We start from the raw sequence: 143231 nt of genomic DNA, 5'->3' as shown, positions 1-143231 counted from the left end.
CTACACGTAATCGTAGGCCTACTGTGTCTACAAAAAAGAAAGTTGAAGACCCCTAGATTCATTCAAACTTAATTCTCAATTATTCTAAGCAAATGTTTTTACCATCAGACTTGAGTGCACCCTTACACAATTTTCATTCAACAATCCTTGCAAAGTCTTCGTAAAATAGCTTACTGACCCTAAATTGTCAAAGAAATAAGGTGTAATTGGGAGTAGTAACCGTTCTTGAATCACTATTCTAAGGTATCACTTTTCTGTTGCTAAAAAAATGTTGTTCTTGCTCAACACTGCCGTATGAAGTTGACTGTGCTGGATGTGAATACATTCCCACCACTTCCTCTGAAAATACAGTGACCACAAGTGGACAACAAGTTTCCCCGTTTCCCAAGCTGGTGATATCATTCATAATTATACCCTTTAATAAAACCACAGTTCAAGTCATACATTTCCCACTCTCCAAGAAGTGCCCCCATCTTGTTGCTGCTGGTCGTTAAACAGTTGTGTGGTGAGAAAACTTGTTAAGGCTAGCCGATCTAAATCATTAAAATCCTCTTTCCTCCTAGCACGTTGCAGCTCGTAACACTGGCTCAGGGACTTCATACATGTCAAGTGAGTGTTTGGTCAAGGATAATTGCTTTATCCCTCTTTCCAGTTTTGTAATGAGAGTGGTTTTACTTGTTTCTGGGGGTTTATCTGACTCAGACACGTGCGTCAGCTTGTTAGCACAAGACAGTTAGCAACCACTCAAAACGTCTCCCGGGCACCGCAGTTAGCTTATCATATTGCCTCCTGAGGTTTATAGAGCGCAATGTTATATCGTTAAGTCTGCGAGCAGACCACACAGAGCAAGCAAGAGTGTCTGCGTCCTCATTAAAACTCCGCCTGGGCAAACCAGAGACGGCCAATATACACAGCAGATAAGACAGTTAGCAGCTCGCTCAGATTTATAGCCGCTAGCCTCGGGGAGCGAAAGGACGAGGGGTGAAGGAGAACATGAGTTCACATATCGTTTAATGTCTGGCAGCCAGATGGAAAAACTGAGGACAATCTGTGATTTAAGGACATAGAGCGAAAGAATGAGTGTGTTTGATTGATCGACAGCAGTGATATAGCTTGTATAGACGGAGAGTGAGAGTGAAAGGCCAGAGGTGATACAGGGAGGGTGGTAAATGAGATGGATGAAGTGCAAGAGATGTAACATGAGGGATAGGTAGAATTATGATTTAACATTAGGAAAATGTGGTGTTTTATTAAAGGATATGTCAAAATCCTGTCAATGTAATGTGTTGCTACTGTTGCAACAATGAAAAAACCAAATATGCAACATCATCAGTCAGTTAAGCACATCATTAGACAACCAAAAAAAGGCACTGAAATACTACAAGGCTCGGTCATTTGAAAACTCCAGATTTACGCCAAATGTCAAAGATTCTTGTCAACACCAGAAATCAGCCTCCCAATAGCCTCAACTTGATCTCTCACCTCGTTCTCATAAATAACCTCTTCTCAAGAACAGGGGTCAACTTTGTCTGATCCACTCCACTTTCTCTCCACGTCTCTTTTCTCTCCCTTTGATTTACATCTAGTGTATTAAAACCCCGGGAATCCTGCTCTGGAAAAACATAGCGTCTTAATTTCTTAGAGTAAATTTTAAGTGGCATGGGCTCGTTTGGCGTGTTCAGTGTCAGGTTTTGCTGACTCCCCAGTGTGCAGGCCCACCTAGAGTGACACTGCACCTCGTAAAAAAAATCAAGCCTGAGTTTTGGGAAAGGCTTTTTTCTCCCTCAGTGAGTGTTGGGTTTCACTACCGGTCTGTGGATTCACTCACAGCGAAACAAGCGGTGTTAACAAAGACAAGGCAATATAGCCAACTGAAAGAGGATACACACTGCAGAGTTCTTCTGCTTTCAATCACATATTCTCTGTTAAAGCTAAAGATCACTCTGATATCACTTTCTTTTTATTCTCTGACTCATCAACCATGTTTGAGGATAGGTTTTATTTTTATTTTAGCTGGCTTTTCTGAAATGTATCAAATAAGCATCCTTTCTTTGCCACTAGTTTTCGTGGAACTTTGCCAGTTAAAACAAAGGAAGCCTGTAATGATGTACACAATAGGGCTGCTCGATTATGTCAAAAATAATAATCTCGATTATTTGGGTCGATAATTGATATCACGATTATTAAAAACGATTATCCATTTACTTTGAAAACATCAATTTATTGGAGAACAAAAATGTGAACAGTATGTTTTTAACAGTTGATTACCCTGAACTTTAAGTATAATTCAACTGAAAAACCAATTTAAAAAAAAAAGTAATAATAAAAAAAAAATTGTTTTATTTCGATAACGTTGTTTTCGTAATCGTTGCAAGCCATAATCGTAATTGTGATTAAAATACGATTAATTGAGCAGCCCTAGTACACAACATATTTTACTTGGCTCAATCACGTACAAATATACACACACACACTTCCCAGCAAGTTGTCCCAAAGGAAAGCCATTGGCACTGGAGAGCAAACCATAAAAGTCACAAACATGAGCGCGAACCACATCAATAGTATTTTGTTTGAACTTTGTTAACCTCTGTGTAAGAACACCAAAGGACGATGGTTTTCTACAGTGTCAGGTTGAATAAATGCACTAGCAACTTATCGCAAAATCACCAACATACCATGGTAAATTAAATCTTAACTTTGAACTATTTTTTCTTCTTTGAAAGCCAAAAACAAGACAGTATTTCACCCCATCTGTCCTGTCCTGTCAGAAGAGGTGTGAGAGGTGCTCATGTGTCTTGAGTTGCCTCTCTCAGCAGGCGTTTTCTCCATTGAAATGGCCTTAAGCAATCCCTTCGAACTCAAGCAGAACTTTTCACTACAGGATCCTGACCTCTGACACTAAGATGTTCTAAACATGTCAGATTTAAGATTACACCCTTTCGTTCAAGCACCTTTCAACTAGGTCAATGTACATATTTAAATAATGGCTGTATGATGTGAATTAAGGATACGAAAAGTACAATATATCCAAAACAAGACAGAAGAGCCAAAACCAATATATAACTTAATACATCAGATAGGTTGATGATGATATGAGGGAATGGTAATGCTTAGGCAGTGTATACAAAAAAACCGAGGGCAAAGGGGTGGACAAGGAGAATAAGTACTCACCCATTATTTATTTATTTAATCGTTTATTTCGCAGGGACAATGCACGGTAATGAACACTTAAAACATTTAAATGTGTCAAGCGTAACAGTGCCAGATTTAGCTTTCAGCTTCCATCCGCAGTCCCTCACATAAAAACATTTAAGAAATGTACATGTTGTGCAAAAAGTGCAAGAGAGCAAGAGCAGCATACACAAGTATTTACCACATGACAGTACAATATAGCAGCAACGACATGTAAAGTGCAAGAGAAGATACAAGAGCTAACCTAAAGTGCAAGAGCAGATACCCCTGTGTTAAAGTGCATTTAGTGGTGATTGCACGTCTGTTTGTTTCTCATCCATTCTTTGAGTTGACCTTTGAAGCTATTGAGAGTGGGACAATCCTGTATCTCAGTTGGGAGGCTATTCCAGAATGAGGAATGAGCTGCCTTTAATTGAAAGTACATTTTGTCCAAAAGTGGTCCGTCTACAGTGAACTTCACAGTCTCATTAAAGTCAGAGATCTCAGGTTTGGGTGCTTCTTGAATGTCAAGGTAGAATGATGTAATACCATATAGTTCATGGCACTCATGTGACTCCGATCAAGTTAAATTAGTTGAGTTTCAAAGGATATTCTCAATATTACTGAACATGGAGTCAGAGGACTAACCATGATAAGGAAACTGTAGGATTATGCTATTATGCTGTATAGATTTAGTTTCTAAGGTCATCAAGTTTTTCTGTCAATGGGGCATGTTGTAAAGCTTGAATGTGAACCAAACCACAATACAGGACCTTAAGCAGAATTTACAAAGAAATGTTGCCAATAGAAAACCAGTTAAGACATGTCATACCATGCAGTGAATATCAACAATAGCTATTGAATTAATAAGTAATTGACACAGAATCCAAAAGTGAACAGAGCTTTGCTGCATATGACATTGTTTGTTTTCTTAACACCGTAAAGTGTAGCCATTTCGCTGCACAAATACCAGTTTATTAGGCTTGGTGATTGGATGTTTGTTACATAATCTATTCATACCATACACAGTCTTGTAAGTTTGATTTGTTTTGAGTTTTTTCTAAAGCAATTGTGGAAAACTCAACCCATTATGTTGCAGCATAAAAGTTCAATCCAAGTTTTGTTTTAAAATAATGTGACTGCGTAATTTTCTTCCTGGACGCCTTGTGACTTGCTCTCTTCAGTGAGTCATTAAAATCATCTTTATTACTCACTCAGCTCAAGGGAAATCTGAAGTTGGTAAATGAGATCAGTTTTTAATAAGATTACCAAATACAGAATTGATAATGACTCTTAGAAGGAAAGTATTATTTGTTTTGAAGGCAATGATTTCCCAGAACCCACCCAGTGATTAATGTGAACAATAAGGGAGCTTCTACTGTATACAAATAAAGCTGTTGTATAAAATCTGTAAAAAGGATGTTGACCAAGAAACACTTCCAGTTTCCCAGCTTCATCATTTTGTCATTACTGACCCACCCATTGGGTGCGTCCATTGCGTCCGCCAACACACAGGGTCAGACATGTCTTCTGTAGGAGAAGTGTGGGTGCCATAACATTACCTCCATCCTTCATCATAACTGTGAATCTTGACTCTTGAACGGAGGTCTGTTATTAAGTGAAAGGAATACGAATTTGCATGTAAGGTGAAATGCAAATGTGTTATTTTCCACTGACTGATGGACTTGGACATGTAGGAACAAGGAACTATTTGGCAGCCTTTGGTTTTTGGAAGATTCCCACTTACAGATGTTTAAAAAGAGACACGCTCAGGCAAAAGATAGTAATGTGTCACTTTTCTTATGCAACTTGTCTTGTCCATCCATTCATCTTCTCCCGCTTATCCGTGGTCGGGTCGCGGGGGTAGCAGTTCCAGTAGAGAGCCCCAAACTTTCTTTTCCCTGGCCACATCAACCAGCTCTGACTGGGGGATCCCAAGGCACTCCCAGGCCAGCGAAGATATATAATCCCTCCACCTGGTCCTAGGTCTACCCCTTGGTCTCTTCCCAGCTGGACGTGCCTGGAACACCTCCCTAGGGAGGCGCCCAGGTGGCATCCTAACTAGGTGCCCGAACCACCTCAACTGGCTCCTTTTGACGCGAAGGAGGAGCGAAGAACTTGTCTTGTTATCTTTTTTATTTCACTTCAAAAAATGTGGGTGTTTATATATTTCATAATCCAGGAATCAACTCCTCTCTAGTTTCTTACAAAAGACACAGATGTTCTTATTTGAGTGAAAGTGCAAACTGTGTTAGTGAGGACTGGAAATCCTGCTTAGGTAAACATCTTAAAAAAACGCTTGTCAGAGCCTACTGAGGAAGAAGTATGTCAGTGTGTGCAATTTAGGAGGTGTGTATCCTTTGATAGCCCGAAGGCCACAACACCAGTTAGTGAATGTTGGTACCTTCTCCCATCAGTTTACTTGAATATTGACTTCACAACACCAACATAATGACACGTTAAGGCCTAAACAAACACATGAAACTGATCTCCTGATTTCACTTTCTGAAACAATATTGAAGCCATGGCGGTGAGCATGTGCAGACAAATGTTGTGATGACATGCTTATTGCTAATTGCAGGGTCCTCCCTTGCAGATCACACGGTTTATTGTCAGGATGTGTTGTGCTGTGATTATGGTTAAGAGCTGAACCTCTTGCTGGGGGGGAGAGCTTGTATATCATTGTAGTCTCATTGTAGATGTGTATGGAGGTTGCTTTGATGCCCAATGTGTCTCCCTGTACATCATAAGTCTTTAGCGTTGCCCTTTGGACTGTTGTGTTGAATTGTCGCCCATGTATATCTAAGTATCTGTATGTGCATGTGAAAGTGTGTGTCCTTATATTGAATGTGTGTGTATTTAATCTCAGACTCTTGTGCTCAGGAATGCGGTGAATAGCTTTTCTCCAGGGGGAGGAGAGGGGGTGGTGTTGTACTCTACCTGCCTCTTTTTACCTTGCGGGTTAATTTCCATGCTTTTGATTATCCGGCATTCCAACTCAAACACACACACACACACCCATTGAAATGAAAGCAGACTCCAGTATAAACATGTTTCAACAATATACACAGCTTTACACCTCACATTAATGCCACAATTGGTTAACAAGCAACACAAGTGTTTAAAAGTGATTTGGGTGGGGCAACTATACTGTAAAATATATACGGCCAGTTTATGCACAAGAAGTTTATGATGCATTTCTGGACCCTGTTGCATTTTATGGGTCAGGATATGAAGGGTGTGGGCATGCCTTACACTACTCTCTGTGTGGTTCAAGGAGTCATACATAATCAGGATTAAAGGTCTCATTACAAGCTGAGACAAATTGTAACAAAATCAATAAAAACTGAACATTTCTTTAGACACAGATCATAGCTAACCATGCATGGAAAAAGCCAAACTCATTCTCACGCATTGTGTCAACTCCCGCTTACATAAGAGGCAACATGAAGGGCAACTATGGTGATTTATAGCATACTTGCAAAGGTAGGTTTACTTTCTGTTGAGAAAAAAATAAAGTCAATAGAAACATAGTTAAAGGGCCTGTTCAACTGAGATGTGAATAGTTAAATCTACTCTTACCTCTTGTGGTATTTGACTGTTTAGTTGTTTATTTATGCTTGGGATTTTAGAAAGGGGTATTTAATTATATCAGTATATTCTGTAGATATCACAATTAACTCTAAGTTATTTTGACCATGATAATCATGTTAAGGAAAACTGATAGTACGATATTTTGAATTATACATCTATGAGATTTGTAAATACATTGAATTGATGTTTAGTGGTTAAAGGTGGGGTAGGTCATTTTGGAGAAACCAGCTCGAGTGCGCTAGAATTTGAAAATACACAGCCGGAACAAATCTGCCACTTCCTCACAGAGCCCCTCCTCCAACACACACGAACGCGCACATGACCAATGAGGGCACGAGATAAGTTTGTGCACAGATGGAAGGCTGACAGGCAGGTAGGCCATCCAGTTACTTTAGCCGGGCCGGCTAAAATGATTGGTCGTGCTTTTTACAGTACTATGGCTTCCACAGATGACATTTTTAATGGATTTTTTGTCAAAGCACTTAAGATATTCATTGCTATCGGGATGTTGAGAGCATTCCATGGAATATAACAAAAAGTGTATCTCGAGCCGGTTTCTCAAACTTACCTACCCCACCTTTAAGATGTTCACTATGTTACCCATCTTAGTTTAGCCTGTTAGCATGCTAGCACTGCCTTAATAGCACTAAGCACAAAGTACAGCTGAAGTTAAAAGGAAAGTCACTCGTTTTGCAAGTAATTGGTCCTATACAAAAGTAATGAGAATTTTAAAATTAGACGTCATGATGGGGGGGATTTCAAATCATTATTACGATTGAGGGCCAGAATGTCCACTAATTTCAAGGCAATCCGTTTTGTAGCTGTTGGACCAACGTGTTGAACTGACAGACCAGCCCTCTCCTGAGCCATGGCGCTGACTAACAAATCAAAAGTACCTCTTAAGTATCTTTTTTCAACATGGTCCCATTTCATCTGGATAATCAGTAGCACAGTTTTCATTGGGACCATTTCTTTGGTGGAAAGTATCCAATGACATGGTGTAGTCTGTTATCTGCTAAATGTAGAGCTTTTAAGTGGTCCAGGTGTATTCAGGTTGTTAATTCCACTGGCATTTGTCTCAGCTTCGCAATCCATTAACCTAAAGTAAAAACCTGAGGTCACGGGTCAGTGTTTGTGAGGAGTAGGGCTTGTGTTTGTGCTTTTAATTGCGTTTGTGGGGATTCCTGAGTGGTCATCAACAGGTTCAGATGGGAGAGTTGTGACAGGCCCATAATGAAAGGCACACACAGATAAGAAGGCAGTGTGTGCAAAAGGAAAAGGACTCTTAACAGAGTTTACCAAACACACCTGGGAGATGTTCTCACAAGAGATAAAAGCGCTTAAACCTCGACAGCTTACACCATTCATTAAACGGCTTGACATTTAACTGTGGATAAGACTTTACTTTGTATTCTGAGTGAGGAATTTTACTTCTCTGGGTACTATTTAGACAGCGAGAGACAAACTCTGGGATGCGCTTTGAAGATATGTTAAACAATGACAACAGCCTGTCTTATTTCAGCTAACAGATCACCGGGTTTGTGTCTCTGACTCATTCCAACAGTCACAATGAGGTTTTTTTGTATTCTTTAACAATCTCTCCCCAACCTTAAAGCCACTGTAAATCCCATTAACAGAATATCAACACTGGAAAAAATGACTACATATAATGTGAAAGACTGGCCGGGGTCCAGACCTTTCGATCTGCTCACTTCATTGTTTGGACTTATTTGATGGGCATATAAAATAGCAGTTTCTCGATTGAAAAAGTTATCAAACCACTGAGTGCAGTGGGGGGACGAACCGCTCGCCAATTAGAAACACAGAGTGGGATTGAAGCATTACTATAGAAGGCATTATCACCCGACTTTGATTTTACTTCAATAATTTCCACTAGTGGCCTCATATCATATCATATAACTTGATGGAGTGGACGGATTCAAATGGACTAAAAGCAACTTTATTCCTAAAACCACGGCAAAAACATGTTGGAATGGCTTCGCATAAGGGTCAACATTTAATACAATTTTTGGAGGCAATATCAGACTGAAGATATAAACGGAGTGTTACAGTTTAGTTCACAACCAAGTCTGATATCAGGCAAACTCACTGAGAATGTGTGCTCAATTTTACAGTTTACCTGAGCTTTTTTTAGAAGTGTTTTAGAATCTTTCAGCTCATTGGTTTGGTTTAAACCCCCAACATATTTTTAAATATGCTATATGTTCCATCTAAAATTAGGGAAACATGGATTCACGGAGCCAATTTATATCAAATATATAGCATTTAAAGTAAGCCGTTACAGATGCCTTTCCTCTCATGAATACTGACCTGAACCCATGCAGTGCTGATCTTTTATAACTCCCTAATTTGCATTTTTCTGCTTTGGGTCTTTTTTGAACATGTGGTCCTAAGGGGCCAGTCCCAACATATTGGAATATGATCAATGTTGACAGGACTAGCCTTTGGTTGGGTTAAAGTACAATGCATTCTCCTCTCTCTCTCCAGCTCTTTCCTTTCATTATTCTGACCAAATAGGCGTATGAACTCTTTGAACTGCTCGGCTGAGAGTACACAAAAACCATCTAACTTACTGGAACTGACCGATAGAGATAAACTGAAGAGGAAAGAGGAAGAAAAGTAATGAGGGGGTGGAATACACTGTTCCGTTCAAAAAGCCATCTTTCTTATTTGGTAAAGTACTCGAACTTTAGCTCCTACTTTATCTAAAAGCTTCCACTTACTGTATCTACTCATCTTAATAAGAGAGCGCGGTGTAAGAGGAGGTGGGAAGGGTAATCAAGGTCGGACGGACGTGTGCTGCCTCTCTGCGGCACGCTCCTCACAGCTGGGTAGGGTCAACGGTCGCAAACACTGATTGGCTGATGATTAATACTTCTACTATCAACAGTGAGTAAAGTCATCTGCGGCACATTGAGTCCAAATGGCTGTCATTTTCTGTGAGGATAAGAATGACATTTGGTAAATGTAAGAGTTGCTTTATTGCTGGGAATTGATAAGACAGAATGAGTCTCTGTTTCCCGTTATAATTTAATTAGACACATCTCTATTCCAGAAAGTTGTACGATTATTCTATTTATTTTAAAACTGAGACACACAAATCTGCACGCACATAATGGGCCTGCCTGACACATAGGCCTCATTAATGTTGCATGTGTATATGTGCACACACTTATGGAGTTTAATCACATGGTGCTAAATAGTGAATGTTATCGGAACACATTATCATGGCAGGCAGTTGAAGGTTAATTCCAGGATCATTTATATAAGATTGGTGAAGAGGTTGACACTGATAACCTGGTCAGAGGCACCTTGCTATGCAAATGACTCCCTTCCACAGAATAGGTAGCAGCGTACGCTTCTCACGAACGCGCGCCAAGAAGCAAAGACTCACTTCTTCATAAAGGGAGTGTCCAAGGCGGAAAGGAGGAGAGAACAGAGAGGAAGAATGTGTCATTTGGCTCCAGGTGATAAAAGAGTGTGGCAGTCCGCCATTAGACTTTCTGTAATGGAATGCTGGTTACTTATTTAAACAACGTGACTTTGATCCTCAGATTTTCGCATACATACTGTTTGTGCAGGGTTTAGGAAACATTAAAGCAAAGCAAATCAACTACTGTACATCTGACAGTATGACATTCAAAATGTGATCACTGAGAGCTTCATGATTGCATTTATTTGATAGAAATGGGATAAGAATATTTGGGACATTTGAACATTGTAAAAGTAAATTGTTATTGTCTACATATTTTTCAAATAAAAGTTTTTCGGGGTACACGAGCAAAAAGAAACTAATATAGTTCAAGTTATAGTACTTTTAGGGCCTTTAAGTGTTGGTGGATGGGTCTTTTTTTTGTTACACATCAGCATTTAAATTGCTACCATGCACAAGGGATTGCAAAGGGAAATCAATGCATGCATGTAAACCAGCACTAATCAAATCAATTTTTATTTATAAAGCACATTTAAAAGTGATTTTTGGTCGAGCCAAAGTGCTGTACATGTAATAAAAACACATTACTACAATCACAATAAAAGACAATAAATTACAACAGATATAATTACACAGGGATTAGTCAGGTGTCATACTCCGCTCTGACTAGAAGGCAGGGAGAAGGGACTAATGTTTTACAAATACAAGCAAAATTGCTGAATTCAGTAATAGTTTAAGTATAGTGTGTTTATTAAAAAAATGTACCCAAGCAGCAAAAGTAAATGCAGGTAGAATGACACATATTGTTCATTTGCAATATTGTCACTTCAACACTTTTGATCCTGTTTGTGTAGTATTTATTTTTTCTAGAGTCCAACCTTACAGTGCTAGATTCATATTACCCTCCTTTGTAGAAGTGATACAAAGGAAATAAACCAGCATCTAGTCCAGATGTATATTGTGTCTTGCTGATATCAGCCCTAATGTTTAATGTTAACCCTCCTAATGCAAATCAGATCTGTATTACATTATTGCTAATGCTATCCAATCATAGTCAGGGTTGTTTTTTATTGTGAAGCAGTCACGCCATATATTTATCACTGAGGTTACTGCTAGAAATGACTCCGCAAATGCGACATTTGTGATAAAAGTAGCGGCTCAAGGACTGTTTCTGTTTAGTTAAACATCAGATGTTGTCCCTGCAGCACGGAGAGGAATCACCCTGACTTCCTGGTGCCATAATGACGTTCAACAAACTGAGCGTCAATGCGCAGAGGGACGCAGGGGAGGCTGTTTATTGTACTTTTGAGAAAGGACCCCTTCATTAAAGTCAATGTGTTTTTACGCATGTGTATGTAGTCAGCACAATCTGGGATACACTCGCTCACCCTTGCACTGTAACCTTGCCCACTGGAGTGCACACACACTCTTGAGTCAGCAGAAATGGGAGCTTGGTGACACCGTTAATGAACCCATGTGTTTTTCTTCAATTAAACTATGGACGGGTACCGAGCCAAGGGACTCCTCTGGTTACCTGACAGCCGAATCCGTCTCTTCCTAAATGTTCTCTTTATTTATCACTCCCTTTAACTCTCTGCATTCTTGCTCCATCATGCCTCAAGTCTCTCCGCTCTTAAGTTTCATTGTCTCTCTTTTTCCCCCATCTTGTACTCACAGTAGGGTATGAGTTCTAGCAAGCACTCCTAATACGTCCGGCACATAGCTGCCAACTTATGTCATTACATACTTATCAGCTCTTTCCACTTCCTAGGTGTCTATCAATCTGTCAGTAAGTTGGAATAGAAACTACATTTGTAGTCCGCTGCAGTGGCCTGTCAGTCCAGCAGAGGGCATCACTATGATATATCATCTCAAAGAGCATCAGTGAGATGTCCTAGAAAGAAATTGAACGTCAAATGGATTAAACTATTTGTTTTAGACAATGCCCTTGTACATTTCAAACACACATCAAGTGCTGTTTATTTGTTGGTTGTTTTTTAGTTAAACTTTAACCTAAATCCGACTAAGAAGGTTAGTCTTTAAACCCATTTCACTTCATGTTATTGTTTCAGTTTATGCCTCAAAAAAGTGGATTTAAATGTACATGGCTTTTAACCAACAACAAGCAGAGGCAAGGCAAGTTTATTTATATAGCATCTTTCAACACTTAAGGCAATTCAAGGTGCTAACAGAGGGAAGAAAACACAATAACATACCCCCTTAATATTTAAGTAATTCAATATCCAAGTTTGTATACCTTTTTAGATACTTTTACTTTATAATTATTTATTAGTGTTACTACTTCTCAGAGTTTAAATACAACATGCATGATTGAATTATAAAAAAGACAAATAGACTGAACTTTATTATCTTCATGTCAACCAGCTCCATAAAGTAAGCTACTGTGTGTTAATGCCTCAATACTAATATGATCTAATAACGTATAACAGGAATATAACATTGACATGGGCCATTCTGCATAGTGACTTATTTAGTTGTTGATACATGTTTATACATTTAGTGCTGATATCACTTTTACTAAAGTGAGGACTTATTTTCATTCATTCACCCAATGTTGGACACAGGCTGTGTATAGGTTATTAATAGCATCATCTCCATCATTGTCGTTCTTATTAACAGCGTTACAATAATGATAAAGAGTCCCATGCTTTATCGATCAGCAGTATCTCTCTTTCCTCTCTAGGCTACTTGCCGCATGTTTAAGCTGTTGCTTAAAGAAGAAGAAAAAGGAAGAGCTCCGGTCAGGTGTCTTCTCCCGATCTCCCTGAGTAAAGTGAAAGGAAATACGTCATGACGCGCACATTCGCTTTTTCCGCGAGTGTGTGCGCGACGGTAGCTCGCGGACTGCAACGTTGCGAAGCGCACGCACACACAGGGACGTATAACCTACGTGTCCCGGCACACACGCTCTCCCATTACTGGCAAGTTGGCTTTCATATTTGGAGCACAACCACGAGCAGCCACAAGACTGGAAAATATGTGACATAAACCAGGGCAACTGGAAACTAAAAGCTGTCTCACCTTTTCTTAGCCAGAGAATATATAGATTACATTTTACCCTTTTTTGTATCATTTTATATTAGTCATCGCGAGGGAAATAGATTTGTTTGCAAAAATGCACAAGGGGATATCCAAGGTCATATACTGGCTATAGTTTATGTGGGCATAACATGTGTTCAACCGTAATTTTAACATAATAATTGTTTTATTGTTGCTCTTTTTCTGTGGTATTTGTTGTTATATTGTTACTGTGCCACTCTCAGTGCCTATGAATTGTCCCTGGGAACAAATAAAGTGTTTTGATTTCAAATGAATGAGGTCGTAAATATGAAATAAGAATACTAACTTGCAACAGCAAGGTGGTCTGTATAGAACTATAAAGTGTAACAATAAAAGTATAGTGTTCCATGTGATAAGATTGTGCATGTCTGATGACATTTCAAAGCTGTGCAAAAATATTCAGCCTGTAGCCTACACGACATGACGAGATGAAATATATATTCGGGGGGACATTTCATCACAATCACAATATCATGATGCCTTCCAATGAAATCAAGTAAAAATAGACTGGAGCTTCTGAGCTCAGCTTTTAATAGATTTCTGGAGATCACATGAGTGAGTAGATGTTTAATAGGAGAAACTTTTGAATAAGACTTCAGAAGAGCGCGCAGCAGTGCTGTGTATCGGCCCATAGAGGACACACCTCTACTGCTCTAATGATCCACCAATCCACGTTCCCGGACCGGGGGTGCTAACCACACACACACATCCACAGTATGGAAAGAGCGAGACAGAGGTGGACACGGTCTGTCTTAACGCAGAGAGCCGACCTGCTTAGTGCGCAGTGACAGAGGAATACAAAAACCCATAGCAAATAGACAAAGTTTTGTGTGACCAGTCCCCCTCCGCGCGGTTTTCTTTTTCCCTTGAACGCCATCCAGCTGGTCCATGGGTTCAAGTTGCACATAGGACTTGCGCTTACAAGTTTCCAATGTACAGATACTTGGAGACGACTGGAGAATCGAGCATGGGATTATTTTTGTAATGTGGATTGCTATTCCTTTGCAAGAAGATAAAGGTCTGCTGCGGAACAATGTGAGACGTTTTGCGTCTAGGATTCTCGTGTTTCTGGATATCTTGAAAATCATTGGCAACAGTTGAGATTGAAGAAGTTATGCGCAAAGGATTGTATGCTCCGACCCCGGGACCAACATGGATTTGCCATTACAACCCCCTGCCCCTTATTTAGAGAAGTTCTAGCCGGTCCACTTGTTTTGTTGTTGTTGTTGTTATTATTGCAAACTTCATGCTTGAGGACAAATCGCCACATTGGCCTCTTGGATTTTAAACGTCGCCTGCCTTTGGATTGGATTTCAAACACGATGAACTTTATTGACAGTTTGACTCTATTATTTTTGACGCTGTCAGCTGTCAAGGTGAGTGTGTCTCAGAGAGCAAACTGGACCAAAAAGAAAGAAAGAAAGAAACACACCAACCGACCTCTATTTGCGTCATGTAGCCATTGGTCATTAATGTGTAGCTCGTCCTTGCCTTTCCTCTGGCTAGGTCATCGCTCGTGTTTAAACAAATCGAACTGTTTAGTGGCTTTGGGGAGATTTAAACAGCCATTACGCAAAGCCAACACTGTATACACCTTACCCACACACTGGTGGGGGTGAGTTTCTTTTCAAATGCGGCATATGTGATGATTTTTTAATAATGTTGTGAAGTTTGACGCGGTGTGATTGCAGGCCTGCTGTAAAACCACCGTGGAGATATTATTACGCTTTAAAGGCGCAGTGGCTCCATTCTGAATTAGGACATTTGCAGGTTCACTCCTGGCACTGAGGCTACTCTCACGGTTCCCCCCTCTCTAATAAGATCACATCCTACTTTCCATACTGCCATTAAGGCTATCACTTAGTTCTAGGACAAAACAGACATTACTTCACGGATTAATCCGGTTGACGCAAGTGCGCACTGTAAATCGTTTTTCCATATAATCATTAATCAAGTTCAGTGTGTTCACTGAGGCATTGAGCAAAGGTTTCCCGGTGAAAAAAAAAGAACAGCTCTGCAATAGGAGGCTGCCTTTTTTTCAGCAATATGATTGGACTTTGGGGGATTCTTTTGCCACCTAAGAAACCAATGATGTTTTAGATTGTAATGTAGTACTTTCTCAAGCATCTCACTTCCAAGTTAATGAACTATTCCCCCTCCAGAGTCCAGCAAAGTGTTTATTTATCTAACTGGCTGATTTGATGACAGCTAAACCCCCACCGCCCACTCAACGCTGAATGGTATCAGGATGCTGTCTCAACTGCTCATTCCCAGTCGGCCTATCGGGTTAGGGGCCGGTGTTCGCAGCTTGACACCCTTCAATTGATAATAACGTATATAGTGTGTTGTATGGCTTGGGTCTCTCAGCCCACAATGTTAAATCCTCTCAGGCCACCAGAAGGGGGTGCAGACTGCGGCACCCACTAAGCCGAGACGCTTTTTAAACGTTTCATTAAGGAATGCCTGAATTGGTGCTACAGGACTGGGTCTCATGCAATACTGACGTGGTGTTGCGATAGTTGCCCGCGCCTGTATGCGAGAGGGAAAGAGAGGGAGAGTACAAGGAGCGCGGTTGTGCGCGTGCGTAAAAGCGAGAGAAAAGTTGTGCGTAAGGGCGCGCGCAGTTGGAAAGTTGCCAAAACCTTTTGTGGTCCGACTGGTGTGGTGACATGTACCCCCTGTGAGGGAAAGTAGCAGGATACAATTCTTACCGTTTTTAATGACGAGTTATTAATCCGAGTTGCCAAGAGGCGTCCGAGGCACACATTAAAAGGTCTGATAACTTAAACAAAAGACAACAGAAAGTAATTTAACAGTTTATGAAGTTGTTTCACGCAGCAGATGTAGTAGAATTTTGAGGAAGCTTGTTTGGCACGTTGTACCTCTGGTAAAATAGTTGGCCATACAAGGCCTTAGACACCACACACAGAGAGATTATATGACAATTATCATACAAGCAGAATAATAATAACATAGGAATATATTGCCAGATGTGATAGGGGATCCGAGTTAAAAAAACCAGTATAAACAATCACCTTGTATTGCTCCTGTATTGTGTACTTCCTCATTGTCTGGTAAGAGTCAACAGAATTACATTCATTTTTTTGGCTGACTTTGGATAAGTAAAGGGCATGGGTGGCATTTTTCTGAGCTCTTGCACAATATACTGTAACTAACAACGTGCCTTTCCCCCCCTTCTTTGCAGAGCGCCCACATACCGAAGGAACCAGAAAGAGGTCCACATGCCGGTAGGTGTCCCACAGGGCACCGTGGGAATACAGGCTGCTCTGGGCTCCCTGGCTGGAACACAGCCAAATAAAAAAAGGGCTGGTTTGAGGTTCACCTTGAAATTAAAAAGGCACATTTCGCCTCCTGGTGGACAACTGCTTAGTTTCACTTTAAAGATGTATCCACTCATACTCCCCCCCTTAAGTTATTGAGAGCAGTTTCACCCTGACATTTCAACTCTTGGACGTTTTTCATACAGCATTCTTCCACGTTTGAGGTTAAGCTGAGGAAATATTATGGTGACTCTTTTTAGAAAGGAATTTCTCCCTCTTGGCCCACAATTTCATTTTTGCACAATTCCAGTATTGCCCAACATCATTTGGAGAATCTGAAGCTAAACTTCATGATATTGTTTTAGGCTCTGGGTGATATTTTGGAGGTGTTGTCTGACTGTGTGCTAATATCTTTCTCAAGAGCATATCTCCTGCAAAGACTGAAAGTAGACTGAAGGGGAAAAACTATTTTCTTTTAAAACGGGCTCTCTTAAGTCACTGATGCAGTGTCCTTATGCAGGGTCCTAATAGATAAATAGATTTAGTCGAAATTGCATAAATGTGTGTTTTGAAAAAGTTCAATGGAACAAGAGAACGTTTTCTCCGTCCAAGTGACTTCCTTTAGCGTGCCAGCTGTTTTAATTCATGCTCCTTTTAGTAGTGTTATTGTTACAGCTCTGTAGTATTCAAGAGTCAGTGGTTTATACTGAAGCTCCCTGCCATTTTATAACCCTCGTACTCTGTCTCCCCAGTGATCCCTTTAATGGAGGTGTACAACAAGAGTTTGTGTAAGCCTCGAGAGCTGCTGGTGGAGATTATGCAGGAGTATCCGGAGGAGGTGGAGCACATCTTCATCCCGTCGTGTGTGGTGTTGACGCGCTGCGCCGGCTGCTGCAACGACGAGATGATGCAGTGTATGCCAACGTCCAGCTATAACGTCACAATGGAGGTCAGCATAATTGTTTATTACGACAACATTACTTTGAGTGTTTTGTGCATTAGGGTTCACAGTGGTGGGAGTGACGGAGGGTCATTTTTGCCTTTTTAAAGCCTTGTTTCTCAAGTATGGTCACATTGATACCTAAAATGTCAGCCCATAACCCTAAGAGCCCTTGCATTTTGCTCAAAGACTGATCAAGTGTAACATTATTATTTTTTAAATAGTGAATATCTTCTTTGAACTTGCGTCTCTTGTTTACAGTGTCTCTAAACTCCAAGTTTCCAAACTAAAGATTGCACATTTTAACCAGAATGTTCTGGAAAACCAGCAAAGAGAATGCAGGAACATTGAGATGAACAGTTTGTAGAGCTAATCTGAGTCAGGTGCAAGTTAACAACTGCAGAACAAGACATGATGATGTTATTAAATGGCCGTTAGTCAAACCGTGAACCATTCAAAACAATGTGGAAATGTTTTAGGAACATGGTTCTTCCTTGGACTGTGAGGAACTTAACAGTCCCCCCATGTCTTCAGATCAGCTTGAGCATTTATGATAGTAAACCTTTAACTTAATACATGTAGATCATTTTTCTCTTAGGTTTATATGTGAACACCTGACACTTTGTGTGACATTTTGCTAACAATAACAAGTAGTTTAGGATAACTGTCGAATTGTTGTATATTTCATTCATATCTGACTTCTCTTTCTTCTTTTTTCTTTTACAGATAAAAAGAATAAAACCACAAAGGCAACAAAATGATATTTTCATGAGTTTCACAGAACACAGCGCATGTGAGTGTAGGTAAGAAACCCTGAACACACACAGAAACTCACACAATGTGAAGGAAAGACTTACAGCTGCACATTTGTGTGGCAGAGCAGAGGTCAACCAAACACGTCATGTGACGTTATTGTCTTCTGTTTGCCTCTGACACATCGAGCAAATGCCTGTCAGGTGGATTCATATCTTATCTCTGCTTCTTTTACTTCACTGGTCTTAAAAACACCTGAGCAAGGCAGTCGTCATAACAAACTTACACAAGTCCAAGTCAAGTCTAAGACCAAGCCGGTTGAGTCAAGACCAACTCCAAAGGCAGTTGAGACCAAGTCAAGACTGAGTCCAGAAAGAAATGGAGTCCTTATAGGCAATAGTGTCTTTCCAAAGCTAGTTCTCTGATCTCCTGCATACAGAGTTTGGACAAAAGCTAATTCAGTAAATCATGAAAAATACAAAACTTCTTCTAACCCAGGTTTAAATGGCAAAGTTAAAGGTAGATTACTGGCACATAATACTCCATAATGTTTTGTTCCGCTTTAAACCTGACACCAAAACAAAGTCCAAAAAGGAACAAGTCCAAGACAAGTGCAAGAATTCCAAAGAAGCGGTCTCAAGACCCAGAATGGACTCAATGACTACAGAGCAAGTCGGACCGCATCATAGCACCACATCTTTCTGTTTGAGTTTATCTTCATTCCATCACATTGCTCAACTCAAGGAGATACATTTCTGGGAGTACAGTTCTCTGGCATGTAGAGGTATGCTTGGAAAAAACGTAGCTATGACAGCTGTCATTGATTTTTGAGATAAGTACTCCTTGTGTCTTTTCTGTAGCCTCCAGTCAAACAAAGGTGACTGGTAAGACTTAAGGTAGAATGATGTATGCCTTTTATGGATGAACTTCTTATTCATTCTTTTGTTTAGATGGGCAGTTTATATAATCTTGGAGATAAGTACTAACTAAAAGTGGAACGGTCTATGTATTGGTAACATCTTCATGGGGTTTAAGTTCGACTGGCATAACATAATTAGATGCTTACTTAAAGTGAAACAAAGAAATGTTGATATATTTCATCCTCATAATCTTCGTGTCACTATCCAGGTCAATGGTCAACACATATGTCACATTCCTTGCTCTTGTCTTGGGCCTCTGTCGATAGCCATAGGTGAGATTCATCACTTCCTGATACTTTGTCAAAATCAGATCATTATGGTGACATATTTTTGTTGCGAGCCATTAATGAGTGAACTTTGACACAGCAACACAGAGTGGGGGACATGAATAATCCTCCCACGTTTAAGATAAATCTTGAAAACCAAACAATAAGGGAGGGCTACTGGCCGAGGACCAAGCTCTCTCTTTTTCTGAAGAAACAAATCTAAAACATGTCTGTGTTTTTCAGTAAGGCAGGAGCAGTCTGTTTGCAGAGCTATAAAGTAATGTCACCCCTACTGCTGTCTGTGATGATACAATAACTTAATGTTACTCCATTCAGATGTAGCTATAAACTTTAAGGGCACAATCATAAGATTTTATAAGCTGTGATAAATCTATTTGGTGTTTGATTTACTGTAATGTAATGATTAGAGCTAGTTAAACAGGCATTAATTGCTATTTACAGATCACCAATTAATTGCCAAGATTACATTTAGAAAAACAAATGTTACATGACTTATAAACAGTGGTGTAAAGTACAATACCACAAGTTTCATTTTGTATATATTTGACTTTTTTTGTATTGCTCCTTTAACTTACATACAAAAATGCTTATTTTCTCTGCATACACCTTTACAGATTCAGTGAGGGCGTTTGACAGCTGCATACATAATATCAGCCAACAGCTTTAAGTCATTCCTAGATGTCGTACATATCCACCCTTATGCTTCATTTACTTTCAGAGCATTTGCACGGTTCATTTCAAGTAGAAACCTTTTTGGACGAAACACTGTTTCCCAACACTTCTTCTTGGTAACTGTGGTCTCCAGAGTGCAACTGCACACTTATTGCTCCACATTCTGTTATCGCTTGTGTCGTCATATGGACGAGGAGTGAAACAAACCTGCCAGCTATTGTAGTCCTGCTTGTATGTGTGAGTTCATCAGTGAACACACCCCTTTGTTTGACAGTCTTTGAGTTTGCACACTGCATTATTCCTCAACATGTTGCCTTCATTTACTGAGTGACCAAAAGTAAAAGCCAGCTTTATCACAGTTTCTGGTAAAGGATGATGATATAACATGATTTGATCAAATGGATGCATGCCCAACCATGCTGATAATGAAACTCTGGTCTCTGATTATCTTGATAAGTATTTGTTTACTGGTAAACAACGGCCTGCTGTGATCTAATGTCGTGTTGTTTTGTTCCTACCTTTCAGGTCAAAGATAGAAGTGAAAGAAAAGTGAGTACAGCCTTTTTTCTACAAGGAGATTGTTGTTTTTTCCGGGGGAAACAATGGGAACTAGAGATTTGATCTTATTCCGGTTTTGCTCTGCAAACAAACTCTCTCTCTTGTTTGTCTGAAGCTCACTGCCTAAAGCCTTACTGACATTATGCCATGTGCTCTCTCTCATAGAGACGCTCCAAAACACATCTCAACAATATTATTTAATAAAACTACATCATGCTGAGATTAGCATGTAGCCTTTAGGTGTTAAACACGGGGAATACCAGCCCAATCTATTCAGGTAAATGAGTGACACTTGATGGGGTTATTGTCCTCTCTATGACTGTCCTTTACACCTTTCTCCCTTTTCTATCTCATCTTCACATTCCTCTTCTCTTCTTAACTGTTTACATCCCACTAAACTCCTGTTACTGGTTGCTCTGATATAGATAACAGTGTTTTTGAAGACCAGTTAAACTTGTGCAAAGTGCCACTAAAAGTCTTCAATCGTCCTTCTGCAAAAAGTCGTTAATATCTTTCGGTTGCAGGGCGGTTATTGGTTGGAGATTTGGGTTTGATGTCAGTTGTATGTCATATAGATAAGGGCTAGTTTTGAGACCTCCTCTTTAACCTTGTCTTAACTGTTTACAAGTCCGGCTTCAGAGGCGTGCGTCTACAAAGGTCTTAGGGTCATTCAACTTCCGTTTCCGATGCTTCCGATTCTTGTTTAGTCATAATGTTAACAGCAGTGACAGGTCTCTGGAGGTTTTTTAGGGAAGACATCCTGCTGAGGTTATGAAACTTGTAAACTGTCATCGTTGATGGTGAACAATTTAAAGGGGAAAATCCTACATACGTATACAGCATTATCTTGTGCACGCCTATTCAACGCACCATAGTAGTCATCCAGTTCCAGCTGTGCCTGAATAGCATCATTGGACTGAGTGTCCTAACCTCTCATAAAGCTCAATCATTAAGTCAAATCTTTTAGGTTTTGACTAAATACCAGAAAACTAACGACATTTCCATCAGCCTCAGCTGCAATGTGTTTAATACTAATAAGCATATGTTAGTTGCTAACATGCTGATCTAAGATGGTAATATCTTACCTGCTAAACATTAACATGTTAGCATTGTGAACATTTTACTATGCTGACGTAATCATTATTCATTTCTACCATATATCAAGCAGCCGGTTCTATTTGCCCGCAAACATGAACATCTAAGACTTCCTCAGACTGAGCCAAGTACTTTAATGACGTGTCCAGCAGTTAATGATGTGTTCCAGAAGAAGAAGACCAGTCTGTGGCAATTTTAGATATAAACTTTTATCTATGAGAAAACAAATATATATCCAGCTTGCACCTGTGAAAGTCCAGGTGTGTTTAACAAGCTGGTTTTCATTGTGCTGTAGTCGGAAAAAAGTAGAAACAGCCATAAAGAGTTGACCCAGATAGAGGTTTCCAAGTTCATTGTCCTTAATCCATTTGGGAAATGTCCGTAAAGCCAACTAAGCCAGACCTTCTCAAACTGGTAATCGCTTAAACCCATTGTAGCCTTTTGCTAAAAATAACAAAAACATTTAACCCAAGATGGAACAGTTGATATCCATCATATTCATAAACAACAGGAAGCGTAGAAACCACCCACATTAACATAACTATCAAACTATACTATTTTGATTGTTTGGATATTTGATTTAATGCAATTATCACTGTAGGCCTTTTCTGGACACATCAGTCCCTCTCCCTTCTGTCTCTCAGCCATCTCTCTGCGTTGTTTTCCTCTTTCTCTTCCAGAAAACCCCGGAAAGGGAAGGGTAAAGGCCAAAAGAGAAAACGAAAGAAAAACCGCGACAAAACAATTCACGATGCGTACGTCAGCTCTGCCTTCTCCACCTACCTGCACCTGAGTGTTGCACTTCTCATAGTTAAGCTCATTTGGGAGGAGCTCATTTGCCCCATTTAATTTGCACCAATAGCCACACCAATTAGCATGTTGCTTCTGTGTAATGTCCTAACTTTGTCTCATCAGTCATGTTCTACACCCTCAGAGTATCAGTGTCTAAACTGCCCTGATTGCTAACCTGTTTTGCTAACGTAGCTTTAGCAAAACTTTACATAACACAGATAACCAAGGAAGTACAGCAGACTTGCCATATCCTACACCACAAGTAATGAAGCATAACCCATCTCCATTCGTCAAAATACCTATGTAATCTCCTCCCAACCTTACCAGCTCTCGTTTGAAAGAATATCTTTGGGTGAGAGTGTGGCGATGGTTGGGATGAGATACAGCGGCGTATCAGTGAAAAGGATAGAAGGTTGAGTAATTCCTAACATCTTGCCAGATAGCCAGTTTTCTGATTGATAATGGACACGTTTAAAGAGGGTGGAATAAACAGATCGGCCGCTGGCTGTAACATGAACTCTCTACTGAAACAAGATCACAGCTCCACCATCATAGCTTTTCAGACCAGTTTGTACTGTTCTGGTATCTAAGCTGGGATCGCCAGGATTGTAATCACGGTCTTGTGTTCGGTGTTGAGTCTGTGCGGCTTTGCTGTGTCTCGAACCTGTCTCCTTTTCACTCTTTGTTCTTTTCATCTTTACAAACAGGTTTTGCCGTCCTGTGCATAATGCTGGTCCTTTTTATGTAATGTTAAGATATGAGTGATGGCTATCTATTGCCTTTTTTTGCTTTTCTGTTTTTGCTAGGAGGATATGTAAACAAGCAAATTGTTTGACAAGCACTGTTTTGTATCTTGGTTTGTCTACTTTTGTCTCTGAAACTATACAAACACACCCATATAATATACAACAATAATATAAAGATGATCTAATTTGTTCTTCATGCTCATACTGTGAAAGAGTACCTTTTATTTGTGAAAAATTGTATTTTGAGATGTAATTGGAGTTTCTGAGCCTTCATCTGTTCTGAATCTAATGTCTCTGTACATAGTCTGTACTTTTCACTCAATAAAATGATATATTTCTTAATGGAGCCCCAAGCAGACCCTTGAGTCTTCTTTATCAAGAGTTTACCTTTTGTGAGAGTGAGAGCAAGATCATCGACCCGCAGTTCAAAGCCAATAAGTGTCGTTTCGTGTTGCATGAACCAGTTTTGTTCAATGCATGTCTATCACATTCATGGGATTTATGAGCGGTCCAATCAACACGGGAGGGTTTAGGGTGCGTGAGGGAGGGTCATTTTACTGCTTGAGTATTTGCCTGCTCTGTGGGAACCTGTGTGCAATACAACCCAACTGTCACATGTAGTACAACTTGTCAGCTTGGCTTAGAAGAGCAAGCTGGAGCGTATAACCCGGCTGACCTAAGGGCGACCTTTCTTATGGGTGGTAATCATACCCTGTGATAATAATCTCTCTCCCTCTTTCTTCCCATCTCTGTATGTCTCTTCCCGTCCAGTCTTTGTGAGCCATGTTGTGAGCACTGCTCAGAGAGGAGAAAGCGTTTGTTCGTGCAGGATCCCACTACCTGCCGATGCTCCTGCAAACATACAGACGAATACTGTAAAGAACGCCAGCTAGAGCTCAACGAGAGGACCTGCAAGTAAGTGCTGTGTTGGTTTCATGACCAGTGTGTAGGGTTCAGGGGGAGAGGGTCATCTTTCACAGAGTTGGCCATGTTGAAGGAAAAAACAAACACTGATTCTAGGAAGGGCCTTTTTCATTTACCTACACCCTACAGTACATGCTCGGAAAAAGACGGTCACGTTGAGCGAATCTTTTTTCCTGGAACTATCAGAATCTCTTTACACAGAGGGGACACATGTTTATGTATAAAAGACATTTTGCATAATAGGTGACCTTTAATTTGGTTCTAATAAACACTTGAGGTCGCTCATAGTGATGATCCCAAAGAGAATATAAACTTGACTTCCAACTTAACGGTTACTAATAGCTCTACGAAGCCCTATAGGATCATTTCATAAATAGTTTCTGGTTTTACAGCCCATAACATTTACAGTTGTGGTTGACTCATAAGGCACTCATTAGTGTCATTAACCTTCTGTTAAACCCTCTGTACTCTACTTGCCAAGCACTTAATGGACTTCTAAGTGAGCGACTAGCTTACAGTGGAGCATTTAGAAAACATTTATCAAATGGACTCAAAAATGAACCCAAATCAATAGTAATGTTGCTGTGTAAATAATTACATTATAATATCTACATTGAAAGTTGATAATATATCAATGTTGTGTTTAAAGATTATTTCTTCTGCCCCCCAAGAGGCCTACAAAGTAATTGCAGGGATACAGTAGGTGACCAAGGTACACAATCAAGCAGAATATTATGGCAGCTAGCATTGTGACTTTGGTAGATATACGAATAAATAGTTTATGTATATTGAGAAAACGACCGAAGAACACTCCCATCTACAGCCTGTTTTTTTTTTTCTTGTTCGAATAACTGTATATGTTTTCCTTCTTGTTTAGATGTGACAAGCCTCGGAGATGAGAGAGGCGGCAGCACCAGATGTACAAGATGAAGGAATATTCTAGAGATATTTCACAGCACAGCACTTTGACCTTTGAACCGTAAGCTCTTCTTTTCTGTGGAAAGCATTCCCCTTGGACAGACAGAGAGAACAATACAGAAAGTCTGAACTGAAGTTCCCTCCCACTGTTTATCTTTGTGTGTATATAGACCATGATAAAAGTAAAAAAAAGTAGAGAATTGTTATGCTGCTACAGAAAAAATAAATACTAAACCAATCATTTTACAAAAAGCAAATAGCCGCCATGTGGTTTTGCATTTCTAACAGGCTTGCTATGCAGGTGTAGTCTTGTTGTCAATTAATTGTATGCAATTACTTCACTGGATATGAGTCTCTACTGTGGTTGTGTGTCAATCATAAAATTGCAAAACCTCTCAATCTAAGATATATTTAACTGCTAAAAGGTGAAGCTGAAGAGGACATGGGAGCGCACTCTCTAAGAATAATGGATGGATTTCATCGGACAATATCTACTTTTGCTTTTGGAGTGAAAAACAGCAGGACAAACCAGGACTGTTGAACAATGCAGGACAGACACAATGTCACCATTGTGATCAGCTTGCAGGAGAAGAAACTCTGGAGTGCCATTTACGAGTAAAGGGATACCGGTTATCAATATAGCATCTAATGTTTTGCTATGTCCTACATGAAAACCACTGAAAATATCCTATACTGTAGTTTGATTCCATTTGAAAAACTGTGCCTCACACAATTTACTGAGAAATCTTTTCGAGTGCTTTTTAAATTATTTTTTTGTGTCCTTGTTTCAGGAGGGGTTGTCAAGGTAGTTTTGTTAGTTGTTCAATACGGAAACCTTTGATTATATATCTCTTCTCTGAACCTGTACATACTTACTATCTCCTTATGCCATAGTCCATTTTAGATAATTTATAATGTTATAGAGTATGTTTCAGTATTCAGTCTTCTACCCATATTTAATTTGGTCTATTTATATATGCAGTGTTATGTACCTATGGCTGTCATATTTCCCCCTATGTGTAAGGTCACTGATGGCTTCTCTCAGCATGGACTCTCTGTGCTTTTCTACAAAAAAACACAAAAAAATCGAACTGATTTGTTAACATTCCCTAAATATATCATTTGTACTGGTGTACTGATGACATCTCTGGATTTTTCAAGCCCTCTTATCTAAGGGTGTGGGTGCTGTGTAGGATTTCAACATGTGTGTATCTGTGTGTACGTGTGTGTGTATGTGTGTTAATGTGCATTTGTCAATGGGCACATCTGTGTGTAAGTAAGTTGTATTAAGGTATTTAAGTAAGTAGCGGACTTGTGTTTTGTCCGTCCTGCAAGATGCAAAAACAAATAAACTACTGCTAGCAGCTCATCATACACTACACCACCACCACCGTTTGAAATTTGGATAACAATCTGCATCATTTCTGCCATCAGTCCTAGAGCCCTTATTAGTTCTCTTTGTCTCTCCATTACTATTAACATGTTTTCTGTGTCTATGTAAAACAGTAAAGCATATTTATTTTCAAATTATATTGTTTTTATATAAAATAAGCAAAAGGTTGCTGTGTTGTGAATGCTCTGTTTTCAAGATGTTTAATAGCATCAAGAGTTTTCCATGTTTTTGTGCGGCAAGCTGATACTCGCAGATCTAATGAGGAAGACAATAGAACTGACAATAAGACATTCCTGCACGCTTTTAATGACAGACAGAAATCCAGCCTTATGAATAAAATGGCACTATGAAGCAGTGTGCTGTAATGTCACCTGTTAAATCTAACCATAGACAACCATTTGCATTCAGGGAAATGTCCTCTGGGAACTGATGTTATCACTAACATCAACATAATCCAGGAAAGGAAAAAGGTAACTATCCAGTAGAATAGCGACAACAGAAGTAGTTAGAAATATCGTTTTGAGTTGGATTTGGTTCGTTTCAATAGTTAATTGAAAAAGGATTAATGAAAACCAACTTTAACTAATCTTTTTTACTGAATCATTGGATTGAAACCAAATGTTTGAACAGTTATGCTTTTGTTAACGTAAAATATCAATAGACTCAAGTTACGGCGTGAAAATACATGCAAAAGCACATTTCTAATAGATGACATTGTGAAATGAAAAGGGTGATTTTAATGTATACCTCACAACCTAACAAACTTATGAAGAAAATGGTTGAAACAAGTTTTGGATGACAACAAAGGTAACTGTCAGATAAATTACTTCTGTGCAAGGCCAACGTCTACTTGCAAAAACGGCAGCTTCCCCTTTTGGAGTGAATGGAAAATTCTGGTTAGACTGCAGCATATGGCTTATACTCTATTGGTAACTTTTCCATAAATCCAAGATCCTTTTTAAGAAATCATAAAGAATACCTCGAACATGTTTCTAACTTTGGTACATGGGCTGCATGGCCTGAAACCTCACTAGGTTTGCTTAAGAGCCGTTATAGCTGGTACATAATGGGATTATTGACTTGTTCAGTGACACTGCAGCAGTAGCTGAGCTCCAGGCCCCTGGACCAAATCTAATACCTATGAATGTAGATTAAGTGGAGGTTTTTTAGTTCTTGGGCCATGTTTGTTTTGAAACTCGCTCCTTCTTATCCCCATTGCTTGCTACTTGCCATTGGATTAGCTCCTGCATGACGCTAATGCTCTGCTCTGCTGTGCTCTCCCTGACTCAGGCTCTTTATGTGCATACCTAAATATAAAGCACACCATATAATCCCTAGAAATTGTGGGGCCCCCTTTACTGGGCGAAACACCCCAAAGAATGTCATAAACCGTCTGATCTATGATTTACCCGGAACTCCAAAAGTAAGCTAGCAGCCTGTCTAGTCTGTAAACTGAACTGTTTTAATTTTAAAATCAGTTTGACAATGGTGTGGACATGTATGAGGGGCCGTACAGGCCGTAATTCATACTGGTCCTCTCACGCACATACATTCTCCTTTTACATACATATATTTTCACTCTTACATACATACATTCTCCTTTTACATACATACATTTTCACTCTTACATACATACATTCTCCTTTTACATACATATATTTTCATTCTTACATACATACATTCTCCTTTTACATACATATATTTTCACTCTTAAATACATACATTCTCCTTTTACATACATATATTTTATAATATATGCATGTCTGAAGAGAATATATGTATGCAAGAGAAGAATGTATGTATGTGTGAAGACAATATATGTATGTGAGAGAAGAATGTATGTATGTGTGAAGACAATATATGTATGTGAGAGAAGAATGTATGTATGTGTGAGAGAAAGTATAGTGGAAACGGAAGGAGTATGGTTGAAACGGAAGGCAGGTCATTCTTGCGCTGTGATTGGCTCAGAAGGTCGAGCGGGGCGGGCTCATGTTCAGAACTTCTGATTCAAATCAACATGATGGAGGGAGAGGGTTAGGGTTAGATGACTCCGTGTATCTACGGACCACTTGTTTTTCTTTATTAAACAAGTAAACGGAAGAGTGTCTGCGAGGCGTTTTTGTTTTTTACCTTACTAAATGGTCTAATGGTCATTGTAGCGAGGGGGGGGGGGGGCGCGATACTCGCGGAAGTGATTTCAAAACAAAAGCACTCGTTTGCTTGGAACGTTGAACATAATTATAAACAAGGGGAAACAAGGTGAATTTAGCGATCACAATGAAAACGGCCAAGACACACATTGAGCCCAGAAAATGAATGTTATTAAGGCTGTAAATATAATAAGCATGTGTCTAAAATGGACAACATTGTTAGGAGATTTAAACTATACAGCGATTCTGCACTGCGGTCACTCAGCCGTCTCTCGCGTTTGTCTTTTCAAATCAGCTGCTCTTTATATTTTACAAATATTTTTTACTGAAAGTTCTTAACACAACTGACACTGTTGGACTCGAATTGAGAAGAATAAATGGACAACATTGTTAGGAGATTTAAACTATACAGAGAGCCGTTTTTTCAAATCAGTAGCTCTTCATTTTCTTTTTACAAATATATTTTACCACAAGTTCTTCATAAAACTGACACTGTTGGACTCGGTACTAGTTTGACTGCTACTAACAATACATTGAAGTACTTTTACTGTGTACTTTGTGAGAAATACTCTGTCAAAGTCCCCTCCATATAGCACATAATCCAATGCATCAGTCCGTCCCAGGAGGGAGTTTATAAACCAAAGAGTAACCGCCCTTACGGCACGCTCTGATAAGTAAAGCGAACGCACCCGCAAGGACACCTGGCCAGGGATGTGACAGTTTCAGGGGTTGACAAAATGTTCCTTAAAACCCCTAATGCTTGCTGCAATCTACGCGATTCATCTCCCTCCATCATGTTATGTTGATTTGAAATCAGAAGTTCTGAACATGAGCCCGCCCCGCTCGACCTTCTGAGCCAATCACAGCGCAAGAATGACCTGCCTTCCGTTTCAACCATACTCCTTCCGTTTCCACTATACTTTCTCTCTCACATACATACATTCTTCTCTCACATACATATATTGTCTTCACACATACATACATTCTTCTCTTGCATACATATATTCCCTTCAGACATGCATATTATACAATATATGTATGTAAAAGGAGAATGTATGTAAGAGTGAAAATATATGTATGTAAAAGGAGAATGTATGTATGTAAGAGTGAAAATATATGTATGTAAAAGGAGAATGTATGTATGTAAGAGTGAAAATATATGTATGTAAAAGGAGAATGTATGTATGTAAGAGTGAAAATATATGTATGTAAAAGGAGAATGTATGTGCGTGAGAGGACCAGTATGAATTATGGCCTGTACGGCCCCTCATAGACATGTAAGAAGCATCAGTGGGAACAACTTTTAAGTGTCATACCAAAAAATTATAATTATTTCGATAAAGAGGCTTTAAGACGTAGAATATATCATTTTAGTTAAGCAATTAAAAAAATTATCTAACATCGAAAACCCCTTGTTCAAAAGAAAACTCCTAAAAATGACTGGATTTTCACAACCTTTAAAGGGTTGTTATTTATCTAATGTATAAACACACAATGTGATTCCTCAGCTCAGTTGAGTGTTTTTACGGGGAAACTAAGAAGAACAAACATTTTTATTTTATAAAATCCTTAAAACATGTTCTGACCCTTTAGGAGTATTCACCAGGGATTTATTAACCTGTGGCAAGCAGTATAACAACTCGGTTTGTGGGTGTGTAATTTGTGTAAAGGCTGCTTCCCTTTCCTTTCAATTCTAATTTAAAAGAGCCTAACCACTCCGTTGTTTTCACTTGCGGTAGATTATAAAGAGAATATGGTGGGAAACCGTGATTCAAGACTTACCTGAGTTCTTATCTGGAAAAAGTTTCATTGAAAAGAGTTGAATGTAATCTGCTCACGTGCCATTTGCCGATGATGCAATGCTGCATAATGAGAGTGACTAAAACAACTTGGAAACCACTGGATAGCGATACCGCCGATCTTGTCATCATGTCACCACAACATACATTTTAAAGTAGCATTTGACAACTTTCCCCCCTAGCGTTACATAGTGTTCTCATTTTTGGTGCCACTTTCGGCGGGCACAGTCAAGACATTCAAAATGGTGGGTCTTGCTCGTCTTCTGAAGGCACACCTGTACGATGATTACCAAAATGGCGAAATATGCTACCAACGGCAATAAACGTACAGAACAAATACTTTTTCCTTTCCTCTAAAATACCTTGTGAGTTCCCAAATACGGTTATAATACTGTGTTGTTTCCTCTTCCTTAAACATTTCTGTTTGTTACTATCTTGTTCCGCTGTGCCTACATCCATGTTTGTTTAGGTCCAACACACAATTTTCTTCTCCAACTCTTACAAAGCATACAGTATTTGGCTCTTTAGTTGCTAAATCCACTAAAACCGTAAAGTAAAATCACGTACCTTTATTGTTAATACGATAATACTAACAGAAGCCACTTTAAAATAGAAAACAATAAAGAACTACCATAAAATAGTTAAAAAAACAGAACGTTTTTACAAAACTCCTTTGTAATTGCGACCTTTTTCTGGCCAAATCAGTTTGCATGTTGTTTTCCATGCCGCACCCAAGATGTGTCTCGCCACAAGACTAGTCAAGTCCATTTTAATTGATATGGTGTTAAAGGATCTCATGACAATTTTCAAATAAAGCAGGTCTAGACTGTACATTTTAAATAACAGGTAACATTCTCTCAGAGAGAAAAAGTTAGTAAAGACAGAGATGCACAACAACCTCCCTAAGATTAACAACTATAATATAATAAATTTGGGTTAACTTATAATAACGGTAGCAGCAGCAATGTTACTGTCAGGGTTGAGAGAGGCAAGCAGGACCCAAATGCAGATTAACAGAAAATACCTTTATTTCAAGGTTTAAAGACAGAACTCTTCCCAGTGAACACAGTCCAACAACAACAAGGAACTAACAAAGACTAACAGAAAACACAGAACCTAAATGCACACATGACTAATCAAACAAACAAGAGACAGGTGAGGAGGGAGGACAAAACACAGGGGCACCAGGTGAACACAATCGGGTAATCAGGGAGGGAAAACAGAGAGAAAGCAACAGGCAAAACAGGAGGTGAACAGTTTTCAAAAACTAGGGCCAACAGGGTGGGTGGAGGGGGTCTGGAGGACGGGCTTGGGCTGACAGCCCAGGGGCACAGCGGAGGACCCGGAAGGGGTCTCGGGCGGGCGGCCCGGGGGTAAGGCAGAGATCAAGGATGGGGTCTCGGGCGGACGGCCCGGGGGCAAGGCAGAGTTCAAAAAGGGGGACTCGGGCGGACGGCCCGGGCGCAAGGCAGAGTTCAAGGATGGGGTCTCGGGCGGACGGCCCGGGGGCAAGGCAGAGTTCAAAAAGGGGGACTCGGGCGGACAGCCCGGGGGCAACGCAGAGTCCAAGGTGGGGCGAAGGCCAAACAGCTCCGGAGGCCGAGCAGGACCCGGTGTCGGCCGAACAGGAACCGGAGCCGGTGGGACAGGCTTCGGCAGGATCCCCCACGGAAAAGGACTAGGAGTTGGCAGGACCCCCGGCGAGACAGGTGATGGCGGGGCCTCCAGAGGAACAGGACATAGGATTGGCAGGACCCCCGGCAGGAGAGTAGTCGGCGGGACCCCCAACGGGACAGGACACAGGGCCGGCAGGACCCCCGGCAGGAGAGCAGTCGGCGGGACCCCCAACGGGACAGGACACAGGATTGGCAGGAGAGCAGTCGGCGGGATCCCCAACGGGACAGGACATAGGGTTGGCAGGACCCCCGGAAGGAGAGTGGTCGGCGGGACCTCCAACGGGACTGGACATGGAGCCGGCAGGACCCCCAGCGGAACCTCCATCGGCACAGGACATAGGGTTGGCAGGACCCCCGGCAGAAGAGTAGTCGGCGGGACCCCCAACGGGACAGGACACAGGGTTGGCAGGACCCCCGGCAGAAGAGCAGTCGGCAGGACCCCCAGCGGAACCTCCATCGGCACATGACATAGGGTTGGCAGGACCTCCAGCGGAACCTCCAACGGCACGGACATAGGATTGGTAGGACCCCCAGCAGAGGAGTAGTCGGCGGGGCCTCCAACGGCACAGGACATAGGGTTGGCAAGACCCCCGGCAGAGGAGTAGTCGCAGGGGCCTCCAACGTGACAGGACATGGAGTTGGCAGGACCCCCAGCGGAACCTCCAACGGACCAGGACATTGGGTAGGGACTTGAGACGTGACTCGAGAGGGGACTGGAGAGGAGACTCGAGAGGGGAACCAAGGGGGAACTAGAGAGGGGACTCGAGAGGGGACTCGAGAGGAGACTCGAGAGGGGAACCAAGGGGGAACTAGAGAGGGGACTTGAGGAGAGACTAGAGGAGGGACTAGAGGAGAGACGAGGGACTAGACGAGGGACTAGACAAGGGACTTGAGAAGGGAACTTGAGAGGTGACTAGAAATGGGACTTGAGAGGTGACTTGAGAGGGAACTCCAGAGGTGACTCGAGAGGGGACTCGAGAGGGAACTTGAGAGGTGACTCGAGAGGGGACTTGAGAAGAAACTGGAGAGGGGACTCGAGAGGGAACTTGAGATGGGACTAGAGTAGTGACTTGAGAAGGGACTAGAGAAGGGACTAGAGAAGTGACTAGAGAAGGGACTTGAGGAGGGACCAGAGAAGGGACTCGGGAAGGGACCAGAGAAGTGACTAGAGGAGGGACTTGAGAAGGGACTAGAGATGGAACTCGAGATGGAACTCGAGAGGTGACTCGAGAGGGGACTCGAGAGGGAGCTGGAGGGGTGACTTGAGAGGGAACTCGAGAGGGAACTCGAGAGGTGACTTGAGAGGGAACTCGAGAGGTGACTTGAAAGGAGGCTTGAGAAGGGATTCGAGAGGTGACTTGAGAGTGGACTCGAGAGGTGACTTGAAAGGAGGCTTGAGAGGGAACTCAAGAGGAGACTTGAGAGGGAACTCGAGAGGAGACTTGAGAGGTGACTTGAGAGGAGACTCGAGGGGGGACTTGAGAGGAGACTCGAGGGGGGACTTGAGAGGAGAGGAGAGGAGAGAGGGAGCTGGAGATGTGGCTTGAGAGGGGACTTGAGAAGGAACTTGAGAGGAGACTTGAGACTGTCGGTTCGCCAACAGAACACGGGGGGCTGGAGTCGGCCGGAATGCCGACAGGACACAGGGAGCTGGCATCGGCTGGTACGCCGACAGGACACAGGGAGCTGGCGTCGGCCGGAGACGAGGGGCTGGAGTCGAAACCATGGCTGCTGGGGCCAGGACTGAGGCTGGAACCATGGCTGCTGGGGCCAGAACTGGGGCCGGAACCATGGCTGCTGGGGCCTGTACTGGAGCCGGAACCATGGCTGCTGGGGCCAGAACTGGGGCTGGAACCATGGCTGCTGGGGCCAGAACTGGAGCCGGAACCATGGCTGCTGGGGCCAGAACTGGGGCTGGAACCATGGCTGCTGGGGCCTGTACTGGAGCCCAAAGCATGGCTTCTGGGGCTAGGGCTGCTAGCTTGGACCTGCGACTCCTTCTCTTAAGAGCCTTTTGGAGGCTCCGTGGACCTCCAAAAGCCAGACGAGTTCCAGAGAATGGCTCCTGTACAGGAGCAGGAACTGGGGAAGAAGCAGAGGCCGACTCCAGACGGAACACACCGAGGCGTACGGCGCCAGGTTGGGAGTTGGGAGGCAGGGTGCTAGCATGCCTGGGGCTAGCAGGCCGGGAATCACACACCGAGAGGAAGTCCAAAATCCAGCCAGGTAAGAATTTCACTAAACCTGGCTTCTCCATAGCCATCTGGTGTGCCTCAGCCAGAGCAGCCTCTCGCTGCTGAACTCCAGACACTCTCCTCCACTTATCAGAGCAGCCAGCCAAAGAAAAAGAAAAACGGAGTAATTCCAACTCAAAAGGATCTGCTGGGCCCATCCTTGGTTAGTTCCTTCTGTCAGGGTTGAGAGAGGCAAGCAGGACCCAAATGCAGATTAACAGAAAATACCTTTATTTCAAGGTTTAAAGACAGAACTCTTCCCAGTGAACACAGTCCAACAACAACAAGGAACTAACAAAGACTAACAGAAAACACAGAACCTAAATGCACACATGACTAATCAAACAAACAAGAGACAGGTGAGGAGGGAGGACAAAACACAGGGGCACCAGGTGAACACAATCGGGTAATCAGGGAGGGAAAACAGAGAGAAAGCAACAGGCAAAACAGGAGGTGAACAGTTTTCAAAAACTAGGGCCAACAGGGTGGGTGGAGGGGGTCTGGAGGACGGGCTTGGGCTGACAGCCCAGGGGCACAGCGGAGGACCCGGAAGGGGTCTCGGGCGGGCGGCCCGGGGGTAAGGCAGAGATCAAGGATGGGGTCTCGGGCGGACGGCCCGGGGGCAAGGCAGAGTTCAAAAAGGGGGACTCGGGCGGACGGCCCGGGCGCAAGGCAGAGTTCAAGGATGGGGTCTCGGGCGGACGGCCCGGGGGCAAGGCAGAGTTCAAAAAGGGGGACTCGGGCGGACAGCCCGGGGGCAACGCAGAGTCCAAGGTGGGACAGAACTCTTCCCAGTGAACACAGTCCAACAACAACAAGGAACTAACAAAGACTAACAGAAAACACAGAACCTAAATGCACACATGACTAATCAAACAAACAAGAGACAGGTGAGGAGGGAGGACAAAACACAAGGGCACCAGGTGAACACAATCGGGTAATCAGGGAGGGAAAACAGAGAGAAAGCAACAGGCAAAACAGGAGGTGAACACTTTTCAAAATAAAACAGGAAACCAAAGACAGAAAAAGACAAGACAAAACACAACACAGACAGATCGTGACAGTGATGCCCTGATAAAAGGGGAGGATTATGACAAGAGTCAAAGTTAGGTTTCACTTGCCGGTACTTTACTCGAGTGAGTTAACAAATGCAACACCTTTCAATAGCACACATACAAAAAGCCTCGTGTAAGAGTACATACACTTGTCTATTAACACTGTATTTCAATCATGAGACTCCTCAATTTCCACAATATAATTTCCACAATATCATTGAGCAAAAAAACCTCACACAGATGATACCCCGGATGCTTTGGGTCAATTAAATGTTTTGGGGTAAAAGGAATCAATTGCATGACTCATAAGGACTTGGCTCTAATGCATGCCTAAATCCAGACATACAAACGTGGATGCAATGTCTCTGGCCGAGAAAGTGAAAACGTCAAACAGACACGGGATGCGATCAGTTACAAGAACAGGTTAAGCAGAAGGATGGAGTGCAGATGTAGAACAATAGGAGCAGGTGTGATTAGACCTGAGGCAGGCGACGTGCTCCCAAGCAGGTAAATCACTCCACACTGCTGGCGGGTAAAACCATGAGAAACTACGACTTGGCAAAAACCCAATCGCTGATAGGTGTCTGCATTCAGGTGTGATATGTGCTCACTCACACGTACTACGTCTTAAAGGCTTCCGATCTATATTTACCCACTTTATGACTGATTGTAGCACTGAGGAGTATCCTCCATGAGTCATGAGGCAGCGAGCTGCAGGGAAAAGGAGGGAAGGAATAAAAATAAGACTGGAATCAGTTTAAAGACGGATCAGTGGATCGGTCATCAGTTACTGTCAAAGGATACTAATTGAGCTGAAGGGGCGTAAGTAAAGAGGATAAAAATGGGATGGAGTAGAGCATGATTGAGAAGGTGGAGAGCCAAAGAAAATACACCCATATAGCGTATACTCGTTCATCTGCACGTATGTGTTTGTGTCTGAATGAGAAAAATGAAAAGATAAAGACGTGCAGGGGTTAACTGACAAGAGGAAATATATGGAAAACTGTTCCAAAATATCTTCATTTCTGTGGCATACAGCTACATCCCTGGTGGTTTTGCCAGCCAGGCTGCACCCACTCACCCCTCTCATGGGTGTAGTCCAGCTCACACTCATTACCAAAACATTACCAGGCATATGCAAGTCTGCTTGTGTTTGGTACAAATGGTAGAGATTATTGGTCAGTTGGACACCCTTAATGTCATTTTTGTTTCCCTGTTCCTTCTGTCTGTCTCTCAAGTATTCCTTAAGACTTCCATGCACTTCTAAGCTCACAATTTAACACTTTGTATCTTGTTTGTTTAATCTGTACAAAAAGTGGAAAGTTGTGATTTCCTTGGGGCCCAAATATTGTGTGGCTGCACGCAGCAACAACAATCAATCTTCTAAAAGGCCAGTAACATCATTAGCGCATTTCCCAAAAAGTCACACTATTCCTTTAAGATTTTAAGATGCAGAACAGACTCTAACAATTGAGATGATCAATGAATCTTCTTATGTACAAGGGTACATGCTCCTTTCACTTGTTCCTGCTCAGAGAGGATCGAGTGCCAGATCAGGAACAGTAGGAATGTAGTGTCTTGCTCGAAAACACAAGACTGATTTTATTTGAACTAAAATCTGCTGTTTTGTAAAACACTGTTATTTTTGAAGGCATTGTTGTTTTAAATAACCCTTCTGCCGGAAATATTGTGAGCAGGGGGAATTACTGCAGATCAGGCAGGTTTACTCGTATTAGACAGGCCCGGCCTTGTTAGAGAAGCCACAAGGGCTCGGTGTAAAGGAACTGGCAGAACTGCTGATCAACCACAACTCGCGAGGAAACAAAGGCAGGAAAATTGAGGATTAAGATGAAGAATAACACTGATTCACTGTTTGATTTACCCCAAAAGAAAATCAGAGATCAAAGCGTCACGGATGCTGGCAAATGAGGAGCTATAAAAAAAAGTCTCATAGTGAAACCTGACTCCAAAGTCCAAATAGGAGTCCTGGCTGCATCTCTGTGCGTGTGCATGCATGCAAGATGTTGTTTGCTTCTTATCTATATTACTTAGTGATAATTTGTTATGAAGCGGAGGCATTTAAAGACTATATATATAAACCCAAATATGTAGAACCTTTACGACATTTACTTTTGTTTTCTCTTGGTTTACACATTTGGAAACTTAAATGAGCAGGCTATACATCCATCCTTTCCATAGTGTTTTTGTTGCAAATTGCCCATTTCTATAGAAGAATGAAGATGACTTTTTGTTGAAGAAAATGAACAGCTCTTTGAGTTCAATACAGCACACTCCTCCACAATGTAAACATTTAGCTCTTTCTCCCACATACACTATAAATCTAACATGTCCACCCCTCCATAACATTTGACCCATATGTCGACTCCTTCATAAAGTGCTTTACAAACAACTATGCAATGTCTATCTCATATATTTTATTTAGATTCTCCCTAATAACCATGCTATTTTAGAGGTGCCTTTTAAAAGAGGTTACATTTTCCAGGTCTTCTCTTGTGTTTGACAGAGTTTTCTGTCTTGTAATACCAGACTGTGATACTGCCACGTCGTGAGAGCTTAGTGTTTGTTTGCAGAAGTAATTCGGTCAAAGTTGATGCCTTCTCTTTGTTAACCTCTCCCTTCTTTTATACTATTTTCATACCACTTCTTGCTTTTGCACTCCGTCCTTCCTCTATGACTCAGATTTCTGGATCTGCACTGAGGGCAGACACAGATCTTATTTCTCTCTCCTGAACGACCACAACAAACTTTAACCAGAACATTTCACTGACATCAACGGCCCAAGACAACAAACATGCTGTGCAGTGTCTCATTGACTTTTCCCATGATGAACCAAACTCCTGTCCCTCAGATACTGCTGTTACTGGATAACATTTTACCCATAATTCACTCACTGTGCTGGCATGTAGCTTGTGTATGCAAGGGGGCACTTCTGCATTTGCCAAAGTAAATAGACAAAATGAAGGTCTGGTATTTGAAATAAATATATAAAATATATACATATACAAATTGTATCCTTATTCAAAGGTGATTTATAAACCTTTAATAGTTAGCTGAATTTACTGGATGGAAAGTTCAAATCTTTAGCCAAAAGTATTGACTAAACCGTTACAATTCTTTGTTAAATAAATGGAATAACCAGTGAAATAGTGAGATAACAATTATTTAGAAAAAGTAAGAAAGAATGTTTAGCTAAAAGTAAGAAAAAAACTGTTAAAATAGTTGGCTAGAAAAGGCAATAACACTTGAAATATATAGCTAAAATACTTAGACAATTACAATTGGTTAGTCAATAGTAATGGATAAAATGGTTGAAATAGTTTTGTTAGCCAACAACAGTCATTAAAATGTTGCAAAAAAGTTGGTTAAACTCAAAAGATAAGCAGTTGAAACTGTATTAGATGTAGAGTTTGTGGTTAATATGTCTCTGTGTTACGAAAGAAATGTCTACATAAGAGAGCTAATCAACTATATTTAACATTATGTGACCATATCCACTTTAATATAAGAGAACTTGAATAACGGTACATTTCTAATCAATTGGATCTAATTCACTCCGTACATGACAAATGTTTTGAGGTACATCAGAAAAAAGGAAACCACTGGGTTAACAAATTAAAAAGTAGTTCAAATAATAAGGAAAAGGGAAAATCTCTATACAGTCAAACGTAATTACAGATACACACTATTATTTATTATTGATAACTCACATTTGCAATGGTATTTGATAAAAGTCGTGTTTCTGCTTCTGACGAGTGATCTGCTAGTACCCGTGATTAATGGCTGTTTTTTTTGTTGAACAAACAGCCAGAAGCCACTCAGCCATGCTTTATCGGTTTATTGTACACGCTGACCAGTGATGCTGCTAATTGGCCAGGACTAATGGCTAGTAACGTAGCATGGAGACACGGTTTCCAGGAGCAGGAGATATTTCTCAGAGATTAGCAGCTGGGGCCAGTAAAAGGTGAGATTAAGACATTCCCTGCATGTTCTCTGTGAAATCGGCCTATTTCTGGCCACTTAAATCATTAACATGTGATTTATTTCGCTTAGCTGATGCTAGCCAGTCTATTGAGTTGCATGTGAGAGGAAAGGGAAATGGTAATTTCAAGTTATGTGGTTAAGTGTTTGACAGAGGCGAAACACTGTTTAAAAGTCAAGCATAGCATTCTCCTTACTGTTTAAGGTCCCGATCTCTATCTTCAGTACCAATAAAATCAGTCATTTGAATCCTGTTTGTGTAGAGGAAATAGTTTTGTCCTCCTGATTGGCCATATGATTTTACTATGTTTTGTTAAATGAATGCAATACAGCACATCAAATGTATAAATTCCCTGTTTCCAGTGTTTTTCTTAAGATATCTTGAAATGAATACGATTATTAATTTTAACCCCTGACCAAAAAAAACGTGCAAAATGTATTTTATCCCTCTGCAAATTCCAAATCACCACAAGCGTCACTTAATTAAATTCACATACTTTGAGACCTTGTCGCATTATGTTTTGATCGTACAGTATATTGCCTATACATTAGGGTAATATTATAAAACCCTAAGTGGATTAGGTCTAATCTGCTTACTGTGCCATATTTTTGGATTTTCACATACGTGGATTGATAGCCAATCCGTTGCACCCAGTCACTCAAACCTTACTTGTGAAGCTCAACACTGCTGCTTCAGGAGGGTCTCTGCTGCATCACCTTATGAACTGCTGCATCACAGGGACCACCAGAGCACAAACAGCTGTATTACAAGACCAGCTGCTGTGCTGCATGACAAGTGTTGCATGAGACCAACCGTTACATCACAGGGGGGGCTGGCTGCATCACAGAGTAAACTGTTGCATCACAGGAACAGACGATATGATACGATTTGTTTCAGTGAGAGTTAACTGACTTAGCATGCAGAAAGAATGTATTGATGTATCGTTACCTGCAGCATTTCCGTCCTCATTTAGATTGTGAACTGCAATCGTACTTGACACTTGTAAGCCGATTTAAAAGTATTTTAGTTTGCATTTAACAGATCTCAATAGAGATGATCTTTATGTTAACAGGTATGTTCAGGGACACTTTCTGGTGTTCAGTTTGTGTGTTTAAAAGCGGGATTTAAAAAAATAATAATTACAAGCTAGATTTTCATGGAACTTGGCAGAAGGGTTTAGCACTGGCCAAAGAAGAACCCATTCATTTAGGAGAAGTTCCCTATCACTGATCGAAAAACAGAAACTATAGTACAGTGAAAATAATTCTCCTGGACACAGGTGTTACAAATATACAGGAAATACTACAGATGTCCTACTGTGTAAAACAATGAATTCTTCTGTATTGCCCGTTTGTAGGCTTGTCTAAGTTTGTCTAACTCAAGGACAGACAGATAAGAGGACCGACACACACTCACTAAGCAGAAGCACACACACACACACAACAGTTTCCAAGACTAAATAAAATATTTATCAAATCCAGGAAAAAGTTAGAGTGGAATATAAACTCTGACAGGAGAGAAACTGTGTGGTATTCATTAATCAGATTGTTCTCTATTCAACAGCTCATCTTCATTTCAACCTGAAGGAGTATACGTTTATTGTACAGTAAGGTGTACATGCAAGGCATTTTCAATGATAACAAACTCCCATTAAGAATGCATGTCAGGTGCTGTAATGCAACCTGTCAACAATCAGACGAGCCCTAATGGGATTTCACTTCCTGCACACAGACTGTATAAACAATGTTAAATCAAGTGGAGATGAAAGCCAGTAGCCTAATCTTAACCCTTTCTTTGCCAGGGTGATAATATGGAAGAGGTAACTACAGTGCAGTGGATTTAGTAAAGCAATAACTCCTCCAAGGAGTGGAATAAGGAGGGAAACATGAACTCATTGACACATGGTCTTCTCGGCAACAAATTACACTCCTTTCTTTCCTGCTTCCACTATCTCTCCTTCTCATACCTCCCGTTCCTCCCCCTCTCCTGCTTGGCCTCCACTCGCCTGCCCCCTAAGTGTATCTCATTTTAGCATCGACTATCTGTAAGCCAAGAGCCGCTGTTACCAGATCTCCCAGTCCTGCAGAGTTCTTAGGAATGGCATGTGTTCCCAATTGGCAGCTTAATGGACGCTGACCACACAGCTAGCAACCAGAGGCCAAGGTGGGTGAGCTACAGGTCTGTAGTTTATCGACCCCGCCATGAGGTTAAACTTCAGGGTAGCATTCAACGGTATGGTCTCTCCTCATGGCTTTAGTGTGAAGAGGAATCTGGTGCATCTAGAGAGCCTTGTATCCAACAGTACACATTTAGTTTTGGTTGGGGAGCCCCCTATAACACTTTCCCAATACCTCCGCACATAGATAATGTCAATGTCTAATCTCAGGTTTCAGAAGAAAGCCGCCGAGGGACAGACAGAATTTTCTTGGCAGCCACGATAGCGTCAACTCTTCCAAACACGCCAGCCTCTGACACATATGTGTGAGTGGTCATATGCACGTCTGTAATTTATGTTTCGGTTTGTGCGGCACATTAGTTGTGCATTTATGACCATATCGGGTTTGTCTTGAAGCTTGACACACACACGTTTGGATGGTTATTCCCTGGCACATGATAAATAAAGAAAAGAAAAAAAAGAAACTGATTTTATAGCTTTGGGTCAATGAGTGTGTGTTACAGAATTTCACTGGGAGTGGCAACGTTGAGAGGGAATAAACAGTAGAAGGTCAAGGTGAACATGGAGACAAGTGAAGATCATGAAACTGTATTACTATGGTTATCTCTCTATCTCAGAGTATCTGTACCCTTTGACACACTTCCAGCCTGTTTTGCTTCTCCCTTTGTTGTCCTTTTGTCCTGTCATTGTCTGCTTTTACTTATCGATCCATTGACAATCCGGTAGTGTCTCCACCCCCCTTGCACTTGTTAAATGTAATTAGTCCTTTAATGAGTCCGTCCTTCTCTTGCCCGCAGCTCTCTCTTTCTCGTCCATGGCCTTTCCATTACTTTTCTACCTACAACCGCTTCCCATCATTTTGATGATTGTCAATGTGTTTAATTATTTCAATGTACAACTAGCATGAGAAGTCTCAGAGAAGCTTACTTTGAAGCAATGTGGCTCTATAGACATCAGCCTGTGAACAATGTTGTTCTGATATGCCTTTTAAACAAACATGAAGTTGACAATTGTGGTTTTGAGTAAATTATCACACCAACTTTTGAATGGATAAATCATTACTTTGCTTCAGACATTCATGTTTCCCACAAGAGTAATTGTAATAACCTATCCGACATCGAATCTTAATTTGACAAATACTTTGCTTTATAAGCAAATACCAGGCGGGAAACTCTGGGTCTAAAAAGTTAAGCCAATTTGGCAGTACCTCAAAGATCTCCTAACATGCTATTTTTAGGCATATATTATGGATTATATTATGCATTATTATATATAAAAATCATGTCTATGATGTATTTTGATCAAAATACCAAACAGATCATGCATTTTAGACATCCCTCATATCCCTCTATTTCAGCCTTGTTAGAGAATGGCTGATTCTCTGCTAGCCCCGCCTCCTTTTGAGCACGCAGGCACACAGTGGGTGTTTCTCAGGGTGTTTCTCAATCTCGAGTACATGTCTTCTGAGTCATTTGCTTCAGAAGCGATGCAAGAATACTTCCTGGCATTCGGAAAACGAAGAGTGGAACAGGCGAGCAAGTATGCAGGTGTGCGACATATGAGAGGCCCCGCTTTACATTTTCTGTCACAGATTTGGGGAAATTGGTCCGTGCGCAAAGCATTGTGGGGATTTTAAGACCGCGGAGTCTACACATGTGCAGCCTCGAAAATTCTCCAAACGAAGTACGCCGGGCTCGGTAGAATTCCTAGTATGCTGGACATTGGAACAGTACTTCGGCGGCACTCGATGACGTAGTATGCTTGAAATAGTGGCTCTGGAGCAACTTTACTCGAGATTGAGAAACACCCACAATGTTGAGGAAAGCTGCTCCAGAGACACTCGAGACCGGCGTACTTCGTTTCGGGAAATTTCGAGGCTGCACATGTGTAGACTCTGCGGTCTTAAAATCCCCACAATCCTTTGCGCACGGACCAATTTCCAAATCTTTGGCGGAAATTGCGCTCCATTTAAGGCGGGACCTCACATATGACGCACACCTGCACACCTGTTAGCCGGTTCCACCATTCTTCGTTTTCCGAAGCTAGGAGGGATTCTTGCTTCGCTTCTGAAGCAACTGACTCGGAGGTACATGTGCTACCAAGCAAGTGTCCTCGACATTGAGAAACACCCTGTGAGTTCTGCGACAAGCAGGTTGTCTGCTCTGCTCAGATGCAGCTAAATGACATGATATGTTACTTGTTAGACGCTTTTATCCAAAGCGACTTACATACTCAATACTGTGGGCAATCCCCACAGGAGCAATTTGGGGTGAAGTGTCTTGCAGGGACACAACGACATGCTGACTGCAGTGGGGTTTGAACCTGTGCTCCCCTCATCCGAACACTAACGCTCTATCCACTGCTCCACACGCCTCCCTCCTAAATGCTGCCGTGATTAAATGCCATATCATGTTCCAAACCATATCAAGGATTATTTCTGAAACAGTATGGAGCTCAAATACTTATTTTCTTGTGGGTTTACTACAAGGTGAGTTCCTTTTTTATTTCCTGCGTTTTTACACATAAGGCGCATTCACACCGCAGGACTTTTCCCACAAAGGTTCATGAGAACTTAGTTCATGAGAACTCTTTAGTTCTCATGAACTAAGTAAAGATCGCGTTCACACCGGAATAAGTTCCTGGGGAAGGATTAGGCAAATGAAGCCGCTGACGTCACTTATTCTTCTTCTGCTTTGGGTTTACTGGCAGGCCGCAAACAACTTCACGCCGTATACTGCCACCCGAAGTCCACGGCCGGAAGTCCCCGGAGTTGGGGACTTCCGAGTAAATCGCCAGAACGCCGACACCTCCTCATCTCCACCGCTCCCATGTTTTCTTTTGTGTTGCCATAAGTTAGTCTCTCCGCGTTTGTGCGCTGGGCTAATGCTAATGCTAATAATGCTAATGCGAGGATAATAAAATGGCGGCTTCACAAAACTTTTTGGGAGTTTTACGGGGCGTAGTCGGCAATCCGTCCAGTCAATCAGAAATAGGAACCTTTTTCTCCCACAAAAGTACCTGCTCTCTAGCAAGGACGGAAAAGGGGGTAAAAAAGGTTCTGATGAACTAATTTGAGTTCCGGCTCTTTTTGGTGTGAACGCGACATTTCGGAACTATATCGGAACTAAAGTGGGAAAAGTACTGCGGTGTGAACGTGACTATACTCTCTCCAGTACAGGTTAGCTCTGAGTGTTAGCAATGCTTGCTAATGTAAACAAAGACCATATTACGTCCAAAACACGTCACACATTGTTTCTGATATCAGCGTTTCTGATAGGGCCGTGGGTGTAAAGCCAACCCACATTTCCGATATTACGTCATATCGGACACAAATCTGGATCAGCTCCGTTGTTCCCCCATTTTTTTAGATTTGGGTACGGTGGAAAAGAGAGAGGGTTTTGTTTTCTGACACTTTGTGAGTTCCCTGGCACACCGGGGACACATATTTATGTATAAAATACATCAAAAAGTGCATTTTGCATGATAGGACACCTTTAAAATCTACATTATTTATATGGCCAGCAACATCACTGATTGCAAAGAGAAGTCTGATTGTATAGAAGTCTATGAGAACCTATGAATGTTTTTTGAAGTTGATGACAGTTCCTTGTAACTTTTGGTTAAAAAGTAAAAAATGTCTTGGTCCGCAATCAGCTCTACTGTGTTATCGTCAGTGCTGGTAATTAAACCAACATGGCCAAAATGACAAAATCGAGGCTTCAAAATGTAAGTCCACAAACCAATCGATTACATCACAGGGACCATCTCTAATGTATGCCATACTGTATACCTTCAAAGCTCATTACATTCCCACTAGCATCTGCTTTACTTAAGTTTAGTGCTATATCTAACGAATGTTATCATGCAAAACAAAGAGGAAAAACAGAACACCTGCTAATTAAAAATAGGAACACTGCCATTCTGATTATATTAGCATGCTGATATTAGCATTTGGCTACAATCAACTATGTTAAGTGCAGCCTCATGTAGCAGCTAGCCTGGCTGGAGAGTGTATATGTATCCCCGGGATTCTGTGCTCCTTGGGTGAGTATACCCTTAATATAAACACATTAAGGAGACCTTTTGTTCTCTGCAGTATTTTTTACCAGTGCCAAATGTTCAATGTAGCCTATGTTTTCTTGGATGTATATGTTGTAATCACCCACCTATAGCTTACTGAGGTTCTACATGTTAAAACCAATGCCATCAAATCTGCCAGCAAGATTGTTTCTTGACTTTGATCCCTGATATCTGGCAATGTCTCCCCTCATTATTTAGCAATTTGTATTGCAAAAGGTATATACCAATCTCTTGCAATGATAACTCTGAGAAGATAAGACCCTGGGAACATCAGTTCGGATCCAGCATGGCTGACTCTTGTTTCTCTCTCCATCTCTTGGCAAGGCAGAGGGAAAACTTTAGTTGCAAAAAGTCAGAGCAACATAGGGTAAATATAACTTTGAGTTGTAGCAGTGAAAATAGAGTGAGAGCAAGGAAGCTATTTTTTCAAAAGAAAGTATGACATGTCTAAACCTTCCTCTTATTTCCTCACCTTATATTGATTTTTCAGTTGCATTTAAATATAATGCATCTCCATGTTTTATATGTAATAGCTTACTGTATACATTATTTTCAGGCATACTAATTAAAATAGTTTTTACGCCTTGAGGAGAAATATGCAGTAATGCAGTTTAGGGATTCCAGCTGCCCCCTCCCACATCTTAAACCCAGTTTCCTCTGCGAAAAGTGGCATGGCCTGCCAGGAACACAGATACTGTACATACATACATACATACATACATACATACATACATACATACATACATACATACATACATACATACATACATACATACATACATACATACATACATACATACATACATACATACATACATACATACATACACACACACACACACACACACATACATACATACATACATACATACATACATACATACATACATACATACATACATACATACATACACACATACACATACACATATACACATACATAGAGGTAACCCAGTAATTAGGGGTACTGTAATTATGCCTTAGCTTTGTAAACTGGTTGGGCAGTGTTGCCAGGGAAGGTTTTGTTGACTGCAGGATTATGACAGGGAACTTAAATGGTATGTGTTTATCTACATTCTACAGCAGTGAGAGCTGCAGTCTAAAATATCCACCAGGTTCTCGGTAATGGAGTGGCTCAAGTTGTAAAGTTCAGTGGTCATCATCATCATTATCCTTGTTGTCACTCTTACTGGAATCTGATGCATTTCTGCCACAGCAGGGGGATGTTGGACATCATAAACATTAAATTAGGTCAAGCACACGAGTTAAGTGTTATTATATAATGTTTATTCTTGTTTGGCTTCTGCTTTTACCTTCAGTGATGGTAGGTGCCAACACTATGGGGACTCACTTCCATTTTTGGTCCACACAAGGAAAACCATTACATTTTGGTGTTAAGATTTCGTTCTGGTTTATGGTTGGACTGGTCTTGGCATGGAGTGGGTATGCCTACATTTAAGATTAGTATTGGATATTAATGCCAGGATTATATATTTGTATTGGACATAATACAAGCGGCCGAGATGGGTTTTCTCCGCAGGGTGGCTGGTGTCTCCCTTAGGGATAAGGTGAGAAGTTCGGTCATCAGGGAGGGACTCGGAGTTGAGCCGCTCCTCCTTCGCGTCGAAAGGAGCCAGTTGAGGTGGTTCGGGCACCTAGTTAGGATGCCACCTGGGCGCCTCCCTAGGGAGGTGTTCCATGCACGTCCAGCTGGGAAGAGACCAAGGGGTAGACCTAGGACCAGGTGGAGGGATTATATCTCTTCGCTGGCCTGGGAGCGCCTTGGGATCCCCCAGTCAGAGCTGGTTGATGTCGCCAGGGAAAAGAAAGTTTGGGGCTCTCTGCTGGAACTGCTACCCCCGCGACCCAACCACGGATAAGCGGGAGAAGATGGATGGATGGATGGATAATAATTAGCCTCCTTCCTGATCAAATGTTATGACTATGTGGTTGGTTATAGCAGGACCTGAACAAATATGTAATATCATGTATTCAAGTAGCACAAAACAATGAGTAATGTTAAGTCTTGGTTATTCTAGCTTTCCTATTGCTTTGGGGTTTGAAAAGCAAGTGCTCCCAGTTACTTTTACAATTGTTTAAGAAGAATTTGAAAAAGTTCTATCAATTTTTCATATGATTCTGGTTTCCAGCTTCCCATTTTCTGATGTATTTAAATGTCAAACATTGATTACCTGTCTGCCTCTCAAAAGGTTGGTGAGCTGTGTAAGTTCAAGGACAATGGAAATCAATCCTAAAGACTGTTGATATATTTATGACAGTGATATTTGTATTAATACATTACAATGTTGTCAATAAGCCAAAACAAAAGTATCCAACTGTAACTCAATGCAGTGTCCTACTTTGTGACAGGTGTGTGTGTCAGTGTGTGTCAGTGTGTGTGCGCGCGCGTGCGTGCGTGTGTGTGTGTGTGTGTCTTTGAAAGACAGGTGGTTGAGGAAGTCAAATATTTGACACTGGTAATTACAAAGGCAGTCTTGTGACTTTCTACGGCCATATTTTCCATAGGTGTTGACAGCAAAGCTTTTTATAATAATTTACACATGCATAATATAAGCACCAGGCATGTGTTTCTATTCATGAACACACAGTTAGCCGACCATAACAGCAGGAAAATGAAATCTAGTGTGTCTCGTCCTCCCCCTCGCTCTCCCTCTATCAGCACCCGGTTCTTAAATTCCCACACACCACCACAATAAATCTTCCCACGACAATATTTCCATTCATGCCACCACAAATCACATTCATGATAGTTGCAGATTTACAAGTTATCATTCCTTTTAAGGGCATTCTCAAACTCAAATTCCAATGTCCAACATTTCCATATTCTCATGACTGGCAGATCAGCAGATTTATTTTCTCACCCCACTCTGAAATAAACAATGGCCGCTTTTCTGGACTTCAAAGTGCTAGAGGGGGTGAGACTGGGCTGTTTGGTAGCATAAAATAAAGGTGAGAGATTAGGGTTTATCAGAGATTTCCTCTGAGAAAATGCTTGAATGAATTCAACTAGTGCATGTGGAAAGGTGGTCTATGTGTTTCAGAAAAATCCATTACTGGGGATTTTCAGTACGGACTCTTTGGAGGAAGACTTTGTTGTCTTAGAGTTTTCTAAAACTCTGCCTTTCACTTGTGTGCTCAGCCATTTTTTTCCCCTGAGTTATTTTGACCTAAAATGACGTCAGAGGCCTTTGACTTTCCAGGAAAATATCATTGCAAAACACACCTATACACTTTGAAACACCACAGTAGTTGTGCCACTTTGCAACAGCATTGTTGTTGTTCGCTTTACTGGTCTGAGTTTTCAGTGTGATCATAGGTACAAGGCGTTGGAGTCAAGGTCAGCTAAAACTGATATGACTACAAATGACATTCATTCATTCATTAGTCATTCAGTTAGTGATTTATTGGGGAACAGATCCCCCATCATTGGTCAGGTAATGCCCTATCGCCCCCCAGTGGTCATGGGGCAAATGCAAATGACCTTGGAGGTCATATCAAAGCAAACACCCAATTGATTTTGTATTAAAAACAAATACAAATGTGTATACTTTAAAATATACTTGTATTTCCTACACATTAGGAAGTTGTAATCTGAGGATGCAGGAAAGTAAAGAAAAATGGTTAAATACTTTACCAGAGTTGCTTCTTGCTTATTATTTATCAGTGTACTTCCATTTTGTATTGCAAGAAGCAGTCCATGAACAAGAAGGCAGCAAGATAAAGCAAATCTGATTGTGAATGTGTCTGACATGCTACCCTGAGTCATTTATAATGCCGTACGTGACAATGTTCACACATAGCTAGGACTTGACCCAAAATCTCCTGACACGGTGACACAGGACAAGGGACTTTTACGTCACAGTTTTGACAAGTAGCTCTTTTCTTTGCCACACACAAAGCCTCAACTGTGCTCATAATGGACTGGAAGAACAGCTGCTGGCATCAGCTCCAAGATTGTGAACCATGCTGAGCGGTGGTAAAAAAAAGCCTTTGCTGCAGGTGGCAGCATGTGGATGTGAGCCCCACAGCGCAGGTGGGCCCCGGGTGCAAGTGCATATCGGCCCCAGTAGTGCCAGAAGGACTCTGGTCACGCTGCGTCAGTACAGCAGGTGCTTTCTGCACCCTGAACTCTGTTTCACACCAACACTGCAAGTATGTGATTATGACAGAGATTATGGATTTCAGTTAGTCATATTTTCTACACCCTTCCTCTTTTTCTTCAATCTGACTGCCAAGCACCAAAATATAAAATCATCTCGCTTTATAGCTTTTCAGAAGTCTTCATATAGACTTACACAACAGGCAAATAAGACAACACACAAGAACACACTCACACTAAAGCTGTGCCCGGTCCCCAAAGTTAATGTTTAGACGCACTATGCCTGCTGAGATATACTCAGCATGCAGCGCGGACGCTGGGCTGAAGGTCAGCCCCACATGTGTGTTTGATCTTATCCAGGCAACAGCAAGCCAAATGACATGGATTAAAGGACCTGAGGATAGGGGGTGGTTGGCAAGGCAGCACGGTCCTCACAAGCTGTGAATGACCTACCTGACACTACGTTTTTTATGTAAGAGACACACAATTACCTCGGAAGAAGTAGGTTGCTTACAGAGATGTGGAGCGACATGAGGCTGACTGGTAGAAAGGCAGCATAAGACAGGTTGTGATGTCTCCAAAAAAACATTGATTCAGGATATTTGGGTAATAGAAGTGTGCTTGTTGCTAGGCAGAGTAAAAAAAGACGGTTCTCTCCAAACCAATTTCTATTAACATGGGGTTCTAACTTTAGGAATATTTGTGTCTTCTTAAAAGAGCAGTTAAACTGATACCTGTATTCCCAAAAGCTGAGCAAACAATGTGTTTTCAAGTATTATTTGATCTTATACATTTATAAGTTTGTTATATTATTTGGATATAACGTTTTCTTGTCAAACAAGAATATACATTTTTTTCACAGTGTTACAAACACAAAATGTCCCCCTACAAGTTTCACAACCACATAAACTGTGGACTTTTATTGTTAACAGGGGAAACATGACTGAGTTGTTCTGCACAGCGGCACTTTGAGCCAAATGCTAATATTAGCATGCTGATGTTTATCACGTGAAATGTTGTTTGAATTGTGAACATTATACCATTTGCTTATAGTACTGAACACAGCACATGTGTCTGGTTCATTGGCTTGTTAGTTTGTATGTATTTGATCAAAAAACAACATATCGGGCAGTTTGAAAAAAGATTTACCTTGTGGTAAGCTAAAGGTCAAAGAATCGCAAAATGCAATACGATTCATCACCTTGGAACCATGAAAGATCATACAAAATGTCATCATGCTAGCAATGCTAATAATATAGTAAACATGACTCGGGTGAAAGCAGCAGTATCCAAGGTGGGTTTATTGGTGTAAATTAAATTATAATTGACAAGCCACAGTATGACCTCCTCTTCAGGACACCTTTGCTGGGATACAGGAACAGTTGCAATGGTGCAACAGTACAAATAAGTGACAGATTGACAGACAGGCAAAAGTCACCTCAATGACAGTCTGACAGACTGAGAGAAAAGAGGGATTACAATCATTGCCAGCAGTGAGAAGAATCCAAACATATGAAAAAAAATAGATGCTGACAGACTGTGAAGCTGACAATTTAGCGGCCCGACCAAGCAAGGAGACAGAGGCAGAACGTCCAAAAATACAACCCGGTGTGGGCATTTATTCAAATCATAAGCACATGATTCACAGCCTCAATTGCTGTTCCCCTGAACACAGTCAGCAGCCACAAGGATCTCACCCACACTACCAGCCTCAAAACAGACAGGGCAACAGAGCCAAAAATACACACCCACACTAATCAACCCAACAGGACACAGGTGAGGGGGGACGAGACAACACAGGGCACCAGGTGCACACAATCAACGACAGACAGGGGGAAAGGGGAACACTTTTCAACAACAAAAAACTAAACAACCCGTAACGGAGGCCGAGATCTATGAGCCCAGAGATCACCTCCGTGACAGACACAAACAAATATAGCACAAAAACACGTGCACATGGTTATTCACAGGTCCCGACTAAAGGTTACGAAAAGCATTGTTGACCGATCACAGCTCTATTTTTAAAGGCGAGCCCCCACACAACACCTTTTTGCAAACTAATGTTGTCAGTTGTCAAATCTTATAAAGCATCATGCTGTATTTCATTAAGTGGCTTCACCCTAAAATAGACGCATTATCAGCAGAGGCTCAAATGGCTTCATGTTACCTACCGCTTTGTTACTGTGTGAATTTGAATCAACTATCTGCTGGAAATCTGCCAAGTTTCTATTAAATGTGACCCTTACCACACACACACACACACACACACACACACACACACACACACACACACACACACACACACACACACACACACACACACACACACACACACACACACACACACACACACACACACACACACACACACACACACACACACACACACACACACACACACACACACACACACACACACACACACACACACAAGCATACTCACACACACAAGCATACCCACAACACACACTTGCCAAAGAACTCCACCTGCTCTATCCAGTCCTTTCCAACCATTTTCCTTACAGCCAATGCCGGCCAGATCCTGCTGCTGTGTTGGCTGTGCTCTGCTCTAGCCAGTGAAAGGGAAGACGAGGTTTTGTTCGCTTGCCCAGAAAGGCTTTGGGATCTGACACAGAAAAAACCTCAAGACAGGGAATACAGTGGAAGAGAGAGAAGTACAGTGAGGGAATGGGGTGACCACACACACACTCACAGATGTGCAGCACGTCTCTGCACGTTTACAGTAAATGTGGCTGGTGAGATCCAGGCTATAGAGGACTTGGGTGTGAGTAAAGAAGAGTCAGGAAAGAATGAGACCATGACAGTGTGTGTGAGTGTGTGAGTGTGTATGTGTGTGTGAGTGTGTATGTGTGTGTGTGTGTGTGTGTGTGTGTGTGGTGTGTGTGTGTGTGTGTGTGTGTGTGTGTGTGTGTGTGTGTGTGTGTGTGTGTGTGTGTGTGTGTGTGTGTGTGTGTGTGTGTGTGTCTTCAAAGTGTCTGTGTGTATGAGAGGGAGAGCAGTATTGGCTGCAGTCTCTGACTTTGACCCACACAGGCTGCCAGTAAGAAGGCAGCTGACAGCCTGGCCGGTTGCCATGCGAACCCAACGCCTCTGCAACGTGCAGGCTGCCTCGTACACAGCAGCGTCGTGGAAACATTTACCGGGTTACTGAGTCAACAGCAGCAACTGGTGGACAAATCCAGACATTCATTCATAAAAATCACAACCACAGTGTTTCACTTTAAGTTTAGTGGTAACAGGCGTCAAAATCCGGAAGTCTAAGATACTTTCTCATGAAAAATGTTTTGCACTGATGTAATCGAGGTTTCAGTTAGTGATGGCACTTGGATGAATCAGTAACTGTTGAAGTTTGCAGACATTACAAGTTTTGCCATTATGCACGTACATATTTCCACACGCCACTGGCTGTACATGTCTTGCTAATAAGCTAGCATATATCCTCAGTCTCACTCCAGCTGAAACAACAGCATCTCCAAATGGCCAGCAGGACATCCTCTGCTATAACATCCCATAGGGCAGGGCAGGACAGAACAACCTCCAGCAGACGTCCAAAGTCCGAGACACAAATTAGTTAAATGACCCAGCACTTTTAGATGGAGGAGAAATCCTACACTGAGTCTGCAGCAAAAATATTCTTTCGCCTTAAAAGTCACAGAATCCAACAGAAGAGAAAAGTGTGTAATGTAAGCCATTCTGGCCAGAGTTGGAGGTATCTGGTCTTTGCCTAATGCATGAGGGAGTACAAGTAGAACGAAGACATTCAGACAAAGCTAAACCAAAAAAATGCATTAGACAAGTCTCTGTTAATTGATACCTTCCATTTGCTTAATAATAGGGCAGTGTGTCCGTTCACAATATGCCTGTTCATGGAAGAAAAAACACTGTCACACCAGGGAAATACATTCTTTCTATTCTGCTACCAGCAGCCAATCCGCTTGTCTTGATTCCAGGGAGGTAAAGAAGAGTTTGTTTATACATTAAAATATCCTGCATCTTACCAGCATCCAAATTGGACTGCAAAGCCTCACTCTACGGACGACATGTCAGTCCACTGAAGCCCCGCCCCTTCTGCTGCACAGACCTTTGTTTGCTTGACTAATTTAAGTTTATTAATATTGAAGGCAATGCTTTTCCAAATGTCACTAAATGATCCCTCGTTGCCCAAGAAATACACAAAGTAGTACAGTACTAAGCAGTGAAAACAGATGAACGGTTCAAGGGATACGCAGAGTACATAGACAAAGATGCCTTGCTTTACAGTTAGACTCAAAAAAGGCAAAAGGGTTTCCAGTCAGGAACGCCAGAGGAAAAAGGTTATTTTGTCCCACCTGCACTTAAAATGGGTGGAATACCATACTATGTAAACAGTTATGAGTGTGCCCTACAACCCTACTGGATAAAAATAGTCTTCTCGTTGTTGCTGTCAATATTTGTTCAAAAACTTTTTTTATTCATATAAAAGTAACTTTTCCATACGATGTGTAACTTAGAAAGGAAACCACCATGACAGAAAAACAGCAGTGACTGCGTGCGAAAGGTAAAAAAAAGTAACAGATTGAATAGTCCCGCTTAAATGATACTAGTCTAGTTAGTTAAGCTACCTGCCTGTAAATGAATGAATGCTGGAGTAGCAAAGACACATTTGCTTGTAGCTTTTTTCTTGCGTTCTATCCATTTACCAGATAAGTCTTAATTAGACTTTATGTTTAGTCTAGTCAAGCAATAACCCAAAAGAGGGAGAGATACTTTATGTCAGCAGGGCTGTGATAATATTATAGGCACAAGGCGGCATGCCACAAGAACAAGAGGTTTTACACCTTATACACAGTTGACCTTAATATTTTCAAACTTCAAATCCTTGCTCCTAATTTGTCTCTGCAGCAACCAATCCATTGACCAGTGTTGTCTGGTGACAAAGGAGAATGGTGCGCGGAGATTTAATGAAGGTTTAATGAAGGCTTTGGGAGGATGATAAGATGACAGAGGGATAAGTTAACGGTGCTGCTTGAGATCAGACTTTGATATTGTGATGTCATCATGACTCAGCAACCAGACAGGCAGCACCAGCAGGAGTGATGATGATTTCACCCATGTGAGCTGAAGAGCAGTGCCAGCGTGTGTGTGTGTGTGTGTGTGTGTGTGTGTGTGTGTGTGTGTGTGTGTGTGTGTGTGTGTGTGTGTGTGTGTGTGTGTGTGTGTGTGTGTGTGTGTGTGTGTGTGTGTGTGTGTGTGTGTGTGTGTGAAAGAAATGGTCCAACCCTCAGGTTCCCAGGCTCAGAGAGTAAATTGTATCTGCATGCAAGATAACTATGCGACAAAATTACAGAATGCAGAAACAGGAATGCTAGGCAAACACAGAAGATACACAGCTAAAATACATTTCTATTACTGTGGCAGCACCTTGGAGGGTTTGGTGTGTGGCCTCCTTTGAGAGAATGCATTTATTCTGACCTATATGCAAAGTCCTGTGTGCATCCTATCCATCCCCAGTGCACCCGCCCTCTGTGGGGATGGCGCGAGGCAGAGAGCGTGACTAGCAGCGTGACAACAACAACAACGTGTGTGTCGGCCCGAAGGAGGGGGATCAAGCCGATCTGAATCAGGGGTGCTGCTGTTAGTGTTGGAGGGGGTACAAAGACGAGTGTGGAAACTGCGCCTCTGCAGCTGTGAGCCTACGTGAGCCTCGGCAGGAACGCTTTCGCTCCTAGTCTCAACCCCCCTCCCCTACTGGTTCCCCAACTCTCATCTCCAACTCTCTCCCCTTCATTTGCACCTAATAGACTTTTGAAAGCACTCCCTTCCCTCTTTCTCTCTCTTTTTCTCTATGAAAACTCCCTCAGTCCTATCCCACGTCATACTCCCAAACAGCGGGGACCTTGACAGTGAAAGATGTGTCGTGTTCGGGCAGCCAACGGATATCTGAGACGACTGAAAGGGAAAGAAAGGAAGCAAAGATAATCTTTCCCACACACACACACCACATCTGATCTGGCCTGAAATGACCTAGAAGGGATATGTGTGTCTGTGTGTGTTTCCCTGAGCCAATTTACTCATGTCATAGGTACGCACATGCGGTAAAATGCATGCCAATGCACACACACTCATGTGACTCCTTCAGTATCTCGAGACTGCCTGTAAACACACGGCTTTAAGACCAAGGTCAGAGGTGATACAATATGCACAGGATTTAGCACAATGAGGAGGAGAGACGGCAGGAATGAAGATTAGGAGGAGAATGAATACAATGAAGAAATGAATACAATGAAGAAATGAATACAATGAAGAAATGAATACATGACTGATAAAGAACAGGAGAGGAAGGAAGAGCCAAATTAGGTATAAAAATAGGAAACACATTGTTGTGCATGTGCAAACCAGAGTGATGCCAGGGGAGAGTTTATCATAACAGAGATAAGGACTGAGCTGAAGCGGCTGACTGTCCTTGTGCTCTTCAGCAGGTGCATTTCTTGGCAGTGGATGGGAGTGGAAGGCCTTTTCTTTTTCATGCAGCCTGAAGAGCAGCGCTGACCTCTACTGGCTCCATGTGGATGTGTACATGTTAGCTAAAGGCCTTGTCCTCTTTTTTAGTCTTTATGTCCTGTACATTATGCAAAGTAATATGCGAGTTTGTACAAAATTATTATGCAAAACACATAACTAGCGACTGCTTAAATAGCACCATGCCTTACGGTAATAAAGTGAAGATTTTGACTGCATGTATTTTAAACCAGGAAATTCACAGGTTGTTCCCAGGGTAAATTCAAGTACCAATGAACACAATATGTATATCTATTTCGGGTGAACAATTGTATTTAAATTAATAATCCTAATTATTTTTGATCAATATTGACATGACAATTATCTGTCACTCACGATTATTCATTGATTTTAGGCGCAGAAATATATTATCGCTTTTCAAATTTAAATAAACTGACAAGTTTGCTTCCCGGCAAAAAAAAACAACTTACATCTATATATTTCGAGAATGTCATCTCTTTTTTATCCCACTCGACATGTGTGGAATTGTCATATAATTTGTTGAGTTATGGCCAAAAACTTGTTTTGTGAGGTCACAGCGACCATGACATTTGGCCAACAAATTCTCATCATGTTATCCTTGACTCCAAGTGGATGTTCGTGCATATATTGCTTTAAAAACTAAAAAAGACTATTGTCTAAAGTTCTCTTTGTAATAGTCACCGTTCTCATCTTAACTTGGTGTGAGACTGGTATGCAGAACAGTAGGCCATGTGTCTTGTGTGTATCTGTGTACAGTGGAATCCTACCACATTTGACGTAGGTTTCCTTTCATTCACAGCATTCTTACTGCAGGCAAAAGGTTATGTAATTTGTGGGATGGCCTCATCAGGGACTGGAAAAGGCTCTCTGGAATCGTCTCTTGAATCCTCTTTATCTCCCATGATGATGAGATCTATTTAGAAGAAGTCCCATCCTAGACATTAGGCGCATTCACACCGCAGTACTTTTCCCACAAAGGTTCATGAGAACTCTTTAGTTCTCATGAACTAAGTACAGATCGCGTTCACACCGGAATAAATCCCTGGGGGTGGATTAATGAAGCCGCTGACGTCACTTCTTCTTCTTCTGCTTTGGGTTTACTGGCAGGCCGCAAACCACTTCACGGCGTATACTGCCGCCCAAAGTCCCCGGAGTTGGGGACTGGCTTCAGTAGAAGCTGCTGGGACTCCCAGCAGCTTCTACTGAAGCCTTCCGAGTAAATCGCCAGAACGCCGACACCTCCTCATCTCCACCGCTCCCATGTTTTATTTTGTGTTGCCATAAATTAGTCTCTCTGCGTTTCTGCGCTGGGCTAATGCTAATAATGCTAATGCGAGGATAATAAAAATGCGGCTTCACAACACTTTTTGGGAGTTTTACGGGGCGTGGTTTGCATTCCGCCCAGCCAATCAGACACAGGAACCTTTTTCTCCCACGAAAGTCCCTGCTCTCTAGCAGGGACGGAAAAGGGGGTGAAAAGGTTCTCATGAACTAATTCAAGTTACGGCTCTTTTTGTATATATAAAGGTGTGAACGCGACAAAAGAGTTCTCATGAACTAAGTTCTCATGAACCTTTGTGGGAAAAGTACTGCGGTGTGAATGCGCCTATAGTTAGGTTTATTAAATGAACTTATTTCACACATTTCTGCAGTACAACATTGACAGTTCACTTTGACTCATAAGTAAGACAATTAGGTCAGAGCTAGTTCAGTAAAAAAATATTGCAGTTTCACTACTTTTAAATATGAATCACTTGCATTCACTGAATGCAAACTGTAAAAATACGAGCGCTCAAAGGTAATTTAGCTTGAAAATTAACTTTACATCTTAGCCCGCAGCTAAAATGCGGCAATAACACAAAGATAAAAGACTGCATGAGAACCAAAAAATGTGCAAATCCTGTTTGTTCGTTTGTCGCATAATTATATGGGAATTACGTGTTGCTAAATAGCGTTGCAGCTAGCGGACTTTTTGATGGTTAACACGTCTTACCCATAGGTCTTACCATATGTTAATGCCGGTAGATTCTCTAGCTAGCTGTACGTTAAGACATGCTAGATGCATGCTAAGTTTTATTTGTATTTATTGCACAATCAAAAAGGCACGTCATGTGAAAGAGAACATTCAATACTCACCGGTTGCAACATCTGGGAGGAAAATGGTTCCCTATTAATCCACACATTTCAATTGTTGAGATTAACAATGAGCATTGAAAACATTAACTCAAAAAGTGTTCACACAGCTTCGGCTGGCCCTTTGACCTTTCATCTTTACTGTCGTGAATGGTCATTGGAGCGTTAGATTGGTGGTTTAAAAAACTTAAATGAATTGGCTATTTGCCAAACAAATGCAACAATAATAGATTATTTCAAGTGAAATTGTATAATTATAAGAATAATGGTTGTCATTTATTTGTAGGCTACTGGTAAATTATGAATTGGGAAGTGAGAAATTAAAGTTTACCAGCCTTTGGTCAATTGAATTACCCTGGAAAGTCTTAAGAAACTGAACTGAAACCAGGTCACATTCTCATATGAGTGTTGCAAAACCACAGCTGCTGAAAGTGCAGTGTGTTGTGTTCATATGTTTGTGTGAACTGTCTTTATAGCAGACTCAATAGGAGTGTCGCCGAGGTGCCCTTGAGCTCCCCAGGTGCTTGTAGCTACTGCAGTAGCAGATACTACATTTCACTGGGTGTAGTGCTGAGATGCTGTGTAGTCGTTAAATAGTGTAGCAGCCAAAATCATATAGGATTTGATTTCAATCCTTCATTTTCCCATTTCCTCTATTCCATTGTCAGTGTATTGGGCTATTATTGCAAGGTTTTGGGTTAAGGCTACTCCAGTGATGCATTTGTCCATAGCAGGAGTGTTAGCATAACTAACAGTCAGAGTGGAGACATTTCTTTGAGTGCCAGATGGAGCCACAGTTTTTCTATGTGTACATTTATTTTGTTAGAGAACAGCATTTTTATTTTGATGGAGTGATTATACATCACAATAAATAGAAATAACACCAACCCTTTGCTTAATTTAAAATATTTATTTCAGAGAAGAACATAATTCACAGAATAATCTGCATTAAAGTGCTGATCTGAAACCAGTCTTTCAGCTTTTTGGAAATCTCAACAGAGATACAATTAATCATCTGCCCTAATGCTCTGTGAAGTACATACATGTGTTTAAAATCATGGATTTTTCAATCACATTAAGTGGGTTTTGTTTTGTTTTATTTTATTGATACTGCATGTGAAGAATTTAAGAATTAAAAAAATACAGATAAGGAGCATTTCCAGATTGCTGTCCCTGAGCTTCAATGGATTACTGTACTTGTAATAGTTAGTGCCATGCTTTTAAGATGAAACTCTTACATCCTTATGTAATCAAGTTAAATCAGTCAGGGATCAGAGGAAGACAGGAGAAATGGCGTTTTCATCATCATCGAAGAGTGATCCCTGCAGTCTGCCACCTCTGTAGAACTGGCGGATGTTCCGTTTGGCAGGCGCAGACACATACCACATGACCACACCTGTTGGGTTCACTGACACCACGAAGCTAGTGGAGTCTTTCAGCGTCATGGTCTTCTCCGTGAAGGCATCATAGATCTGAGAGTGAGAGTATACGAGAAAAAGTGATTTTCCTGCTGAATACATCCTCACTGTGTTAACAAAATGTAAAATAAAACTGGTAAAATGTATTTGTATGGATCCAGCGGACCACAACCGTAGAATAAGTGCACATCATCACAATCAGACAAATATCACCCATAAACAAAGTGCTAACATTGAAGTTGCTGTAACAACAGTTTTACAGTTCAGATCAGACATAAAGTTTTAATGGCAGGAGTGGTTACAGTGGTGGAAGTTGAGAATACCATGTTCTTGGTCTTATCTACATTAAAAAAGAAGTTGGTAAAATAATTGATAATTGTAAATCATCAAATGCAGACTGTGGCAAACCATGTGGCATATCAATTGTATTCTCTGCATAAAATGTTAATTATGTATAATGTAAATAGAAGTGGACCAAGATAAATCCCCTGTGGCACCCCATTAGAGACGGTAAGAGGGCTTGACTTCTGTGGCTGTAGTAAGTTTCAAGTGTAGCATTATTATTATTATGTACTTTTCTTTTTATCAACCATAGCATTATATTGTATATAGTAGTGGTCTGATGAGTGGGTACCACAGACAAAGAAGAAAATAGATATAGGACATAGATAGATAAAATGTTCAGGTGTATTCTAATCTAGAAAGTAAAAAAGTGATGGTGCTGAAATTATCAACAAATGGAATGCCAAGGGCCAGATGTTCAATTAGCAAAAACAAACCTGGTAGCTGCCTGTGGTGTAGTTGAGTTTGCTGAGGGAAGTCTGGTATCGGTAGGGCATGTCATTACGACGACTGAAGAAGACCAATGCACTGGCATTTTTTGACAGTGGGCGCCAGTACACATCAATGCCACTCTTCTCCTGGCAGACAAAAATGAAAGAGAAATTGTTAACAATGACACCAAGGATGAGAAGTTATTTATATGTAAAAGGTCTGAGCAGCTAATATCAGTTTGTTTCCCCATTCTGATCACTTGCAAGAAGCTGAAAGGACCCAGCAAAAGAGTGTCACCTTTAAAATGCGCCTTCCTTGGATGCCCATGGGATCCTGATTGATGCCGATTGCAATTTTGTTCTGCAAGATGCTGCGGGCCCCACTGTTGATGGTGCACAAGTCATTGGACATAAAAAGAGGAGCAGCCATAATCGCCCAAATAGCCATCTGAGACCGAGACTGTTCCATGCTGAGGCCAAAGTTACCAGCAATCAACTGTGGAAGTCAAAATTACACAATCAATAGAGGATAAAACAAGTGTTCATACCTGTAGCTTTTTAACTCATAGTACTGGTTCTTCCTGACCTAATTAACAGACTGAATAGAAAATAGTAAACAGTAAATATGTTATATATTAAACAGTTGAACAAACCATATCAGGGTCGTTCCACTTTCCAGGTCCAGCTGCAGATACCAGGACATCTTGGTTTTCAAAGAACCAGTTAATAATGTTCAGCACACTGTCCCAGGAATCCTGGATGTCACCATAGTTACGCCACAGGTTGCAGATCTCACCCAACTGTGTGTAGTTTACCTAAAAACAAAATTCAGTTTCACAAAAAAGTGAATCAATGATATTTGGATTTAAATTATTACAACAAATTCCTCAAAACAGTCTACTTCCACTGGGGATATTTTCAATGACCTGAATTATGTTAGACTTTGAGATGATTATACCTTAGGTGGTAGGCCTCCCTGGTAGGCAGGCCAACTGCAGGAGTAGCCAATGGGACGTCCAGTGGCATTTAAAGCCTTTGACATTAGAGGGTAACCTGTCCAAGAGAGGAACAACAGTCAAATCAAGTCAGCTTCATCTCATTAAATACGATGTAAAGGTCCCTTCTTCGTCTCTTACCCTGCTCTTGCTCTGTGGCGTTAGAATAACAACCATCAAATTTAAACATATCCACCTCCCAGTCGGCAAAGGTCTGAGCGTCTAACTCTATCTTGTCCAGTGTTGTCCCCGGGTAGCCCCCGCAGGTGTGTGTGCCCATGTCCCCGTAGATGCCCAGCTTGAGACCCCTGTCATGCATGTAGCGTGCCAGTTTATGGATGCCTCCTGGGAATCTGAAGGAGTGCAAAAAAGGGCAGTTGGAACGATATACCAATTACACAGCGTACAGTCTCAGGCACTCCTTTTTTAATATAGTAAAGAAAATATTTACTTTATAGATCCAAATTGGGAAATTGTTTTGTCAAGGCAGCATGTAAACAATGCATTGCACATTAATCAAATATTAAGATAAACTGTGAAATAAACACAAAAAGCAATTATTTACATATTTACAGTACAAAATAAAAAAACAGTAAATATATACATAAGTACAGAGTAGCTCTATAGAATACGAAATACAAACATACAAAATATTCAAACTAAAGTATACACATATACAAATTTAGTATACACATTGAAGTTAGTATACACAATTGAAGTAAGTACACAAAAAAAGTACATCAAACAAAAATAAAATCTTACTAAAAACATAGTGTTATGCCTGAACCAATACGGTATAGCATATTTTCCACTCAAATAGTGAATCTCTAAATTGGCAAAGCCTACAGTTGTTCATTTTAAGCTTATAAGTACTATATCATTGTTTTTTGTGCTTTAATATGTTTGTTTTTTAACCTCCACATTTCATCAATGTCTTCTTTGTACATATGCTGGTGCTGCATATAATAACTTATATACCCCGCAGAGTTGTGAAACTACTGACTACAAATGAACAACATTTTCAGTCACATGATTGCATTACTGTCACATTGTAATCACCTTGTTGTACTGTTTTATTGACTTACAAGCCATAAGTTACAGATTAATATTTGCACTGAGGAAACAGCTCCTGTGTGTGTGTGTGTGTGTGTGTGTGTGTGTGTGTGTGTGTGTGTGTGTGTGTGTGTGTGTGTGTGTGTGTGTGTGTGTGTGTGTGTGTGTGTGTGTGTGTGTGTGTGTGTGTGTGTGTGCACACTGCACCGTTACCTTTTGGGGTCAGCCTGTAGCCGTCCATTGTCGTCTCTCTTCATGGAGGACCAGCAGTCATCTATGTTCACATACACGTAGCCCAGTTCCCTCCAGCCGTCCTCAGACAGTCGGTCTGCCATTTCCATGAACAGATTCTCACTGGAGGGAAGACAGAACAGCTCATTACGTGTGAGGTAGAGTAAACACATCTTAAAAGCAAATGTAAAATAATAATATCATAAAACTTGTTCTCCTGTAGTTTGTGAAGTTATTTTTGTACAAATAAGTGGTTTGGCTAATGAATTGCACTCATTCTTACAAAAAAAAGGTTCTCAAGCTTAAAGGTGGGGTAGGTAATTTTGGAGAAACCAGCTCGAGTGCATTAGAATTTGAAAATACACAACCGGAAAAAATCTGCCACTTCCTTACAGAGCCCCTCCTCCAACACACACGAATGCGCACATGACCAATGAGGGCATGAGACAAGTTTGTGCACAGATGGAAGGCTGACAGGCAGTTAGGCCATCCAGTTATTTTAGCCGGGCCGGATTGGTCGTGCTTTTTACAGCGCTACGGCATCCACAGATGACATTTTCTATGTATTTATTGTCAAAGCATTTAATATATTCATTGCCATCGGGATGTTAAGAGCATTCCATGGAATATAACAAAAAGTGTTTGTGAAATAAATTACATACCCCACCTTTAAGAATAAACACATTTTGACATTTAAAATAATATAAATTCTAGGAAAATGGAAATGTTTGAAAGCAAATGTATTTTTCCACTAAACTGTTTTGGTTTCCCGGAGCCCCACATCAAAACTTAAATATGATGGTTGTAGTAAAATAACACAGACAGGAAACCATTCTTCTGATTGTTCAGCAGCAATGTCTGCCAACATGCTACATTTTAAAATAAGTTATCATATACAGAAGAAGTATATAAGTGCCGGTTCAGGGTGGCTTATCGGAATGGACGGAATTTCGATAATGCAAAAGTTGGTGACAAGGTGAAATAACCCCTGCTTTTAAAAGGAAAGCTCTAGTGAAATCACAGTGTGCTATATTAATATTATGTAGGCTTGCCTGATGCAGTTCTTGGGGTCGTGGTCACAGTCGATGTCACAGCGGTATCGTTCCCATGCCAGCCAGCCCATGGGAGGGACCCTCATCACTCCATTGTCGAGGGCGAAGGTGGCCACAGAGAGCGAAGACACAAATAAAAGCTCCGCTAAATGCATAACTGCAGAGGAAAAGGGATAGGTTGAATCAGATGTTAGTTTGATGGATGACATCACAGTTAAATGTGTTCTGAATGCCTCGTGAAAGGTTTTGCTGCCTGCGTATTCATGTCCTGCAGCAAAACAATTGTGTTGTTGTTGAAGCATTTCCTTTAAAGCTAAGCCAAAATAATACTGTCGTAAGGTTTTTATCTTCTGTAAGACAAATTACAAACATCTCTCACACACGCCCTGAGTCTCACATGACTCAGAAGGTGTGCTATTGAAGCTTCAACAACCTGTCAGGTGACTTCTCCTACCGTCCAGTCATATCATCTAAATCAGTGGTTCTCAACTGGTGGGTCGCGGGCCCGTTTCGAGTGGGTCGCAGATTTAAATATAATTAAATAAGTATGTGAACATAACCAATAACCTACCATAGCCAATAACAAATACATGTAACGTATTTTAGCATATTTTTTTATCTCTCCAGTTTAAAACGATATGTCTGGTTTACTGTCCTATAATTATAAAGGAGTGCCTTGGAAATATGTGTTTACATAAATTGTGATCAAAACGTTTGAGACCCACTGAGATAACTTAGACTAAAGTGAACTATCTAACACTCAGAGTCCTTTACCTCACTGAGCTGTAGTTATCAGCCTCTCAGTCTGACTGGAGAGGACTCTCCCTCCACATCATTGTAGAAACATCTTCTTCTTCCGTTAGAGCAGCTAGCACCAGATGCTAATAACAACAGCGCCCTCCCTTTCTCCCACGCTCACTCGCACTTTGGCTGTGAGCTGCGGGTGCCAGATAAGCCAACATCCCCTATCTTCATCACTTACAGCGCCCATCGTACAGGGCAAATAAAAAGTGTAACCGGAATGAAAAAGGTGTTACATTTACTTAATTATGAATGTTGTTACATCAAGGCCGAAAATTAGGATGAGCACCAACGGTCAAAACATTTTTTTTTTCTCCCAGAGCTGTCAGCGCAGCGCCTCCACAGATCTGGCGCCCTAGGCGGACATCTATAACGCCAGTGCGACGGGCCGGCCCTGGTCTCAGGTTACGCTGTAGGAAGTGTAGGTACAACGCTATATTTCCCGCCCCGCCGCAGTCATACAGTAGGCTACGGAGAGCGGCGAGAAACATTTCCTCAGGCATCGAAAAGCGGAACCGAAATTCACATGTCTAAATGATGCCTTTGGAATCGAAATGTTGTACCCAACCCTACACAAGAGCTTAAATCAAACAAGCGACCTTGTATTTGAAAGATTAACTCACATAGCAACAGTCGCACCTGGTATAAAGTGGTGTGGCTGTGGTGTGGCTGAGTACTTTAAAGGGGACTTGAATGTGAAATAAGAACAAGAAAATAAAAGTCTAAATGCATGAAAAAGCAGCAGAATATTTGAACTGAAAACTTTAGAACTAAAAGCATACGTCACCAATAATGTTTAAAATATGTGGAACATGTTGAAGTCAGTATGAAGTCTCCATCAGATGGAAAAGAATAGTCTGAGACAGTCTGTTAAACTCCAGTGACCACGTCATTAGTCTGCTGCTCTAATTATGTCAATTGGAGTTATGACAGCATCGTGTTCCATGACACAGGTGTTTATATTTGAGCTAACGACGTGTCCAGAGATCAAAGGTTTCCATGGTGATCAGTGAGAGGAGAGCACTTTCATTGTTCTGAATGAGAGATAAACCTGTTACATGTGAACGTTTTGTTGAAGAACCGTAACAGATATCGGTGACATTTCAAAGCGTGAAGCATGTCAAGGAACTTGAGCATCTGAAGTGTACTTTTTGTGTACTTTCGGGTTAATAATGTGGGCTTTTTGGCAGATTAACTAAAGGTGTGCGGCTGCTATGGTGGGGAAAGGTGAGGCTGAACTTGCAATGGGTTTTAATGGAGACATGTTGAAAGTTGTTGTCACTTCATGCCCTCAAGAGGCATTTTGTTTAATTATTTTGCTTATTTTTTTTATCTTTCCAGCTACGAAATGTTTTCCTACGTTTGTCATGAAAAATGATGTCTCAGGAATGTAGGGTTTGGGAATTATGGCAGGTTTAAAAGAAAATATGAAGGCAAAATGAAATCTGTCCTCCACTCTAGCTGTGACATCACGCACTCTAAAATCTGAAATAGGACTCTTTACCAAGGTCTGAACAATGTTTAATATCTCTAAAAGTAAGAATCAGATTTAAAAGTTGTGTTACACGAATAATGGCAGAAAGATGTGTAATATTTTAAAGTTGGAATGAGGTTTCTGAGTGAAAGTATGAAGGAGCAGTTAGCAGTTGAAGAAGGAGCAGTTAGCAGTTGAAGTTGCATGAAGATTGTTGAAGTCTGAAGAGTTTCTCCATTGACTTCCATGATAACAAATGTGATGTATTATGGGATGTATCTCTGGAATTATGAAAGTTGTGAAGGATAAAAGTAATAGCCATCTATTCCCGACCGAGCTGAACGTTTTGAATTTTGAACTGAGTTTTTGTGATGTTCAATGTGGGAGAAGTGGCGCAAAATAACCCGGCGGAATAATAAAGAATTTCGTGCGTAGCATAACAAATAGTTGGAATGCTGTGTCAGCATTCCCACTAAATGAACACATAATGAAATATGACCCCCGGTTTGATGATTGACAGGTCACAGAACAATGGGAGCTATCTACCCTTACCCACAATTTAAAGTAATTCACACAAACTATCTCCTCTTTGCTCTTCTCTCTGTGAGGAGCAGCAAGTTCAGCTGTCAGAACAAAGTGAAAAACAAACAATGGCATCAAATATTATTAATAGGTCGGGTAGTATAGATTTATTTATTTTATTCTCAGAGTGTACCAGAATGCGTAGTTTATATGTTAGTATTTCTAAAAATCTCCTGGGGGACAATCCCCCCCAGACCCCCCTTCTAGGCTTTGATTCCATCATCTCATTAAACCTTATTTAAAAGCATTTTTTTGTTCTGTGAAGGGATATATGCACTGTACTTCACTTTAATTAATATTGTATGCTGAAAAGCATATATATTACAGCACCATTTTTTATTGAATAGATTTGAGTGGTTTAAATTTCGGGTCGCGATTTATTGACAAAGGAAAAAGAGGGTCCCGAGGCCTGAGGCCTGTACGACGAAGCCGGTTCAACATAACCTGGATATGTTTGAGTTAGACGGTTGGCCTAATCCAAAACATACGCGCTCTCGCTAAGTGGTCCTACGACGCGGGTTATCAAGTGGATCGCTCAAGCCAGCCGTGTCCTATCTAGTTAGGTGCGCGTTCACATAAAAGGGGTGGTATTTGGAGCGATCGACCAATCACAAACATGGACAAGCCGCGTACTGACAGCGCAGCGCGTCATACTTCCTGAGTGAAAAGTCAACAATAATATTAGACAAATATGAAGACGTTAAACTTTAAACATCCATGACTTAAACACTTTATCCAGGATAAAAGCCACATAGTTGCACCTGCAAGGTGAATACAGCTGGTAAAAGAAAAAGTGTTTGCGTTCATTAACAGTTTTATGATATCACTGCTGCCTAGCAGCAGTGACTAGCTAAGACACTAGTGGATCTGACTTTAATTACATTTGACTCGAGTGTTTTGTCAACTTAATATGTTGCTTAAAATAATACTTCTGCATACAGTATGTGACACTGAGTGTCACACGGCCAGATACGGCTCAAGAAGCTGACTCAGATAAGGAAATATATGATACATTATGATGTGATATCATGTGATGTGAAGCATTCGGATCCAAGCAGACGGAAGGAATGAGGTATTTGCGGTCTACAATGACAGAGAAGAGACTGTCAAGTTTGGCTGTACTAAGCATTGAATCAAAACGCACTAAAGCTGTTGATCTTAATCAGTTTGTGAGGCGTTTTGCTGAACAACATGGTAATCGTGGAACTACCATTCAGCTGTAATAGGCATGCCAACTTGATGCTCTGCTCTGGATGACTCGATGAGCATAAAAAACTGTTAAGATGATGACCTTGTATGCAGTACTCAAGTTGTAAAAAAAAATTAGGGGGGATGGTGGATTTTATCATATGGGGACATAATTTGTGCTGATAACCCGCCGAGGATGGGAGACCTACCAGCATAAAGATAATTATTATACTCCTAAAACAACATGCATGTTATGGATGTTCAGATACTCCTTCCATTGCTCTTGACCAAGTCACCTCATTAGAGTAGAATAACATTTAGGGTCAAATGCAGAGGACAATTAGGGCAAAATATTTGTTTCACTTTAATTTAAAGGGGGGGAGGGAATACAAAAATGTGGTTGTGAAGTTAAAACTTCTTTGCAGCAATGTTGAGCCAATCATGAAATGAGTGAAACTGGATTCGCCTGTCAATACACTGATATTTATTGAGAGCCTCAGCGGCCGGAGAGTTCACAGCATATCACAGTTCTCCTGTAAGATACCAGCAAACTCTGAACATTAAAAGCGCCAAGCACCCATCTATACAAAGAGAAGAGGAGGGCCCTAAAACACGCGGGTTTTCCTTTAATGCATGCCAGATGTCGAGACATAGACTCGTTGCATTGTAAACCCACATGAGCCAAGCTTCTCCCCCACAAGACATCAGATGACCTCTTGACCTGTGTCTTCCTGAGAAGCTATGGATCACATTACAGGCAGGAATACACTTTAACCATTAAACAGATTCCCGAGGACAAATCACTAAACTCTATATACTTTAACAAGACCAAAATATTCCTTTACAGTGGTTATAATGAAGTATATGGTACAAATCTTGTAGGTTAACAGTCCCTCATTTATTATTCAGATGGATCAACTGATTATACTAATAATAAAGTCAAAATAGTTTTTAGAATATTGAATTATAGTGTATTTTTTCAAAAAAAGCAGTTACTGGTATACGATCAAAACTGGTATCTAAAGGGTTACATTTGTATCGTAATTAATTAAATCATTATGTAAATTCTTCATGACATTTTTTAGGAACAGGGCATTAAGTGCAAATTGAAATGGTTTACGAAATATGAAAATATATTAAAAGATTATACAGATAATACAAAATAGGACCAATGTTGTCAATGGCTGCCTACGCCACTCTCCCCCATCTCATAGAAGTTTCCAAAGATTTTCATAATCATGCTTTTTGGTCTCAATTTTTCTGGCTCTTGCTTTCGGATTGTTAGCTAAGCAATGGCTTTGAACCCAAGTCTTGACATATACCTCTGGTCTGAACTTGTTCAGTGGAGGGCCAACACACTTGATGAAAAGCAAGGCTGACATGCTTTTTACCTCCAGGGAGCTTCTAGTTGTGGTTAAAATGTTCATCTGACTAAACCCACGTTCACACTCAGCTGTGGAGATGTGTTCACTGCTTGAAGGAGGGGTTTCAGCTCTTCTGGTGCTGGTGGTATAATTTCATCAACAGTTTTGAGTCTGACCAGCTAGCTAACACTAGAGAAAAACGTAGCTAAACTCCAAACTAAGTTGTTATTGCTGCTTATGTCCATAGATTCCACCTTTGGTGACTAAAGTAATGAGTAATGACTAAGATTACTGACTCTTGACTTACCTGAAATGTTATTTTTAGTATTTTTAAATATGAAGTCCCTCAGATCGCGTTGTCCTCCTGGAGGCTTGGCCATTGTGATGACTAGTGATGTGTCTGTCGCGAACGAGCCGGCTCAAAGAGCCGGCTCTTTTAAGTGAACGACGGGAGCCGGCTCTCGCCCGCGAACGAGCCGTTTTTTCTTTTCTTTTTTGCGGAGGGATCTAGATCGGCATGAAGGCACATGATGCAATGTGCACATTATCCCGCTTATTACACATGGCCACATTCTCAACAAAGTAACGACATGACTCCCAATATTAATTTAAATGCTTTTAAGGATTTAGAAAATGATTTTATTGATTTAAAAAAATAGTTGTATGTATTGATTTAAATTGACATGCATCCGCTAAGAAAAGTAGTCCGTTGTTACTGTTTGAACTAACGTAGCAACGGCAGGAACTGCTTCAATAGTGTTTTTGAGGAGCTTTTTGATTACAGATTTGAAAACATCGTTGCTTGCTTTAAAAGTAGCACAATTCATGATGTCAAACCTTGGAAAGTATCTAGATATCCCTGCCCTAATGCCAAAGGAACTGCACACTGAATATGTGTCGCCGTTTGATGACCGCTGCGTAAAAAGGAGGGTTTCTGCCCCGTTACTTCTCTTCTTACTTCTATAAGAATAAAACACGGAGGACGGAGATCTCTTTTTCTCCCTCTCTTCTGACAGCCCAGCAGCTGATCTCAGAGCACGCTCCCCTCTCCTGCAGGGGGGCGTGGTCAGCTGCAGCTCACAGAATCAGCCCCCTGCAAAAACAGCGCTGGAAAGAGCAAATAGCGAAATGAGGCATGGCTAAAATGCAGGATCTTTTTGGTATTTTGAAAAAAAAAACGATATTTATATAAGCTACTTTATATAGGTCGATACAGTAGCCCCTTTTTTAAAATAGTTTTTATAGGTGTTGCTATCTGTTTTGTGTGGCGTGGTTCTACAAGCAAGTCAATGCATTCATTGGGTGGTATCAGAGAGTTACACGGGTCTGTAAATGCAATGAAAACAATTTGCCACGGCAAATCATTTATATTAAACATGTAATTTTTACTTTTGAATACTTCAGTACAAAGGATGTATTGAATAATTTAAGTGCTATATGTGTACACATATAAATTATTAGTCAAAACAGGGCTACATTTGATTTAATTAAAAGGTATAATATGTGGTAAACTGAAGAGCCGTTTGGGAGCCGAAAGAGCCGGCTCTTCTTGGTGAGCCGAGCCAAATGATCCGGCTCACCAAGAAGAGCCGGAATTCCCATCACTAGTGATGACCGTTACCTGCGCTTCTGGCATCGATCAAACAGGCGCATCACGGCGCTCTGGCGCCCTCTAGGGCACTCGCATAGTATAGCGTCAGTTACTTGGTAAAAATGTCATTGCGTGTGTGCGTGCTCCCTCGCTCACAGTATTTTACTCAAAATGCGCACAATTAATGTTGAAATAGCAATAATACCAGTGCCACGTTCATTGATAAAATGACATAAGGGATGGAAAGGGGGGATGGCAGTTTTAGAAGGGGGATGATTTTGACCGTTTTTATTTCAGGGGGGATGCCATCCCCCCTCATCCCCCCTCAACTCGAGTACCGCTAGTATGTGTGTATATATTTTTTTTTCTTTGTGGGGGTCTGCCCCCAAAAAACAGTTTTAAGTCCTGAGAAAGTCAAATAACAGTGTGTAAAACTACACTGCCCAGCCAAAAAAAAAGTAACCACTTTGATTTAACTAGGCCAGTAGGTAAGGAATTTCCACTGGATAATTTATATGTTTTAGCTGAATACACGTGTTTTAACCCTAACTGATGCAGTTAGTCACTTCTTTAATGTTTGTTATTTCTGTTGTAAAGTCAAGGTTGCAACTGTTTGCAATAAAGTTGTGGGGCGCTGAACTGTTCCTTTGAATCTTTTGAATTTTGATACATGATAGTAATTACTTGTCTTTCAAATTTGAAGGAGGGTGAGCAAGCATCTTGAGGAACATTCATCATTAACTCCTCCAAAAAATATAGTTTATTCAATAATAAATGAATATGTGAATCATAACAGTGATTGACAGCTGATAGGAATAATATGATTGTTAATAGTATCATATTCATACAGACAAATATCGATGAGACAATTAATTAATGTACTTATTGCAGCATTCTGCATAGATTTGGTACCCCTGCTGGTCTAAGAGTGAAACAAACTCATTCAGTTATTGTTCAGTTAAAATTCATTAAATTAAGTCTGCCACCTTATATATTTATAGGCTTTACTGATGTGCCACAACAATGTCACCTAATGTTATTGAGTTAAAATATTAATATAGTGGCTTTGCAAGTTAACATTGATATGACTGCGATTAAATCAGCATATATTTCTACCAGGGGATGCCACCCCTCAAAATCTCCTGCCACCCCATGAACATTTGTCTAGATCCGCCCCTGTGTGATATGAATGATAATGAGACATATCGACGTCTGAACTCACAGTGCCGCGGACAGTACGTAATGTTACTTTGATCCGGTTACTTATGTTGTGGCAGATATGTAATAGTCAGATAGCTCTGAAGATGGGAGGTGATATTCTATTAATTTTCACGTTCACACAGTCGGTGATTTTTGCGGGTGTTCCGGATTAACTAGTTTCCCGATCAACTGGGGCACAGAGGTGAGGGGCGTGGCCTTTGACTGAAATACACATTTCGATCGCTTCTTCTGTCGTTTACATACATCTTTTGATATATTTGGCTCGGTAGGAAGACTTTGATGCACATTCAGTACCAGTGTGTGAGGTTGTGGTTACGAGGGCGATATCCGGACGCGAACAGCGAGGACTACAAAAAGAAAAACTAGTTGACTGGGGATGTCTGTTCAAAACATTGCGAGCTCCAATATATCATTTAAACCAGCTATTTATGGAGCTAATTTCCTGCCATAACTCCACAAACAAACTAAACAGGTTTTACAAATGCCTCATGATTCACTAATAAACCCAATGTGGTTTGCAAATACAAAACACCATCTACAAACTAATGCATTTAGTTTTGCATATCAAACAAACACATAACATTGTTCTTATAAATCATGTTTCAGAGACAAATTCAGCATAGGTTTTACAAGTACACGACTTTTTTTTACAAGTACAAAACTTTTTCTTCTCATGGCGGAATATTACTGCCAAAAGTCACGTGACTCACTCACGTGACTTTTGGCAGTAATATTCCGCCGTGGCTGGCTCATACACACTCACACATGCTCACTCACACATGCTCCACAGCAGCAGGGGGCGCTACTGAGTCCATTGGGAAGGCGGGAGGTTGAGCAGAGCATGGAACAGCCCTTGCCAGTCTGATGACAGCAGTGTTTCTAGCGATCCAGCGATCTGGGTCAGTGTTATTGTGATAATATTATAAACAAGGTGAATTTAGCGATCACAACGAAAACAGCCAAGACACATATTGAGCCCAGAAAATGAATGTTATTAGGGCTGTAAATATAATAAGCCTTTGTCTAAAACAGGCCCGGCTTCAGGATGAAATGACTGAGTGGGCTGTTAAAAAATCCGAGGGGGCGATTTCTTTTCACAACGAAAAATACTGGCATATAATGAATTGACACACCAAGTTGTTTTCCTTCTCACTGCTCTACAATCTCTTTGCTTCTTTATTTGTTTTCCAGATTGACCCCTCTCATTCTGTTATTTTCCTCTGATCTTTAATAATAGCCATGAGAAAAATCAAATCAATGTTCCAGAATCGCTGTGTGGTTTAAATCTCCTTATTTACAATGTTGTCCATTTTAGACAAAGGCTTATTATATTTACAGCCCTAATAACATTAATTTTCTGGGCTCAATATGTGTCTTGGCTGCTTTCGTTGTGATCGCTAAATTCACCTTGTTCAAACACTGACCCAGATCGCTGGATCGCTAGAAACACGCTGTCATCAGGCTGGCAAGGGCTGTTCCATATGGAGGACGGAACATGACTTAAGTATAAATAAATAAATGTATGAAGAAATACAGGAATAAATAAATAAATAAATACGTAAATTAATAAATAAATACAGGAATAAATAAATACAGGAATAAATAAATGACGAAATAAATACAGAAATAAATAAATGTTGAAATGAATACACAAATAAATAAATAAAAGAATAAATGCATACATAAATGCATAAATAAATATGGAAATAAATACATCAATGTATAAATAAATAAATAAAAGTCGAAAATAAAACAGAACACACGTTATTATATATCTTTCATTTATTTCTACATTTACGCAACATACATTTATTTATTTATGTATTTATGTGTCCGTATGCTAATGAGGTGGGCGGTCCTAACCTCAGTCTGAAGCAGGATTGGTTACAGGAGTGTGTGATCATTTCTGGCAGAGGGCTCTACTACTAACGCCTGGATAACCGCGCTGATTCGAATGCAGGAGCTTTACTGTTTAGCCCTTATCTTTATACATCCATGGTTTATCCACAGTTGTAAGGTTTATTTATGGATATTGATTTAAGAGCCATTGGAGATCATTTACGATCATTAGCGGACCATTTAGAGAACGGAGAACCAAAAGATTATGTCCAGTTTCGTGTGGAACGATGTATAGAGGACTTGGCTCAGCTCGACATGATGTGACTTGCCACAAATCTATTGCTTCTGCCTGGCTCCAACAATTGGCGAATCCTGCTTCAGACTGAGGTTAGGACCGCCCACCTCATTAGCATACGGACACATAAATACATAAATAAATAAATGTATGTCGCGTAAATGTAGAAATAAATGAAAGATATATAATAATAACGTGTGTTCTGTTTTATTTTCGACATTTATTTATTTATACATTGATGTATTTATTTCCATATTTATTTATGCATTTATTCTTTTATTTATTTATTTGTGTATTCATTTCAACATTTATTTATTTCTGTATTTATTTCGTCATTTATTTATTCCTGTATTTATTTATTTATTTACGTATTTATTTATTTATTCCTGTATTTATGTACGTAATTTATTTATTCCTGTATTTCTTCATACATTTATTTATTTATACTTAAGTCATGTTCCGTCCTCCATAGTTCCATGCTCTGCTCAACCTCCCGCCTTCCCAATGGACTCAGTAGCGCCCCCTGCTGCCGTGGAGCATGTGCCGATAGATAGATAGATAGATAGATAGATATGTGCCGGTGTTCCGGATTAACTTGTTTCCCGATCAACTTGTTTCCCAATCAACTCGTTTCCGTGGGGTGCGTGGCTTTCGACTGAAATACACATTTCGATCGCTTTCTTCTGTCGTTTACATACATCTTTTGGTATATTTGGCTTCTTAGGAACACGTTGATGCACATCCAGTACCAGTGTGTGAGGTTGTGATTACGATGGCGATATCCGGACACGAACAGCGAGGACTACAACAAGACAAACGAGTTGCTCGAATAAATCATTTAAACCAGCTATTGTTTCCAGACTTATTACGGAATATCGTTGTTAATGTCCAAGTCCATCTGTGTATACCTTCAGACAGCCTCCAAGTGAAGCACACAGTGTTTACTCACAGTTTGAAAGCAGCGTGGAGAAGATCTGCAAAAAACACCTTCAGGATGCTCATCCTTGCTGAACACAGTTGCTGCAGGGTCAGGTTCAGTTGGTGGGCGTAGCAGTGAACAAACTGAGCGTTTGGGTACGTCTCCTTCATCACCGTCTGTACCCCGCGCACGTTACCGCTCATGACGGCCGCCCCGTCATAGGTCTGAGCGATTAGCTTTTCTTTCAGCTTCAGGGGTTCCAGAACAGCCTTGATGCTGTTAGAGACCAACACCAGTTTTGTCCTTTACTTCCACAAACTCCAAAAAAACGCTCTGTAACTGTGAGGTCAGGCATAATGTATCGCAGCACAATCACCATTTGCGATTTACAGGAGACATCGGTTGTCTCGTCGGCCTGAACGGCAACAAATGATGTGTTGTCCACTTGCTTGGCTATTTCCTCCCTGTACACATCATACATGCAGTCCAAGAGTTCATTCTGTATGGTGCTTGATGTCCCTTTGAAAACAAGCTGAGCTTCGTAGTGCCGTTGAAGCCTGGAATCGCCCTCACACATTGTCTCGAAAATTGACCTGAATATCCCTGGATTCAGAGAGTCCGCCGACTCGTTGTGGCCCCGCAGTGCTGTCTCACATTTCCCACACAGTTTAATACAGGTGATAATCCGACCAAGCACGTACCTGTTTTCTTCCACCTTCCTATTATGAGAATCAATGCCGCGTCTGTAGGCGCTGTCAATCTGAGCTGCAACATTCACCCTTCCAAGTAATCCCAATTTTACGGCATTTTCCAAATGACTGTTGCTGCTCTCATGCTTCATTGTCCTCTCCGAAAGATGCTTTAAGTCCTTGTAACCTGTCCTCGACCAAGTACCTTGATCTTCACCAAAAAGCAGGCAAGGAAAGCAAAAGAGGGAATTCTTCTGGATGCTCGCCGTTAGCCATTTCTTTTTAGCAAACCACTCAGCGTTAAACCCACGTTTAACTTTGCCCGCAGTCTGGACCATTTGGAAATCCGGTGGATGGTGGGCACCGAGGCGCTTTACCTCCAGTTTCTCTCCGAGACTAAGTGTCTCAAATGTGTGCTCCAGTAAATGGTCAACTTCATTCATTTTCTTTCAGTTTTTTACTTCTTTTAATCGCTGGTGATGTTAGCTATATGCTGCTCTCTCGTCTCCTCTTCAAACTACACGTGACGTTTCGCAGCACTGCCCACGTGAGTACTTACAGCCAATCAATTCTGAATTATGTGAGATGACGTATGGTGGGGATGGGAGCACTATGCCCCTACGGTCATTATTTTTTTGCCACACACGTTAAATAGAAAAATACTCTGAGCATGCGCAGTGTAGTTTTTACAATCACCGTTCACTTAGACTGTGAGAGGGAGGGGCAGGATCGGGTTTTGTCCCACATGGCTCTAAACAGCTCAAAACGGCACTCTAGACACTAATTAGAAGAACACAGACTAAAACAGAAATGTACAGACGAATCAGATTATTAAACATGACCTTAAAATATATTTTATATGTTTTTTTATTTATTTTTTAGTATTTTTTTGTAATCATTATTTGTAATACTTTCTTCTGACACTAGGTGGGGCTGTGCCCCACCTGCCCTAATGACCCGCCGCCACTGGTTGTGTCACATTATGCCTCCCCGTCATGAAATGCCACATTATGCCTCCCCGTCATGAAATGACACGTTTACACCTCTAAATGACACGTTAACACCATAGGTTTACACCTTAAAACGATGTTTAAAACGAAAAGTAAACGTTCAGGGTTTTTATTAATGGTAATTTTCAGACTGTGAGTTGTTTAGTGGTAGCTCATAGTCTTGATTCTTCTGGTTTAACTTTTCGCTCCGTATTTGAGGTGTCGAAATTCGTTCGTCACTTCCTTTTCAGTTTTTTTTTTTAAATGTTTGTTTTTTATCATTATTGTTACGTCCTGTCTGTATAAACGTGCTTTAAAATGTATTTAATTTAATTTTACCTAGTTGTCATCTAATAATCAAAATATGTTTACAAATGTTACATAGTCTTTGTCAGCATATATGCTATGCGTACAAAATAAAAGTGTGACATTCATGAAACTTGCTCCATTTATTGGTACCAGTCCTAGAACCATACCCTGAAAAATGCTTGAGGGTGGGATTCATAGAAACCTCTTTTTTTTGGGGGGGGGGGGCATTTTATGACAGGCCTAGCCATCACAATATGCCCCCCCTTGCTATCTTACAAAATAAAAGTGTCACATTCATGAAACTTGCTCCATTTATTGGTACCAGTCCTAGAACCATACCCTGAAAAATTCTTGAGGGTGGGATTCATAGAAACCTCTTTTGGTGGGGGGGGCATTATATGACAGGCCTGGCCATCACAATATGCCCCCCCCCCCCCTTATCTTACAAAATAAAAGTGTGACATTCATGAAACTTGCTCCATTTATTGGTACCAGTCCTAGAACCATACCCTGAAAAATGCTTGACGGTGGGATTCATAGAAACCTCTTTTGGTGGGGGGGCATTTTATGACAGGCCTGGCCATCACAATATGCCCCCCCCCCTTGCCATCTTACAACATAAAAGTGTCACATTCATGAAACTTGCTCCATTTATTGGTACCAGTCCTAGAACCATACCCTGAAAAATGCTTGAGGGTGGGATTCATAGAAACCTCTTTTGGGGTGGGGTGCATTTTATGACAGGCCAAACAATAGTTGCATTGGTTGAAATGACAGTGGACAGTTAATGATGGTTCCTTCGGGGCATTATGTGCATCCAGGGCACAAGTACGGTTGATCAACTGGAGGCCTTTGTACACATTGGTGGTGGTACCACTGCTGACAAATGTCACAGCAAATCTGAGAAAACAATAAATACTTGTTATGTAAGGTATGCATTATGGGATTTTGTTATGATAATAGAATATCTCTAATGTATTTCCCACTAACATTCTAACCATTCCTTCAATAATCGAAATCTTTCAAAAACATAAATGTTGTGTTATGAGAAAGAAATACATTTTCAACAAAAATGTATGGAAAAACAAGCAAAACATTAATCCTTTATCAGTTAATGCTAAAGATGCCAAATATAGTAGCAATTACCAACGCAAATGTTATGTTGATAAAGTCTGGAAACATATTTCTGCTAATTTTCTTTATTTGTAATGTGCAATAGGAAATTACCCAATGTTCTTCATCCTGCTCCTCCATCCCGCAGTAAAAGCAAAGCCTGCTTAGATCATCTGTTGAGACAAAACGTAATCAATATCTTCAGATAAACCACATTGCAGATTTGGGGTCAAGGTGACCCATTCCAATTTTTGACTAAAAGGTCAATTATATAAGGACACATTTGTTGTGGTCTTTTATTATTTTGTGTGAAGAAAAGGCAAAACACACACAAACACATAGATTTTCTAAATGATTCAATCTGAGCACAGAAGAGCCATCTGCTCCTTCTTTCACTCTCTCCTTACCCTCTGTAGAATGGGAACCTGCACAATGTCATTACAAAACATCCAAAAACTTATTTCGCACTGTACGCATCAATTTAAGTTTGGTTCTCATGGTTATTTTGTTGTTCATCACATGTATTAGCTTTACAGCTTTGATTATAATAAGTTCAAGGTAAAAATTAACTGAGGATATCAGTTAAAAGTAATACACACCAATGAGCACATTGAAAGGAGGAAGATGGGGAAATCTCACATCTTAAATAAACCGCAGAATTGAAAGGGTGTGTTAGAGTGTGATGTGTGTAGCCTATATGAAATTGCAGTTGAAGATGCCTGCCTGCGATGCTTCATATGTTATCTGTTTGGAGTTGAGATACACAATATACTGTATGTAGTGACTATTTACCCTAATCTATACTTAAGCCACTGTGTTGCTTTTAAAACCCTGATAATTTCCCTGGTCAATATTAACCCAACAGTACCAATGGTCCAAGCAGTGATACAATACAACAATTTGCATGGCACATTATTCATATACTAGGTTATTGATGCATACTTATGAGATACAATTAATAAAAGTAACTACATGAAGTCATTGACAATGTTGAGAAAAGGTAACAAACCAGATTCTCTGAGGAGAGAAGTAGCAATGTCCAGCCTCAGCTCGTGCACTGCCTTCTGTGAGGTTTCAAACTGAAGAGAACCTTGATTAGTATATGGACTGCATGGTCTATGATTTTACCCTCAAATGGAATACAGACAAATGACCCAACAGATTTAAAGAATGACATGTTGTATGTGTAGTTTGACACAATTCAATACATCTTTGATCAAGATGTATAAAAGCAAGTCAAGATATTCAGTCTAATTGCTACTGAATTTGAGTTTGAGAGTAATGTTTGGCTAAATGCATTTCACACTCACTTTTAAGGCCAGGACACCACAGGATGTGCTGTCTTGTTGGCGATTATGGGGGAGGGTGCTGCATGTCCATCTTGACACCTTGCAGCCTTTCATCCTCATAAAGGCTCTACAGTGTAGATAGTACATGTGTCAAGATGCAGCACATCATTGTCAAAATACTCATAAAACACCGGAACTAGTACACTGTATCAAATGTACCTTGTAGACTGCAGGCACACCTTCGTTTTGCCTTTCCCTTCTCCAAGTGGATCCAAGAAGAGGGTTTTCTTCTCATGGGGGTACATTACCTTTTATTATTCACATGGAAACACAACATGCATTAGGCAGGAACCATACATTACGCAGGTACGATGTAGGGTATTGTTTAGATTTGATCAATAATAAGTGACAGCATGTATGTGTGGCCCGGTTATCTTGCAAATCACTAATTATATATGGTGTATACAGCACTATAGATACAGATTGGAGCTTAAAATATGCTCCTATTCTCACCACCAACATCCAGTGATGGTTCTCGTTCACAATTCCCACGATGACTGTGCCATTGGATCAACCTGAGAGTAGTTGCAAAAGTATTACATTCCTGTTGAAAAATGCACATTTGCAACATTTACAAAAGCAAAGTCATTCCAATCATGTACATACCCGGATTCTTCCAAATTTGTGTTTCCAGATGGCGGTCATAGCGTAGCTGTCAATAACAGCTGCTTGACCGTCATTGCGCTGGTTGATTTTTCTGGGTATGGTTCTAGGACTGGTACCAATAAATGGAGCAAGTTTCATGAATGTCACACTTTTATTTTGTAAGATAGCAAGGGGGGGCATATTGTGATGGCTAGGCCTGTCATAAAATGCCCCCCCCCCCCAAAAAAAAGAGGTTTCTATGAATCCCACCCTCAAGCATTTTTCAGGGTATGGTTCTAGGACTGGTACCAATAAATGGAGCAAGTTTCATGAATGTCACACTTTTATTTTGTAAGATAAGGGGGGGGGGGCATATTGTGATGGCCAGGCCTGTCATATAATGCCCCCCCCCACCAAAAGAGGTTTCTATGAATCCCACCCTCAAGAATTTTTCAGGGTATGGTTCTAGGACTGGTACCAATAAATGGAGCAAGTTTCATGAATGTGACACTTTTATTTTGTAAGATAGCAAGGGGGGGCATATTGTGATGGTCAGGCCGGTCATATAATGCCCCCCCCCCCCCACCAAAAGATGTTTCTATGAATCCCACCCTCAAGAATTTTTCAGGGTATGGTTCTAGGGCTGGTACCAATAAATGGAGCAAGTTTCATGAATGTGACACTTTTATTTTGTAAGATAGCAAGGGGGGGCATGTTGTGATGGCTAGGCCTGTCATACAATTCCCCCCCCCCAAAAAAAAAAGAGGTTTCTATGAATCCCACCCTCAAGCATTTTTCAGGGTATGGTTCTAGGACTGGTACCAATAAATGGAGCAAGTTTCATGAATGTGACACTTTTATTTTGTAAGATAGCAAGGGGGGGCATATTGTGATGGTCAGGCCTGTCATATAATGCCCCCCCCCACCAAAAGAGGTTTCTATGAATCCCACCCTCAAGAATTTTTCAGGGTATGGTTCTAGGACTGGTACCAATAAATGGAGCAAGTTTCATGAATGTCACACTTTTATTTGGTACGCATAGCATATATGCTGACAAAGACTATGTAACATTTGTAAACATATTTTGATTATTAGATGACAACTAGGTAAAATTAAACAATACATTTTAAAGCACGTTTATACAGACAGGACGTAACAATAATGATAAAAAAAAAACATTTAAAAAAACAAAAAGGAAGTGACGAACGAATTTCGACACCTCAAATACGGAGCGAAAAGTTAAACCAGAAGAATCAAGACTATGAGCTACCACTAAACAACTCACAGTATGAAAATTACCATTAATAAAAACCCTGAACGTTTACTTTTCGTTTTAAACATCGTTTTAAGGTGTAAACCTATGGTGTTAACGTGTCATTTAGAGGTGTAAACGTGTCATTTAAGAAATGCGCGTTCCCGTGACAAGGGGGGCATTTCATGACGGGGAGGCATAATGTGACACAACACCGGCCCCTGGGGAATATTACTGCCAAAAGTCACGTGAGTGAGTCACGTGACTTTAGGCAGTAATATTCCGCCGTGAGAAGAAAAAGTTTTGTAGTTGTAAACAAAAGTTGTGTACTTGTAAAACCTATGCTGAAGTTGTCTCTGAGACCAGATTTATTAGATAAATGTTATGTGTTTGATAGATACGTTTTTTTTCTTTGCAAAACTAAATGCATTAGTTTGTAGATGGTGTTTTGTATTTGCAAACCACATTGTGTTTGTTAGTGAATCATGAGGCATTTGTAAAAACCTGTTTAGTTTGTGGAGTTATGGCAGGAAATTAGCTCCATAGCTATTGTTGCCAGACTTATTACTGAATATCGTTCTTAATGTGATACCAAGTCCATCTGAGACCTGTGCACACCTTCAGATCCTCCAAGTGAAGCGTACGTTGTTTACTCACAGTTTGAAAGCAGCGTGGAGAAGTCTTCAGCTGTGGTAAACTGCAACCTAACCTGCTCCGGAGCTAGCCGTTCAGCATAAGTTACCACGGAGATCTAGCCCGCTAAAAAGAGAACCAGCGTCGTAGGACCGGAAACCCCGAGTTTTCCCTGAAGTTAGCTCGCTAAGCGAAAATCCGGCTTCGTAGAGTTGAGTGGTTCTCCACTCTGACCAGTAGAGAACCACTGATTTAAATTATAACACTACTTATCCAAATAACATACATTTCTTACAACATGGCAGGTAAAACACATATGAAAAACGTGTTTACCATAAACTATCATCTTATATTGTTGTAAAGTGTGGGCTTACATGTCCATATCTGTCACTAAACTGTAGTTTGTATGTAACACAGAGCATCCAATACTTGTCAAAACAAATGAGCCGTGTAGGGTATACAAATACAGTGTATACAAATACAATGTTTACTTATGAAAAGACAAACCTACTTACTTAAATGTAGTGACCTGCTCTCAGTAAAGGAAGAAAGACGAAGGAGGATGAGTCTCCTCAACTTCGAATCTCAGCTTTTATCTTCTTCTTCTCTTTGTCCTTCCTCTACGTTTTCTGCAGTGTTCGCTAAAGCTTATATTCCGTCTACTCACTCAGACCTTTAAACAAAACCCGTGATAAACACACTCTGTTGGCGTGTAAAGAAATCAAGTGAGACACTCCAATGGAACATAAACGAGAGCCACGTGACCTGGTGGTTGAATCAGCTGACAGCGGAATTGGAGGGGCCGCGTTCGCGTTCTCTTTATACACCCATGCCCATGGGCCGCGTCCCATTTTATATTTGTATTTCACCTGGTGTCTACTAAATATACATTTACGTCTGTTATGTGGTCTTAATAAAAGACATTTTGGTACCACTTTTTGTAAAGACACTATTAATAAAGGGATTATAAAAAAATATGATTTTATTAATGATTACTAAAGCTTTATTGTTCTATTAAAACCAATAAGGAAGACATTATAAACTTTTTTTAACAGTAATTTACCCCATTGTATTTTTGGGATTTGCATTCAAATGCCTATTTAGGGGAACAAATATACTCTTAGTCTGAATTTGATAACTCTTACAAGATTAACTGAAACTGTGTTATATAATTGTCATTTTAAAAAAAAAACTGTCTGCGATGCAAAAATGAGTTGCTGACAGGGCAGTATGTATTTTTACCATGATTTGTACATGTTTATGTGATCAGTATGCATCCTACCAACTAGGATTGTTCAGCGTTACAGGGCTTTTTTGCCGTTTTTTGGGTCAAGGGCCCTCCGTTTAAACAAGCATTTGTAGAGTGCTAACTTTGCACGTAATCACCAATGAGAGTCATATTTTATATGCTTTGATAAAAAGAGAGTATAAAATCCAAAATGTGCTTGAGCTCACGTCAGGTAAACTTGTAATCTTAGTTGTCGATTGTTGTCCTTGCACAAAGGTGTGCAGACTGATACCTTCCAGACAGAGGGTGAATACATGTATTTTCAGGCAGACGGTATCTGAAAAAAAAAGGTCAACATGAGCCGTGTACAAATACAGTGTTTACTTGTGAAAAGACAAACCTACTTACTTAAATGTAGTGATGTAGTGCCTGTTGACCGGCTCTAGTAGAAACCAAAAATTCAAGTATGTACCTGACTACCTGTATGCTGTATAAACACAATATCGCCTTTAAGTGAGAGAGTATTATCAGCCGAATGTATCAAAAGTATCACAAGTAAAAGTTTGTTCTGCAGTAAAATGTCATATTGTTTTATGGCACATGCTTATAAATGCTGGTTCATCAATGTGTTACTGGCATTTTACTGTAGTAAATTATTTCTATATTTGCTTTCCCATTTGATTAGAGAGGAATTCCAACATAGCAGACTCCAGCAGGAGGTGCACTGAGACTGGAAAAAACGAGTATTTTTAACCATTACAAATGGTTTAACACTTTTTATAACATCCCCTGACTTCCCTCTTTATCTCTTGACTACATTTTTTTTTTTTTTAAACAGAAATCATGCATTGCAACATGTTTCCTGGTTTGTATTATGCTTGTGAATAAATGAGATTTTAACTGGTTAAGCCTCAATTAAACCTGCAAAAATAAAACAATTGTTTAGAACACAAATGCATATTGTGTTGAAAAAATAACAGTTTATTACTGCATTTATTTAGAATATGTTTACAGACTGTACTAACAGGAACAGCTGACCGTTTAAAAACATTTTGATATGAAGTATAACTTTACTGAATGTCAACCATTCACTTATCTTTATTATGGTTGTGTCTGCCCTCTGTGGGTGAAAAGTGGCATCAGACAGGAAAAGGTGGAGCCTGTTTTCTGTGCCTGAGCTTCATGCAGAGGCAGCCTCAAGAAGCCATGGCAGAAACAAGCCTTGGTAAGACTATTTAAGAGACACACTTAAAACAATATAGCTAAACTTGAGATAAATAACAGTATATCAGATATTCAATCAGCTGCTCTCATTTGCTGAACAGATGACTCAGAGTTCATTTCTGCAGCCATGTGACAGTGTTGCTGTTGTTGTAGCCTACTATAATGAAGCAGAGTACAGATAACTATTTATAGCAGATAATTAACTGCACTGACACAAGGGTGGAGGTAATGAAATTGTCCGTTTGAAATGTTTGTTGTTCTTTCGTAGTTCAGAAAGTGTTCCTGGTTTTAAGTTTCAGCGTGGAGCCATTTCAGTGGTTTCACTTTCGTCTTAAAGTGACAGGATCCTCTACTACTTAGTACTGACTACTAGTGACTAGTATATCTACCGCAATATAAAATAACTTTCAAGTAAAACTCCTGCGTTTAATAGTTAGTTAATAAAAGTAATCTATTATGTTAATATAGAGTAAAAATACTCCTAATTTAGAATGGCAAATGTGTACTGTATTGCTATTGGATTATTGCAGATGCTTTAAAAACATAGGACATTCGGCAAGACAACATGTTTTACAATTTGATCATCATTTTTTATTGATAAATAAAAGTAACTATACGAGCTGTCGGAAAAGGGTTTGGAAAAAGTGCAATATTTACATTCAAAATTAATTAATGTTATTTGATGATATGATAATTGTTAAAACTAAAGATTGATTAATAGATTTTTTTTTAAGAAGAAAATCTAAAAATACTGTAAATTGTGCTCAAAAAACTCTGAAACCTACATTTTCCATAATGCAGTTCCACTAAACTGAACTTCATGTGTACAATTGTTGTTGGCATTGAAGTAAATGCACTTAGTTCATTTCAACCTTGTAAACAAATTGTTATATATTATATCTTTGTTTCTTTTCCTATAGGTGCTTTTGGTGCAGTGCAGACGATCCTACAAAGTGCAGCAGCAGGATTTTCTTTTGGAGAAGCTGCATTATTCGCAGTAGAGCCCTCACTGACTGAAGATGGCGTCCTGCTGTCTGCTGCAACTCTGGCTGCTGGACGAGCCGGATCCACTGGGGTCGGCGTGGTGACAGCGTGCCTCGTGTTCACCTCACTGCTCATTTCTCTGGGAAGTGGTTTCCTCCTTGCTGCCATGGTGATGGAGCTGTTGAATAAAGTTGGAGTGAGGTTGCCTTGGTTAGAGGAGGCCACGACGGGAGCCTCTGTTGTGCTTGGTGCTGTCACTACTGGAGTGTTAGCAGGCATCCTTCCTCCATGGATCTGCATCGCCGCCCAAGGCATTCTGGTCCTTGTAGTCTACTCATACTCCAATATCAACGACATGAGCACAGCTCTGTTGATCATCTTCACCACACTCTACCTCAGTGTCCTGTATGGAAGAATGGGAGTCATGGTTGGACTCTTCGTCATGGGATTGACCATCTCCGTGCTTTGTGCCCTTCGAAAGGCTCTGACGGAGAGAATGACCCAAAAACCAAAATCTAAAAGCGGGTGCAAACTCCTGGAGAGGATATTCTTCTACTCTGTTTTTGTGGGTATACTGGGATTTTCGGTTGGTTTAGGGGCAGGTGGAGCAGGAGAAGGGTCTGAAGCGGAGGTGGTTTTGATGCTGCAGTCGGTCCTCTGGGTTGCGTATCTGTCTGCAGGCCTGCTCGGAGCTGGTCTGGGAACAGTGGCCACGGTTGGGCTGGGGCCAGAGGTGGCTGGAAAGGTCGCTTTGGGAGCTGCCATAATATCATCTGTTTCTCTTAGAGCCATACTGCATTCAAGTTCTTCTCTAGGGTCCCGGAGCAGCATGGGGGGAACATTAGGAGCAGCTACAGCTGCAGGGGTGTCGCTCGGAGCTGCAAGCGTTGCAGCAAAACAGGCGTTTGGGTCTAAAAACACAACGTTAGCAGCTCTAGGGTCAGTTGTTGTTGGTGCACTTCTATCAACGCTCGGCCTAGCAGTGAATTCAACACCCCTAACAATATCAGAACTTTTACAAATCACCCTAGTTGCAGTAGGGGCGTTTGTCCTGGGTGCACCAAAGAGCCCATTCAACACTCAGGTGAATCTACAAAGGGGCCTTCTCACGGGGCCAGAGCTAATTAAAGGAATCGGCATGGAGACGGTCACCGCAGCAGCAGCACCTATCGGAGCCGGGGCACTGGGGGCTGCAGCGCTGGCTACCGCAGCTCTGGGGAGGCTGGGGACTCTGGGAGTTTCTGTGGCTATACTGTTGGCTTTGGGAAGTGCCCTCAGTGGCATGATAGGAAAATCATCGCAGACAACCAACACACACACAGACTGATAGAAGCGCTCAGATCTGTGGCCAAACACTAAGAGTGCTTGTGTGTGCATAATATGCTTGTTCTTGCATTATTGCATATTCAAACTGACGTAAAATCTGAATACCAAATTAAATGTGAATCAAATACTCTTTTAAATGAAAAGCAAATTCGCATACCTGACAATTGTGTCATAAAGATGTATAATTGAGTGTTAAATAAAAATAAGAATACATTTTATCCAAGCATGTGTTTGTGTATTTATTTGAATACGGAAATCTTGGAAGATTGTGTCTGCACTTGAGCGTTAATGCATACATAACTTTTAATTTCAATTTAATTTTTGTATTTTTTTTTTAACATAATACCGTAAAAAGTAAATGTGTTGGTGTATTTGTTGGTACTGGTACTTAGAAAATTCATTTTTTCAAAGAGTGGATGTATAATCCTTCTTCCTTACTTCTTCACACCAGCTTTGCCACACTTCCCAAGACATGATTGCAATCTGGTAGTCACTTTGGCTTCATCTTAGCAACAGTAACAGAGGACTTGGTGTTTAGAAAAAGGAGGGGGAGGGTGGGAGGAGAGAGAAACGAAGAATAACATCAGAAAACTGAAGAGCATCTTGAAGTACAGTCTGTTGTGCAGATCGTACCGGAGTAAGGAGAAATATGGATCCGTACATCAGAATAAGATGCCCTTTTGCCTATATATACTTATAATGCCCTCTCTGAAAAGATTATATGTTGCTGGCAAATGGATATCCACCTGTGGCTCAGGGTTTTGTTGGTCTACCATGGCAGCACACAGGACTCCAACAGCAAGGAAGAAGAAGTGTTTCCACTGAAGCAGCCATGGGGAGGAGCAGCATCTTCATAACTGTAATGTAAAGTACTTTAAAGGAAGTTATTGACACCATATCATTAAGAAGGTGAGCACGTTTTGATGCCTAAAACTCCCTGGGATGTTATGATTGTTAGCACTAAAATGCTTTTCATTACCATGGATTAATTTTTGCATAAAAAAAGTTTCACGATGTCATTACTTGTGATACTTTTCCATGGATTTTGGCATTGATAAACAGTATTACTTGAGGAACCATCAGGATAGTCTTTACTAAACCAACATGTCTTTGAACCGGATCCCCACGACAGACACAGAGCAGTCTGCAGAGTACTCGGTGCAGGGTCCCAGTGACACGGGTCACGGTAGGTCTCAGACCCGTGAAGTGACCGTGCTCCAGTCGAGATGCTGCCGCTGCCTGCCGCGCGCGGCGCGCCTTGCGTTTGCTCCAGAGTCATTGGAGAGAATTTACCAGAACTACTTCCGCAGACAGAGACAAGAAAACCTGCTCGTGCTGGCGTTGTTTGCCGCTCTTTTCAACAGCTTCATCATCATCATGTGCGCGGTGGTGTACACTCAGGACAAACTTGCCATGGTGGTGGTCGCCGCGGTGGGGCTGTCTGCGGACGCGGGGCTGTACGTGCTGTGCCGGCTGCAGAAGCTTCCCGCGTCACCGGTGGCGCGCGGAGCAGTGCCGTACATTCTGTGGCTGATGATAAACGTGCACGTTTTGTGTTACATGTGTCTGAACTATGAGCGTTTCCCCCAAGGAAGTGACTCTGTGGGCTGGCAGGCCTTTTTCACTTTCTCCAGCTTTCTGACCCTTCCGCTGGGCCTGGGGCCGCTGCTCCGTCTCACGGCCCTCTCCTCTGGGATACACACCCTGGTGCTGGGGGTGACTGTGGCTCAGAAGTCCGAGGATGACCTGCAGGGGCCCATGCTGGTTAGACAGGTAAATATGGTCCCCTGTAAAGTGATAAATGACAAAGCACCTGAAACCTAAAAAATGAAAAGAAGCCCAAAATGGTCATACAGGACAGTAGAAGGCACTGAAGATTCGATTCTTTCAGGGACAGGGTATTGCATGATCCTTAATTCATGGCCAAATTTGGCCCATTAACAATTTGTATTCACATTATAAAAAATAATTGTAAACACAGTGGTAATTTCTTTAAGTATTTTTAAGTAAATAATGTCATTTTGCAAAAGTTCCACCTTAAGCAAGTGAAGTATTCTTGATGCACCTGGAGATTTACTTGCACTATAGCCAGAATAGTCTCAATGGTATATATTTGAAAGTTATATATTTCTGTAGAGAATTTACACTGACTATATTTACATTTATTTCAATTTTCAGCTATATTTTATTATCGGATAAAAATAGGCCTACATTGCAGAAAATTGTCTTTCTTCGATGAAACAGTTCAATACTACATCTGTTAGAAGCAAAAAATACATGTTCTGAATCCAGCTGATTATTCTTAAAACTAAGTGATTCCCATATTCAATTAAATATGAGAACTACAAACAACAATACACATTGACAGAATGAGGAAACTTACTATCAGTAAACAAACAAACATCCTGTCTTCAGCTCCTAGCCAACATGATGCTGTACCTGTGCTCAGCCTTGGTGGGTGTGTTGTCGTACTACATGGCGGACAGGAAGTACAGGACAGCATTTTTGGAGGCCCGTCAGTCACTACAGGTCAAAGTCACACTGGAGGAGGAGAGCACCCAGCAGGTAAACGTGGCACACAAAAATACACAATTACAGGTAGACTTTGCCTAATGAGATAATCCATTTCCTAATTTGGACACACACATACACATTATACACAAACACACCGGTGAGGAAGGACACGCTGTTCTGCCTAATTATAATGTGTTGTGCTGAGCTCGAGGATAAATGGGTGATTAGACAGACTTGTTTTCACCAGCGCAGCACCGCGAGGGACCGAGCACAATATGGACGGATTAAGCTCTGTGCCAACAAAACCTAAATTGTTGAAGGATACACTTAGATTTAGGAATTTGTTTTGTATTTTAATAGCTCTTCCTTTCCCCTTATGTGAACTTATCTATGTCTATCAGTTTGTCTTTCTCTATGGTTCCTTTTGCAGCTGCCAGCTTTCTCCATAATTTTGGTCCAATTGTTTATAAATTATCTAGTATTTAGGCTTTAATTTGTCTTTCAGAAATGAGGGGTTGGAATGTAAAGGGAAGACACACGTATACAAGATTAAATACATGGTAAAAGAAGCAATTCTACTGTGTATAAATAATATGTTCAGTAAAATTCATGCATTCAAAATGTAACGTAAGTAAAAGTGCAAAGGTTAAGCATCAAAATGAACTTAAAGTATACAGGAAGTGTACCTATGTTGCACAAGGGCTCATTTGCAGTTATATTTATTATAATGATTGAAGCATTAAAGCGTGCATCCCTTTATTGTTGAAGGTATTTAACTTGGAACTTGTTTTCTTTACTTTATATACTGCCAGATAGCTTATGAATTCCACCAAGGGATTAATAAAGTTTATCTTAACCTATAATAACACATGAAAGTGATTTATGATTATATTTTGAATTATTAATCTGAATCTGAATCCTCAAAGTTGTCCTAAGAAATATAGAGTATACATACTTTTTACTTTTTCTCTGCAATCATGTTCTCAATAAACTCACAATGATACAGTATTCCTAATACATTAGTTTGATTTATTACAGCCAAATATACTATACCATGTTTTAACTCCAACCTTAATCTAATTCATTAAATTACTCTATTTAATCACATCTCACATTTCTTGCTGTGATGTGACCATTTCTGGGAATAAGAGAGCAAGGTAAGGGTACGAGAGTTGTTCTAAAAGTAGGGTTGAAAAGATGAGGAATAATGGTATCGTAACAGTATGTGGAAGACCAAAAGAGAATGAATACAATTCCCCAAGTGTCTTTTCATTGGGGGGCTTAATAGAAGACAGACAGACCCAACCAAGAGGAACACATTGGCAGGATCTCGTGAGAATCCCTTCTCTACCTCAGTCATGCTATGCACACAAATGCAAAAACATACACATGGGACAATCTTTGTGTCAGTACTGAACCTGACAAGGCTCACTGTTCATCCTGTGTTGTCTCCATATAGGAGGAACTATTACTGTCCATCCTGCCCAAACACATTGCAGACGAGATGCTGCAGGGCATGAAGAACCAGGCCAGTGAGCTCGGGGGCCAGCAGCAGCAGCAGTTCAACACCATGTACATGTACCGCCATGAAAACGTCAGGTTGGGACCACACATTTTTGTTGCAGTGTATTGATGGTATTTGTTACGGGAAGGTTTCTGAATGTTACACCTCTTCCCTCGTGTTCCAGTATCCTGTTTGCTGACATAGTTGGCTTCACCCAGCTGTCCTCCACCTGCAGCGCCCAGGAGCTCGTGAAGCTGCTCAATGAACTGTTTGCCCTCTTCGACCAACTGGCAGAAGTGAGTCAGGTTTACTGTATCCTCTCCTTTTTTCTTCCCTAGATTTGACAATATATTGTTTGGTATATTCTTAATAGAAGTACTGGTTATGTTTTATATAGCTGATATATCCTTTTCCATGGTTTTAAAGATATAATTCTATTTTTTCTTGATTTTATCTGTTATTATGACACAAGGAGGGAATAGACATGTGCACACACATAATAACAATACCACTAATTACAACAAAATAAAACCTAGAAGAAAGGCAAGGCAAGTTTATTTATATAGCATCTTTCAACACAAGGCAATTCAAAGTGCTTTACAAAAATCAAAGACATTAAGAAACATATTATAAAATGGCATTTAAAAACACTCATTTAAAAGCAAAGTAAATAAAACATGAATAACAAAGGTACATGAATAAAAGTTACAGTGCAGTGTGAGAAACACACATCTGAAATGTTCAGGTCTTACTCTCAATCATTGCTAACTTTTTAGAAGAAATAGTTTTCTTTGACCTCACTTTCCTTCTACTTTCTTTTTTAACTTATCCTTTACTTATCTCAAGTGTTGCATGCTAAATGAACCCCCCTTTGGAAAATTCGAATCTGCAACCCAATATTCTGAAAATTCAACGGATCCTGGCCATATTTGTGTAGCATATACACTTAATACAATTAATTTGCTCCCAGACATTCATGTGGCTTGCTAGTTTTGGACCCGATCTGTAGTCAAAAAGTCACCACTTAAGGTCCTTTCAGTATTTCTACTAATCACTTAAGCATACAATAGTGACTTTTGACTTTCTGTTTGATAGGAGTGTCGAAAGAAGCAGAACATAACATATGTATATTCTTTGATTTGTAGATATTGACAATATTTTTCTATTTGCTACACTTACACGTATTTTAAGTATGCACCATTCTTTCTCCTCGTGCTGTCTTGCAGGACCATCACCAACTGAGGATTAAGATCCTTGGAGACTGTTACTATTGTATCTGTGGTCTTCCTGATTTCAGAGAGGACCACGCTGCCTGCTCCATAAATATGGGCCTCGCCATGGTGGACGCAATATCGTAAGTAATGATTTCATTGGCAACAAATGGAAAAGGAAAGGGTAGTATTAATGTAGGGTTTGTATTATGGTGGTTTTATTTGTACATATTGTGTTTATATGTTTTTTTGTTTTGTTTCTTTCAGTTAACTGTCAAGTGGGAACTAAGTATTTTTTTGTAAGTTTTTGTGTTTCTCTTATTTTCCTACGATACTGTTATGATTGGCTGTGAATAAGAAAATATGAAGGACAGACCATCTATTTCTATTTATTATTTTCTTTTGAGAAAGGGGCGGGTAATATAAGATAATGTTCTTCTCCCTGCTCCTTTTCGGGTATGCTGTGTTTATAGAAACATGTTTTGTAAATAATTGTTATACATTAAGTTGTGCATACCATGAATGGAACAAATAAAAATGAAATGAAATATATGACAAAAGGCAATCTCAATAATTAAAGATATAAATGAGTAAAGGGATATTTTGCCACTCAACACTTAAAATAGTCCCCAAAGTAGGAGAGAAAAGAGAAAAAGAAACAATGCCAATTAATCTTAGACTTCTATCAATATGGAATAAAACATGAAAAATAGACATGAAAGACAATACAGACGAAGAAGAGTGGGCTATTTGTGACATAATGACTTCAAAGATAACTACAGAGATCTCCCACGTTCCCCTCCTTTCTTAGGTACGTACGAGAGAAGACTAAAACTGAAGTGGACATGCGTGTGGGCGTCCACACAGGCACCGTGCTGGGGGGGGTGCTGGGGCAGAAGAAGTGGCAGTTTGACGTTTGGTCCACAGACGTAACTGTAGCCAATAAGATGGAATCTGGGGGGATTCCTGGGTAAGAGAACAATGCTTTATTTCACTGTCAGCGGGAGTGATTCAATTCTACTTTGTGGTTTATTTCAAGAGTTTTGTGTGCTCCACAGGAGAGTGCACATTTCCCAGACAACCAAGGACTGTCTGCTCGGAGGTTTTGACCTGGAGCCGGGGGAGGGCGGGAAGAGGTGCGAGTACCTGATGGAGAAAGGCATCGACACTTACCTGGTGCTGGTGCCTAAACAGGCGGCCAATGGGCTCAATGCAAATGTGAGTCAGCGCACTGTCTTTCAGGGCATTGTCATTGTTTGTTTGATCATGACCTATGTTTAGCTTGAATCAAAAACAAAGTATAAGTATTTCTTTTCTTTTTTTTGAGAAATACCATTTTCTATGCACACATAATAGCATTAACAGATATTTTTCTGCTTCTCCCCCTCAGAAACCTGGGATGTTGTCCAACACAAATTCAAACCAGTTGATCAACACTACAGTAACCAATGGGAATGCTACCTCACCCCAATTAACGGCCACTGACTCTATACAGGAGGTGAACTATGATAAATGTGTTTATTCATTATATATAAACCAACGTCCTCATTTGAGTACAGATGGCCAAAGAGTCTACTTCAGAATCAGAATCGGTTTTATTTAGTAGGTTAACACATACGACAAATTTGCTTTGGTATATGTGGTGCATACAAAGACACAGAAAGAAGAATATGTAACAAAAAAAAATAGCTATTTTAAAAAACAATTTTAAGACTATTATAACAAATTAACAATATTTACATATGACAAATACTATATACTATATTTAAAGTGGAGAGCTGTGCTGATTTGAAAGAGGTATTTTAACTTGCTAATAACTACTTGATTGTAAGCGCTTTGAGCACCAGGAAAAGCGCTATATAAATGTAATGTATTATTATTATTATTATTATAACCCATACATACAAATACACACGTTATCCTAAATAGCATTAAATGCACAATAAAAAATTGGTAATCTAACCCATGTCTCATTTTCTTGCTCCGAAACTCAGAAGAACAAGATGGCAGAAGAACAACAGATCAACAAACGACTACAGCACGAGCTGCTGGAGAGAGAAACCCAGCAAATGTAAGAGAACATTTGACAAATAAAATAAGATGACAAAATAAAGACTGTTAATGTAGCTGAGACCAAAAAAAAATGTCATAGAAATGTATTATGTTTTCAAGTAATGTGTACAATTGACAAACACAACTCACAGGTCTTTTGTTTGTCCCAACTCCAGCCATTTCTAACGTTTTTTTTCTTATATTCTGCTTACAGAATGAAGGATCACAAGATCAACCCTGTGTTGTTGCGTTTCGTGGATGGAAAGTTGGAGGAGCAGTACTCCTCAGAGAAGGAGAAGCGGAGCGGGGCGGCCTTCTGCTGCTGCATCATCGTGCTCTTCTTCATCACAGCAATGGAGGTGTTCATAGACCCACTGTGAGCTCAATGTATCTTATTACCTGCAATTAGTACACACTTAAATGCCTGGAGAGTTTGAAATGCTACTTGGGCATCTGTGAATTCAAACAGGAACCAATTGTGCCTTAAAAATGGTGATGTTCTACCTAAAAATGTACTAAATCTGTGTGTTCTTGTTCTAGGTTGGCTGTGAACTATGTGACTCTCACGATAGGAGAGGTATTGTTGCTCATCCTCACAGTTTGCTCCCTGGCTGCCATCTTCCCCAGGGTGAGAAAACAAAACTAGTATCCATGGTTGCGGTGATGGGAAACACAATTTGTTTTACGTCTTTGATCAGCACTTTCCAACCTTTTAGCATTTCCAAATGTACACGATCACAAAGGCAATTGACTTTAAAATGTACTTTGTGACACAAGACTGATTCACTGATCTTGTAAAGTATATTGAAACATCACATGAAGTAAAACATATATTTTTGTCACAGATGTTCTCCAAGAGGTTGGTGTCTTTCTCGGTGTGGATCGATCACACACGCTGGGCCAGAAACACCTGGGCCATGGCGGCCATTTTTGTTCTTACCATGGCTGTGATTGCTGACATGGTATGAATGAAAGACACTTTTACTCAACTCTGACACATTGTGTTAATATATGTGTGGCTAAGGTTTTTCTCACAGTATATGTAGTTTTATGAAAAAATCACTGAATACATTGTACTAATGTGATAAACATTGCTAATCCAGTTAATGGAATACCTGAAAATATTAAGCTACTTTATCATATAAATCAAAACATATTTAATGCCACTGTCATGGTACATATCATCATATCTCCCTACCCTAGCGTGTGGGCGTCTTTTAGTTAGTTTGTTTCCTCTTTGTCCTCATGAAACCATCAGTGCCTTTTATGTGTCTGACTACATGTTCCCAGTGGGGTCCATTAGCTGTCTGTCTCACTGCCTGCTGGCTCATTTGTCACTGCCCCCAGGGAGCAGCCTGTTACACACAACGCTGCCTTCAAGGTCTGACAGGAATAGGGGACGCTAAAGTGAACATTCATTTCTGTGTATTAGCTGTCATGCGGAAGTCACAAAAAAGTAATATTGTTCCTGTCGTTGCAGTTGTTATAAGGTTTTTTTGACGTACAGTATATTTAATGTATAAAATTACCAATTGGACACGTCTGTATACATTGTGCCCGCAGAAAATATACTATAAATATATTGTTTATTTTTTAGACACCTTATGTCCTAGATATTAACCAATTGTGCTCACAATTTTAAAATGTCCTTCATTGTGGAATATATATTTTCTAAATTGGTCAAACTGAAAGTAAGTTTTTCTTTTGAACCCTGATTTAGTTTTTCTGCTTTTTCATCTATATATTTCACTATATTGTAGTCAAAAAAAAGAAATGGCCCAACTCTCATGGGCCCATCTTGTGTGACAAGAAAATGTCAGTATGTCAAAAGCTTCAAAGAGAATAATGAAATATTCTCTACCTATTTGCACACATATGCAGTGCAAACTTTAAACCAATCAGAAAGAACATTGAAAATCATACTAAATATGGATTTGGTGACAAAAAGGGCTAATAACATGTGTGAACTGACAATGTCTCATGCCCTTCATCTCTGATATTGCAGCTGAGCTGTGTACCTCCGTCCCTTCAAATCTTCAACAGCACTTCGGGCCCCGTGTTGGAGTCACTTGGGGACCGAGGCTGTGCACAGAACCCAAAGCACTACAGCTTCATGGCTGTGATGTCACTCATCGCCACCGCCATGCTGGTTCAGGTCAGCCACCTGATTAAACTGGGTCTCATGGTGCTGGTCGTCACAGCAACAGGAGCCGTTAATATCTACAGCTGGAGGGACATTTTCGACCTGTATGACTATATACAGTTTGCCTCGTACAGGTGAGAAATTGTTCAAACAGATAAATGAACTGTGTACAAATTTGTAATTTTGATGAAAATACACAGATAAAGGTGATTCATTAACTTTTAAATGTTTCAGAATTGTTGACTTCTATGAGTTACCTGTGGTGTTTGGATAATTTGTATGGAATGTTATAATACATATCTTTAAAGGCTGTTTCAAATGGTCTCATACCTTTGAGCTTACATCTCCACTTCAGTAGCAGTTCCAGTTTAATTCCTATCTGTATTCTGAAGGATGTAGAAGGGTTTGTTCATATATCCTCGAAAACTTTATTTATATAATATGTATTCCTAAAAGCATTACTGAAATAGATTTTTTTTTTTAAAGCTGCTGACAGTACTTTCTGATTTATGTAAGCATACAAAGACATTTGCTAAATCCCCTCTATAAAAACCTTTGAATATTCAAAGCAAAAGATTTTGGACCCGACTTTATCCAATGTTTGGATTTTCTGTCCTGGAACTATAAGCCAATTAGAACATATTTTATAATTGTATTTAAATATGTTATTTAAAATAATGCCGAATATGCATATTTGAACCTAAACTTTCAGTACTCTTCTAATAATAAAAAAAAAACTCCTTAAGTAAGTTTCAACATGAGCAGTTTAAAGGTAAAATCTATTAGTAAAAATGTTCAACCTATTCGCCCCCAATCTGTGCCTTAAAAAAGCTATAAGATAAATATTCTGCCATCTGTAGTTGTTTTGTTGGCTATATAATACAGTTGTAGTTCCAGTTTACAATATTCTGCCTCCATCTTGTTTCCAGAACATCAATAGTGCCATCCAAGTACCTCATGACCATGATGATCATTGTGATGATGATTGGCTTCTACTTCTTTGCCCGGCATGTGAGTCACTGTCTCCAGTACACCCACTCTGTATCACACTTTTGACCCACAGCCATATAGTGTAATGTATGTTTCATCCAAATAACTTGCTATTTCATCTTGAAATATATAATGATTCTGCGGTGTGTGTGTGTGTGTGTGTGTGTGTGTGTGTGTGTGTGTGTGTGTGTGTGTGTGTGTGTGTGTGTGTGTGTGTGTGTGTGTGTGTGTGTGTGTGTGTGTGTGTGTGAGTACAATCTGTCCACCTGGTACCCTCACATTCACACTCCATTCTGTTTAAACCATCAGGATTCACAACAACGCCTAGAATCCATTGCACACATAACAAATGGATGTAATGCATACAAACGCCTGTACATAGCCCGTCATGACCGTATTGTGGACATTGTGTCTGATGCAGTACAAAACATCTTACCATCTAGCGCAGCAATGTACAAGCACGCTAGAGTGTTACCAGAATGGTTTGGTTTTACCAATGATGCCTTTGCTAACATCCCAAATACACCTGATGTTGTTTTTGTTGACACCAACCACAGGGAGGTGCTAATATTAGAAGTAGGCTGTGCCTTTGACCTGTACATGGACCAGGCTTTCCAGGACAAGTATATCAAATACCAACCACTGTTCGATGTGATAACCAGCTTTGGGTACAAGTGTAGATATAGCATACTTATATTCGGAAGTCTTGGCCAGGTATATAAATGCACCATGATTGGTCTGAGAATTGCTGGAATGTTAAAGAGAAAAACCAAACAAATTGCCAAATATTGCTCTGTTTCAGCTATTATTGGCAGCTTAGACGTGTGGAGAGGGAGATGCTATGTGTTCCCCTAAGTATTCTGTGCTGCTTAGCCCCGATATATTTGATTCTCTGTCTTATGTCATATAATTTGTGGAACCAAATAAAGTATTCAAGTGTGTGTGTGTGTGTGTGTGTGTGTGTGTGTGTGTGTGTGTGTGTGTGTGTGTGTGTGTGTGTGTGTGTGTGTGTGTGTGTGTGTGTGTGTGTGTGTGTGTGTGTGTGTGTGTGTGTGTGTGTGTGTGGTGGTGTGGTGTGTGTGGTGTGCGTGCGTGCGTGCGTGCGTGCGTGCGTGCGTGCGTGCGTGCGTGCGTGCGTGCGTGTGTGTGTGTAGTTGGAGCATCAGTCCAGGAAGCTGTTTCTGTGGAAGGTTGGCGTGCATGACCAGAAGGAGAGGGTGTTTGAGATGAGACGCTGGAACGAAGCGCTGGTCACCAACATGCTGCCGGAGCATGTGGCCAAACACTTCCTGGGCACTAAGAAAAGAGACGAGGTACATATGATATGAACGAGCGAGGGCCAAGTTGTAGTATGACATACAGTGGGGCAAAAAAGTATTTAGTCAGCCACCAATTGTGCAAGTTATCCCACTTAAAAAGATGAGAGAGGCCTGTAATTTTCATCCTAGGTATACCTCAACTATGAGAGACAAAATGAGAAGAAAAAAAATCCAGAGAATCCAAAAGAATTTATTTGCAAATTATGGTGGAAAATAAGTATTTGGTCAATAACAAAAGTTCATCTCAATACTTTGTTATATACCCTTTGTTGGCAATGACAGAGGTCAAACATTTTCTGTAAGTCTTCACAAGGTTTTCACACACTGTTGCTGGTATTTTGGCCCATTCCTCCATGCAGATCTCCTCTAGAGCAGTGATGTTTTGGGGCTGTCACTGGGCAACACAGACTTTCAACTCCCTCCAAAGATTTTCTATGGGGTTGAGATCTGGAGACTGAGTAGGCCACTCCAGGACCTTGAAATGCTTCTTACGAAGCCACTCCTTCGTTGCTCGGGCGGTGTGTTTGGGATCATTGTCATGCTGAAAGACCCAGCCACGTTTCATCTTCAATGCCCTTGCTGATGGAAGGAGGTTGTCACTCAAAATCTCACGATACATGGCCCCATTCATTCTTTCCTTTACACGGATCAGTCGTCCTGGTCCCTTTGCAGAAAAAACAGCCCCAAAGCATGATGTTTCCACCCCCATGTTTCACAGTAGGTATGGTGTTCTTTGGATGCAACTCAGCATTCTTTCTCCTCCAAACACGTCTAGTTGAGTTTTTACCAAAAAGTTCTATTTTGGTTTCATCTGACCATATGACATTCTCCCAATCCTCTTCTGGATCATCTAATGCTCTCGAGCAAACTTCAGACGGGCCTGGACATGTACTGGCTTAAGCAGGGGGACACGTCTGGCACTGCAGGATTTGAGTCCCTGGCGGCGTAGTGTGTTACTGATGGTAGCCTTTGTTACTTTGGTCCCAGCTCTCTGCAGGTCATTGACTAGGTCCCCCCGTGTGGTTCTGGGATTTTTGCTCACCGTTCTTGTGATCATTTTGACCCCACGGGGTGAGATCTTGCGTGGAGCCCCAGATCGAGGGAGATTATCAGTGGTCTTGTATGTCTTCCATTTTCTAATAATTGCTCCCACAGTTGATTTCTTCACACCAAGCTGCTTACCTATTTCAGATTCAGTCTTCCTAGCCTGGTGCAGGTCTACAATTTTGTTTCTGGTGTCCTTTGACAGCTCTTTGGTCTTGGCCATAGTGGAGTTTGTAGGTGACCAAATACTTATTTTACCGAGGAATTTACCAATTAATTCATTAAAAATTCTACAATGTGATTTCCTGGATTCTTTCCCCCATTCTGTCTCTCATAGTTGAAGTGTACCTAGGATGAAAATTACAGGCCTCTCTCATCTTTTTAAGTGGGAGAACTTGCACAATTGGTGGCTGACTAAATACTTTTTTGCCCCACTGTATATATATATCGATGTTTGAGAGTGAGAGAGAAAAAAGGACATGAGTGAGGAAAGTCAGAAAGGAGTAAACATCATCAGGGTGCAACACAAATAACTGCCCTGAAGCCACTTATTGTAGTTATAGTGTATATTATACTTATTTCAATGCTATTTAATGCACATGAGTGCCATCTTGTGGAATATTTCAAAACGACATATTAGGGCTTTCAGAATCAGAATTTGAACACCTTTATTCATCCCACAGAGGGGAAATTTACATTTGCAGAAAAAAGCCAAACACAGCTTAATGTTAACTAAGATGCAATGCATACAAAAAAATATTAAAGACACAAAAATAAATAAAAATGACACAATTTACAAAATACTCATCCTCATGTTTATCTAATAATCAATGATAATAAAAACCGTATTGAAGAAGAAAATAAGCAATATAAAATCAGACACACTAATTCCATGTCATTTGTCATTTGTAGGAGCTGTACAGCCAGTCCTATAATGAAGTAGGTGTGATGTTCGCTTCCATCCCCAACTTTTCTGATTTCTACACTGAAGAGGGCATCAACAACGGCGGCATCGAGTGTCTAAGGATTCTCAATGAAATAATCTCAGACTTTGATAGTGTACGTTTTTGTACAGCTGGTTGTAAAAAATGAGAACAATTGGTACATCTCTAAGGTTTTAAATGCCTACAGTCCATTTGATTAACTGTGTTTGAATGTTACTATGTATTTATTGTATGTCCGCTTCCTTCACCAGTTACTGGATAGAGAAGAGTTCCGCTTCATCACTAAAATCAAGACAATAGGAAGCACCTACATGGCAGCATCAGGACTCACTCCAGAGAGCAACACCAACGACTACAGCAAGCGCAAGGTCTGTAATAAAGTCACTCAATTCATGTTTTTTGTAAACTAATAATGTAATCCAAATTACATCTAATTGGATACTCCTTAACATTGGAAACAATCCATTGTTTATTCGTACATTAATTGCTGTTTCACATGGTGACTGACGATGTTAAAAAGTTGTACTGTTGTTTCACAGCCAGAGGATCAGTCTCTGGTCGAGCGCTGGCAGCACCTTGCTGACCTGGCAGACTTCGCCTTGGCCATGAAAGTCACCCTGACCAACCTCAATAAACAGTCCTTCAACAACTTCATGCTCCGAATAGGTCAGTGTGTGTGTGTGTGTGTGTGTGAGTGTGTGTGTGTGTGTGTGTGTGAGAGTGTGTGTGTGTGTGTGTGTGTGTGTGTGTGTGTGTGTGTGTGTGTGTGTGTGTGTGTGTGTGTGTGTGTGTGTGTGTGTGTGTGTGTGGTGTGTGTGTGTGTGTGTGTGTGTGTGTGTGTGTGTGTGTGTGTGTGTGTGTGTGTGTGTGTGTGTGTGTGTGTGTGTGTGTACGCCTGTATTGGTGCACATCTTTCAAGTTTTTTAATATATCCATGTTTTCAGGTCTGAATAAGGGGGCAGTGTTGGCGGGAGTGATAGGAGCTCGTAAACCTCACTATGACATCTGGGGCAACACGGTCAATGTAGCCAGCAGAATGGAGTCTACTGGAGTGATGGGAAACATCCAGGTACAAACACAAAAGCAAACATACACACTTGAAAACATCCTGTTATATTTTGATGTACTGTTTTATACTGGAAAAGCTCTACCTGAGGATCTTAGACTATTCAATTTATTATCCTTTTTAAAATAATCTCTAAACTCACTTGTTACTGTTGTCTTGATCTTGGTTTTTGTATCAATACAATATCTTATCTACAATTACACAACATTTACTTTTATGTACTGTACAATGGATGTTGTATAATTTCTGATTTTGTCCATGTCTACCCTCAGGTGGTAGAGGACTGCTACGACATCCTTAAGAACTACAGCTTCCGTTTTATCCGAAGAGGGCCTATATTTGTCAAAGGGAAAGGGGAGCTGCTCACCTTCTTCATGAAAGGAAGAGACAACCCTAGTAAAAATGGCGGTCCAATGACCACTACCTTACCACACCAAGTTGTGGACCATTGAAAATTGTCCACTGTGTGAAAAGCTGTTAGGGATAAGCCTGAGCAGAAGGTGACTTACATAGATCTTTTTCATAAGCTCTGTTGCAATGTAAAGCATATGAAAGTAGACCAACACAACACATAATATGCTATACAACTCACGATAAAACTGATTCTGTATAATTGTATATAATTGAGGAATTTAGGAATTGTTATCCTTTTGTACTTGAATCATGGACTGCTATGAGAATTACAAGCTAGGAACAGACGTATACATTACTCTCCTTTGTTGTTTGCCTTGAGCTCAGGTTTTGTAAAAACATTGTAGCTTAATAACACTGTATTTATATTGTCAATAAATATGTTTGCACTACATCTTTGCGGTTCATTTCTGGATCTTGCAGTCTTTAGGGTTATTATTATCAAAATGTCAGAAAGGATTTGAATTTAAATGTGCTGATCATTTCCAGAAGTCAAAACAGTTAAATACATCTTTTGTGATTAACATGTCCTAATTTAGTGCTAAAGTCTAATGTTTAGCCAAGATCAAAAACCCTTTACCTACATTATATTTTAGTCTATTCTTGGAGGATATTAATTTAGGGATGTATGATTTATTGAGCTGTAGGCAGTTTGTTAGGAGAGAAAGAAATCCCACCTGTAGACAATATGGTAATTTTTAAATAGCGGATGAGTTAAATTCAAGTCTCTGGAGACATTCAAATGAATTGTAATGTGATGTTTCATTGTTTTCAGTTACTTATTATGCTAACTAGGTTCTCATGCGCCACCCAGTGATTATAATTCTACCCGGAAGCTTGGTAGTGTAGGAATTTCCGGTCACGTCAGAGCGTCAGCACTCCATTAGAGCTGCAGCTGTTTTGAGAGAAACAACAACAAAAACGGGCTAACTGACAGCGCTCCCACAGTGACAGTCCGCTCTGAGCCCGACAACGAGGCCTCAAATCTGGAAGCTTAACCTTAATTTCCCACCCGGAGCTCCGCCGGCTTCTAACCACGGCCGCTCTCGGTGAGGAAACTCTGGCCTCCGCTTCCTCCTCCTCCGACTCGGACACCGGCGGAGCGTCGCCGCCCCCGCGGAAGAAGCACCGAGCCTCGGCGGCGGAGGGAGCAGGAGAGCCCGGGGCTTCAGCAGTTGTAACAGGCCTCTCCGGAATTGTCTTAGGACTTGCTACTCATTCTCCACACTCTCAAGCCACCTCAGCCATCCACACTAACCGAAGTGTTGTCAACAACCTCAGCAGCAGTATGCAGTCAAACGGTTCAGGACAGGGACAGGAATCTACAGATCTCTCCTGCCTAAACAGCGCACAAAACGGGGAGTCATCGACGGCTGGTGGAACCCACTCCAATGGGCTCCTCTCCAGCACAGACAACGGGAATGGTGTCGGTACCAGTAATGGGTCTGCAACTGGGCCTGGTTCGGGGACTTCGGCGGCCCCTACGGCTTCGGGCTCGGAGGTCGGTTCTCTGAAAAAGAAAAAACGACTATCGCAAGCGGAGGAAGATGTCATCCGATTAATAGGGCAACATCTCCACGGACTAGGGCTGAAGTAAGTTTATTCAAAGTGGAGGAAAATAGAGCATCTACAGTTAGTGTTAGTGTTGAACATGTGAAGTTTAATCTACATAACGTGTGTTTCGAGTGAAACAACAGATGGTAAAAGCGCTGTTAGTGCGCTGACAGACACAAACATGGGGGGATGGGGCAGTTAGCCTGTGAGCTCGGCAGTTGGTAGAAAGAAGGGGTCCATCTTGCACAATAACAGTTAGCTTGGAAGCTAGCAGCATTAGCCTGCGCTTAGGTTGCTATGTCCTGACATTAAACCTTTACACAAAAATAAAACAAAGCTTGACATTTGTCTCCCTAACACATCCATCCATCGTTTAAGTAGTGTTATATGTAATTTACACCATGAAGCGTTTAATCGTGTTTGCACAAATGCATTACATCATCTAACGTTATTTAAAGATCTATGTTATGGTTTGTCAAGCATAATGTCATGCTAATGGTTAACGTTGATTTAGCTTCTTTATTAAGTACACAAGCAGGATTATCGAGTTTGCAGTGTACGTGTTTGCGTTTTTGATGCTATTGCAAGGAAAATGCGGAGGAAATGTTAATGTGCGGTTTGTCAACGTCGGTTTTTGCCCCGATGGTGGTTTTCTTAATTTTCCAGCTCGGGAAAAACAATATGGTTCTTGCAAGACCGTGTGGGAGGATCATTAATAGGTCGGCCACACTGTTATAACTAGCATGGTTATGAAAACTGTCCTGGTTATTTTAGTAATTCACATGCACCGTTTGCACATCCTGGGCTGTCAAGTTGTTACATTGATCATATTAATCGCCGTTTTGTGCAACTATCTCACGATCATCATAACTTCCTCTCTAGCTTCATGTATGTATTTTTCTGTCGCTGTCACCGTGTTGGAGCATCGTGTCAAGAGTCTGTAACAAATACTGACGCGTGTGTTTTTATTTAAAGACAGCAGTCGATACCGTAGGCGACAGTTGGATCTGTATTGAGCAGAATCTGTTGGTTTCATGGCGGCTGAAGAATGCACTTTCTACCAGCTCTTTCACATGGAAACGCTGTGTTTGATCTAATTTTAGCACTATGGGGTTTTCAAGAAATGTAGCCCTCCTCTTCAATGTGGCATTAGTAGTCACTGACATCCGCATATCTCTGGTATCCAGCTGAGAAAGTGTTTAAAAAGCCATTATAAAACACATCTTTATATTTACAAAGACGCTGGGTCAGGGAGGGGGGGGGGACATGAGATTGCCTGGAATGGAGAAGAGCCTCTACATTTCAATGCAAGATAAATCAGTGTAGCAGCCAGCTGGATGAGAGGCTCACCACAGAGCTGCTGCGCCACTCCATTGATACCTGAGGATGATGTCATCATGCTGAAGGTGTCCACCACCCCCATCCCAAACCCACTTTCATTATCTCTCTCGCTCACATCTCGGCAGTCTTATTTGTGTTTTAGCACAGAGGTGGTGTTTGGACAGATGGTTATTCATGGTTGACTGAGAGGATGATGTCAACTGCAGTGGAGGCTCTGTTTATGTTAGAGAGCCCAATGTGTACACAAATAATCCTCATACCTGCAGGGGGCTGGCTTTCTCCAGACACTGTTGGCCATGACATTGCTTTCTTTCTATTGTCAGCTAATGACGCTATTGCTGTTGGAGTGTTAAATTGCTGATCTCCAAACTACTCGCCTATTTACTTTTGGTAAACATGGCTGAGTCACAGTGATGAAATGTCAAAGGTGATACGATAATCAAAATAAGTTGGGTGATCTGCCTAGAATTTGCACTTCATTTAATCATGAGCTTACTTTTTCACTAGACTGATGAGCTCCCATTTTTTTTGAAAGTCCAGAATTGCTCCTTAAATCCCCAAATCCTTATCTTGCCACTTAAATCTTAAGTTGAATTCATCATTGTATTTTCATTTGAAAGCTACCCTCTCCTTTCTTTCATTCTACCTGTCTTGTGTCTATGTTCTAGCCTAACTTTGTCTGCCCCTCCCCTCTCTGTGTCTCTGCAGTCAGACAGTGGACCTGCTGATGCAGGAATCAGGCTGCAGACTGGAACACTCCTCCGCTACCAAGTTCCGCAACCACGTCATGGAGGGGGAGTGGGACAAGGTTGGTTTTGGGTTACCGTGGTTACATAATGGCACGCACATGAATAAACAGGGGATCGGGGGAACTTCCTAGTGATCTGTTGTCTGTACTGAACTTCTTCCATTACATTTATTTGTGAAGATTGTCTCATATGAATAGGCAAAAGCAAACATGATTCCTGTTTGGAAAGCATAATCAAAGTGGCCCCAGTTGTAGAAACTCATACTATTTTTTTGATGAGTACCAATTAAACTATTTTCTTGACCAACAGATCTTACTGTTGAAGTGCCATTTGGCACCTAAACTAGAAATTACAGAGCGCATAGCTTTCTTTACTCGAGTCTTGCATATAATTAATGTATTACGGGTCATGTATTATATTTGACAAAACATTTAATCGGCTACTTTCAATACTAATATTTAGCTCAGGGAAAAATGTGACTTCAGGTGGTTACTCATCGGGTCTTGAATTATTATGTAACAGTACTTTATTTTAAAGCCTACTCTAGGAAACCATTTCTGTCATTTATATAGCAACATAACAAGGCACACATCCCAATCTCTGCCCATTTTTTTTAATTCAAGATCACAATAATGGTTTATCAGAACACTATAATCATAGCCAGGCATTGTTGCAGCATGTTGTCAGGGCTCCATTAGGATGATCATTTAGATATCTCAAAATCATCAGGTTTATATTAGCACATTGGAAAACGTGTTAGCGCTATTGGCTCCTAAACCTACACTCGGCTTGATTACCCTTTTATCACTGGAGATGACTAATTTCAACATATTGGAGCCTATTGAAGCACACGTCTTACTACAAATGGCCTTGTGTGTCCTCTGGAATAATTATCCTAAGCCAAAACTGCAGGACTGAAAATGAACACCAGCGTTGAGCCAAACGGTGGTTTATTTTTTGATTGTGGTGGAATTGGTTTGTACTCTCCAATAACCAATCATGGATCAGGGAAATCGTTTTTTGTGACGGGTGTTATACAATTTAGAATTGTATCACAGCATATAGACATCAGTCCGTTGGTGAAGTCGGTTTTCAATCATCTTGAACAAGAAAGTGAGCACAATAACTGTATTACCGCTCATGTGTTTTTTTTCTGTGTATGCATGGAAACTGCTGAGCTAACCATTTTTCTCTCTCTCTCTCTCCCCTCCATCACCCTCCCTTTGTTTTGATCCAGGCTGAGAATGATCTCAATGAGCTGAGAGCACTGATGCATTCTCCCAATGCCATTGTGGTAAGCTCCCCTTCAACTGAACTGAATGACGGCCAGTCTGGAGGTTCTCGAATAGTTACCGTTATAATGCAGGGCCGCAGGTTCACTGAAAGCTCACACGTTCTGGATGACGCCTCGCAAAGTATAGCTGCAGTACGGACACCGCGTTACTATTAGGGATTTCAAGCAAAACGCTGATTAAACCTAATAGAATCAAATAGGCCTATTATCTTTATTAATATAGGATATGTATCTAGAGCTCTACTGATATAAGATAAAGTATATTAATAACAAAGAAATTAAAGCACAGAAAACACATGTTTCTCCTTTGTACACATTGTCCACTGAAGATAACTGACAAGTTCCTTTTTAAATGTTTAAATATCTTATTTATTATATATCATTGTCACAATCAATTTTAATTAAACATATAAATGGATACTTGAAAATCTTAATTTGTTATGTGTGTATTAAAGGTCCCATGTCATGGCCATTTCTACTGCTCATAATTCCATTGTTGAGGTCTACTAGAATAGATTTACATTGTTCAATGTTCCAAAATCACATTGGTTTTCTCATACAGCATCTCTGTATAGTATATGTACACTCTCTGTCCTACACGCCTTGTTGGAGCTCCTGCCCCCCCCCCCCCCCTCCCTATGAGACCACTGTGCTCTGATGTGTGTTTATGTGTTACAATGGCGTTTGTTAGCAACCAGAAATGTGTGTGGCAAACTGTGAGTGGAGATCCACGGAGCCGCGGCTGAGAAAAGATAAGGCTGAGTGAGTGTGTGTGTGTGAGGAGCTCCACGGATTGGTCCATTTGGACCTGTGTATGGTCACGTCACTATACTCAGGAAGTAAACAATGGAAAAAGAGAAATCTCCAACGAGGCGTTCTGGGGCAGCATAGACAGGTCTTTTCTGTGTTAGAGTTTTACTCGCTACAGGGTGTACTTTGAGGGTTTGTGACTGCAGACCGTTTACATGCAGAAAAAGCTACATAACACACAAGGGGACGGGTAATAACCGGAAAGCATGACATGGGACCTTTTAAGATAATTACTATCAGCAATTCCATTGTTATAAGAATTTTTAAACCACTTTTAATTTGGGTGTTACTGCAAGAGTATTGCCATTGCTATATCCCAATTTGAGTATGTACTTCTTCCAAATTGAATTTTGTTTTAATCTTAGGTGCTCTAACTTCTCATAGATTAAAGTATGCCTGCCAATTTTGTATTATTTCTGAGTGTGGCATTAAGCTACAATTGTTGTCCCACAATGCATTGCATACCGAGGGAAAAAAGGCAACCCAAACCCTAACTAACAATGGATGGTAAAACTATGTCTCGAACTAAATGTTTGAAAAAATAAACAGTTTTTAGAAGAAAAAACCTGCAGATATCATAATAAGCAGTTTGGAAGGCTTGTATTATGTGCTGTTAAAACAACTTATTAATGCATTGTGTATATTATACCAACTACCAAAATGTATACTATATTTCTAAAATGGTACACACTGCATCATATTAGTTGGAAATGGGACTTAGCTCTGGCTAATCAGCCCCACGTAGCATGCTAATTAGCGGACAAGATACGCTTCAAAAACAGTCCTGTGTGTCTCAATCAAGAAGCTGCTGCTCTGTGTCAGGAGTTGGTTTAACTGCCTTCACCAGCTGGGTTATTGACCAAATGGCTGCAGCTGTTGATTTTCAGCTGTATAACATGGGTAGCCATTTTAGGTCTTGAGTTGTAGCAGGTTTTGTTGTCATTGTCAACATTTATTTTTTCTCTGCCGTTCTAGTTGCCAGTTTACTTATTTAGCAGGTCTACTTTAGGAGCTGTATGTGTGTGTTCTGTCACTCTTTATTTGTAGACTTTTTGTGGGCGAGTGTTTTTCATTTTGGGTGGTACATTTAACTGTACTTCAGCTCCTACTGGGGACCTGAGATAAGAGACTTTGTAAACACTTGTTAATGGTCTTCCATATAAAGGAAGAAGGCTATCGTCATAACCTTATTGACATTGGTTTCATGTGTAAATGATGTCTGCACAATGCTATCACTATTTTGAGTTTTGTTTGCTAATCAAAGCTTTTTATGTCCTTCTATAATTGTGGGTACTAGCTTCTATTGTTCTTATCATTATCACAGGCAAACCTAACACCGTTGTATAAGATGAGTTGTTATTATTTTTCTTCTTTCCTTTGTATTTTTTATAAATTATCTTCTCTGTACTTATGTATCTCTTCCTCTCCTCAGCGTATGAAGTTCTTGCTGCTGCAACAGAAGTACCTAGAATATCTGGAGGATGGTAAAGTCCTGGAGGCTCTGCAGGTGCTCCGGGGAGAGCTGACACCCCTCAAGTACAACACAGATCGCATCCATGTACTTAGCGGGTACGAAGTTTGTTTCTGTGTCATAACAGTCATCCGAGTCCAACCAGTCTACCAGACACATCTACAAACTCAGTAACAGTTCAAACCAGTCAAATTCACCATAAAATTGATACGTTGATTGGGTATTTATCTTCTACATTCAGGGAAAGTGTCATTATTGATAATAGTCATGTGGTCTTTAAGAACTAGCTTCAGTATTTACTAGGGATGTAACGATATATCGAATATTGCGATATCGCGGTAAATAAATGTCTCAATACCGTCGTGAGACTGACAAAATATACCGCGATTATTTTTTTATTTTTTTTAATAATTCTTTTTCTTTCTTTTTTTTAAACCTTTATTCAACCAGATGGTCCCATTGAGATCATCAAGCTCTTTTTCAAGGGAGACCTGTCCAACATGGCAGCAAGTAGGTTACAACATGAACATAAAACAACAGATAACACAAAAGGACATAGTATATACAGGGCTACATGTACATACCTAGAGACATTGACAAGTACCAACAGTATATTTATATCTCGCTCTGTCAATAAGCCTCACCTTCTTGGCAAACACTGTATTGTTTTTGAAGTGGTGGAGAGACAATGCACAGTTTTACCCACTGCGCTCACCCATGTCAAAAGCATATCTCTCTGTCCCAGCAACATCAGTACCAAGCAAGAGAGGTTGTTTTTTTTCAGATTTATTATTTAATAAAGAAAAAAAATGCAAGTAAAACAAATAAAAATTCAAAAAAATTCACATTTTTTTCTCTTTATTTTTCAATATCGCGATAAATATCGTACCGTGGACTTTTTATCGCGATATTATCGTACCGTGAGTTTTTGGTATCGTTACATCCCTAGTATTTTCCCCAGCTCTTGTTTTTGTCCGAACTGTGCTTATGGAGATTGCTTACCCTTACCATGTTAAAATCAATGGCTTGTCTCAATATTTATCCATGATCTTTAGTTAATAATTGTACCCTCCTCTGGCACACACTCTAAAGGTGTCAGTAGCTGAAGAATCCTCTAATCCCTGGTCGGATCCATACGCGGTGCCCAAACACATTCCTGTGATCCATTACCTAATCAATATTGTAATTGTAATAGTATTGATCACCCTTACACTGCCGACAAGCCTGTTTGTGGTAACAGACTGTCACTCAGTGTAATCTATTGATCCGTCAGCTGTCTTAGTCTGATCAATCAGCTGTGTCAGACTGTGTCCTTGACTCTGTCTTTACATTTTATGAGAGCTAGTTCCTAAAACAAAAACTGCCTTTCACACGTCTAGAACTTTCATTCAATGTTTGTATTCAAAGTCTGTTGGTGATGTAGTACTTCATTAGTAGCCACATTTTCACTGCATACTATGGTTTGGCACGGCTCAACTAGCTTGGAGAGGTTCTTTTTTGTTTCCAATCGGCTAAAGTTTTTAACGGTACCTGAAACTTTTTTTGTTTTACCTCGGTCGAGTGAGAAGGTGAAGTAATAACACTGCAGACCACTGATTGGTCATAGAGAATTGACACAAACCAGACATTATTTAACAGCTAAGCTACTGTCAATAGCAGCTATACATTTATTTATTTATTTATTATTATTCACACGTTGTGGTGTGTTTTACTAAAGTGCAGACGTTTTTTCTGTTTAATTGCAGTTGAAAGTCAATGAAGGAACACACCACTTGTTTTCGCGTGCCATCACTATGAACATTTAGCTAAGAGTATCCCTACCTTAAGAGGGTAATATCTGCAGTGGAAAAATAAATCAAGAAAATTACCTATAAACAAAAAAAGTCAAGCTGGGTGCTAGCATGCAATGGAAATGTGGCATTTTCCCCTCCTTATATGAATAGTTTAATACTAGTTTGTGTTCTTGCTCTTATCAAAATGTAACTTTTTGTTGTTGTGATGGTCATTTCATTGTTTGTGTTTTTATTTCTGAGCGGTGTGCTTGTGTCCTCCTGCAGGTACCTAATGTGCAGCCATGCTGAGGACCTGAAGGCTAAGGCAGAGTGGGAGGGCAAGGGCACCGCCTCACGCTGCCGACTGCTGGACAAACTACAGAGTGAGGAGACATTTGTCGACCCTAGAGCTCACACACATATTCCTGACTTCATTGCCACTATATACATAACACACGTGTCTTCCTTTATCTCTCTTTGTAGCGTACCTGCCACCTTCTGTGATGCTGCCCCCTCGGAGGATGCAGACGCTGCTGCGGCAAGCTGTGGAGCTGCAGAGGGACCGCTGCCTCTATCACAACACCAAGCTGGACAGCAGTCTGGACTCGGTCTCTCTCCTCCTCGATCATGTCTGCAGCAGGTCTGTACTGCATAGCCCTCACTGGTAAATGATCATACTGCAGCATCTTATATTTATGTATCAGTTGACCTCCTGTAGAGGCATAAGCACTGAAACGCTTGCTTTGTGTTTGTCTTCTGTGTCTGAAGTCTTATTCCTTTTATGTCTTGCCCTCAGCATCTGTTTATGGCTGCACTGCTCTTCTTCTATTCTTATCATTGCTGTGCATTTAATGACTTGAGATATAAGCTGATGGAAGCTGCTGTTTCAGACTCACACAATGAAGATTTTCTCTCCGTAACACAGGAAGCAGTTCCCCTGTTACACCCAACAGATCCTCACAGAGCACTGTAACGAGGTGTGGTTCTGCAAATTCTCAAATGACGGCACCAAACTAGCCACTGGCTCCAAAGACACTACGGTCATAATTTGGCAAGTGGACCCGGGTAAGTGCCATAAATAACTTTTAAAAATACATATGCTGCTTTTACTTTCTATGACCTTGTCCACAGCTAAAATAACCCTGCAGGAATTGTGTGGCCTGGGGCCTCATTTATAAAGCCTTGCGTAGGATTCACGTGGGAAGGTTGCTTACGTAGGACAAAGCAAATAAATATACGCACAGACATTTTCCGATTCATAAAACACTGCGTACTGGCGTAGGACTTGCGTACGGCACATCCTACGCCGGTTTTCCCTTTTTATAAATCACAATCAACTTGAAATGCGGCGCAGCTTTTGCGGGCTTCACGTAACGCCCATATTTGCCTATAAATAGTCAAAGAAACGCTCCGTATTATAATCATGTGACTGACTGCATGAAGAAGATCGCAGGAAATGACGACAGAACAGCTAAAAAAGACATTTCACACCGTGTCAGATTTTGGTTCTTTTGGGGAGGTGGAGATAAATCACATTGTTTTGTGGATGCAGTTTGAACCAGAGGAGCAGCATGGAGGTCGGATCGTCACCAAAATAAATAAATAAGTGATCCGAAAAAAGTTAATGGCAAAATATACATAACCTTCCTCAGGCAGTGTGTCAGTGTGTTTGTGCCGGGGACAGGAGACCCCCCCCCCCCATGATGAGAAACTGTAAGAAAGTATCGGGGGATCCCTGCAGAGTGGAGTCAATTAATGTTTATTTTTTTATTTGGTGGTTTGTGTGCCAGCTGTCGATCAGCTGCAGCCTGTGCCCCTCAACCCCCCACCAGTTAAAGGAAATAAAACTAATGTGTTGAGTTATATCAGCTGCCAAATCTACCAGATATAGGGTGTTCTTAGCTTCCATACCTCCTGTGTTTTACGAGCGACTTATCAAGTCTTGGCCAACGGCATAAAACACGATTAAACGTGATAGTATATAAAACCATGCTCATATCTACAACCTATAGAAATGCAAAACGGCGTCAGTTTAGACGTAATTCTGTCCTCCTGCTTACCGCATCATTTATGAGAATACATGTCATAACATTAAGACAACATATTCGAGGTGGTTTTAAATAACATATCCGTATTTATTTATTTCTCCAAGTTATGTTTTTGTGTGCACTGAGGAGTCGCACACAGGCTTTTGTTTAATCATTTTAAGATTGGCTTTAATCAATGTTTGCAAATGAATTCTTCATATATGATAAATGAGAGGTAACATTTTATTTATGGTATTATTTCCACACATTTCTCTCCATTCTTCCTTCTGCCAACGGTGTCGCAGTTTCTCGTCTCTCCCGTTTTTGTGCATGGGTCATGAGTCATGGGTCAGAGCGCCATCTTTTGAACGTACGCACCGTTTATAAATGAGGCCCCTGGGCATTTGCAGGCATGTTTCTTTTGGCATTTCCAAGAACTTTTATAACTTTTTAAGAATTTAGTATGACATTTAATTCAAATAAACACAAGTTTGAAACTGTTTTAATTTCCATCTTAGATTACAAGATATTATTTATAGAAGTTATTACTCTTAGGCCTTTAAAGGAAGTCTGTTATTTTCTTGGATTTATTAATAGTTTGATTGCATCCTTAACCTTAGTTGGTTTTCTCTTTTTGTAAGGAACACTGGTGTCTGTTTTTATAAAAGTAGGAGTCCGTTTATCTCATATCTACCAGATAACAACCACCATTTTGGGACAAATTGCGTCCATTTCACAGAAGTGGCTTCTCCTCCAGGGTCTTTTAATGTTTGTTGGAAACCTTTTCAAATATTTGTTTGAATTTAGTCCGCATTTAAAATGGAAAGAGGACCTAATTGTCACACAGATTTGACTCAGTTATCTACTTTTGGAGCCGTCCCAAATCGTTTTAATTTCATGGAACTTCATGCACTGTGACTTTGGTGTATAAATGTGCTACCCTAGCCGCACCACAAACAATAATTAATTTCACCGTTAACCTCTTGTTCTTGTCTCTTTGTAGGAGACACACCAGTTAAAGCTGCTGCGGACCCTTGAGGGTCACGCGTACGGCGTCTCCTACTTAGCCTGGAGTCCGGACGACATGTACCTGATCGCCTGTGGACCTGACGACTGCTCCGAGCTGTGGCTCTGGAACGTTCAGGTAACATTTCCTCTTCGTTTCACTCCCCACAGTGCATAATCCTATACTTGTGATACCTCTTAGCCAACCGTGTTTCCCTACGCCAGCTCTGGAAATGTTTCAGTGCACTAAAGCATGGATGTCAAAGGCTCGAGCGGTCTAATTTAAATTCAGTAAACAAGCGGGACAGAAGAACAGGCCTTAAGCCTCCCATAGATACTCTGTAGGCTGTGTGTACTCAATGACCTTCCCCTCCCCTTTACTTTGCTTTCATCCACCCCTCCCCCGCTCCTACTTAATGTTTTTTCTTGCCATCTCCCTCCCCCCCCCCATATTTCTCTCCTCTTCTGTTTTTCCCACTATCTCTTACAATCCCCTCGATGAGCAGACGGGGGAGCTGCGGACCAAAATGTCCCAGTCCCATGAAGACAGTCTGACCAGTGTGGCGTGGAACCCCGACGGCAAGCGCTTCGTCACCGGAGGGCAGAGGGGGCAGTTTTATCAGTGTGTAAGTGACTGACTTGTTTACCTGAACAGTATCGCTTTGATGTGTTTGGACCAGTAAATCTGCTCCTATGTTATCTGTCCGTTTTTCTTACAAGAATTAGATAGATGCACTTTTTTTTATTATCATAAATTGAGATATTATGAAGTAAGACCAAACTGTAAATATACAGTATACACATCAACAGTAAACATACTTATTTCTATAGAAAAAAACAATATAAAGAGTTATGGATCCTCTCTGTATTTAATCAATGCTGGAAGCAGGTGAGGGAGTCAAAAAAAGGGCTAGTCACTGTATATGAGTCTTACATATTTATATATATATATTGCTGCTCAAGTGTTGTTCTGACCTTAAGCAGACCACTTCAAGATAATTAGATATTTCTGTGTATTGATTTTTCTAGCCATGAACCTGATGAACGCATCAAAATCTTTATTTTCTATCCTATTTAGTTCCCTGTGTGTTGTGCATGACCAGGTCTATGTGTAGTTAATAAAGTCTGGCAATATCGGTAAGCTTGAAATGAACATTTGGACCTGTTCCACCCTCATTTAAGAAGCTGGCAAACTGCGAAAAGCAATAAGATCATCTACCAGATTAAATAGGGAGGCCACACTGTGTCCGTGTCTTCATCTCCCTGTTGAGAATGAGTTTTGAAGTCGGTGCTTTCTGTTTTCAGGACCTGGACGGTAACTTGCTGGACTCCTGGGAGGGCGTCAGAGTGCAGTGCTTGTGGTGCCTGGGCGACGGCAGAGCAGTGCTGGCCTCCGACACACACCAACGTATCCGGGGGTACAACTTCGAGGACCTTACAGACAGAAACATGTATGTGGCAGCCCTTCTATTTCCTTTTCTGGGGTATATCTATATGGTTCAATTAGAAGTCGAAAATACAACATGTTGCTAATGAATGCTAGCCAATAGAGGTAAGGCAAAAAATAAGGTTTTTCTTTAAATACAAACAATTGATGTCATCGTTCAAACTACTGACAAGAAACTATCCCAAAAACACATTTAGGTGCTTATTTTACTTCTCTTTGTCTATTTGTGTCTGTATATTTCTCCAAAGAACACCAAAAGCTAGATCATGTCTCAATTGCACATTTAAACATAACACTTCAGAAAACTTCTATTACATCCCAGTATTTATATTAATAATAATATGATTTATATTATTTTAAGGTAAGAAACCAGCTCTGGACATTTCTTGGTGATTCTTATTAGTGTTTATCCTATTACTCTGTAGTGTCTTTCAAAATGTATGTCATTATATTCTGAGGGTTTTTACAGAGGTGTTTGTTATGGCTGTTGACAGTATGTTCTGATAAGAATACTTCTTTACGTAAGAAATCAACTGGGGAAGTTTCCTGATGATATGTATTGGTTACATATTAATTTACCTTATTCATCTTTAGTGTCTCCTTCATTGTCCTACACATTTAGTATACTTCCATTATTTAATAAGATGTCTGACTGCTTGTGCCTTGTTTACATGTCCTTCACAGAGTCCAGGAGGACCACCCTATCATGTCTTTTACTGTTTCAAAGAACGGAAGATTAGCTTTGTTAAATGTAGCAACTCAGGTAAGCTTTCTGACCAACTCTGCCATCACTAATATCTGTTTATTCGCTACTAAAGCGCACTTTTCTGCAAGACGTTTCAGCACTTAAAGGCTATTCTTTCTTCGACAACGTTTTCATAGGGAGTGCACCTGTGGGACCTTCAGGACCGGGTGCTGGTGAGAAAATACCAAGGTGTGACCCAGGGCTTCTACACTATCCACTCCTGCTTTGGAGGACACAACGAAGACTTCATTGCCAGTGGCAGCGAAGGTAGAGTCACAGTAATAACACCATAACTGTTGATTTGTAGACTATTACCATATTTTCCTTCTGTGGACTTTTGAAGAGTCAAGAATCTTGCGTCCTCTTAAATATTTTTTATATTTTCCGTAACATTATCCATGTGTTCTCACAATATCTCCACTGCCACTGGTTTTATTTCCTTTAAATCTCTTCTCCACAGACCACAAAGTGTACATCTGGCACCGACGGGGTGAACTTCCCATCGCTGAGCTAACGGGTCACACGCGCACCGTTAACTGTGTGAGCTGGAACCCGGTCATCCCGGGACTCTTGGCGTCCGCCTCTGATGACGGCACAGTGCGCGTCTGGGGCCCTGCGCCCTTCCTCGACTCACAAGAGGCGGACGGGCTCAACGGTAAATGCCAAATCTGGTTTCCCCATAGTGCAATCACAAGACTATTCACTTAAACACTCAAACTTGAGTTAGGAGAGATTTTGCACTTTCTGTTGTGTTAGATATTCTGGAATTCACAACTTGTTATACATCTTTATTTACCCAATCTCTTTTCCTTTCTTCTCAGAAAACTGCAGTAACATGGACAGTTGATGGTCACTTACGGAGCAGATGACATCTCTCTCTGATCACAATCCAAGAACCCAACAATAAAACGAAATCGGGCAAATAAAATCCAACACCAAACTGAAGAAAGAGGAGAATAACAAACAAGAAAAAAACACCCAAGAGAAAAAAAAGGAAAACGGAAGAGAGAAAAATGTGTCTCCTGACTGGCCGTTGTCTCCCAAAAAACGATGGAGGTGATGACGGACAATTTCAGGTCCTCATCCAAAAACCTGACCCAGAGGAAAACCAGCGGGGATACGGCAGCCATCCACTGGTGATCTGTAACGGCTGTTCCTCCTTCAAAAGTTCCTTTCCCCCCCCCCCCCCCCCAAATCTCGACTCATGGTCCCTGGACATGACGAGCCCTCGCAGTGTTTTCCAGTAAACCCACCTCCACCTGGAGCTCGGAGCACATCAAGTCCCCATGAAGCGTCCAGACAGACTTCGCAGACCAGCCGTCTATCATTGGACTACATCTGCCTGTTTGTCTCTCACATTACCTGTATAATGTCTCCATCGATATGGGTGGGGTGTTTTTGGGGGGAAGATCCTGCATAAGGGGGGATATAGCGACTCTTCTATATGTCTGTTTTCCAATCCCCCTACGCTCTTGCTATATTCTTCGCATTCGACTCGTTGGACAAAGGCTGAAAAATCCACCTTAAGAAAAACACTCGACCAGCTGACAAAAGAACACACAAAAAAAAAAGGCTATGCTAAAAGTCGGAGTTTTTTTATGATAGTCATAGCGTAATTCTCATTTAAAGAGGTGAATCTTAGTTCAAGTAGTGCCCGTGGAAAACTCCAGCGTGAGATTCCACTTTGTGTTTCTGGACATTAGGAAAACAAACTTTTTATTCCTTAATTTAACTTCTAACAAGGACAGTCCCCCCCCATCCCCCTCTGTTGAGCTAGCTACAGCACCGCCATGTTACATCTGCCCAAGAAGAGATGGACGAAGGGATCCACAAGTCACATATCACCGCTGAGGTGGTGTTCCCACCTTGGGGACACATACTACCCCCTTTTTCTCCCAAGACATGCTTTCACATGTGGAATTCGGATTGCACGTTGGTGACTGCTGTCCCTCCTCGGTTTGAGCGTGTGAGAGTGAGTGAAGGCGATTATGCATGCACACATTAGTGTGAGACTTGACACTTGTGGGTGCAGGTTGTAGTTGCCGCGTTATTTTTTATTTTTTTTGTATGCTTGTTCAATTCACACCAGCAGAGAATTCTAACCCCCCCCCCTCCCCTATGCTCCTAATCCCATAGTAAAATTGTAAAGAGCATTTTAAAATTCTAAGTTATCCAAAGCCCCATAGGGACCTCTATCTGTGGAACAAAGAATACTTGAGACATTTTGTAAAAAAGAAAAAAACACTTTTCTTTAATGCGGGGCTTTAATTTTTTACTTTAGAATTAGTTTTTCTCCTTACCACGTGGCATTTGAAAGGCACTGAGTTATTGGCAATCGACTCTGCGGTGAAAAAAGGTCATTTAAATAGTGAGACGTGTTTAAAAAAAAAAGCTGTAAATCTGTCATGTTATTTGCAATGGGTCATTTCCTAGGAGAAGTTAATTATTATTATTGGACGAGTAGATAGAATGGCTTTAGAGAGAAGAGGCACCATGCAGAACCACTCTCTGAGCCCACATTGGAGAGTGCTGTGATCCTAATTTATCACACACACAGACACACACACACTCACACACAACTGCCTTCCTGTTCATACAGTTGCACACAGACCTTCAGTATGTATGAAACCCCCCCACCCCCCTGCACTTGGGGTGTTCTTTTTTGCTCTACTGAAATGGCATAAATCCATAAGCTTCTCATAGCCTTATGGTCAACACACTTCGTTCCGATGGTTTAAAAGGTCGCATTGGCAAAGACTCAAAGCCTAACTGGAGATTGCTAAAGGATTTGAACCCTCACTACGCCTCTATGCACCCAAAAGCAGTGACTGATCATCTTATAGACGTTATAAAAAGGAAACCTTGCACATGTAAGGCATGGAGTTTAAGAGACAATTCAGCATTAACACCCCCTCCCTTTTTTTGCTCTCCAGCCAAGTTATTCAGTGGTCAGTGCACCATTCAAAGCTTTCTTCCTCCCTTTTTTCAGGGTTTGTAATGACTATTTGCTACAGACTGATATACAGTAAAACATGTTTAAAATCAGTGCTTTTCTGTCTGTTTTTATTGAACTTTTTTGTTACTTCAATTTTTTGTTCACATTATATCATTTTTTTTTTTTTTTGGTTGACCTCTATCCCTGTATGATCATATTAAAATATAACCAGACATTTGGAGTCCTCATTTATTTTGTGGTCTTCATATCCCCCCCTCCGTTATCTTTCTTTTATAATCTGTTTGTTTGTTCCTTTGTGTTCAGTTGCATTTATCCACCACTATTCTTACAAATGAATATGCACAGTAACACCCATGCCAGCTTTAGTGGGAGGAGTTTTTATTAGAAAGTGTGTTACCTACAATCAAATCAGGTTCAAACTTATCCACACCTCGCCTTTAAAGAGTTTCCTTCATGTGAAGTTCTAATTCATCGCATGTCTGTGTATTTGAGCGGAGCATCTCTCTTGGTGTGCCATTTTTGATGGATCTGACCCTCATCAAAGCCAAATCACTCGAGGCACGCTGGTGTTTTTTGTAGGTTTATGTGTGTCATGGTCTGAAATTCACAATTCCATCTTTATTTCCTGGATTGCAGAATGGACTCCTCTTCCATACCCGACATTATTTCAGAAGACTTGAAGCAAAACGCGCACACTAAACCCCAACAAGAGTTTCCGTAAAGCCCATCATTCAAATGCTATGTATGTATGCAACCTGGTGTCTACTCTTCTTTTGTCTGAGTTTACAGAAAAAAGTTGTTTCTGATTTAACTGTCTTATTTCAGGTGGTGGGGAGGGGCCGGGTGGGGGACACTAAGGGCTTACTGTAGCATCTTTCTTAGAGGAAATGGGCGATGTGTGGCTTTGCGTTCAATGTGTTATTTACAAAAGTGATTGTACTGTTTTGTATTGTTGTGTAGGAAAAGTGTTATGTATGCATATTTTCAATAAAGCATTCAGGGTTTTGAAAAAAAGGCCCATGGAAGTTTGATGGGGCAGGAAATTGTGAAGGCCCCAAGAACAAAGTTTCAGATATGCAGAAAACCATCTCTCACACCCCTTAAATACAGAAATCATGAATTAATGCTTTTGTCAAAGCATGTGTCCAAGGCTCCGAGAAAAAATTGATATAATTTATGTTAAAATTCTACTTTGTATTCAGTCATTTATTACTTAATGTCTTGAAAGCATTTTCTGGAGCCAGCAAATCTGGTAAGAGGTAATCTATGATGCCATTAGGAATAACAAGAACATTTGCCAATAAAGTGACGTTATTTTGAGTAAGTCTTGTTGTTGGCCATGCATTACTACACAAAACATTAACTTTAGGAAGAAGTGACAAAGGGCATGGGTGCTAGCAAGGGGTCACCAGTGACATTGTGCCACCTTGTGGTCAAAGTAAAAACTAAAATAAACGTACATACAAAACATACTTAGGCATAGCCTATAGTAAACTTACTGGAAATAAGAGCCAATGGTTATATAATGAATGGATAAATAAAGGAATTGAACCCTGAACTAATAAAGACACAAAGGAAGACAAAAGTATTTGGCTATGTTACTTAAAAGTACAAAGGTGTTGGCATCGAAATGTACTTAAAGTATCTAAAGTAAAAGCACTATTATGCTAAATGGTGTATTCAAATTGATTCGATAACAGCACTTTCTTTGAGAATAAAACATAATTTAAAAAAAAAAGATTTATTCTAACAGAGAAGTTAAAGTCAAAATGTGCACAATGCACGGCAATAGGCCTATAGTCTACCAACAATACATATTTAAAAAATATGTGCATTTCAATACATATAGTGGGCATAATTGTTTTACTAACTTCAACTATTTTATATTCTGCTGCTATTCCCTTAACCTATAATTATACATTTGTATAAGAGGATCATTTGACTCTTTAAAGAAGACAAACTAGTAGCTAAAGCTGTGTTGTTGTAGACTCAGTACAAATTACAATATTGTTTTTTAAAATGTAGAGCAGAAGAATAGGGAAGCATAACATGAACATATTCAGCTTAGTATAAATACTTAAGTGCAATACTTGATTAAATGTACTTGTGCTAATACATTCAGTATGATAGATGATTTTTTGTTTTTCTTTTGTTTGTCTGCCCTCCCTCCCAAATGTAAAGCGTCTTTGGGTTCAAGAAAAGCGCTATAGAGATAAAATGTATTATTATTATTATTATTATTATTATTATAGAGACCCTGCTAACATGCTAACATGGGTTTGTTGTTTAGCTACCTCTGAGTGGGAGGAGCGTACGGCTGACGTCAATCTGACCCGCCCCCTCCGCTGTCTCCCTTCGCCTCCCCGTCTAGTCCAGTGTCTCAAAGCCGAGAACGGAGCACCAACGAGGGGGTCTAGCTGGCTGTCAACCGAGCTCCTACGGCAGTCATGGCGGCGCCGTTAGCCCACTTCGATGAGGACTGGCAGGATTTCAATGAGTTCAAGCCGGCCTCAGTGTCCGCCGAGCAGCTGGAACAGCTGAACTCCAACGTGGGCGAGCCGTCGGGCCTAGACGATTTCTCAGACCTGGACAACAGTTTCTCCGGGGAGATCTGCAGCTTCAAATCGATGGAGGACCTGGTCCAAGACTTCGACGAGAAGCTGACAGTGTGTTTCCGAAACTACAACACAGCGACGGAAAACATAGCGCCCATTAAACCCATCACAGAGGATAACTACCTGAAAGACGACGAGTGAGTGTTTGTTTTATGTGGGGTTTAATATTTACGTTAACTTTTAATCTCGAGCTAGCCATGTTAGCATCAGCAGGCTCACATAGCGTTGATGGGACTCCTGTTAGCTTAGCTGCAATCAGTGCCGTCCAAAGTTTGGTCAACGACCTATAGCTTGTTTTCGATGCGATAATACACTTTTCTGACATGTCATACTAACTAAGACAGTTACTTTTAAGTTGAAATGCATAACTGGAGAAGCAGCAATAGGGTGCAAATGTATTAAGGCATTTTAACTGATCGGTCATTTAGGGGATGTCCTGCCACGTTACCAGCAATTGATTTGATGCTAGATAGGTTCATATTAACTATAAACCTGGTCCATAAAGCATATATTAAGTGAATTGCTTTTATCACCTGCTCACTGTTTATCATGTAATCAAATCACCTTGATCATATGAAACAAATACTTTAGACTTGAGTTTCAGGACCCCCTCCCCTCCATTTCTCTTACTGCAAACAATGTGTCATGTTATTTCATACATGTATTTGTTACTGTCTGAGAGGTTCCACTGTCAGCAGCAGCCCTTGTTATCTCAGTATGAAGTGCTCAGCAGGAGTTAGATCTCATAGATGCTCAAATGTCACAACTACACACTCACAATGACAACATGTTATTACTACCCAGCAGGGCTGCACTGTGACTACAGAGCTGTGTGGGCTGCACAGATCTCCCTCTATTCTGCCTTCGTCTGCATATTATATTGAAACATTCTCATACAGTTATTTCACATAATGTATTTTCCTACTAAAAGGGAAGTCATGCATGGAAATGGCTGTTCAAATGTGACACGAATACAGGATCTTTCTCAACTACAATTTGAATATCAAGTTTGGGACTCTATCACCGTAGACAGAAAAATGACTCATCATTTAGTGAGAACTTTGCTTACATGTCCTTTAAATTAACTGGGATGAAAAGCAGTGTAAGATTTTGACAACATAATGATGGCACAAGCCAATTTATTATCACGTCATCATAAAAAAGTAACCGTTTTGAGCTGTTTTTTTGGAATATTAAGTGATAGAAAGTGCATATATTTTGATAATCGATTCATTATTTCAGTCATCTTTCTAGCAGAAATTACACATATTTTCTTTTGAATATCTATGGATCTGCTTTGTGAACATTCACACCAAGGGGGGGATGTTTCACTATGTTTTAGTACAAATTAAATGAATATTATAACCCCCTGATTATTTTTACAATTGCTCTTTTAAATCAGCCTTGGTGACATCATCCGGTTGCTTGTTGTTTTTTGAAACAACTCCTTGGCTTGACAAAGAAAGCAGCATGTCATTCATACATTTGAGTTATTTTTGCTTGAAAAGTAATCTTAAAAATCATATCTATTATCAAAAGGGTTTTCTGGTCAATCAAGTAATCCTTGTATGTATCTTGTAAGTGATTTCAAAGCTTGTAATAGAGAAATATATAGCCTGTTGTGTAACAGATATCAGCGGGTCACTCAACGAACACTGGTTTTTTCCTTAGGACATTTTGAAACTTAACTGCAACTTTGCCAAACATTATGCACCGTGACATACAGTAGTGGAGAGCTTCTCTCAGCAAAGAGCTGTGTCAGTCTCGCTTTAAATGTTTAGGGGGATGAAGGAGTGCTGGACGGACAAAGGAAGAAAGAAGCATTGAGGGCTGTTGTTGCTAGAGAGACAGAGGAAGGAAAGGACTAGAATAATTGGACAGGAGCCCGGTGAAGCCCAAAGAGCAGCGCCAAGCTCTACGAGAGTCTTTTCTGGATCACTGCACTTTTTCAGGACGTGCCCAGGCGCTTAATAAGTGTTCCAGAAAGACTGAGGAAGAGACGAGCAACGGGGATGACGAGGAGGAAATGTGTGTGGGTTTGAGAGACAGTTGCGTTTGCATTTCAAAGCCAAGTCGTGCATGTGGAGTGTCTGAGATAACACAGCATCCACACAAGTATATCCGAGCAAGTAATTCAAACAAATTGGCCGCATTTGAAGTAGAGACATGAAAATGGAGAATGACCTTGTTTCTGGATGTAAACGCTCTCAGTGAAAGGGAAGCTTATCGTGTATTTGTCCGACACAGTGTCATCGCTTGAGGTACAAAAAACATTTCCTGCCAGCCTTTGCCCTATTTAGAACCACCCCCCACTCCCCAAGCTGTGCAGGAACACTTCAGGGGGAAACATGCGAGTTATGTAAATACTATGACACATCGGATCACAGCATCCATCCTCATTCTGCTCGTAGCAGTCAGGGCCAGCGATAAAACTGAGTATGGGGGCTTTTCATTTCTATACAACTTTAATTATTCTGTCAGAGAAGTTGAAAACATGCACAATGTCACAATTGTTAGGTTTGTTTCTAAAGGAGACCACATGAACGGGCAGATTTATTTAATAAAGCTTTATTTATATGGCACTTTTCATACAGGCAGATCAAAGTGCTACACAAAATGAAAACTAACATCAAATTCCCCTCAGATCAGATGTTAAGACCTTTTTTGAAAACATGCAGCATAGCAACATAAAATAGTATTTTAACAGGGTTAAGACACAAGGATGTAAAATGTATTATAATAAAAACAATAAAATAGATCATTGAAATGAATCGATACGACAAAATATAAAAACCTATGAAACGGATCAAATAAACATATATACACAATAAAATGCAATGATATTTATAATAGAGGTTAAATGATTAAACCATTAAGAGACCAACTTAAAAAGATAGTTCTCTAATACAACTGTTATACAAGATAAGTAAAAACTTTTAAAATGAATAAAACAATATCAAATTAAGTAAAGAATAGAAGACTATTTAAAAGTGGGGTGTTCATTTAAAAAGATGTCATTTAATAATGTCCACTAGGACGTAAAACGAGTGACTCTGTGAGATATGTGGGGGCCAAACCATTATGGCTTTTATTAACCAGTAAAATAATTAAAAAATCTATTCTAAAAGAAACCGGGAGCCAATGTAGTGCAGCTAAAACAGGATTAAGCCTTTATTAAAGCACATGTCGGGCTAAATGTGTAGAACTTAAAATCAACTGGATGATTTTCCTTTCATTTTTGATCTTTTAAATCTGGTAAGCAGTATTTCTTTTAAGAAAGATGAAGGATCAACAGTAAACATGTTTGTTTTACACTCTCGGCGCCACCATCTGCTCGGATAGCTTCTCTGCCAGCGTGCATGTACTGCAAACCATCACCAGTCTGTGTGGTGATGACACTGTTTCTACATCAGCCAATTCTACTTGCTAAACGACTGTAATGATGTAAAACACGGCTCTGACAGAACGTATCCCATATGGATTACCGACAAACGCAGCTGACCTTTTGCTCTGAGGTCGGATCTACCGTATTTGCGTCAATCTCTCTCACCAGGGGAATGTTTACCGGGGAGAAGATGTCGTGTGATTAATGAGTTGTTACATTCGTCAGTGGTTTCAGGCGTCACACTCAGTGAAGTGGTGAGGGGGCGGTCAGAGAGCTGCCAAGTAATGCTGTGTCACAGTAGAATAGAGAAGGAAACGGGGTTTGTCTTATTTACTGAGTTAGAACCTCTTATTTTCCACCTTTCACTTCTTGTACTGTTTACTCTTCTCCTCTCCTAGTAGTTCCAAAACTCAGTGGCATCGCTCCGAGGACTTTAGTTACTTACTGATCTGGAGAAATGGGCTTTTAGTTATGCTGCTCCATTTGCTTAAAACCAGCTGCAGGAGGAACTGAAACTCAGGGAGCTGGTCCTTCTTACGAGATTTAAAGTGGACCTATCATCTATATTTGAATAATATATTGTTGGGCCATACCTATATAAAACATATCTGTGAAGTTTTTTTTTCAAAATACCAAACAGATCATGCATTTTAGCCATGCCTCATTTAGCTCTATTTGCTCTATTCCAGCCCTATCTTCACAAGGGCTGATTCTGTGGCAAATGAGCTGCAGCTGACCACGCCCCCCTGCAAAGGAGGGGGGCGAGGCACGAGCGTCATGTTACCATGCTGTTACCATGCAACCTCTCATTCCCCTGATAGGTGGAGAGTTGCCCATATATTAGGAGCTCCCTGTTTCTGACGTCAGAGATATTTCAAATCTGGATCAGTCTGTATCAGATCCGTTGCAGCCCCGTTTTTTGAGATTTGGGTATGGAGGAAAAGATAGAGGGTTGTATTTTCTGACACTTGGTGAGTTCCCCGACACACCGGGGACACATGTATAAAAGATGTACAAAAGTGCATTTGGCATGATAGGTCCCCTTTAAAGTGCATCTTAGTGACAGGGAAGCAGGCAGCTCTGTGTAATCTCAATGAGTCTTCTGGTTAAATAAATACAAAAACAAATCTATGAGATCATGAACCCCTCTTTCTTTCCTCCAGGGTGTGGAACGCTCTGACAGATAATTATGGCAACGTGATGGCGGTGGACTGGAAGACATCACACACTCGCTCACTACACCTGCCCACCCTCAACATCACTGAGCACGAGGTAACACACACGCGCACACACACACACACACACACACACACACACACACACACACACACACACACACACACACACACACACACACACACACACAGTCCTTCAGTGTGACACAGCAGAAGCTTGCATTCGCACTGACTGCTCATTTGAGTCCACGTTAATACTTTATAATATATATTTTATTATGCTTTGAGTTTATTAACATTATATTTTACAACAACCAGCCTCTGCGTCAAAACAGCGTCAGCACGGTGATGGAGAAAAAGTGCCACGTCACACATTTTATCCCGGGTTTAAGTTTGAAGTTGTTCTCCTCCTTTACATTAATTCACTTGTTCCAATCAGGTAGGCAAGCTTATGAAACATGCAATAATTAAGATCAGAATAGAATGGAGGTATTAAAAAGTGCCAGAGACCACCAAATTAGTCTGTTACTTCCAAATGTTCATCCTTGTGAATCCCTGACATAGTAATTGCCAGTTAACCGGCTTCATTTCCATAATCCTGCACTGTTCCTGAACCTCGCAGAAGAAGAGACTTACATGTAATCAGTTTGCTTCAATCTGCTTAACCACCTGTTTGTTGTCTCATCCAATTACCACTCACTTTCGGTCCCTCCCTCTCAAATCCCTTCACTGCCTCCCCCATCTCCCATCGAACAGAAGTTGGACAACCAGTCTCTGGACCTGTCTGACGACGAGGAGCTCAGGGAGCAGATGGACATGCACTCCATCATCGTCTCCTGCATCAGCGACGAGCCGCTCTACACGGCCGAACAGGTGACTTGACACACAAGCAGTGTAGTAATATTCACTTCCTTTGGAGACTTTAACTAGAAAAAAATCATAAGGATTCAGTGCTTTTGAGGCGACTTCCACAATAATCATACTTCAAAACCACACGACTCCAGTGTTTTTAAAGGTCCCCTATCATGCAAAATGCACTTTAGATGTATTTTATACATAAATATGTGTCCCCAGTGTGTCAGGGAACTCACAAAGTGTCAGAAAACAAAACCCTCTCTCTTTTCCTCAATACCCAAATCTAAAAGAACGGGGGTACAACAGAGCTGATCCAGATTTGCTGCGGGCATGAAGATGTTACTTTTTTTTTTTATATAAATCTACGGACCCAGAATCAGCACTTCTCTAACAGGGCTGAAATTGAGGGATATGAGGCATGGCTAGAACGGTGATCTGTTTGGTATTTTTAAGCAAATCACTTCATAGACATGTTTTTTTAATATATCTGAGACCTATAATACAGTGGGGCAAAAAGTATTTAGTCAGCCACTAATTGTGCAAGTTCTCCCACTTAAAAAGATGAGAGAGGCCTGTAATTTTCATCCTAGGTATACCTCAACTATGAGAGACAAAATGAGAGGAAAAAATCCAGAAAGTCACATTGTCTGATTTTTAAAGAATTTATTTGCAAATTATGGTGGAAAATAAGTATTTGGTCAATAACAAAAGTTAATCTCAATACTTTGTTATATACCCTTTGTTGGCAATGACAGAGGTCAAACGTTTTCTGTAAGTCTTCACAAGGTTTTCACACACTGTTACTGGTATTTTTGGCCCATTCCTCCATGCAGATCTCCTCTAGAGCAGTGATGTTTTGGGGCTGTCACTGGGCAACACAAACTTTCAACTCCCTCCAAAGATTTTCTATGGGGTTGAGATCTGGAGACTGGCTAGGCCACTCCAGGACCTTGAAATGCTTCTTACGAAGCCACTCCTTCGTTGCCCGGGCGGTGTGTTTGGGATCATTGTCATGCTGAAAGACCCAGCCACGTTTCATCTTCAATGCCCTTGCTGATGGAAGGAGGTTGTCACTCAAAATCTCACGATACATGGCCCCATTCATTCTTTCCTTACACGGATCAGTCGTCCTGGTCCCTTTGCAGAAAAACAGCCCCAAAGCATGATGTTTCCACCCCCATGTTTCACAGTAGGTATGGTGTTCTTTGGATGCAACTCAGCATTCTTTCTCTTCCAAACACATCTAGTTGAGTTTTTACCAAAAAGTTCTATTTTGGTTTCATCTGACCATATGACATTCTCCCAATCCTCTTCTGGATCATCTAAATGCTCTCGAGCAAACTTCAGACGGGCCTGGACATGTACTGGCTTAAGCAGGGGGACACGTCTGGCACTGCAGGATTTGAGTCCCTGGTGGCGTAGTGTGTTACTGATGGTAGCCTTTGTTACTTTGGTCCCAGCTCTCTGCAGGTCATTGACTAGGTCCCCCCGTGTGGTTCTGGGATTTTTGCTCACCGTTCTTGTGATCATTTTGACCCCACGGGGTGAGATCTTGCGTGGAGCCCCAGATCGAGGGAGATTATCAGTGGTCTTGTATGTCTTCTATTTTCTAATAATTGCTCCCACAGTTGATTTCTTCACACCAAGCTGCTTACCTATTGCAGATTCAGTCTTCCCAGCCTGGTGCAGGTCTACAATTTTGTTTCTGGTGTCCTTTGACAGCTCTTTGGTCTTGGCCATAGTGGAGTTTGGAGTGTGACTGTTTGAGGTTGTGGACAGGTGTCTTTTATAACGAGTTCAAAGAGGTGCCATTAATACAGTTAACAAGTGGAGGACAGAGGAGGCTCTTAAAGAAGAAGTTACAGGTCTGTGAGAGCCAGAAATCTTGTTTGTTTGTAGGTGACCAAATACTTATTTTACCGAGGAATTTACCAATTAATTCATTAAAAGTCCTACAATGTGATTTCCTGGATTCTTTCCCCCCATTCTGTCTCTCATAGTTGAAGTGTACCTAGGATGAAAATTACAGGCCTCTCATCTTTTTAAGTGGGAGAACTTGCACAATTGGTGGCTGACTAAATACTTGTTTGCCCCACTGTATATGCCTAAAAATAGTATATTAGGAGACCTTTAAAACCACTAAAATTACCTTCTTTTTTTTCAATGCTGCTGTCCCCTTTTTAATTAGAAAACTATTGTATTATATTTACACAGTGGGAAACAGTGAGATTTTAAAATGATGACGCACACACACATCCGCCTCACCTATTTGGTTAAATCAATCACAATGTTTCTTACCGGGATTTGTCTTGGCCAGGTCATTTGACCCCTTTCTGTACGACCACAAACAGCCTTGACTACCAGTGTACACAAACATTAGATTTGGCGAGATATGCAGGTCACACTGGAACATCCTTAAAAAACACACAACACAGTTTCAAGCTGTGAACTGCTCCTAGTAAATGACAATCCCCCATCCTCTCTTTCCAGACATAAGACCAACACTAAATAAAACACAGACACACTAATTCACACATTAAAGTTAAATATCTAACATGTGTTGTTAAGGTGATAGAGGAGATCGAGGAGATGATGCAGGAGTCTCCGGACCCCGAGGACGATGAGAGCCCCTCCCAGTCCGACCTCTCCATGCTCTCTCAGGACTTCCACTGCCTGAAGCGCTCCGGCTCCAACACCAGCTACGAGGACCGTGAGTGCCCCCGCCGTGTTGATCTTCGATAAGAAAATAAAGCTTGTTGTCCTCTCAGTTGTGCTTTTTCACTCTCTGCTGCCATTTCACTGTATTCTAAATCACTCAGTGAAGTGTAATGGGTCGCACTGTCTGGAACACGAAGAAACAGCCACACACACATTCTTACGTAACGTGTAACAAAAGTAAACAGACAGCAATTAGGTTATTTCTACTTGTTATATAATCAACAGCGTTTATTTGGTTTGAAAAACTATTTCTGATGCCAGACAGTTCTAGACGGAGCAGCTGCACCCTCCAGGCTATAGATTTAGTTTCAGATATCTGCATAATTGAACTACAATATGTTATGTGTTAACTAATCAGATGGCGCATAATCAGTATCATTAAGTGCATTCACAATATTTACACTGAGCTGATTACTCATGTCTGGAGTGACTTACCCTCCAGCCCCCCAATTTGCACCATTTATCATAGACGGCAAATGCAAAAAAACGAAATTATTATTATTGAGTTTTTTGAAAACTTTTTCTCATTTAAAAAAAGTCATGAACGAATATCACAAACATTAGGTGAACGCTCAACTGAATTGCAGCCTTTTTACACAGAGCAGAGAGGGAAACATAGGTTGTGAATAGCGGTAAAAAGAGTAGTTCAATATAAATCGTGAAAATATACTGATGTGAAAAACAACATTAAAATAATATCCTGTGTTCCAATCAAAGTAACTATCACACCCCTCTCCATCCTCTCATGCTGACCTCCTCCTCTTCCTCAGGCCTGCGGCAGCTGTCTGTGTCCGAGCTGACCGAGACTCTGGAGGAAGTGGAGACGGCCATCCGCCGCTACAGTGAAGAGCTGATCCAGGCTCTGGCCCTGCGAGACGAACTAGACTATGAAAAGGAGGTACTTTGATTTGAATCCTCTTTTAATACTTTCCTTCGCAAACCACAACCAGCCAACAACATAAACTGCATCTGGAGTCTAATCAAAGCTAAGAGCCAGTCCGAAAATCATTAACAGCACTCAGAATCAGTCAGACAATTCCAGTCGTTTTTGGTCGTAAGCTCCAAAATGCTAGTTCTATTTTGAAGAAAACAGCGATTTGAACATCTGTTTAAACAGAGCGCATTGCTCACAGTACGCCGGAGCGAGGTCAGTGAATCTCACTTTTTATTTTTTTGCTTGACTGTCGCTGGGTATTTTTAACAGCAGATAAAAATAGGTTTCTTTTTAAGTATTGCATAAAGAGGATGTTGAATCTTTCTGAAAACCAGCATAAAGTAAAAAGAACGTTTTGTCTATTAAAAAAAAACCAGGTGAAGAACAGCTTCATCTCGCTGCTGATCGACGTGCAGAACCGACAGAAGGAGCACCGCGACCTGCTGCGGAAGAAGAAGAAAATCCGAAGCACGACGACAACCGGGCCCAACGGCCGGCGGACCGCCAGCACGCACATACCGGGCACGGTGAGTCATGTGGGGACACGGAAAGGACAAAACATTTTGCCCTGAATGCATCATTATAATGACGATCAGTGAAACAGACACACACTTCTTCAAAGTATGAGCAGAAACGCTCGATGCATGACTCTGCAGTTTGCATGGGGTGAGCTGCTTTCACACCGGGCTTCTCTTAAACCTTTTCCTTCCTTTCGCTTCAAATAGAAACCTCTTTACTCTCTTTTCCTTCCTCTCGCTCCTTGTAGAACCTCACTCTGGAGGGACTCTCCAATGTCATTCAAAATGGCCTCCGTCAAACTTTTGGCCCCACAGGAGGGGACAAACAGGTGCCCCTGCTCTTTCTTTATCCAGCTCATGCTTCTTTCTTTGTCTTTTTATTTTTGACCACTTGCATGTTTCCACTGCTACTGCTGGTGTTTTGGTGTCATGTCGGCCATTTGTTTTTCTGTTTTTGGATGATTTGATGCTCTCTTTTTTGCTTTATTGCAGTCATGCTTTATGTTCTTTATAACTTGATTTCTCTCCATCACTTGTCCTTGATTCATTATGTTACAATTTGTTTTATTGTTTTGTCAATTTTGCAAATGTTATTGTGTTGCCTTCTTGTTCCTGTTTTAAGCAGAGAGAACACTGTTGCATAATTACTGCTTTCTTATTCAGTAAACATTTAGTCTGCAATGTTGAAACCAACTGCCAGTTAAATACATGCCTATCTATAAGGGGCTTACCTATCATCTGTTCATATATTCATGACATTGAGATCCTTTTTTAACACTATCTTCCGATGTAATGTGGAATGAAAATTCAATACAAAGGGCAATAATTAATTTGTATTCAAATGTTCCACCTGCATGTATTCGTTGTGCCTTACACTCTCCTCTCTTTCAGTACCTAACCACAGTAATCCCCTATGAGAAGAAAGCCGGCTCCCCTGCGGTAGATGACCTTCAGATCCTCACAAAGAGTGAGTATATCAACACCCTTACAATAAAAAACACACCTACTGGAACATGATGAAATTAGTTGCTATAATCTCTGCAGCTGTTTTTTAAAGCAATGTTTCTTAGTTTTGCCTCAACACTTTTGAATGTTTTCTATATGTGCGCCTTTGTCTTTCCTAGTTCTCCACGCCATGAGGGATGACAGCGAGAAGGTCCCAGCTCTGCTAACAGACTACATCCTCAAAGGTAAACACACAGCCGTCCTCTATTAGCTTTAACTGCTTCCTCACACGTTTGATATCAATGCGAGGGGTTTTCACTAATATCAATGTAAAAAAAACTCAAAGCAATGAAAAGTACTGAAGCCCTAAGGGGCAAGACAATTCCGGGCATAAGTATTACAATAACAAACACACCAAACTCTGGTGCTCCATTTTCTAAATCGGATCTAAATAGTTCTCTGTTTTGTGGGTATGACTTAACAACAGGTGGAAAAAAGGTTTAGCGAGCATCATATTCTCATAACGCTCCGCTAAACTCGTTACATATATTGTGTGTTAGCATGTTAGCAAATGTATTTTAACCATATCAATGTGCATTCCTTGTCTTTACACTGTATCGAGTAATTAAAACTCAGGTGGAAGAAAACGTGAATGCTTTTAGTCCATCGGGTTGTGGTGCCCTTGAACCCCTTGTGGGCAACATATATATTACAACAACACACACATTTAATTTCTTTCTCTCCTCCAATTTTCAAAACTCCAAAAAGATCATCCTGGTTAAACTACTTTGTCACGTATTCCTGAGTCGATGCCCTTCAAGACATCCATAGAAAACACGTCCCAAATGTGACTTTAGAGAGAGTTAAGAGGTGGTTCCACTTGACATCTTGCTTGAAAGAGGAAGTACAACGTGTTCTATTTCTAGGGAAGTCGACAGTATAATAAACCAGGGTGCCCCGTAGAAAAGTAGCACGCTACACAAGCGATAGTAATCGGGAAGGTGGGGGAAATGCTTTTCTTGCCACCCTTCACTTTTGACCTGTACCTTCCTTGTCTTTCGTCTGTGCTGCATTGTCTTCTGGGTAGCTCTGGTATGAGAGCAGTGGAACCTGAGGTTTGTGAGGCACTGACACAACTAACACAGATTCTCACCTCCAGTCTTCTTCTTCTTCTTCAGAGCCCCCTTTTTTCTCTTTCTTTCTCTCGGTCCATCTTCGTAGCTTCACTCTCCCCCCCTCCAAAATCAGCCGCTCTCCCCCACTCACTCTTCGCTGTAGTGCCTATCGTGCTGTGGCTGCATTACACATTCCCTGAAACACGTGAAAACACTCATGCGCCTAAATTCCTCCGTTTTCTGCGAGCTTTTAGCGGCAGCTGTCTGCTCCTCACCTGTTTTTCTTCCTCTTCTCTCACCCCACATTTCCTCTCCGTGGTAGTTGCTCTTCCATCATTAACAGCTCTCCTTCATGAGTGAATCAAAACAGCCGTAACTTTAAGCACATCTCTTCTTGTCTCCGCAGTGCTTTGTCCCACGTAAAGCCAGCTTCCTGTTTCCAGAACCATCCGTAGGACCATCAGAAGGAGGTTCTGCTAATCTCGAAGATAATGGATACAAAATCTGTCTTTCCTCCATGTTTTTCCAACACATAGACTTTCTTTCCTTGTGGCATTTCTGTTTTTTTCTCTGCCACCTTTGTTTTTCCTAAGATTTTAACTCTAGATATAACTCCTCGCTCTGTATAGTTATTTTCATTCTTACATTTGTATTGAGTGCTAGGACCCTGTATATCCAGACTGCATGCTGACTTGTCTATGGATGCCAGCAATCAGTATTATTAGTCACTTCCTTATTGGCCCGTGGCACTTGAATGGAGAAGGGTCAGGTGTATTGTAATCCCTGGGCTTTGTCTTTAAGGGAAAAGCAGTCCAATCCGTCTGTTTTATAAATCGAACGCATTTGGATCATCTTATGCATTGGGGGAATACAAATTCTGGCAAAATGGCTGATTAACTGCATATGTCGGGGTTAAGCATACCCTTTAATTTAAAATCCAAACTCGTGATTTAACTGGTCTTTTGCATGTTGGTTTTCTGTTAAAGCTCAATTTTGGCTTTTAGTTGAATCTTAAAAATGAAATATTTTGTATACGATTAAGAGAAATTGCACAGTTTTAGGGGAACTTTTATTTTTGGAAAAAAAGGTAAAACGACGTGAGAAAGTAATAGCTGGATGAACAAACTTGTAAATCATATTTTTGGAGATGGAATTGTTTTTAAAGTGAGATTAGGGACTTGCCACCTTTTGTGACCACACAGCAACACCGTTTTGTAAATGCTGTCCATTGACCTCTTAGCCCTCGAGTAGCGACCTCCCCCCCAACAACTTTATCACTTCCCCAGAAAGTCGTCATAACAATGCGTCTAAAAAATACCTCGTATAAAATGCTCGCATGAGTAGAACATGTATCATTTAGATAAATAGTGTTGTTAACATTAGGTTTGATAATTGTGTAGTTAATCTTCTGTTATAAGTGGGTTTTCTCTAACTGTTAACCCTTTAACTGTTGTGGTAGCACTTTAGTCTATTAGTGATCTGGTCATGTAATAGTGGAATATTTGGTGAATTTAAGAACAGTAGGCCTACGTCTCGCTAGATTAGCGTTAGCTAGCAGTGCCAAAACATGAAGGGTTGTTGTCATGCGTCCAACTGTTTACCCTGCAAGTCTTCATGAGGAATTAACAGCCTTAAAGGGGTACTCCACTGATTTTACACCTTAAACATTTCATTCAGAGCACTACTCGCCCTGTAAAAACAGTTAAAAAGTTTGTCGTCTCCACTCAGGAGTAGCTTTTCTAAGGAGATGACCCAATGATGTCATCAGGGTCATCTTGATTTGGGCCTGAAACTACGACACAACCTTTGTTACAAACTCAGTGCACCGACAGATTAACTAAACCAAAACACTACAGAGTTGCATTATGGGAAATGTAGGATCCAGTGAGTGTTTTAGCTCGGCACATGGTATGGACTAGAAGTCAGAACATTTCTAACATCTATATAAGCTCTTCTTTTTGTGTCTATTGCAAGTCTACCATCATTAGAAAAGTGCAATACTTAATCACTGGAGCGCCCCTTTAAAACCTTGTACCGCCAACTAGCACAGCGCATGTGTCGCTACGCTAACGTTCAGATAACCAGCTACTACCGGTGCACCACCCAGCGTCAACATCAGGTCCAGTGTAGCTCTCAGGTACGATCATCAGTGTTACTAGTTTAAAATCTTCCTCTGAAAGATACTAACATTCCTGAGTCTTTGTACTGTTTTGGCAACAGGTAGTATTAGCTAGACTTTGCTGCACTTCTATCTTTTAACAAATTATACCTGGATGAGCCAGTGGAGTTAATTATCTTGACTAAACCAGGTTAGCATTACAGGTGTTGATAATGTCTTGATTTGTCACTTAATTTAGTCCTAGAATAAGCTAAGTAGTGATAGTAGTAGTAGTAGGTACAGCTAGCATTTAAGCGGCTCAGTAGCATCCACTTGGTGTAGCAGTTTAGCGACGATAGCGTAGATTCATCTAAACTTCGTAGGAGAAGGTGAAACTTATGAAAAAAGGAATTTACTTTACTGGTTTAAACATTTTTAAGCATGTTTCTCATGCATGGTGCCAGGTGAAAATGGTGTAGGAAGATGACGAAGGGGTGTGATAAAGTTAGCAAACATTTGGGAAGATTGCACAACCGGTTGCTTAAATGCGAGGGGTCCATTTTTATCTTTTGTAAAAGAAAACAAATGCTTGCAGTGCTATATTTAACTATTTATATGTGACTGTTGTTTCTGCTGTTCCCAGCTTTGTACACATTTTTACCCTAGCATGTGCTACAAGCACTTTACTGCTGCACACACATTTCTAAGAATGGTTCATTTGTTTACAGAGGTATAAAGATCACATTAAAGGGACAAATGCATGTCACAATTGAATGCATACAGTAAAGCATTAATTCAAACTATTTAGAAGATATCGAAAAAGGGCATTTATACAAAAAAAATGGATCCTTGTCTTTGAAAAAGCTTAAATAACGTTTCATTTTATAACGAAACGGAAAGTCACTGGAGGCTCTGGATCCCATCTCAGGCCAGAAATCTGTTAGCGGACATATCAGTGTAACTACAATTTAGAGATCTATATTTATACATGCACGACAGAACAAGCAAACGGAAAAAGGCTGCCTTTGTAAATGCCTAAACATTTTTGTACATTAAACCATCTCCTTTTTGTTTTAATGCAATATAATTCCCCGATTGGAGGTTTTATGTTTACCGTCTCATGTGGTACTGCAGTATATTAATTTATTATGTAAATGTTCAGTTTTGTAACCATATTGACTCTAATGGTGCAAGTGTTTTGTGCCCACATTGCATTGCAACTCATTTGAAAAATAAATGAATATATGAACACTGTGTGGTTTCAGCTTACTGTGTGTTTGTGTAAAATGTTGATAATCTTATCGTATTCCTTGTTCCTTTATAAATTATCTCAGGGAACATGTTCTCATCCTATAAAGGAATGTTTAATATCAGCCGATACAGTGACAATGGTGACATGAACCCAGTTACAGTTATTTTAATCAAAAATAATTATAAAAGGAACATAACAAAAAGTGATAACTATTCTGATATATTTCCTTCCATGAATACCACTCCTTTATTTCCTAACTAAAATACAATAATTTGAAAGCACATATTGATTAGTATTTATGAATATTTAAATAATGTACAGCACTGTTTGCATTGAGGGCTATGAGGCGTTGTTGTGTGCATCATTCACTGTATTATATCGTACCTCTGAAACCAAGCACTAGACAACATTGTATTTAATCATATCAAACGGTACATATCAATTTTGAAATCAGAGGGGGATTGAAAGTCTGTTAGTGCATGCTCCTCAGTTACTGCTAAATAACTTAATGGCACTTGTGAGTCGACGTCCACTTGATTAAATAAAGTTTCCTCTGGTTCACAGACATGTTTTGCTTTTCCACTAACCAAAGAATAGAGAGCTTTTTGCAAATGAATGTGTCTGTAAAATAAGTACGTCCCCCTCCAAACAATCTGAAATAGATTAAACAGAATGTCCTTATGCGTCTCTATACAGTATCTTTGGTCTTTCTATTTCCTAATGTGTGCTCACAGTTTATATCCTTAGCAAAAGCAGCTGCTTCCTCTCGACCAGCTGTGCTCTAAAATATCAGGACTGTCTCATCCTCGCTTCCTTTCTCATCCAAGTTGCCACAGTTACTCCAGTGATTTGACATGAGTCTTTTTTATCTGCGTTTCTCATTTCCGGAGAAAAGGAACTCCACCTCGAACTGTGTCTGAACCGTTTACAGCTATCTAGCAGGCACAGTGACACTTTGACTGGTTGTGTCCTGTCAGGGGTCAAAGGTCAGCCCGGGTCACAGGTTGGTGTCAGTGAACATGGTGTGCTCCTTCCTCACCGTGCTGAAACCTTTGACAGTGTCAACAAATTCCTCATCGTCCATGAACTGCAAAGGAGAAGGACAGAGCTTTTTAAACATGAGTCAGCAGTTTAATTCATGTCACTTGGAGTTGTGGCAGGACAAAAGACTATAGAGATAATTTGTGTGTATCTTTCTCTCTCTCTCCACAACTAATCTCCCATACTGCTTGACCCATTATTATTCGTTATGCTCATTTATGAATGTACGCTAAAGGACCTCTTGTGGTTGCGTTAATTCACATTTTTTGAAAAGCATATTTTATTAACTTTTTGTATACCTTCATTGACTGCTAACTCCTCTTAACCAGCCACTGATCAACACATGCTTCAGTAACAAAAAGCATTCTACATGACAAGGCATTACATTTCATTTAGCTGACTCAAATCGACTTACAATAAGTGTAATAAACCATATCATTGTATGTGCTACATACATTTTTCATTATATTTTGATGGCCAAGTTGCAGTAGAAATTTCCGGCAATAAACTAGGCTAAAAACCAGCCTTTTGGAGCCTGTTGTAGGCCAAATATTGCCTTTTGTTTTGACACCTATAGAAAAGTTTGGTCACAGTTGAACCGGAGCATCTGTGGATTAACTCCACATTGGATATGTTATGATCAAATACAGTTATGTACGAAACAAGAGGAACAAATGCTGTTTTTGTTTATCTTGACAAAGAGAGACACAACTGACAGAGATTTACACTAACATTTATATTTACTATAACTCTAACTTCTAGAATCTCTACACTTCCCCCTTTTTGGTACATTAGTGTGCAGCTGGGAAAACATGTTTTGAAAATGCTCTGAATCAACAGCACACAGTGAACTCTGTATGTGACCATGGTGGGAGCATTGTCTGATATAATATCATAGTTTAATAATGTTTGGGGGTCTCTCACCATCCCACTGTCATGGCCGGATATGTTTGGGTCCCACGTGTCGTCGTCCCCTGTGAGGGACTTCCCGTCCATCACCTGGCTGACGCTGCGCCTCAGGGAGTTCACGCTGAGGATCCCCAGCTCACCCTGAGGTGCCTCCTCATCCATGGGCTCACATTTAACCTCCAGCACTTCCTGTTGGGAGCGGAGAGCTGTTACTGCCATGCACGTGTGCGGGTAAATTTGTTTTAATATGTGATGATTTTTACCTCTAACTTCATGGTGAAGCCTTTCAGTGTTACACTGTTGGAGAAGCCTGCTGTGTCAGGCACAGCGTCAAACTGAATAAAAAGATAGCAAATGTACAATAAATAAATTAAGCAGGTTCATTCTTTATATAGTAGGGATTAGTAAATAAATGTGTCCTCACAAAAACAGAGTTGCTGGCAGGATAAACAGCTATGGGGTTCCTCCTCTTCTGAAGGGGCAGGGACACCAGCGGGGGTCTCTCTCTGGTGAAGGGGGGCTTGTTCAGGGCCTGCAGGGAAAAGACAGATACTGACCTGTACTCAGGGTAGAAAAAAACCGATTACATTTACTCAAGTACTGTACTAAAGTACAATATTGAGTTTTTGTTCACTTTTTCCAGAGGATGGAAAAGTACTCAGATTGTGTACCTAGTACCTACAGTAAGTAAAAGTAGAAGTACCAGAGTGTAGTAATACTCTTACAAGTAGCACTTTTACTAAATACATTTCAAGTAAAAGTGCTGATGCCAAAAGTATTGGCATCAAAATATACTAAAATTACCAAAAGTAAAAGTACTCATTATGCTGATTGGCCCATTTCACAATCATATATGATTTGTTTGATTATAATTATTGATGTAATAAAGTGTTTATCAAGCTGGTAAAGATGGAACTAATTTAAATGACTTTATTTACTGCAGGGTAGCATGTGAATCCTATTATATATAGTACTATTTATTTATAGAGAAGTCCTTTTGAAGTGTTGATTCAATTATTGATCATTCTTTCTAATCTATATCTGCAAAGTAACTAAAAGTACTACACAAATGTAGTGGGAAAAAGTACAATATTTACCTCTGAATTGTAGAGGAGTACAAAGTAACATCAAATGGAAATACTCCAGAAAAGTGCAAGTATGTCAAAATGGTACTTGAGAAAATACTTCCCACCACTGACTTTACTTGAGTAATTAAATGTTAAACTACTTTCTTCTACTCCAGTTCATTCCAGAGGAAATATTATACTGTATCTTTACCAAAGTGCATTCATACAGCTTTAGTTACTTTACAGGTTAAGAGTTTACAAACAAAATATATAAAGCATTTATAAAATATGATTACAGATTAAACAGTACATAACTGTGCCCCACCTTCACCATCTTAACGTCCCTTACCTTATGGAGCGTGACCCCCAGCACGATGGCGAGCAGCAGCAGGGCGACGGCTGCCATCACCACGATGAACCACAGCTCTCGGATCAGAGGCTGTCCTCCCTGCCCCCCCTCCGCCCGCTCACCTCCCCCTGCAGGAGGAGTGAGGCTCCATGTATCTGAAGGGGAACAAAACATTTTGGATCTTGATAGACATTATGACACCCAGAATAAAGTATGTAAATGATATTACTATTAGGGAGTTTTAGCATATATTTAACAACAATGCTACGTCCTTTTTCTGGACTACAGAATAAGGATTATTACCTGACGCTATTTTAGAAAACCAGATGAAATTTTGAAGACAATTTTCATATAATTTTAAATAAATGGTGTATCTGGGTCCTGAAATGAACAATCAACCATTAGCAAACAAATGTAGAACAGCCCGAATCCTGCAAATAGGCTACATTAGCTTCAAATTGGTCAAACCATTTTAGATGCTAAATTCAGTGAAACATTTTTTTAAAACTGTGTATAAAAAAATATATATATTTTTTTTTATACACAGTTTAAAAAAAATGTTTAACTTGCCAAGGTGCAGAACATATACATTGCTCCTCTAAATGTCTCTTATTCTGGTTGTAAGTTTTGTATTTAGACTTCTCGTGGGTTCACATTTGATAGGAATACATCACAAGTCAAGTCTCTGTTAGATAGAAAGGCGATCACATGTGCTGGAGAAGAGATAACACTGTAACCAGAGACATACTTGATCTCATGGCCTAGTTTTTACCCTGCAACACACTCCTTAACTCCAGCCACTTTTTATCAACTCCTTCACACCTCTTAAGTCTTGAACATGTAGAGTTAAAAGTCAACATAATGAATATAACAATGCAACTATTCCTGCATCCAACAAGACAGTAGGAATTCTTATGAACAGAAGGAGAAAAACAGGTAAGAGTTTGGAGGGGCTGATGGGAAATAAATAAATGTGTCCATACAGAGACTCACCAGTACTGAGGTCCGTGGTTCGGCCTGATGCAGGGGTGCTGGCAGCCCCTCGCTGTGTGACACATCGATCTGAAGGGCAAAGACCTGTGTTGCGTTTAGGATCGTACCTGTTAGCCCATCAATATTTCACACCACGATGCGTTCACATGCTGAACGTACACAGGGCAGGAGAGACTTTAGACAAACATCACCATGTCCTGTTCCCTGAGGCGAGTGTTTCCTGGAGAGCACAGGGTTCAAACATATGAGCTCGAAAAAAGAGTCTCGCACAGACGGCGTGTGTGTCCCTCTCGAGCCAGAACTCCCATCAACCTTTGCTTTTTTTCAGCAGCTCCATGGCAACAGCCAGGTGTCAGGTGTCAGTTTACCTGCAGAGGAGAATGGTCGTAACCATATCACCCCTCTGATGCAGTTTCTATGTAATTTCTTATAGGAATAAATGCTCTATGGGTCTTGTGTTTACTTCTTACTGTATATGATTAATGTTGAAAAGAAGGTAACAGCACACATTCCCAGTCAATGATGTCTTACATTAATGCAGGAACTCCTCAGTGAGGTCACACAACACTGTAGGTATTACAATTCTTGAAAGCATGTTGCATAAAAGGAAATACCTGAAAGAATAACCTACTTTATTACATTTCAGAAAACATATACTTATTTAGGGGCTCAAACAGACTAGAGTATGGAATCCATTTCTTAATCTTTTTAGAGGGAACATACTGCTCAATCACTTAAGGAACATTTCAGAATAAGCAATGCTCACCTTGAGCAGCTCTTTCTACCCTGCACAATACTTGTTTCCATTTTTATGTGGCACTTTTATTTATTAGTTTATTATTATGTTTGTTCTGTTCTTTATTGTCTTTTCTGTGTACTTAATATGTCAATGAATATAATCATGGAGTATTGCAGGTCTTTTAAATCACAATATCACAGTAAGAAACAAACACATGTGGATATGTTTTATGAATGAATCAGCAGTTTTATTATTGCTATATCTCAATTTCTCTTAATAGCTTCCATATTATGTAACCCTATGACTCCAGTTCGATGCAGCAGTGTAATAGTATACTGGAAGAGTAAGACACAACTACTTTTATAGTGTTTTATTCTTTATCTATTTCTATATGCAATGAGGTGAATAACCACATGATGGCGCTAAGCAGCTGCTGTGTGTCCCATTATGAGTCAATGGCAGCAGAGACACCAAAACTAGTCTGGTATTCGATTCTTCCATAGGCATGAAGTACAACACTTTTTAAATGAATACATATTTGCGTATTCATATAAAGAAAAAAAAGACAGCCATATTTTAAAGAATTCTAATTGGTAATCAAATGTAATGGTAAGGCCACATTGAAGCAGATTATTGTAATGTCTTAGACCAGGGGTGTCCAAACTATGGCCCGGGGTCCAACTGCAGCCCGTTGTCCATTTTGAATTGGCCCTCATCAAATTCAAAAATCGTAGTGGAATAAGGCCCACATATGAAACTTGTGCTTGTCTTATGTGGTAATTCTTAAATATATATGTGAACATATACTACACAGTATAGTATTAATGTTTCAATAAGCCCACTTTTCAAATAAATTCAGTTAATTTAAGTTTTTTTCTAACAAATCTTAGTTCATAAAAAATAGCCCAATAACTTATTAACATTGTAAGCTTGAAATACACCCTTCCTATTCTCCCTATAAGCAATCTGAGGCTTCTGTTTTAAGATATGAGATGCCAACACTTTTTGTAATAAAATAAATAAACCCTATGGAAATGTTACGATTATTGTGTTATGTCACGTTTTGTATGTCTTGTTTTGGGTGTTTTTTTGTTCTCCCTGTCATGTTTTCCTCTTGGTATATTGTCTGGTCCTT

At 40.5% G+C, this 143231-nt stretch overlaps 8 protein-coding genes across 16 annotated transcripts; 5 read left to right on the top strand and 3 right to left on the bottom strand.

The window, feature by feature from the left end:
- The first annotated feature begins 14014 nt into the window (after positions 1–14014).
- vegfab (vascular endothelial growth factor Ab) lies at positions 14015–26747 on the top strand. 2 transcript variants are annotated; one of them, XM_034204359.1, is made up of 8 exons: positions 14015–14676; positions 16506–16548; positions 17334–17530; positions 18248–18324; positions 20679–20702; positions 22487–22561; positions 24116–24259; positions 25146–26747. In XM_034204359.1, the coding sequence occupies exons 1-8, from the start codon at positions 14431–14433 to the stop codon at positions 25165–25167; spliced, it is 828 nt and encodes a 275-aa protein (XP_034060250.1). In that variant the 5' UTR covers positions 14015–14430; the 3' UTR covers positions 25168–26747. The 2 variants fall into 2 exon arrangements, with proteins under 2 accessions (XP_034060250.1, XP_034060251.1); XM_034204360.1 differs by lacking the exon at positions 22487–22561.
- Positions 26748–59437: 32690 nt separating this feature from the next.
- Positions 59438–83035, bottom strand: LOC117538563 (alpha-N-acetylgalactosaminidase-like). 3 transcript variants are annotated; one of them, XM_034204398.1, is made up of 9 exons: positions 82773–83035; positions 64065–64221; positions 62995–63135; positions 61870–62081; positions 61692–61786; positions 61387–61548; positions 61032–61229; positions 60740–60880; positions 59814–60014 (listed from the first exon to the last, which is right to left on the bottom strand). In XM_034204398.1, exons 2-9 carry the CDS (start codon positions 64217–64219, stop codon positions 59814–59816), a joined length of 1305 nt encoding a protein of 434 aa, XP_034060289.1. In that variant the 5' UTR covers positions 64220–64221; positions 82773–83035. The 3 variants fall into 3 exon arrangements, with proteins under 3 accessions (XP_034060288.1, XP_034060289.1, XP_034060290.1); XM_034204399.1 differs by lacking the exon at positions 82773–83035 and adding an exon at positions 82282–82311; XM_034204397.1 differs by lacking the exon at positions 82773–83035 and having other exon boundaries at positions 59438–60014; positions 64065–64219.
- On the bottom strand, positions 77952–80219 carry LOC117538564 (PHD finger protein Alfin1-like). The gene is made up of 5 exons (XM_034204400.1): positions 79947–80219; positions 79749–79854; positions 79448–79517; positions 78553–78611; positions 77952–78225 (listed from the first exon to the last, which is right to left on the bottom strand). Exons 1-5 carry the CDS (start codon positions 80030–80032, stop codon positions 78133–78135), a joined length of 414 nt encoding a protein of 137 aa, XP_034060291.1. The 5' UTR covers positions 80033–80219; the 3' UTR covers positions 77952–78132.
- A 1593-nt stretch (positions 83036–84628) lies between the features above and the next one.
- LOC117538555 lies at positions 84629–87242 on the top strand. 2 transcript variants are annotated; one of them, XM_034204367.1, is made up of 2 exons: positions 84629–84710; positions 85630–87242. In XM_034204367.1, exons 1-2 carry the CDS (start codon positions 84668–84670, stop codon positions 87018–87020), a joined length of 1434 nt encoding a protein of 477 aa, XP_034060258.1. In that variant the 5' UTR covers positions 84629–84667; the 3' UTR covers positions 87021–87242. The 2 variants fall into 2 exon arrangements, with proteins under 2 accessions (XP_034060258.1, XP_034060259.1); XM_034204368.1 differs by lacking the exon at positions 84629–84710 and adding an exon at positions 84766–84934.
- A 434-nt stretch (positions 87243–87676) lies between these two features.
- Positions 87677–102545, top strand: LOC117538552 (adenylate cyclase type 3-like). The gene is made up of 20 exons (XM_034204364.1): positions 87677–88792; positions 89435–89584; positions 90993–91132; positions 91222–91333; positions 92264–92391; positions 93060–93218; positions 93307–93466; positions 93639–93746; positions 94243–94319; positions 94515–94676; positions 94841–94928; positions 95146–95262; positions 96306–96577; positions 97373–97454; positions 98588–98746; positions 100709–100855; positions 100992–101108; positions 101280–101406; positions 101685–101809; positions 102079–102545. Exons 1-20 carry the CDS (start codon positions 88124–88126, stop codon positions 102256–102258), a joined length of 3279 nt encoding a protein of 1092 aa, XP_034060255.1. The 5' UTR covers positions 87677–88123; the 3' UTR covers positions 102259–102545.
- Positions 102546–103072: 527 nt separating this feature from the next.
- Positions 103073–120708, top strand: wdr26b (WD repeat domain 26b). Of its 2 annotated transcripts, none has more exons than XM_034204312.1 (14): positions 103073–103810; positions 105821–105920; positions 107099–107155; positions 109398–109534; positions 111494–111591; positions 111692–111848; positions 112134–112273; positions 114240–114379; positions 114747–114866; positions 115546–115691; positions 116372–116450; positions 116570–116699; positions 116893–117087; positions 117254–120708. In XM_034204312.1, exons 1-14 carry the CDS (start codon positions 103506–103508, stop codon positions 117277–117279), a joined length of 1830 nt encoding a protein of 609 aa, XP_034060203.1. In that variant the 5' UTR covers positions 103073–103505; the 3' UTR covers positions 117280–120708. The 2 variants fall into 2 exon arrangements, with proteins under 2 accessions (XP_034060203.1, XP_034060202.1); XM_034204311.1 differs by having other exon boundaries at positions 111692–111872.
- A 1016-nt stretch (positions 120709–121724) lies between these two features.
- Positions 121725–137000, top strand: si:ch211-57i17.1 (uncharacterized protein LOC565010 homolog). 4 transcript variants are annotated; one of them, XM_034204341.1, is made up of 11 exons: positions 121725–122140; positions 126552–126660; positions 127320–127436; positions 129987–130128; positions 130907–131034; positions 131448–131597; positions 131837–131917; positions 132480–132555; positions 132713–132778; positions 133621–133648; positions 134055–137000. In XM_034204341.1, exons 1-10 carry the CDS (start codon positions 121836–121838, stop codon positions 133629–133631), a joined length of 1185 nt encoding a protein of 394 aa, XP_034060232.1. In that variant the 5' UTR covers positions 121725–121835; the 3' UTR covers positions 133632–133648; positions 134055–137000. The 4 variants fall into 4 exon arrangements, with proteins under 4 accessions (XP_034060232.1, XP_034060231.1, XP_034060234.1 ...); XM_034204340.1 differs by lacking the exon at positions 133621–133648 and having other exon boundaries at positions 121726–122140; XM_034204343.1 differs by lacking the exon at positions 131837–131917 and having other exon boundaries at positions 121728–122140.
- A 395-nt stretch (positions 137001–137395) lies between these two features.
- si:ch211-57i17.5 (usherin) lies at positions 137396–142164 on the bottom strand. The gene is made up of 8 exons (XM_034204350.1): positions 142124–142164; positions 141517–141577; positions 141358–141409; positions 140365–140519; positions 139373–139480; positions 139212–139283; positions 138964–139137; positions 137396–138085 (listed from the first exon to the last, which is right to left on the bottom strand). Exons 1-8 carry the CDS (start codon positions 142162–142164, stop codon positions 137996–137998), a joined length of 753 nt encoding a protein of 250 aa, XP_034060241.1. The 3' UTR covers positions 137396–137995.
- Between the last annotated feature and the right edge of the window lie 1067 nt (positions 142165–143231).

The sequence above is a fragment of the Gymnodraco acuticeps genome, unplaced genomic scaffold (assembly GCF_902827175.1).
Source record: "Gymnodraco acuticeps unplaced genomic scaffold, fGymAcu1.1, whole genome shotgun sequence".
Classification (NCBI taxonomy): Eukaryota; Metazoa; Chordata; class Actinopteri; order Perciformes; family Bathydraconidae; genus Gymnodraco; species Gymnodraco acuticeps.
The sequence above is the reverse complement of the archived record's forward strand: the minus strand, read 5'-3'. Positions and strand labels throughout refer to the sequence as shown.

What these genes read in the sequence shown, in the direction of transcription:
- vegfab (XM_034204359.1), top strand. Translation starts at nt 14,431, where the DNA reads ATGCTCCGACCCCGGGACCAACATGGATTTGCCATTACAACCCCCTGC. An exon ending in TGACGCTGTCAGCTGTCAAG is followed by an intron (nt 14,677 to 16,505) that starts GTGAGTGTGTCT and finishes CCTTCTTTGCAG; the next exon opens with AGCGCCCACATACCGAAGGA. An exon ending in AGAAAGAGGTCCACATGCCG is followed by an intron (nt 16,549 to 17,333) that starts GTAGGTGTCCCA and finishes CTGTCTCCCCAG; the next exon opens with TGATCCCTTTAATGGAGGTG.
- LOC117538563 (XM_034204398.1), bottom strand. Translation starts at nt 64,219, where the DNA reads ATGCATTTAGCGGAGCTTTTATTTGTGTCTTCGCTCTCTGTGGCCACC. An exon ending in AGTGGAACGACCCTGATATG is followed by an intron (nt 61,230 to 61,386) that starts GTTTGTTCAACT and finishes TGACTTCCACAG; the next exon opens with TTGATTGCTGGTAACTTTGG. An exon ending in AAGGAAGGCGCATTTTAAAG is followed by an intron (nt 60,881 to 61,031) that starts GTGACACTCTTT and finishes TTTGTCTGCCAG; the next exon opens with GAGAAGAGTGGCATTGATGT.
- LOC117538564 (XM_034204400.1), bottom strand. Translation starts at nt 80,032, where the DNA reads ATGTACCCCCATGAGAAGAAAACCCTCTTCTTGGATCCACTTGGAGAA. An exon ending in GTGTGCCTGCAGTCTACAAG is followed by an intron (nt 79,855 to 79,946) that starts GTACATTTGATA and finishes TCTACACTGTAG; the next exon opens with AGCCTTTATGAGGATGAAAG. An exon ending in AGCAGGATGAAGAACATTGG is followed by an intron (nt 78,226 to 78,552) that starts GTAATTTCCTAT and finishes TTGTTTTCTCAG; the next exon opens with ATTTGCTGTGACATTTGTCA.
- LOC117538555 (XM_034204367.1), top strand. Translation starts at nt 84,668, where the DNA reads ATGCAGAGGCAGCCTCAAGAAGCCATGGCAGAAACAAGCCTTG. An exon ending in CATGGCAGAAACAAGCCTTG is followed by an intron (nt 84,711 to 85,629) that starts GTAAGACTATTT and finishes CTTTTCCTATAG; the next exon opens with GTGCTTTTGGTGCAGTGCAG.
- LOC117538552 (XM_034204364.1), top strand. Translation starts at nt 88,124, where the DNA reads ATGTCTTTGAACCGGATCCCCACGACAGACACAGAGCAGTCTGCAGAG. An exon ending in CCAATGGGCTCAATGCAAAT is followed by an intron (nt 93,467 to 93,638) that starts GTGAGTCAGCGC and finishes TCTCCCCCTCAG; the next exon opens with AAACCTGGGATGTTGTCCAA. An exon ending in GCACTAAGAAAAGAGACGAG is followed by an intron (nt 98,747 to 100,708) that starts GTACATATGATA and finishes TGTCATTTGTAG; the next exon opens with GAGCTGTACAGCCAGTCCTA.
- wdr26b (XM_034204311.1), top strand. Translation starts at nt 103,506, where the DNA reads ATGCAGTCAAACGGTTCAGGACAGGGACAGGAATCTACAGATCTCTCC. An exon ending in CTCCACGGACTAGGGCTGAA is followed by an intron (nt 103,811 to 105,820) that starts GTAAGTTTATTC and finishes GTGTCTCTGCAG; the next exon opens with TCAGACAGTGGACCTGCTGA. An exon ending in AGAGGCGGACGGGCTCAACG is followed by an intron (nt 117,088 to 117,253) that starts GTAAATGCCAAA and finishes CTTTCTTCTCAG; the next exon opens with AAAACTGCAGTAACATGGAC.
- si:ch211-57i17.1 (XM_034204340.1), top strand. Translation starts at nt 121,836, where the DNA reads ATGGCGGCGCCGTTAGCCCACTTCGATGAGGACTGGCAGGATTTCAAT. An exon ending in TCAACATCACTGAGCACGAG is followed by an intron (nt 126,661 to 127,319) that starts GTAACACACACG and finishes CCCATCGAACAG; the next exon opens with AAGTTGGACAACCAGTCTCT. An exon ending in GCACGCACATACCGGGCACG is followed by an intron (nt 131,598 to 131,836) that starts GTGAGTCATGTG and finishes CGCTCCTTGTAG; the next exon opens with AACCTCACTCTGGAGGGACT.
- si:ch211-57i17.5 (XM_034204350.1), bottom strand. Translation starts at nt 142,164, where the DNA reads ATGGAAACAAGTATTGTGCAGGGTAGAAAGAGCTGCTCAAG. An exon ending in AACCACGGACCTCAGTACTG is followed by an intron (nt 140,520 to 141,357) that starts GTGAGTCTCTGT and finishes GTTCCCCTTCAG; the next exon opens with ATACATGGAGCCTCACTCCT. An exon ending in CCGGCCATGACAGTGGGATG is followed by an intron (nt 138,086 to 138,963) that starts GTGAGAGACCCC and finishes TCTCCTTTGCAG; the next exon opens with TTCATGGACGATGAGGAATT.